The sequence below is a fragment of the Pan troglodytes genome, chromosome 19 (genome assembly GCF_028858775.2).
Source record: "Pan troglodytes isolate AG18354 chromosome 19, NHGRI_mPanTro3-v2.0_pri, whole genome shotgun sequence".
NCBI classification, from domain to species: domain Eukaryota; kingdom Metazoa; phylum Chordata; class Mammalia; order Primates; family Hominidae; genus Pan; species Pan troglodytes.
This window is the reverse complement of record NC_072417.2, coordinates 27,173,181-27,317,359: the sequence shown is the minus strand read 5'-3', so window position 1 is coordinate 27,317,359 and position 144,179 is coordinate 27,173,181. Positions and strand designations below refer to the sequence as shown.

Genomic DNA, 144,179 nt, shown 5'->3' with positions numbered 1-144,179 from the left:
TTATAGGCAGGAGCCACCTCACTGTCTTAATGTAAATTTTCCCGCACTGACTTGTCCGTTCTGTTTTACTACTTCCCTCTTTCCCATCTCTTTGCCTTTGTTCATGTTATTCTTTCCACCTGGTTTTCTTCTTCAGACTAAAAATTATAACAAATCATTTGAGATCTTGCATTTGCCAAGAATGATTGACATCACTTTCAATTACCTAGATTGAAAATGAAGTTGGCAAAAATATAAATTTTCATGACTTAATAAATGAGCTTGCGGAAAAAAAGCCAGAAAGATTTGTCAATCAATTTAATACATTATTAAAGTATTATGGTTTATTGTTTTACATAAAATTAGGACACCAAAACATTATTTCTTTGCTGTTTGTAGTTTATGCTGTTATATATGTGTACCCGTAACCTCATTACATGTTATAAATAATAAGACTTTTTAGAAGAAAAAGATTTATATTTTAGTATTTCTTTTTTTTTTTTTTTTTGAGATGGAGTCTCGCTCTGTCGCCCAGGCTGGAGTGCAGTGGTGCCATCTCGGCTCACTGCAACCTCTGCCTCCCGAGTTCAAGTGATTCTCCTGCCTCAGCCTCCCAAGTAGGTGGGATTACAGGTGCCTGCCACCATGCCCGGCTAATTTTTGTATTTTTAGTAGAGACGGGGTTTCACCATGTTGGCCAGGCTGGTCTCAAACTCCTGACCTCAGACCACCCACCTTGGTCTCCCAAAGTGTTGGGATTATAGACTTGAGCCACCGCGCTGGACCTATTTTAATATTTCTAACTGAACTTTTTTTCTGACTTTTCAACAGGAGACCTCACATTTTCATTTTGCACTGGGCCTTGTAAATTATGTAGCCAGCCCAAATTGTTGGGTCTCTCTGAGGAAGCTGAAGAATCTCAGAGAAAATACCTCCAGATAGAATTGTTTGAGTGTTCTCCACAAAAAGGGAGCTCACCGTACAACCACTCTGGAAGGAAACACAGACACTTCACACAAAGCTTTCAAATGTTTAAGGTCTTACTCAAAACGAACATAATTTAAAATATCACGATACATTGAAAAACACTCCAACAAGAAAGACAGAGACTCAAACAAGCAAAAAATAGCACTCAGGGGAAACAGAGATAATGAAGAACGTTGAAGAAAACGTTAAAAAAGAAACTACCTATAATTATTACTTTCAGAAGTAACAAAAATACTGTATATTTAAAACATGGATAGAACATCATTAAAATTGAACAGGAAGCACACAAAAGACCTCTTAGAATTAAAAACTAAGTCCCAAAAGAAAACTTCAATAGATGAATTGGAAAATAAATTTTAAAAAAAACTCCCCAAAATTAGAACAAAAAGATAAAAAGACAAATATGTGAGCCTTGAAAGAGCCAGTCTCTCTCTCTCTCTGTTTTTTTTTTTTTTTTTTTTTTTTTTGAGACTGAGTCTTGCTCTGTCACCCAGGCTCGAGTGCACTGGCGCGATCTTGGCTCACTGCAACCTCCACCTCCCAGGTTCAGGTAATTCTCCTGCCTCAGCCTCCCAAGTAGCTGGGATTACAAGCACATGCCACCATGCCTGGCTAATTTTTGTATTTTTAGCAGAGATGGGGTTTCACCATGTTGGCCAGATTGGTCTCGAATGCCTGACCTCAAGAGATCCGCCAGCCTCGGCCTCCCAAAGTGCTGGGATTACAGGTGTGAGCCACCGTGCCTGGCGTAAAGAGCCAGCCTCTTAAGATTAGTCCTGAGCAGCTAACTGGGCCTAAATTCAAATTAAAACCAAGCAACCATTTGCTGACTACAGGTCACATATTTACTCTGAGTTCCCAGAAAATGTGCACATCTGCTTAACTTTGGGACTTTCATAGCTTCCAGTTTATGCCACCTGAACCAAACAATAGGCTGTAACCTACATGGATCAATCAGAAGTCTGCATGCCCTGACTAATAAGAGCTAACTAAGCAAACATCAACCAACCAGAACTAAGTAAATTTCAATCCTGCATTTTGCATAAGCAGACCTAAGTGGGAACCTGAGTGGGAACTTTCTCTAAAAGACAAATTCCCTTCCTTTGTTCTCTGGAACACATTTTCATTTTACACCAAAGGCTGTGTCTCACCAGCTTGCTAGCTGTTTGCTGGAATGAAGTCTCTGTCCTTGAATTTCCTACTCAGAGAACTTTTGTTTACAGATGAAAGAAAATATTAGAAAATGAGAGACTTGGGCCGGGCGCGGTGGCTCACGCCTGTAATCCCAGCACTTTGGGAGGCTGAGGTGGGCAGATCACGAGGTCAGGAGATCGAGACCATCCTGGCTAACACGGTGAAACCCCGTCTCTACTAAAAATACAAAAATATTAGCCGGGGGTGGTGGCGGGCGCCTGTAGTTCCAGCGGCTGAGGTAGGAGAATGGCGTGAACCCGGGAGGCGGAGCTTGCAGTGAGCCGAGATCGCGCCACTGCACCCCAGCCTGGGCGACAGAGTAACACTCCATCTCAAAAAAAAAAAAAAAGAAAATGAGAGACTTGGTTAAAGAAGAACAACATCAAGTAGGTCTTCTGGAAAGAGAGAAGGGAGAAATCATGAAGAAATTATTTTATAAACATATTTTCTGAAATACTACTCAGAACTAAACAACTGAGCTTCTAAATTCAAAGAGACCACCAAGAACCGTGAATGATAAATGAAAACCACAGTGAGGCACATCCACAGGATCTTTCAGAGAACCATGGCTGGGGGCGGGGGCGACAAACAAACACCTAAAATGTCAGGAGCAAAACCAACACATATTCAATTTTAGGAAAGCCATCATTCTAGTGAAGAATGCTTTCAAAATACGAACCCAGGCCAGGCGCAGTGGCTCACGCCTGTAATCCCAGCACTCTGGGAGGCCGAGGGAGGTGGATCACTTGAGATCGGGAGTTCAAGACCAGCCTGGCCAACATGGTGAAACCCCGTCTCTACTAAAAATACAAAAATTAGCTGGGCCATGGTGGTATGTGCCTGTAATCCCAGCTATTTGGGAGGCCGAGGCAAGAGAATTGCTCGAACCCAGGAGGCGGAGGTTGCGGTGAGCTGTGATCACACCACTGTACTCCAGCCTGGTTGACAGAGCGAGATGCTGTCTCTTAAAAAAAAAAAAGTGAACGCAAAATGATATCCAACCTTTTATTTCTAATCCTTTCCTAAGGTTTGTCACCTCATTTCTAAGTTTTTTTCTAATTGTGACTTATGTAGAGAACCAAAATTCTCTACTTTAACAACCACAAGTGAGGGTGGAATAAAAATCTTCTCAGACATGAAAGGTCTCAAAAAAATTATCTTCTTTGCACATTTTGTCAGGAAGCCACTAGAGAGAAAAACATGAAAACGGAAAACTTAGGTTCCTGGAAATGGAGTTCCAATGTGAGCGCACTGAGTGAGTGTTCCCACATGACAGCTGGGTAGCAGGCTTAAAAAACAGCCAATGTTGCATAGGAGGACAGAAGATTCTGAAAGTGAGCTCTTCAGGGGGATAGATGAAAATGATTTCTTGGTAGTTTTAATTGCATAAGAAAGTGGCATGAGAGATAAAGATACGGAGAAAACAGGGGTAAACTACTTAGAAAATCGTTCTAACTTTAACTCTAAACTAAGGGTCCTCCATGAATTCAGAAGGGAACGGAACGGCCTAGATCCTGTGAATTCTCAAAACTGACCAGCCATGGTTCCCTCCTGGAAGAGCAACCCACGACAAGGAGAAACTGCTGGGGGAAGAATCAAAATTATTCAGGAGAGGGTCACAGAGAGGAAGGAAACAGAAGTGGAGGAGGGAAAAAAAGACAGGAAATTTCAGAAATCAAGCCAATGTATTTTTGAATCCTAGATAAAAACAAGAGAAAAGGGAGCTCTGTGAAGTTAGTAAAGCTATTTGGAATTATACTTTATTATTATTATTTTTTGAGACGGAGTCTCACTCTATTGCCCAGGCTGGAATGCAGTGGCACGATCTTGGCTCACTGCAACTTCTGCCTCCCAGGTTCAAGTCATTCTCCTGCCTCAGTCTCCTGAGTAGCTGGGATTATAGGCGTGCACCACCACGCCCAGCTACTTTTGTATTTTTAATGGAGAAGGGATTTCACCATGTTGGCCAGGCTGGTCTCGAACTCCTGACCTCAAATGACCCACCTGCTTCGGCCTTCCAAAGTGTTGGGACTACAGGCGTGAGCCACCACGCCCGGCCTGGAATGATACTTCAGTCTAGAAGTTAAGGAACATGAATTGGCAATAAAACCAAGCAAAAGAAAAGGATTGAAGTAAAATCCCACGAAATGTTAATACAAGATAATAAGGATGAGGAGCAGAATACTGTCCCTATAGAAAATGAAAGCATACCGGAAAGACATGCCTACAAAACTGAGTAAGATACAACCCACCATTTCAAAGTGACTTAAAATCGCTAAAATGATAAAAGAAAAAAAAAATTCCCATAAACCAGAATTAGAAAAAAACTTAGAAATGAGGTGACAAACCTTAGGAAATGATTAGAAATAAAAGGACAAAAACCTAATTAAACTGAGATACAATCACAGAAAATGAGAAATTTAGGGGAAATCAGTCACCAGAAGAAAGACATATTCTGGAAATAATCTTAAATAAAATATTAGCAAATATAATTCATTAATATATTAAATAGCAGAAAATATCCCAAGGAAGTTATTCACCAGAAATGACAATGACTCAATATGATATGTAGCAGATAAAAGTGTCCTATGACAGAAACCATATGATCACCTTAAAAGTACTAGAAGAAAACGTGGGTCCCAGCAGTTGTAAAACTCAGAACCTATGATGGAAATTTTTATAAATACGACAATGAATTATACATTCCTATATGATGACAAAAATCGAAAGAAAAATAGAAATGTCAAAACATTTGCTACACCCAGTAACAAGTGGCAATTTATTTCCCTTGCAAAAAGCTCCCATAAATCTTGGGTTTTTGTTAAAAGAAGGAATAGCAGCGTGTAGTTTTTGCTTTAACAACCACTCGAGTACAGTGGTTGCATTCCTTTTCCTCCAGATGGAGACTGATTTTTGGGAAGTACTTTCAGGGTAGTAACCCAATTCAGCAAAAAGCAGGATGAAGCTTCAAGGATTGGAGAAGAACAGGCAATCATTAGCAGAATGTGTAAAGAACTCAGGAGCCCTAGAATTCCGCCCAGCAAAGGAAAATCAGTGAACCAAAGGCCATAGTCTGTTTTTATAAGCCAAGGAAGGAAGGACAGATTTAAGACCCAAAAGCCTGAGGACAAGATGTTTCCTCCCATCCTGTGGACTCAACAGAACTTAAAGGAAACTTATCCAGAATTTAATTTTACTCCCATTCCTTTGCTGAATAGATACACAGTTAATTCTGGTTTATTTGTTTCAGCAAGAAATGGTGAATTTATAGTTATCTTTTCAAGTCAACTGTCCCCTCACCACAAAGTGTAGTGTGCACTTTCTGTGCTGTAATGGGCCTTGCCTTGGAAAGCAGGCCACCATGAAGACAGTTAAAAAAAAATCAGTGTGTCATGAGCATACCTGATAAGCAGGTCTGGCATCATAGGCATAAAGCCTGTGTGTGCAGCTGCGCAAGGTCTCATGTTCAGAAACGCCCCACATTTGGATTAATGCTCTCCTGTTACTGTCTTGAAAATCTTAGTTTCAAGATGGTAACAGAACTTTATCTTTTAACCTGTCTCTTGTTAGTGAATTCTGATGGGACCATGGGGGCATACAAGTGAGCATAGAAGTATGCCAGATATGTTTGCCTGCAGGTGCTCCTTACTGTCTCAGGGGCATATGCCCATGTGCCCAACATTCTGGTGGATCCACAAGGTGCAGGAGTCTAACAAAACCCAAAGCAAGTACAAGGTAAGTATATTGTGTCTTTGACTGAGTAATCCCAATCTCTATCAAACCCAAGAAGCCAGGCTTTCCATTCAAACCAGAACTTGCTCTCTGAGTATAGAAAGAAGACATTGATCTTCTAAAAAATATGAATGACCAAGGAACCCTATCATATACTTTTTTTTTTTTTTTGAAACAGAGTCTTGCTCTGTCACCCAGGCTGGAGTGCAGTGGTGCCATCTCGGCTCACCGCAACTGCCACCTCCCGGGTTCAAGTGATTCTCGTGCCTCAGCCTCCTGAGTAGCTGGGATTACAGGGGTGTGCCACCAAGCCCAGCTAATTTTTGTATTTTTAGTAGAGATGGGGTTTCTCCCTGTTGGCCAGGCTGGTCTTGAACTCCTGACCTCAGGTGATCCAACTGCCTTGGACTCCCAAAGTGTTGGGATTACAAGAATGAGCCACTGCGCCCAGCCTATCATATAGTTTTTTCTGCTGCTTTCCTGCTTGCCTGTGTTGCCAACTGCATAAGTGGAAAATGATGACATAAAAAGATCAAACAATCCATAGTTCCTTTTCCTTTCAGTCTTTTTACTCATTGGTAAACCAAAGGTAGAGAATGCTGGTAGAAGGTGGGTATATACAGAAGTGAAATAAAAACAATTGAGTTTGTTTTGTGCAGTGTTTCCACTGTTTTGGTAGGAACAAAATACATATGCATGTATGAGCTACAAATTATGAATTGTGTGATTTTGGGGATTCTGTATACAAGTTAAATGTTCTTTTGCTTGGATTTCAAACTGGCATGGCACAATATAAAAACTCATGGTAACACGTATGCCAGTAATTTAGAACTTTAATTTTTCATTATGATATGGTTTGGCTCTGTACCTCCACCCAAATCTCACCTTGAATTGTAATCCCCATGTGTCGAGAGAGGGAAGTGATTGGATTATGGGGGTGGTTTCCCCCTGGTGTTCTCCGAGATAGTGTGAATTCTCATGAGATCTGATGGTTTTATAAATGGTAGTTTTTCCTGCGCCCTCATACACTCTCCCTTTCCCGCCACTATGTGAAGAAGGTCTTTGCTTCCCTTCACCTTCTGCCATGACTACAAGTTTACTGAGGCCTCCCCAGCCATATGGAACTATGAGTCAATTAAACCTCTTCTTTATAAATTACCCAGTCTCAGGTAGTTTCTTTATAGCAGTGTGAGAATGGACTAATACACTTTACTTAGAACAAAACTAAATAGCAAAAAAAAAAAAAAAAAAAAAAGAAAGGAAACAAAACAGCAACAGCAACAACAACAACAGAAAACCCCAAATCAAAACAACAAAATCCAGGACAAATTGAAAACATAAATGCAGATGCAAGGAAACAGCTTGATATTTTAGTGCCTTTGGGTGATACATTTTTCCTGATTGTTGAACAAGGAATCCCATGTTTTCATTTGGCACTAGGTCCTGAAAATTATGTAGCTGGCCCTGAATATTGTACATTTGGAAATCATTTCTCTGTGGATTTCTAGTATTTGCTTCATTTGATGGCTTTTGGATGAAGATTTTGTAAATATCTCATTCTTTGCCACTTCTCTGAATCCCATGTGACTGGAGGATTGTGAGATAGAATTCCTTCTCTTGCTGGAGATTTTCACTGGAATCAGGCCATATACCAGAGAATTAAAGGAGCTGCTTTCCTTTTAGGCAATTTAATATTTGTTGGGAATTCCTACCATACATTTTGATCCAGAAAGGTATAAATAGTCATAATCACAAGAATCATGATGTTCATCAGCCTCATGGGGCTTCACATTCGAGAACAGGTGTTGGTGGGTTAAATTTGGCCTGCTATGTGTTTTTGTACAGACTGTGAGCTAGGAATGGTTTTACATTTTTAAATGGTCGAAAAAAGTTAAAAGAAGAAGAATATTCCACGACAGGTAAAAATATTTACAATTCAAATTTCAGCATTAATAAATTAAGTTTTATTGGAACACAGTCATGTTCATTCATTCATCTATTGTCTACGGCCAAGGTTTGTAGTTGAAATAGAGACTTTACGGCCTGCCATGCCTAAAATATTTACTATCTGGGTCTTCACAAAAAAAGCTTCTGACCCCTGTTAAAGGAAAAGCGTCACTAACACAAGCCATATTGCTGTGGATTTTTCCGGAGATTATCCTGTTTAGACGAGGAATGGTATCCTGGGTATTGTGGAAAGAAGAGTTTGAGAGACGCTCTTGGTAAAATACCAGGAATGCGTCATCTAGTGGTGAGACTTTTCAGTCACAGGAGAATTTCTGAAGTTTTTGATTATTTGCCCACATAGACACGATGTGATTTAAAGATTATGCCTAGTGAATGTTTCATATTCAAATGCCATGTGGCGGTATTGACTATTATTTAAAACAACAGTGAAAGGCAATTAAAATATATTCCACAAGTGTTTTTCTATGAATTAGACGTAGAAAAAAATCACAAATAATTATTTATTAGTCATCAGTGAATGGAAATGAATGCACATCAACTTTTTTATTTATTGGAAACAAACACAATATCCTGTAAAACTAAGAAAACAGGTATTTTTGCTAAGTAATGTATCTTTAAAAGTAAGAAGTGTGTATATTCTCTCTGATATTTAGAATAATGCAATTGTACAGGATCCTTTCCCAAATTATTCTTTTCTCTAAAATGACAGCTAGAAAGGAACCCTTTGTTCTGTCTTGCCGTTGGTCATTTTAGATGTCTTTTCTTCAATGGAGTGAATCCTTGATGAAAGAACTTTACCACGTTGATCTAGCTCTTCAACCACTGTCTTTACCAGTGTGGTTTTGGATAAATCTACAAATAAAACATAGGCATACATATATTCAACCAAAAAGATTACATGACAATTCCACTGCTAGTTCAATATAATATATTATGCATATTTTTGATTGAGGGAGTAAGTATATATTTATAATAATAGCTTGGGATAGTTTTAGCCACTTGATACTTCCCATTCAGAACAGTTTAGCTAAAACTATTTAAATATTGACTACGGTTGTAGTGTATGACTGCCATTAATGCAAAAGTATTGCTGTGATAGAAATAGAACTAGAGGGCTCATGCTTGTGATCCTAGCACTTTGGGAGGCCGAGGTGGGCAGATCACCTGAGGTCAGGAGTTTGAGACCAGCCTGGCCAACATGGTGAAACTCCATCTCTATTAAAAATATAAAAACTAGCTGGGCATGGTGGTGGGTGCCTGTAATCCCAGCTACTCAAGAGGCTGGGGCAGGAGAATCACTTGAACCCAGGAGGTGGAGGTTGCAGTGAGCCGAGATAGCACCATTGCATTCCAGCCTGGGCAACAGAGCGAGACTCTGTCTCAAAAAAAATTAAAAAAAAGAAAAGAAAAGAAATAGAACTAGATTTTATTACCTTTAGATGAATTCCCAGGGCTTCCTGATCCAAAGCCCTTTGATTTGGAGCATGAACTGTAAAAGAAATATAGTTTATTCTTTTATATTTCTGCTTACTATCGCTTCAGAAATATTCATTGACTCAATGAATGAAATTTGTATGCCAAAAACAGGTCTTAGTTTTCTATAGAGGAAACTCTTAAGATTTTTATGTGTAGGAGCTGAAAGTAATTAAATGTTATCTAAAGAGAGAATATAAATAAATCTTGTTTCCATTTGATTTTTTTTTTACACCCAAGAATTTAAAACGTAAGGACATACATATATATATGGATCCAGGTGGTTTGTACAGAGTACATTTATTTCAGGGCAGCAGTGAAATTAGGTATGCACTGAAAGAAGGATAAAGCCGGCTTGTGGGAGGTGGAGAGAATCTTGAAACCCACAGTGATCAACATGGACAACAGATGGGAATGGCTGCAGGAACATTTCCAGTCATCTAATGCAGAGGAGAACACTGTGATGTGCAGGATTTGGAAGAGATGACTCTCTTCCAAAAAAACAAGAGATGGACATGCTTTTCTGCAGTGGGAATGAAAAAGAAAAGGCTTGGAAGTATGGAAGGCTAATGGGCAGCCCACATTTGTAGCTTAAAAGAGGTAAAAACTGGATTTTCAAATGGCTTTACTTACTTTCCATCTCCATCTATCAGGCGGCAGTAGGTCTCAATTTCTTTTTCCAAGTGGACCTTGACATCAAGGAGATGCTCATACTCCAGCTTCTGGCCCTCGGTCTCGGTTCTGACCTGGTGCAGCTGCTCCTCCAGGGCCCCGATCTGAGCCTGGATCTGCGCCAGCTGCGTACAGTAGTTGCTCTCGGTCTCCGTCAAGGAGCACTCCAGGGAGTGTTTCTGAGGACATCAAAGAAGCCGTGGCAAGGGATGAAAACACTCTGAGGACTAGTAGAACATTGTTTCTCAGTAATCAGCAGGATTGCTCCCTGGGCAATTGTGGAAATTTGTGAGGCTTGTCACAATCAAATGGGAAAGAAAGGAGGCTGGCATTTATGAAGTGAGGGCCAGGCATGATGGATGTGGGATCCTGACCCGGGATAAATGGCCCTTTTCCCACGAGACTTTTGATGTTCCACTGGACATTGATGATATATAGGTCATATTTCTATTAAAACCAACCGATATATTAAAGCACCTTTTAAGGGTAGCAGAATAAAAAATCGATATGGGAAAACTTGTATTTTGAAATTATATATTTATTTCAGGGTTACCTGTTGTTTCCATCTTACTCTGCTACTGTCCCCGCAGATCCACTCCGCTAGTGTTCCATGGCCTTTTGTGCTACTGCTTTTTTTTTTTCTCTAATCCATCCTTGATTTTCTAGCCTCTATCAAAGGTCTTTTATTAAGGTACCTGAGATTGAATGAGTGCCTTAACAGATGTGAGATTTCAAGGCAAGAGCTATATCTCATAACACAATACAGGTCATTATTTCGACACTACTCTTATGAATATCATACTTCCTCTTTGCTACTTCTACAGTCTGTAATTTGTCTTGGCACCTGCTGCCTCCTTTAATTAAGGTAATTTTCTTCTTTCCCTTATTACAGATAAATATGTCTGGGCAATTATTACTTCTCTTGATATTAGTTATTATCCAAGTGTCCACCCCAACTTCCACTCTTTCATTTTCCTTTTCTTGTGTGGAGGAACTTCTGATCTTACATGGTTGAAAATGAAAGATTTATTAAGAGAAGATGCAAGGCTCTGCCTCTTTCATTACATTTTCTAGGGTAGTTAGGCCCAAGTATTTACCTAGTAAATACATTTTATCTTAAAATACTTGCCTTTTTATTGCATTTATGGTATTATACTTTAAAAAATAATTTTGTATATTTCTAAATCTATTACCTAGTGACTTCATTCTAGCATTGCAAAGAAGGAATTACACAATATTTGTCTTAACAGGCAGACATTGGGTCTGATGGGGCTGAGAACCTAACACTGACTTAGAGCTACTGACTTAGGCAAACAGACGTGTTACATGGAGGGTGCTGGGCTCTCCAGGAGCACGTAAGTGGAAGGAGATCAGGATGGCAATGCGGAGAGTAAGGCAGCAGGTAGCAAGACGCCAGTGAGGCGTGTGCTCGGCAGCTCAAAACTTTTATTTCCCTGGTAATGCGTCCTCCTAGGGTATTCCTTTTTATGATTGCTAATACACTCATAAGTCAGAGAGGACAGCGTCTCTACTTCACAGTCTTCCACTGTGAAGGCTGGCTTGTCAAAGAGGGAGGAGAACAGGATGAACTTGAAAGTTTGTACATCACAGGAAGCAAACGTGAACATTTGTGTATTTAGACAACTCCCAACTTACAAATGACTTGTGTTCTAACTCTAGGAGATTGAGCTTAGAATTCATAAGACAACAGGGCCTCAGGGATGTAAGTTAGGTACTATGCTCCCATTATTCTAGAATTCAGTTATGTCCTGTGTTAAGTGGGCTTTTTATGTGTGGATTATCCTATGAGCCCAAATTATAGTACCACTGGCTGCACAGACTCTAACTACTTTATAACATCCTTGTTTCTATGTGAAAATGCTCACAATTCTGGTCTGGGGACTCGAAAATGTATTTCCATCAGCGTAGCTCAGAAATAGAGGGAGGATGCACTCACACAGCTCCTGCAGCAGGAACAGAGTCCTCAGGGATCTAGTTCAGGGAAGAAGGGAAATGGAGAAGAAAGAAGGTTCCAGGAGCCCACAGTGGCAGGGGTCTCTCGGGTACCTGCTAGCAGCAGTGATGAGGGAGAGGAGAAGAGGGCCATCCTGGTTAAGTTAGGGGCCAGTCAGTGTAAAAACAAGTCTCCCATCTAAATCCGATATAGGGAGAAAGCACACACCTTTAGAGGGCGGCTAAATCAAAAGAATCTCCCGTTGTTTTGAGTCATCTTTTCCTTTTTGGCTCACTGCACTCACTTGGGTAACAGCTGCTCTCTTCTTTGTGTTACAACCTGGTGTCCTCAGGGGGCACGAAACCTCTTATGAGGAAGGGAGTCCTTAGGCCATGTGCATGCCGTAATTCTCAAAGTCAAGCCTTTTGGGCACTGCCAGCTCACACTCTAGAAGGGAAGCCATTTTTAATCCTGGGTTGACGCCATGCTGACCTTTGAAGTAAGCCAGGAGCTGGTGGTATGTGCCCAAGTGGCTGAAGGCCTGGCTCCCAGGTGTGCCCTCCGGGATTTGACCTCCGCCCTGGACTCTGTGGCGATGAAGAGCCTGACAGTGCCCATGTGGCATTCAGGTGTGTACCCTCTCTTCCTCTGCCTGGTGAAACCACATGTGGCTTCTAATATGTCTTCATCAGTATCAGGAGATGCTGGTGTGATGCTGGCTCCCTGCCCTGTGTGACACTAGCCCCACACCCCTGATCATAGACCTGTGGCTAATTTTCTGGGGCAGCAATATTGCTGCTGTTTGTTTTGCGGACCTAAGCTGAATTACCCTGAGAAAGGATCTATGTGAAATGTCTATTTTCATGAAATGAGCACTAAGCATCAGCCAGGAAGGAAACTCCCAGTGACGTCAAGGAGGAAGAAAAAGCTCTCTTTTGAGTGTCTATGGATCTGTTTTTTCCTGCTCTCCTCCACTCTCTCTGCTAAGTATTTGCAGGCAAAGGTATAATAGGAAAAAAGAAGGAAGGGCAGAGGGAAGTGTTTCTCGGAGGCTTTCTAGAATCACAGGATCCAGGCTGACCTTCGCTGTCACCTACCGTGGCCATCAGGGACTGCAGCTGGATCTCCAGGGTCTGCAGGGTGCGCCGCATCTCGGTGAGCTGGCTCCGGGCGGAAGTGGCTGCGCCTGAGTCGTGGGAGATCTGCTGCTGCAGCGAGGCGCTCTGTAGGGCCGGGAAAAAGGGTCACACGGAGTCCCCACCCCCGGGGAGGTGTGAGCAGGGAGACGGGGCCCACCTCACCTTCTCATTGAACCAGGCCTCCGCGTCCTTGCGGTTCTGCTCTGCAAGGGCTTCGTACTCCGCTCGCATGTTGTTCAACAAAACCGCGAGTTCTACCCCCGGGGCCGCGTTCATCTCCACGTTCACGTTGCCCCCAGCCGCGCACTGCAGAGCCTTCATCTCCTGGAGGGAAGCAAGAGTGTGGCTTTAGGGGCATTGCAGGTTCACACTCAGTCTGAGAAGTTCTCAAACGTGTTACTTTATGTCTCAAAGTTTGCGGTCAGGTGTATAATTTATGGCACACAATTTTTAAATTGACATATTCGGTCCATATTCATGCCAATCATCTATTTAATTAGTGAACTGTTGACCGGGCGAGGTGGCTCACTCCTGTAATCCCAGCCCTTTGGGAGGCTGAGGCGGGCGGATCACTTGAAGCCAAGAGTTCCAGACCAGCCTGGCCAACATGGCGAAAACCCATCTCTACTAAAAATACAAAAATTAGCCAGGCGTGGTGGTGTGCGCCTGTAGTCCCAGCTACTCCAGAGGCTGAGGCAGGAGAATTGCTTGAACCTGGGAGGTGGAGGTTGCAGTGAGCTGAGATTGCGCCACTGCACTCCAGCCTGGCGACAGAGCGAGACTCTGTCTCAAAACAAAACAAAAGAAAACAAACAAACAAAAAAATTAGGGACCTGTTAATTAAAATTACCACCACCACCAAAAACAGTCATAGCACCCCAAGAGAAGTAATTTATTCTTTTAAATGAGAAAGGGATTTAAAGACCAGAGAGTTACTCAACATATAGTTACTGACTAAATGTCAGGTTGATGGGAATAGAACAGTAGAAAAAATCCTGAAATCCTGGCCCTCATAGGCATTCATCCTAGGGATGACCGCTGTCATTTATTGAGTGATTATTATAGGCCAGGCACTGTTCTGAGCGTGTGATACGTATTAATTCATTGAAGCCTTTTAACATCCCCTCGTAGTAGGTAGTATTATTAGACTAATCTGTCTGTATCCGTTGGCAAATTATAACAATGAACCTGAATTACTATTGTGATTTTAACCCCCAACCCCTGCCCAGTATTTAAAATGTACAGAGTTGTGATTGGACTACAGGTAAAGCTTCTCCTACCTCTTCGTGGTTCTTTTTGAGATATGTCATCTCCTCACTCAGAGACTCATATTGCAGCTCCTGGTCGGTCCTGCAGAGCGTCAGCTCGTCCAAGACTCGCCGTAATCCGTTGATGTCAGCCTCTACGTTTTGGTGAAGGGTGAGCTCATTTTCATACCTTGGGGGGCATTTAAGTGAATTTCAGTGCCAGTAAGACTACCTCAAGAAACAGAAATATTCAATCCCAATTGCTTTAAACTGAAAATTAGAAATTGAATTAGGACTGTAAATAGTATAAAAATATATGAAGAAAGCGCTCCTCCATTACCCCCACTCAATTCTGTACAGGATAATTGGAAGTTATTTCATCACACAAATTCCAATAGCATAACCTAGTTAAATAAAAATACACCATTTTGGAATTTTATTTTAGTTAATGTTTTTCCTTAGTTGACTAATGATTTACTGAGCATCTACTTTGTGCTTGGCAGTATTCTAGGCAGGCAGAGAAATATATTGATATTTTGTCCCAGGAATATAATAACTATGTATAAGTTGATTGTAACATTATAATACAAATCCTTTGCTTCCTTTTATCTTTTAGGTGATAGTTCATTCTACTTGGGATGAAATAGAAATTTTATTTAACAAATTAAATAAATAGAAACTTTTTTCTAGAGCAGGATTTTCTTCTGTCACTTACTTTAGCCTGAAATCATCAGCAGCCAGTCTGGCATTATCAATCTGCAGAATGACATTAGCATTAGTAGTAGTGGAGGAGATAATCTAGGATAAACCAAAACAGAGAACACAACAAGTAAGTATGCTTTTATGTGATTCATTATTTCAGGAAATGAAAAAGGTTACTCAAGTTTTTGCGTAAAAATTTCACCTCCTTATGTAATAATCAAAATGTTTCAAGTTTAACTTTTAAAAATTAAAGACATGGTTTTATTTATTCTCATATATTCGCCTAACTTTAGAACTACAATACTTTTTTATTCATATGCCTATGAATGTACTTCAACATAAACAATGGAACTAATAACATTTTAACTACATTAAAATTCATGAATCAAAGGGCCCATTTTTGAATAGTAGGAAGAATTGTTTATCTAAATAAATAAATACTAGTTACAGATAACAGTCATGAAGCATTTCTTATTGCATGTCTTTTGTTAGGTATTTCTTAGCTTTAAATACTTGGGTTAGTTCCAAATCTGTGATTTCTCACCTTATTCTTAAGATCCTCAATTGTTAGGTGATATCTGCTATAGTCATGATCAAGTCCACGGCAAGATCCAGGTCCGTATTTTTCATACCAACCCTTGATTTTTCTCTCTAATTCAGCATTTGCCTCCTCCAGAGCTCGCACATTATCCAGGTAGGATGCCAAGCGGTCATTAAGATTTTGCATGGTCACCTTCTCATTTCCAGAGAGGAGTCCCCCTTCGCTTCCAGCAAAGCCAATACAAGCAGCATTTCCAAGGGCACCACCAGCATGGCTCCCACCAGGAACACTGCCCAAGCCCCCTCCCAAGGCACAGGAAATTTCACTTCCAGCAACAGAGCCGCCACATGCACTGCTGCCTGCAAAGCCTGCACCTCCATTGAGGGGTCTGACAGATCCAGCTCCAGACCTTAAGCAAACATGCCTGGATCCATTCGAAAATTGGAGAGACATGGTGTTTTGAGAAATGTTCACCTTGTCTATGCAAAACTGTAACGTCCCAAGAGAACAGAATATCATGCACTGATAATTTCTTTGGGCTTTTATATACCATTATTGGGGTGTTCCTATTTGAGTTATACGTGCCAAAAGAAAAATGGCATCACTTAGATTAGCGTAAAATTATGTATAATTGGGTGATTTTAAAAATAATTAATGTCTAACATCCCTAGGTGTTGCTTTGGGCTATTTCTTATCTTAAATATAATAGGGTTTGTTCTATATTAAGTTTATTAATTTAACTTCTAATTTTGAGTGAGTAATCCTTTCCTTTCATCTAGACCCTAGGCATATACTGTCATTATCTGGCGCCAGGTATTATCAAATTTTTTATAAAGTTAAGTAAGATTATGATAGAGTTCTGTGAGGTACAGTAGGGCTTCAATTACCACGGAGGGGTATAAAGGACTGCTAACTACAGAAACAGATATTTTATCCTACCAGAAAAAAATGTGTTATTTAGAAAACAGAGGCTAGTGACATCTCTGTTCTTACCATGATTATAACATCTATTTATTATCTTGGACAATGACACAAATATTGACCTATTATTTTGTTTAAAATAGCATGGTTATGATGTTTGGTGCTCTATGCTAAGTGCTAAAATGAAAGACATAGTGTTAACTAAATGCAGAAGTGAAAAATGCGTGATTACAATCTTTAAGAAATCTATTGTCAGGTCCAGACAGGGGCTGGATCATGGTTAGCTTTCTGTGCTGGTCTAAAGAGTTTGTAGTGAATCCTAAGTAAAAAGCAGAGGGCAACATGATCAGGTTGAAATGAAACAAGGTGGTCAATTACAAGGTTGGAACAATGGTCCAGGTGAGAAGGATGAAGGCAGTGGGGATGCAGAGAAGATGGCTTTGAGAGCATATGGTAATATGATTGAATTTGGAGAGTAGGGAATAAGGCAGAATTGGGGATAACTCTTAGGTAATTAATTTTAGATTCCGGGAACTCATAATATTCACTGAGATGGGGAATAGAGGAGGAGGAAGACACTGAGTTTAGGTTCGGACCAACTGGACTTGAGGGGTTGCCAGAATGTTCCAGATGAAGGTGACTGATAGCAAGAATGACTGTTTAGAATATGTATACTGAACTGGAAAAATACTTGACTAGCAATGAGTAAAAGAAAATTGGAGGGTCCAGCTCTCATTTATAATGATGTTCAACTGCATATTTGGAAGTAATCCTGGTGCAGGAATAGAAAGGATGATGATCAGACTGATGTGGGTTTTGGGATTTGAAGACAGGTCCAGAAGAAGGAAACAGTGGCAAAGAAATTTCTGGTGTTCTTGAGAACACAGTTGAGGCGATTGACTGTATGATCATATAGCAAGAAGAAAGTAAAATCAGAGGGACAGATGGACTGAAGAAAAGGGCAGAGGGTGAGTCATTGGGTATCCTTATGAGGTCATGGAGCAGGCGGAGTGTGAGGAGGAGATTGATAAAGGTGAAGGATGACAGGCTAAAATTGGATAGCGGAAACCAGAATTTAGAATTTTAAAGTAGGCACAACTCCAGGTGTCACCAAAGTCCACAGAGTAGTCATGGGAGTGGACCAACAGTCACTGGAACAAGAAGTCAGAAGTGGATTGGACCTGAAAGGCAAGAGAGTAGGAGGTCAGGAACTATCTGTCTGTGACATTAAATGTACCATCTATAAAGGCGTGAAGTTTCTCATGATGGCAGGAGACAGGAGGGAAGTGGGCTGTGAGCCATTGTCAAAGTTTTTGGATGATGAGGCAGAGGGGAGTGTGTGTGGTGAGGGGCCATTGGATGGCATTTGCCTCAAAAGAGGAGTCTTAGCGTAAGAATTAAGTGGCACAAAGCTAGATGTGGCATTGGGGATCTAGAGAACACAGACTCTGCCTTGAAGTCCTTATGTTAGGTGTGTGGAAGTGGGAGCAGAAGAGGAGATGGAAGTGAAGAAGGAGGATGGAGAGGAGATGACAAGAAAAGATGTGGGAGAAAATGAGAGGAAAAGATGTGGGAGAAAATGAGAGGAAAGGGGAGAGAGATGGGAATGGAGATTGAGGATGAAGGATAAGTTTCTGATAGAAAAAGTTGTTAGGACAATTCAGCAGAAAGTGGTTAATGCTATTAAAGAATCATTTCAGTTGAACTATTTTGCAGAGAGGTCTGCAGAAAAGGTTCATGTAATTGTCAAAGTGTGGATAAAAAGAGTTTCCACCTCATAAGCTTGTTGAAAAACTAAATGAGATCATGCTTAGTGCGGTGCCTGGCAAATGGAAAACTGTCAATGAATGGAAGCCATTATTATTACTATTGGTGGTGTTCCTAACTGGGTGTGTGAGTGTGGAGGGCCGGGACATCAGGCTGGAAGGGAAGGAGAGGTGACCAAGGAGAAGCCTCCTTCCTCTTGAGGCCATGGCTGTGGAGGGTGGGGATGAAGAGGGTTGGCAGGGCAGGAAAAAGGAGGGACAAGGGACAGGAGGCACTTGGTTGGACGTGACTGGTTTTGAGTCCACTTGGTTGGATTTGACTGGGTTCAGGGAGTGATGACAAGTATAAAATTGTTTTGCCACCAGAATAGTCAGGGGTAGTCTCCTGGAATTGCCTTGGCCTAAACAGTCTGGAGCCTAATTAGCTGGTGCTGAGGGTGGCTCGCGTGTGGCCTCTAAGATGCATTTTCTGGACAAAGTTGTAGGATATTTTTAGAGTTGCAAAGAGCCTTAGACATCACCTAATTTAGCCCCTTATTTGGCAGTTCAGGGCAACTGAGACTCAGAAATGTTGAACAATTTGCTCAGAGCTGTGAGGGATAGGCCAGGTGAAAACGTGGCATATGTTCAAGTTGACCTTGGTATTCTGGCACCGTGAACATATTTAGACATAAGTAATTACTCTATGATGCATGCTCATACAAATACTTACTTTATATGTTGTCATTTGTAGTCTTTTTTTAAACATTGGCAACCTCGTTAATATCTAGAGACTAGATATTATAAAATTAGGACTCATTTGTCCAGTATATACACAATATACACAGTATAACAAAGTTAAATAAAATGCATGTAACACATAGGGAAATATATAAGCTGAAATTTTCTAGCATACACCATCCATAGTCTTAACATGCGTGAGTTGTAAAATGATTCTAATTGAATTGCTGAGATTTAACTATAAGGAATTAGAATATGAAAATGTATAAAGAATTGCAAATCTCTCATTTATTACTAAACTCCAAATAATAATTAGACAACTCATTGGTGTAACGTGTCTGTATCCTTTATAAGTAAGTAAAATGTTTCCAAAAGGCCATTTTACAACAAGAAAAGAAATAACAATGCATTGCATACTTGAAAATTGCTAAGAGAGTAGAATTTAAGTGTTTTCACCACAAAAGATGATACAGATATGGGGTGATGTGTGTGTTAATTACTTTGACTGAGCCATTCCACAATGTACACGTATTTTCTTTTTGTCTTTTTTTTTTTTAACTTTTCTTAATCAAAAGAAAACTGGGTTTTTTTCCTTTAAAAATGTATACATATTTTAAAACATCACCCTGGGTTTTTTTTTTTTTCTTTAAAAAGTACATATATTTTAAAACATCATGTTGTACAACATAAATATACACAATTATAATTTGTTAATTTAAAAAACAAATGAAAACAACAAAAAGAAAAAATGACAAACTATTTCTAAAAAGTATATGCTTAAATAAGCGGATTCTCCTTTTCAGCCAGCGTCTGTCATTAGGATCCTGACCATCCCAGTTGCCGGTCACGCTCACCCGTCTCCTTCCACCAGGGGGCAGGGCTCGTTTACATATGGATTTCGCCGCGCAGATGCCAGGGGCGGAACCTCCTCTCCAGCCTGGGTCCCTGCTGTCCTCAGGTGGAAATGATTAAACCTCTGCAAACAAGCAGCTTCAGCATTTAATTTTGTGAAGTTACAGAGTGTGATAAGTACAAAGACACGATGGCCTTACATTGATATGCTGCTTTACAGCTTCCAAAGGGATTTCTTGTATATGATCTCATTTGAACCTTATAATGAAGGTGGGAATTAGGAAGAGAGAGGTTTTCTTTCCCTGTTTTAAAGATAAGGAAACAGAGGAACCATTCAAGGATACACAGTGTGAAACAGGATGGACAAGGCCCAGAACGCGCCTTGTGTCTCGGTGAGGTGGTCCTTTCAGTTCATAATTATCTTAAGGTCAGGTTGAGAAATGAAAGCCAAACAATGCAAAAATCTGTCTTTAATGTCTTTAATTTGTCTTCTTACAAATTCTTTGCAGAATTTCGAATTAATAGCAAAATAAAATTTTTGGCTACAGTTCTGCTATCAGGTGTCATTCATTCATTCACTCATTTGTTCAGTCAAGAAATACTTAGTGATCACCTATTTTTTTAAAACGTTTATTTTAGGTTCAGGGATACATGTGCAGGTTTGTTATACAGGTAAACTCATATCATGGGGGTTTGCTGTGCAGATTATTTTGTCATCCAAGTACTAAGCCTAGTGCCCAGTACTTTTTTTTTTTTTGATCTAGTGAACACCTATTATGTGCCAGGCATTGCATTAGTGGCAGGTGGTACCAAGGGGAAGAAAATAGAGACCTTCTCAACTCTCATGGAACTTATTGTTTATTGGGGAGTTGAGCCTTAAGCAAATAAGCATAAAATTACAAATTGCTGTAAAAATTAGGGAAGGAAGGAATATGGAACTATTAGGGGAGGACCTAATTTAGATTAAAGCAATCCTTTTGAAGAAATAACATTAAGCAGACACTGGAAAGATGAGAAAGAGATTGCTAGGCAAGGGGGTGGACGAAGAGGCATTTTGGGAGGGGAAGAAAATATAAATAAGTAAAGTTTTTTCTTTTAGCTTGAGAAGGGAAGGGTATGGTGCCTTCAAGGAACTGGAAGAAAACCATTATTGCTGGTGGTGAGTGTGCAGGGAGAGAGGACTGCAGAGGGCTGCCCATGAAGAGATTTATTGGACCAGGCTAGGGATTTTGAATTTGAACCCAAGCATAAAGGGAAGCCATTAAGAAGTTTAAGTAGATGAGTGATGGAGAATGGATGGGAGGGGAGTTAGAGTGTGTCGGGGGAAACCATTACAAAGCCAGTTGCAGTAATTCAGATGAGCCAGGGTAGTTAAGATAGAAGTGGATGGAATTGGGATAATTTTGGAGAATGTCTTTATTGCACCTGGTAATACATAGCTGTGGTAAGGATGAGGAGGACAGGAATAGAGAAGAATTAAAGATGATTCTTGAGATAGGCAAAATAATGGCCCTACCAAAGGTGTCCACGTCCTAACCCCCAGAACCTGTGAATACATTACCTTCCATGGCAAAAGAAACGTTACAGATGTGATTAAATTAAAGATATTAAGATGGGGAGATTATCCTGGATTATCTGGGTGGACCCAATATAATCATAAGGGTCCTTAGAAGGAGGAAGGAGTGTCAGAGTCAGACAAGGCAATGGGATAGTGGAAGCAGAGACGGAGATTGGAAGATGCTATGCTGCTGTCTTTGAAGATGAAGGATGGGGCCATGAGCCAAGACATGCATGTGGCTTCTAGAAGCTAGAAAAGGCAAAGAAATTGATTGTTTCCAAATGGTGAGTGATGGTGCTAGCATTTGCAGCTGTGGTTGTTTCCACTGTGTTGTGCTGTCTTCTGGGATTATGTCACCAACTATCAATACCCTACTACCGATGTTGATCAGAAATAAAGATTCTGGGCTGGGTGCTGTGGCTCATGCCTGTAATCCCAGCACTTTGGGAGGCTGAGGTGAGTGGATCACTTGAGGTCAGGAATTTGAGACCAGCCTGGCCAACATGGCAAAACCCTGTCTTTACCAAAAATACAAAAATTAGCTGGGGGTGGCCACGTGTACCTGTAATCCCAGCTACTCGAGAGGCTGAGGTGTGAAAATCACTTGAACCCCGGATTTGGAGGTTGTAGTGTGCCAAGATCATGCCACTGCACTCCAGCCTGGGTAACAGAGTGAGACTATCACCTCAAAAAAAAAAAAAAAATTAGCGAGGTATGGTGTCATGCATCTGTGGTGTCAGCTATTCGGGAGATGAGATAGGAGGATTTCTCGAGCCCAGCAGGTAGAGGCTGCAGTGAGCTGTGGCAACAGAGTGAGACTTTACCTCAAAAACAAATAACAGCAACAACAACAAAGAAATAAAGATTCTGTAGAGATATCACATGGATCACAGTTTTGAAGTTGGGTACCTCAGTGTAGTATTTGTAACTATGCCCCCAGTTGTTCTATAATGCTCTTCCCAACCTTTTAGAATATTTAATTTCTACCATCCACCAAGGCTCAGTTCAAGAGCCACATCTTCTAGCAAACCTTCCCTGACATTCCATTCTGATTTGGATGTCACGGTGCCTTGTCCATGGTCCTTAGCCCCCGACATGTACATTTTCTATGGCATGTATCACAGGGAATGGCTATGTCTTAACTTATTATCTCCATGGCCTAGCACATTGCCTGCCTCAATGATATTTGTTGAATGAATGAATGAATGTATCCCACCCACTGAATTAAAGTCTCAGGGACTCCAAATCCTTACCCTCCTCCTGGCAAGGTCCTGGGGATGATTGTTCTGAAAAGGGCTGGTGCACCAAGCCCTTGATGTAGTTCAGCAGCTTCATCCGTTGTTGGACACAGCTGTTTCTGCTACACCATTCCTCTGCTCTGTTCATGGTGGTAAGGGGTTTTTTTTTGCACCAGCATTTGCAGCTTTTATGAAGCTCCCATAGGTAACTGTTTATTTCAGTCCTTCTCTTGGTTCCTGAGAAAGAGGGGAACAAATAGCACCAGTGAGTGAATTGGAAAGCATTTGAGTGACACTACCCAGATTTGCACCTAGAAGTATCGTCACTGGTTATGATCCAGTGTCTCAAGCCCCTAAATTACCTGCTGTGGGGGAAGTTGCTATTATTGGGGGCAGTCTTTAACAGAGTTTAGGTGTTTACCATGAAGAAAGTCATGAAGATGGAGAGCTAGAAAAGTTCCTAGCACTTGGGAGAGCCTGGATGGCATGAATTATTTTTTCCATTTTTTTAAACCCCAGCATCCCTGGATTTGCCTTGGGAGGTCTTGTAGTCCATGTACTCACTTGTAGGTGACTCACTGATTTTGTCACTGGCTTAACCAATATTTATTGAGCCTCAGCTTGTGTGTTGAGAATTGTGCTAGGTGTGGGTTTACAGCTACCTATGAGTAAGGCAGACAGACCTAACCTTGCTGAGATTAAAATCTAATTTACAAAAGGACTACCCAAGGTGTTACCAGGGACATGCTGACAAGATTTTTTCCTACGCTCTGTCATCCAGGCTAGGGTACAGTGGCACAATCTCGGCTCACTGCAACCTCCACCTCCTAGGTTCAAGGGATTCTCATGCCTCATCCTCCTGAGCAGTTGGGGTTACAGGCACATGCCACCACGCCTGGCTAATTTTTGTATTTTTTAGTAGAGATGGGGTTTCACCATGTTGCCCAGGCTGGTCTTGAACTCCTCCCCTCATGTGATCTGCTCACCTTGGCCTCCCAAAGTGCTGGGATTACAGGCGTGAGCCACTGTATCTGGCCGCTGTAGAGACTCTTGATACCCCAGGAATGAAAGCCTAGTCCTCAATCTCTGTGCAAGGGCATATTTTGTACTGCTGCTGAGGGCATATTTTGGAAGTGTGTGTGTCTATGTGTGAATGTGTACACATGTGGTCATCATAATGATAGGGGTTGTTGCTGGCATTTGGGGTCGGGGAGGGATGCCAGACATAATGAAATGCATGATACAGTCCTGGACATCAAGGAATTGTCCTGTGTTCCACATGACTTTTGAACCACGAGCTATTCATGAAAGTGAAAAACCTGTTTATAATTACCTGAATCTGGAAACGAGTTCTAAGTTATGTAAAAACACAAAGTTTTTTTTTTGTGTGTGTGCAAAGTTGTAACTGAATTTTTTTAGGAATGTAATTGCTGTATAAATCAAGGAAGATTGTACTTAAGCTTATTTTGCCCAGAATTTGATCAAGGGTTGTTTAAAAAATCCCATCACCAAGAACATTGCTGCTCATTGTATTTAAGTCAGTGATGTGCCCACGTTTTATCAGTCTCTCTTCATTTGTACCTTTTTGCATTCTCGCTGGTTTTGCATATAGATGCAATCATTTGACTACTTCATTACATCTTCTGGTACAATCATACTTGAACATTTCCATATTGAAATGCAAATAATTTTATTACAAGTTATCTTTCCTTCTGTTTTTCTTTTACATCTATCATTAACCTTTCTACACACTATAGATTATAATCATAGATAATATAACCTTCCCATGCATAGTTTCTTTATCTTCTTTTATTTATTTTTTTTTTTTGAGACGGAGTCTTGCTCTTGTTGCCCAGACTGGAGTGCAATGGTGTGCTCTCAGCTCAGTGAAACCTCTGCCTCCCGGGTTCAAGCAATTCTCCTGCCTCAGCCTCCTGAGTAGCTGGGATTACAGGCATGTGCCACCACACCTGGCTAATTTTTATATTTTTGGTGGAGATGGGGTTTCACCATGTTGGCCAGGCTGGTCTCAAACTCCTGACCTCGTGGTCTGCCCGCCTCAGCCTCCCAAAGTGCTGGGATTACAGGTGTGAGCCACCATGCCTGGCCAGTTTCTATATATGATATATAAAAATGTATATATGAAACACAGAAGTGATAAGTATATGTTTTGTACATGTGATATTTATAGTACCCACCCCTGCTCCTCCTCCGTATACTAGGATAAACTGTGTGTTGGAAGGATATATTACCTATGAATTTCATTTCTCAATAGTAAAGGGGGTGAATCAAAATATTTGCTATAAAAAAGGAATGTAAGTCAGAACTACTGGCAAAATATAGGAAGGAGCAGGGCTAAGCACTACAGAGCACTGGTCTCCAAGTAAAGTATGTACTTTTAGGAGATGCAGGCAACCCACTGGGTGGGAGAAAGAGGGTGTCAGAACTTCTATTTAAGTTTTTGTATTAGAAAGTAAGAATTAAACTAAACTCATATTTAATATAAGAATGACATTGGCATTCTGATTTTATCTTTATGTCAGTCTCTCTTCTCAATCAGCTCAAAAGATATTCTGAGAAAAGAATGTTCACCCCACAATGTAGAGAAGTGGATAGTGACATCTTCATTTGCTTGCAATGCACTGTGACATTGCAGTTTATGTCCATTGTATTTCAGGATTGTATTTGCTGCTTTTAATGGAGCGAATCCCCCCTCCCCACCAGAAACAGCAAAGAAACAGCAACTGGAAGATAACAGAATCGTGAAAGCATGATTGAAGAACAAAAAAATGGGAGAGCTGACACTTCCACTTCTGTTAAGAGTTCTTTGCCAGCCACATTATTGGGTAAAATATAATACAATAATCATCATAATGGTGGTATTATATTCCACAAGAAATCAGCTGATAAAATTTGGAGTTCTCAAAAAGATTATTTAAAATAAGGATTTGGGTCTACAGTCTTTATGCTAAATACATGTTGTGCATTGAGCTATCTGATAGTATATATACACATATATATATTTTATATAATTTTAAAATAAATATGGACATCTTGGGGGTGCATACTCAAATGTTTTTACTGTAATAAGAAATGTCTAGTAATCACTGCTCTAGAGGAAGGAGCTCTAGGCTTGAAATCAGAAATCCCAGATATAAGACCTAGGTCTGCCAGCTGCTATCCATGAGACCTTGGGGAAATCATTACATATTTCTGAACCCTGCATATGTCCCCAGGTTGTTCTGAAGATGATTTCTACATAGAGGTGTAAGTATATTGAGAATTGCAAAGATCTGTGCACACACACAGTGTTACACTGTTCTTCTATACTACTTCTTGACATACTTTGGTATGTCCTGACCGCATAACACAGTATCCCGCACATGGAGATAATTATAATTCTAAGTAGTGTTTATGAACAATAGAATCTTATCACTGTTTAAATGGCTTTCCATAATTAGAACAGAGTGGAAATTCCAGTGTGCTTATTTCATTTTTCCCCTCTTAACACAGTTTCCACAAATAAATACTGTAAAGCATGGTGTTCCTGCCAAGATGTGATATCTTAGTCTTTGTCCCCATTTTTGCAGAAGGTAATCAGCTCTACTGACAGGGCAGATGAAAAAACAGTGAAATAATAGAAAGTTTAATTTGAATGTGTATGTAGATTACCTGTAGACATTTTGGAAGGCATAGGTTGCTAGAGATCATCTCAATTGTACAGGGAGGACTATTGCATTGTCAAGCTCCCATGGCAACCTGGGCTTACTTCTGTGTAGTGCTTTCTACCATGTCTGTGTAGTTGTACATCTATTTCTACTTCTGAGTTCTTTGAAGGCAAGGACTGGGTTTCATTCATTATTTTTAATCACCGTTGCCTGGCACAGTGCTTGACACTGCAGAACGAATGATCAACCAACACATATTTTAATGCATACTGTGAACCAAGGTCTATGATAGGCGTTGGATTGATTTATATAAATTCCAGTTATTTTTTAAAGGCAGAAAATGATAGTTGGGTTTGGGGAGATGTCAGTGAAAGGGAATAGGTGATGGGCAGTAGTGAGACTGTTACGCATTCTTTTTCCAAAGAGAAAGTGGAAGATGGACTTTTGATTGGAGAAAAATCTTGGCAGGAAGATCACCATGGAGCGTAGAAGGGTGAGGATACACCTAGGTGAGAGGAGACATTGCTGTGAGTTTCTATATTTCTTTTGGCTTGGCATCAAGTAGCAATTACATACAAAACTCCTTTTATCTCTTCCCACCATAAGTAACCCAGTTGTCCAAACATTACTCATTCACATTCCCAAACCAACTACCAAAACAACATTCCAGGAGAAGCAGGAGTTTTAAAGGTTGTGCGTTATGACACCTCCATCTTTTCTTTCTAATAACAGGCTGCACAAATATAAACGTGTGATTACAGGCAGGCTATGGTTCAACTTTAATTAATCCGTTGGTTCTATAGATTAAGAATATGATTCACAAAGTTTGTTCATTAAAAAATCCATTATAAGGAAATTATTTACCTGTGCTATTTTTTTTTTTTTGCTATAAAGAAATTTTCATGCTCTTTAGTCCTCAGAGTACAAGCTTTTTTTGGAGCTGAAAATACAGCAGAAACTGACCACACTAGAAAAATAAAAAGCTAAATGTTCAATTGCTGTTTTTAATTTTCATTTTTTTAAAAAGTCAGGTTTATTGAGGTTTAATGTACATAAAGTAAAATTTACCTTCTTTTGGTGTATAGTTCAATTAATTTTGACAAACAAATTCAGTTGTACAATGGCCACCATAAACAAAACAGAGAATATGAGAATACTTCCATCATTCCAAAAAATCCTCTTGTACCTCTTTGTGGTAAACACACTCCCTTTACCCTCTGACAATCTCTGATCTGTTTTTAGCTCTCCAGTTTGACTTTTCCTTGAATGTCATATCAATGAGCTATAATATATAGCCTTCTGAGTCTAGCATCTTTCACTTAGCATAATGCTTTTGTATTTCAAGATGTAATGTGGTCTGTTTCTTTTGTAGCATTTCATATATGGGTGTACCATACTTTTTTCCATTCACTAGTTTATGGGCATTTGGGCTATTTTCAGATTTCATGATTATGAATAAAGCTGCTCTAAATTTTCCTCATAGGTCTTTATGTAGATATTTTTATTTCAGTTGGATAAATGTCTATGAGTGAGATTGCTAGATTGTATGTTAAGTCTATGTTTAACACGATGAGAAACTGCCAAACTATAATTTTGCATTCCCACTAGCAATATATGAGGGTTCCAGTTGCTCAGAATCCCTACTTGCACTTGGTATTGTCCATCAAAAAAATTTTTTTGAGTCATTCTAATAGTTGTATAGTGGTATGTTTAGAATTTGTATTTCCCTAATGTCTAATGATGTCAAGCATCTTCTTTGTGTGCTTATTTGCCATTTGTATCTCTTCTTTGATAAAGTATCAGTTCAAATCTTTTGTCCATTTTTTAATTGGTTTGTGGTTTTTTTCTTGTTATTGAGTTGTAGTTTTTTATATTTATATTCTATATGCCAGTCCTTTATAAGATTTGTATTTTGTGACTATTTTCTCCCAGTCTTTGGCTTTTTAAAATTATTTTGATGGTGACTTTCAATAGATGACACAAACAAATGGAAAAACATCATATGCTCATGGATTGGGTGAATAATGATATTGGGTCAATATTGTTAAAATGACCATACTGCCCAAAACGAACTACAGGTTCAATGCTATTCCTATCAAATCACCAATGTAATTTTTCACAGAACTAGAAGAAACTATTCTAACATTCATATGGGACCGATGAAGATCATGAATAGCCAAAGTAATCCTAAGTGAAAAGAACACAATGAAATACAAATGGGCTATATAATGATCAAAATACATGAGCAGATGTTTCACCAAAGAGGAGATACGGATGGCAAATAGCCACATGAAAAGCTGTTCAGGCCAGACACAGTGGCTCATGCCTGTAATCCCAACACTTTGGGAGGCTGAAGTGGGTGGATCACCTGAGGTCAGGAGTTTGAGACCAGCCTGGCTGACATGGTGAGACCTCATCTCTACTAAAAATACAAAAATTAGCTGGGCATGGTGGCGCATGCCTGTAATCCCAGCTACTCAGGAGGCTGAGGTAGGAAAATCACTTGAACTTGGGAGGCAGAGGTTGCGGTGAGCTGAGATCGCTCCACTGCACTCCAGCCTGGGCGCCAGAGAAAGACTCTGTCTCAAAACAAGAAAAAAGAGAGAGAAAAAAAAGAAAATAAAAAGAAAAGCTATTCAGCATCATTTTCCATTAGGGAAATGCAAATTAAAACTTCCGTGAGCTATAAGTACATACCTATTAGAAAAATACTGATAATGCCAAATACTGGTGAGGATGCAGAAAAATTTGCTCTCCCATTTATTGCTGGTGGCAATATAAAATGGTACAGCTTCTCTGGACAACAGTTTGGCGGTTTCTTACAAAACTGAACATGCACCTACCATATGACCTAGCAATTATGTGCTTGGACATATAACCCAGAGAAATGAAAATGTATGTTCACACCAAAACGTGTACACAAATGTTCAGTCTCAAAAGGTTACATACTGTGTGATTACACTTATATAGCATTCTCTAAATGGTAAAACTATAGAGATGGAGATTAGTAGTTGCCAGGGGCCAGGAACTGGGAAGGGAGTGTTGAGGTACACATGTGAATACAAAAAGGTAGCATGAAGGAGTTCTTTTGTGGTTATGAAATGGTTCTGTATCTTGATTTGGGTGGTGGTACAAAAATTGAACCTATACATGGGGTACAATTGCACAGACACACAATTTTTTTTTTTGGTTTGTGGTTTTTTTCTTGTTATTGAGTTACAGTTTTTTATATTTATATTCTATATGCCAGTCCTTTATAAGATTTGTATTTTGTGAATACACATGCAGGTTAGGAAAAACAAAAACTGAGTAAGCTCTGTAGTTAAACAGTGATGTACCAATGCCAATTTTTAAATTTTAGATATTATACCCTAGCCTATAGAAGATGTCTCTATTTGGGGAAGGTGAGTCAAGAGTACACTGGACTCTACTATTTTTGCAATTTCCAACGAGTCTATAATTATTTCAAAATTTAAAAAATGTGATTACACATTTTTTTCTGCTTTTTTTTTTTACTACTTATATGGATGTTTAAGACACTCATTCGGATTATTTCTAGTATGTTTGTTATGGGTTTAATAGTTTATCATTTACTGAATAAACCTTACTTTCTTAGGGTTTAGATTCTTCCTTTATCATACACTAATGTCCATTTATATATAATCATTTCCTACACTCTTAGTTCCAGTGATGAATTAAATTGTGCTTCAGTTTCTTCATCTGTAAAATGGAGATAATAATAGTATATATGTCATAGAGTTCATTCCTTCAAAAACGATATTTTTGGTACCTAACCTGTGTTAGTCACTGTTCTAGTGCCTCAGGATACATGAATGGATAAAGTAGACGAAGATCAAGCGTTGTCTTTCTGGAGTGTACCGTCTAGCAGGAGAAAAGGATGACTAATAATGAATACATTGTATAGTAAGTTGGAAACAGTGCTGTGAAAAAAAGAAAAAGTGGAAAACCTAGGCAATACCATTCAGGACACAGGCATGGGCAAAGACTTCATGACTGAAAAACCAAAAGCAATGGCAACAAAAGCCAAAATTGACAAATGGGATCTAATTAAACTAAAGAGCTTCTGCACAGCAAAAGAAACTATCATCATGGTGAACAGGCAACCTACAGAAAGGGAGAAAATTTTTGCAATCTACCCATCTGACAAAGGGCTAATATCCAGAATCTACAAAGAACTTAAACAAATTTACAAGAAAAAAACAAACAACCCCATCAAAAAGTGGACAAAGGAAATGAACAGACTTCTCAAAAGAAGACGTTTATGCAGCCAACAGACATATGAAAAAATGCTCAACATCACTGGTCATCAGAGAAATGCAAATCAAAACCACAATGAGATACCATCTCACACCAGTTAGAATGGCGGTCATTAAAAAGTCAGGAAACAACAAATGCTGGAGAGGATGTGGAGAAATAGGAACGCTTTTACACTGTTGGTGGGAGTGTAAATTAGTTCAACCATTGTGGAAGACAGTGTGGCAATTCCTCAAGGATCTAGAACTAGAAATACCATTTGACCCAGCGATCCCTTTACTGGGTATACATCCAAAGGATTATAAATGATGCTACTATAAAGACATATGCACACGTATGTTTATTGTGGCACTATTCACAATAGCAAAGTCTTGGAACCAACCCAAATGTCCAGCAATGATAGACTGGATTAAGAAACTGTGGCACATATACACCAGGGAATACTATGCAGCCATAAAAAAGGATGAGTTCATGTCTTTTTCAGGGATATGGATGAAGCTGGAAACCATCATTCTGAGCAAACTATCACGAGGACATAAAACCAAATACCACATGTTCTCACTCATAGGTGGGAGTTGAACAATGAGAACACATGGACAGAGGGTGGGGAACATCACACACCTGTTGTGGGGTAGAGGGCTGGGGGAGGGATAGAATTAGGGAAAATACCTAATGTAAATGACGAGTTAATGGGCGCAGCCAACCAACATGGCACACGTATAACTACGTAACAAACCTGCACATTCTGCACATGTACCCTAGAACTTAAAGTATAATAATAATAAAAAAAAGTGGAGCAGATAGGGGAGTTGGGAGATTGGCAGGTAAAATTTTAAGCGGAAAATCAGAGTGGGTCTCAAAGAAAAAGTGACGACTGTGCAAAGGCTTGAAGGAGGTAAGGAAGACCATCTTGTTAAAGAATATTAACCAAGGTAACATCAAAAGAGAAATGGAGAGACATCAAAGAATTTTGATCAAATATAATTAGACTTACAATTTGATCTAATATAATTAGACTTACATTTTAAAAGGATAACTATGGTTCTGTGTTGAAAATAAACTGTAGGGTAGTAGCTAAGCTTAAATGAGTTCATATACATGTTATATGTACTGAGTCTACCTACCTATCTGTATCTATCTATCTATCTATCTATCTATCTATCTAATCTATCTATCCATCCACACATTTACCCACCTACCTACCTATCTATCCATCCATCATTTACTCAGAACAATGCCTGGTGTGATTTAAAGGCTATTATTATCATTATTTTCATTGTCAAGCTTAGTTTAACCACAACTACCTCATATAAGGTAGCTATCCCTTATTGTATAGGTAAGTAAACAGACTCAGAAGGGTTGAAGTAACTTGTCCAAAGGTACATAATTTGTAAATGCCAGTGCCAGGATAGGAAGTCCAGGGATCACTGTGTTTCAGTTGCATGCTCATAAACCATGAATAAGCTCTTTACCTAATTCCCATTCTCAAAATGCAATATAGATGAGAAATATTAGATGCATCCTATTTAACCTTAATCGAGTTACTTCCCTGATAAAGATGACCCTAACAAAGCTATTTCTTCACTCCCAAGCAAAATATCAAGCCATCATGGGCACCAAGATTAGGGTGCAAAGCCTTTAGGCCTTTAGCATCATAAGAGAACATCTTTGGGGAAACAGGATTTTATCGTGTAATATTTTTTGACATGGGTGCCGAATTGGCTCTGCCAATCTAATTAGGCACTACCCTGCTTAAATAGCAGGATTCTGTAATGACTTTAGAATCTGTAAGAATGCATACAGAATTTTTTGATTAATAGGTACATGCAAATTTATTTGGTAAAAATAGTGCCCTGTGCTATTTAATAATTTTTAAAAATAATTCTGTAATTTTTTTTACTATAAATACCAATGTCCTTATTAAAGACAAGTGGCTTATTTAGACAGATTATCTTTATTAAACCATAGTGTTGGGCACTGCGGCATGTGCCTATAATCCCAGCTACTCAGAGACTGAGGTGGGAGGATTGCTTGAGCCCAGTTCAAGACTAGCATGGGCAACACAGTGAGACTTTGTCTCATTAAAAAAAAAAAAAAAAGCAAAAACAAACCACAGTTATCCAAGTCCAATCAAGAAAGCAGCTGTTTATCTGAGATAAAGTATTTACTTTATTAGAGAGAATATAAATAATTGTTTAAGGAGGTATTGCAAGATTGAAATGGTAAGAAGACAGGACCACGATGTATGCAGACTTTTCAGGAATGAAAGTTTGGGTCACCATCCAACCACATAGAGGACTCTGACTGCTAAGATTGTGGCCTGGGGGAGGAGGGCAGAATGGGTAGAAGAGACAAACTTAACAGCAAGCACTGCTATCTCATAGTAACATATGTGTATTTGCCTCGTATCAGTGGTATTGAATATAAAAAATCTATTTCTTCAGAATAAGGTGAATGGTAACCTCAGATTATAAGTACAATAGGTCCCGGGGATTTGGTTAACCTTATAATACATATTTTAAAAGATGGTGTTTCTGAACAGCAGGCAGTATAGCACTATTTACACAGTAGGAGTTCAGAGTCCTTACACAGCAACGTAAGGACTTCACAGTGTTTCAGGGCTCTACGCAGTGAGGCGTGTTGGGACTTCAATAGTGGATCTGAGAAGACTGGCTCCCAAGAAGGTTAGCTGGTACAAATATCCAGGGGCATGTGAGCATTTAGACATTTAGGCATTTAGAGGCACATGAACGAAAATGGAGAGCCTCTGGGCTGTGCTAATATCTGGTGCTAAGCAGGTTATGAAGCCTTGACTATAGGGAAATCCATCCCATTGAAACAAGGCTCCTGTCATCAATTTGGGGTACAGAGGGTAGTGTCTACAGAGTGCAGTGCCAACAAATGGCATGGGGATCAGGGCTCAGATCTGGAGCTCAAATCAAGGATACTGAGGAAAGCTGCTACTTGGTGCACATGAGTAATCCAAGAACTCATCAGAGGACACAAGGTAGTCTAAGGGACACGCCAGCTTATTCCCTTCATAGGATCCCCAGTAGAGTACTAAGTAATGTTGGTTGGGTTCTTATTGGCTGAAGGATGTGATTGGGCTATGAAAGTACAAGGTCTTTAGTCCTGATCACTGGGCACAGTTGGGGAAGGCAGAGACCTAGTGGTGTCCTTTTGGTTACACTGGCATCACTACTTCCTGACAGTGTTTCTCACGTTCATCTGATGGACATCAAATAATTTTGTTGGGGGTGATATGATTTTACTTGGGTGGTGTCAGAAGATATGTCAAGCTATATAACAATTGGGAAGAAGTAATATAGTAACTGGAAGAAAGTAAGAAAAGGCAAAGGTGAGAAGTCAGGTAATTAGAAAATATAAAATTTCCAATTATTATTATTTTGGGGGTTTTATTTGAGATATTCCAGAATTTCCAGGATTGAAATAATTTAAAGCCAGAGAGCTGGGAGCCTTCCACATATTGTGTATCTTAAAGAGTAATGTTGGGGATTTACAGACTTTACTCAGTGAATTTACTGACGGTGGTCTGAACATACATGATTAAAAAACTCAGAAAAGGCATGACAATAGTTCTGTCTTCCGAATTTCTGGATACATCAACCTTCAACTGCTATGGGTTACTAATCTTTAATTTTAAAGAGTATTATGTACTTAAGTAAAGATAAATTCTGACAAATTGGGATAGTTTGCATCAGTAAGAAAGTTTATTGAAATTCATTAGTAAATGAGAACAGAAAGTTGTTTTTCTTTCCATTAAAGAACACTTTCTGGTAAAGTGAAAAGAAGAAATACAGAAACCACAAAACACCTTGTAGACACCTTATTTTCAAGGTCTATTTCCATAGACCATCAAGACAGAAGTGTTTTCTTGGAGACTTTGTTTTCCATGCACCTGTAAATAATGGTCTGTGTAAAGGGAGACTCTTTCCTCTTGATGCAGTTTAATAGTAGTGTTTCTTGGTTTCTGATTCAACCATAGATGAAAGGACTCTACCGTCGGGCGCCACCTCTTCAATAATTGTCTTGATTACTCTGGTTTTGTTAGTATCTGTGTGAATGACGGAAAAAAAATTTTAAACAGTCTGTAGGGATCCTTAGTAATTAACAAGCAAATATTGTAAAAAGAAGGAAATTTCAACTTTACATTGTTAAGCCCAAAAAAATGCTTAAGGTATGACATTTTGATCATGCCATTTTTCACGGCTGGTGTTAAGAGTAGTTTGTGAACAAATGCAAACGGAACCGTCTCTAAGATTTTTAATTTTTAAAAACAACTCTAGAGCTTAAAGCGCAAAAAAACCATCACAAGAAGTTAAAACTAATTCTGATTACCCCAGCTAGTTTCTGCTGACCTTGGTCCTTTAGATGAAGACTCGCCCACGGACCCGGAAGAGGAGGACTTGTGGCCTCCGCTGGAGCTGCCGCCGCCGTATCCGCCGCCGGAGCTGCTGCCGCCGCCGGAGCTGCCGCCCCCGTAGCCGCCGCCGCCGCCGCCGCCGGAACTGCCGCCGCCGGAACTGCCGCCGCCGGAACTTCCGCCCCCGTAGCCGCCGCCGGAACTGCCGCCGTGGCCGCCGCCGGAGCTTCCGCCACCGGAGCTTCCGCCTCCGTAGCCGCCGCCGGAACTGCCTCCGTAGCCGCCGCCGGAACTTCCGCCGTGGCCGCCGCCGTAGCCGCCGCCGGAGCTTCCGCCGCCGTAGCCGCCGCCGAAACTTCCGCCGCCGCGTCCGCCGCCTCCGGAACTAAACGGGGTGAGGTCACACTCGGTTATCTCTAACGTTGGAAAACGGTGGGTAGGTTTCCAGTTGCCGTTAGTTTAGAAAATAAGCAAAACGTGTTGAAAAAATAAAACCCTGCCAGGAATATATTTTAAAACCCTGCCAGGTATATATTTTAAAACCCATCCTTTGAAAACAATGTTAAGTTCACAGAACTCTTAAGAATCATTTTGGGCCAAATTCATGAGAAAGTGAGATTGCGGTTGCGTACTCCTTTTTCTGTACTCTACCCCCTCTCCTCCCTTTCTCTCATTCTCTGGCATCTTCTTGGGGTTTAGATAAGCCTTGCTATCTGGAATGTTGAATAAAAGAAACTGGAATAACTTTTCATTTTAAAATTTACCTTCCCTCTCCTTCTAGCAGGCTGCGGTAGGTTTGAATTTCATTCTCCAGTCGGATCTTAATATCCAGGAGTTGTTGGTATTCAGTATTCTGGCACTCGGTTTCAGCTCGAATCTGTTGCAACTGTTCTTCCAGAGCGGATATCTGGGCCTGAATCTGTGAGAGCTGCACACAGTAGCGACCTTCTGTTTCTGCCAAGGAGGCTTCCAGGGATTGTTTCTGAAACGGATTTTTTTGTGGCTTAGTGACTTCCTTGTTCAGTTGAGTATAGTGACGCTTATTTGATTATTTAGTAAGGCATTATATAGAAGAATAAGAAAATGAACAGAATTTGTTGTATGTTTAATGGCACCATTTCAGTTTCAGCACTTTTAGATCAACACCAGTAGTACTTTTCCTCCATTAACATGAGCTTCACTTTGTTTTCTCTTTCCTACCTCCAACTCTGCATTTTTTTGTTGCATTGCATATTCTTAGGTGAGCATGAAACTTTGTATGATAAAGTTGAAGTCATTTCATGAGAGTTAACATACCAAGGCCAGTTGGGACTGTAGTTCTATCTCCAGAGCTTGTACATTACGTCTCAATTCAGTAATCTCAGATTTATAGCTGGATATCTGTTCAATGTTATTATCAATTTCTGTAGTCAGTTCCTTGCTCTAGAGTATTAAAAACAAGGAAAAGGGTGAGGGAATTCTGAAATGATAAAACCTCCATGAGTTTCACTATAAAGGAAGATTACTTTACCTTTTCATTGAACCAGGCTTCAGCATCTTTGCGGTTTTGTTCAGCAAGTTGTTCATATTGGCTTCTCATGTTATTCAGAAGTTGAGTCAGATCAACACCCGGGGCAGCATTCATTTCCACATTCACATCACCAGTGGACACATTTCGAAGGTCTTTCATTTCCTGTTTGAGGAACAGAAAGATTTAATGGCTACACGAGGACCATAATGAACTCTCTTTTGGCTGGGAAAAGTATAACTTTTGTGTCACCTCCTCGTGGTTCTTCTTCAGATAGGCCAGCTCTTCAGTCAGGCTCTCAATCTGCATCTCCAGGTCAGCCTTGGTCAGGGTCAGCTCATCCAGCACCCTACGCAGGCCGTTGATGTCAGCCTCCACGCTCTGGCGCAGAGCTACCTCATTCTCATACCTGAAACAAGCATGATATCAATACTGGTTATAACTTATATAGGGGAGATGTATCTGGGCAGAGACTATTTAAAAAGCAAATACATAGTTGATCTCATGTAATGGCAATATTTGTCATGTGCAGTTCTCTTAGAAGTAATAGTGGTTTAATGGAAAAAAGCTTAGCAGTTACTTTAAAATGCATTTTCTTCCTTTAATATTGCCAAAAAGGTAACACTGACATGGAAAATTTCTCAGATAACTCCAATACTATTTAACTTTGGGTGAATTCAGAAAAATGTAAATGTTATTGAGGGCATCCCAAGTCATTGTTAAAAACCACTGATGTATTCGTTGTGATAGTATTATACAACGATCACTTAACTTACTTCAGCCTGAAGTCATCAGCTGCCAGCCTGGCATTGTCGATCTGAAGCAGGATGTTGGCATTATCAGTTGTTAGGTTGAGAATCTGGAGGGAGAGGCACAGTTATTTGAGAAGAGGTCAGATGCAGATATGGCTTTTGTAGTGACATAGATGCACTCTGCACTTTTATGTTGTTCTCTTACAAAATCTTGGGAAAATTTTTTATTTTAAATATGAAATATTGCAGGCTTACCCATATACTTAACTTTGAATTATTTGTTCTCTTGGAATTTCTCCAGTCTTGTATTTCTGTACACGAATTATTCCTTTCTGAAAACTAACTGGAATTATATAGATGTATTCCTGTAAGTGTGCCCTCCTCTTTTAGACTATGTGATTTCCATGTATTTCAGCCATGCTTTGGCTGACTCACACCTGCATTTGTTTAACTCATGATAAATACTAATAAATAAACACACTCTGAACTGGTACACAATAGGTACAATTCAGAAATTCCTTAGAGGCAAGCAGTGTCCCATTTTCATACTGGAAAATTTATTTTTCTTGCCATGTTGGTACTGAATATGGCTTGTTATCAGTCTGAATAACATTTTGTTCTGATTCATATCATGATTTTTTTTTCAGTTTCTACATTTGTAAATAGCCTAGCATATTTTAACTGTGGACTCATTGTATGCTCATTAAAACCTCAAAAGTGCTTAGTAATCTCCCATCCTCTTAAGACAAGTAGCACACTTGCTGGATGAAGATTGCCATGACCATACTTTCACAGATGTTTATCTTTGATGAGACTGGGTTATTTTTGAAGGAAGAAAGTAACATAGGTAAACATAGTGAACAGCCACATTGTGCTTAATTTAAGATTCATCTGTCTGGATTACATGGACAAGATACTTAAAGCTGGATTTAAAAATACCTCTTACCTGATTTTTAAGGTCATCGATGGTTTTGTAGTATTTGCTGTAGTCACGAGGCTCCCCCTGATGTGAGTTGCCATGCTTTTCATACCACTCCTTGATTTTGCCTTCCAGCTCATAGTTTGATTCTTCCAGAGCCCGAACTTTGTCCAAGTAGGAAGCCAGGCGGTCATTCAGATTCTGCATGGTTACTTTTTCATTTCCAGAGAGAAGGCCACCATCTCCTCCAAATCCACCACCAAAGCCTCCTCCAAAGCCGCCTCCACCAAAGCCGCCTCCACCAAAGCTGCCCCCACCAAAGCTGCCACCTCCGAAACTGCCCCCTCCAAAGCTGCCTCCATAACTCCCACCAAAGCTGCTACTTCCATAGCTTCCACGAAAGCTACCTCCACCAAAACCTCCTAATCCTCCATAGCCACCTGATGAGCCCCCAAAGCAGCCCCCACCAGAGCTCCCACGGCTAAAAGAGCCACCACTGAACCCCCCTGAGCTAAATCCTCCACCAAGGGAGCCTTTGCTGCTCGAAATTCTTAGGGATGACCCTCCTCCTCCTCCTCCTCCTCCTCCACTGCGGGAGGAAGAGTAGTGCTTGCTTGAGCTGTATCGAACAGACATGGTGATGCTGTTTAGCCCAGGGAGTGCCTGCTACCAAGGACAGTGACAAGCCTTTATATACTGAGAGGGTGTGTCCACATGTGTTAGAGTTTGCTTACTTACATGGTTTTCTTTTTGCCAACTTAGCATCTTTGGCTTATGATTGCATAAATTATCTTCAGTAATAACCAATCCCAATATGTACAATTTTGAATTTGCCCTAAGAATAAACAGGAGGTTTGCTATGTTGAAATTGAAAATGGGTGGAGTTCAGATGAGCATGTTTTATTATGCTTTTCACCTGTTGAAGAACATTGAGCAACCGTTAAGATCCATTTTTCTCAGCACTAATTCAGGTTGCATAGAATGTTTGCAAAGTTTAGAAAAAAAAGTTTCAGCTACAAAATTATAGTTAAAATAAGATTTTTCAAATTCATGTTTTAAACAGTTTTAATTGGAGCAACAAATAGCATAAAGTCTGGCAGGATCATGCTACAATAAGGTTCTTGTAGACAACTGTAGGGAATCAAAAAGAAAAAGTTTCTAAAAATTTAACTAGCATCAATAGTTGCCACACATAAAACATTAAAGCCATAAAACCACAATTTAGGAGATTGTGTTTGTAGGAGATCTTTTAATTTATTTGGCAAATGAGAGTATATTGATATTTTGCCTAAGAAAGTGGAAGTAATGATTTTAGAATTTTCTAATTAATGATGGCATTATTTTTAACATTAAAAAATCTGAAATCATAAAGTTATCCTGGATTATTTTGCACTTTTAAATTCATCATAGTTAAGGTTTCTGTGAAGACCATAATAATGCAGAAAATCTGCATTATTTTCTTAGCATGAAATCCGAAGAACTAACTTGTAGTACTTTACACTAAGTTCTGATTGAGTAAAAAGGGAAAATTTGGATATGTTATGATTGCAAGTAAAAATTTGCTTGCAAAAATGTAAATCTATATTAGAGAATGATACTTGCACCAAATATTATGAACTAGACTGTGCACATGTGTTCCCAAGCTAGGTTCAGTTTCTCAATAAAAACAACACATTTTCTTGGATATACTGTGTACAGAATTTGGTATAACAGTTTGTCTAGTGAAGTAAATTGGGATTTTGGTACATTGTATAAGATTATATCTACCCATAGGCTATGACATTGCTGTTGTTTGGATGTATATATTCATACATGTTTTACAATTATGTAGTGCTGTTTGTGATACTGTGCTTTAAAAATTTCTAGAACAAGCTGTTGAGATAGGAATGGTGGTTATTATTATTTCTTTTCTTTCTTTCTTTCTTTCTTTCTTTCTTTCTTTCTTTCTTTCTTTCTTTTTTTTTTTTAGACGGAGGCTTGCTCTGTCGCCCAGGCTGGAGTGCAGTGGCGCCATCTCGGCTCACTGCAAGCTCCACCTCCCGGGTTCACGCCATTCTCCTGCCTCAGCCTCCCGAGTAGCTGGGACTACAGGTGTGTGCCACCATGCCTGGCTAATTTTTTGTCTTTTTGGTAGAGACAGGGTTTCATCATGTTAGCCAGGATGGTCTCAATCTCCTGACCTCTTGATCTGCCTGCCTTGGCCTCCCAAAGTGCTGGGGTTACAGGTGTGGTTATTGTTATTTCTAATTTATAGAAGAGGAAGTTGAAGTTGAGAGGTTGTGATTTTTTCCTGAAGATATGTAACAGGTGGTTGAACTGCAATTAGAAGCTTGGTCTTTTAACTCCTTGGTTCTTTTCCACTTTACCATTGTGTATATATATTATCTGCTCCAGTGGATTTGGTCTAATGGAGATGAATGACTCTAATTCTCACCGTAAACTTCTCCAAATGGGGAAAAAGAGCAAAACAAAAAGAACTTAGAATCATGAAAATATTCAAAGGGTAATGATTTGGCACACACTCTACCTTTAGTAATTGTTTTTTCAAATTAAGTTTATTGCTGCACATTTTGGTTTATGAAAACTACAGAAATAGTTTCTGTAGGGAAGGGGAGTGTGGTTGGGAGCATTAATCAAATGTTGATTGTTAAAGTGGAGGTTACTACCCAGCAGATTGCAACTCTTCCAACTTGTTAGCACATGCAAATGGGGCAGTAGTTAAAAGAAAAACTGAAACCCAACCATGGGAATTGATTCTTGATGAAGATAACCTACAGTTAAAGAAGGCTATGATAAATCAGGATAGGAAAAGAAAAAACTCCAATAACTTCAGAGAACATGTTGAAACCTTGATATTAATGAAACCTTTTTGGAAAGAAACATTTTAATTAAAAAGATATTTTGATTGATTTTACCTGTAATTAGCACAAGTTTTGGATCTTAGTATTACCAATTTTGTTTTAGTATTAGCCTATAATTTCTCCCCCCAGTGGAAAATATAAAAATCCCAATCTCCTTTCAGTTAATTAACAAGTGGTATGAAGAGAGCTCTGTTACAATCATATTAAACCAAAGAATATATGAAAGGGAATCTTTGCATAAAAGTACATAAGAACAAATACAGGTATGGAGGGCCTTCTAATACTATAACATTTAATTTAAGCTACCTTTACTGTTATTACCAAAGATTACTTATTAACTTGTATACTGTAGAAATTGATTTGTCTTTATTCACACTGTCATTTGTTGAAATCAGCCTTTGGCATGAGTAAAATTAAGAGATGCCACATAATAATTCTACAGCTAAACTGGATGAACATTTATGATTCTAGTCTTGGCACCATTTACACTTGATTGCTATAATCCACTGTAACTGTATTTTCATTGTGCTCAATTTTTATTGTGTCTCTATGTAAAGTGCATTGGTAGGTATTTAAAATATAGAAAAATGAATGAGATACAGCTCCCGTCCTTATGGATCTTGCCAGTAGTTACAGTCTAATTGAGGAGACATGACATATACCATCAGTTTAAGCACTGTATGCTATGTAAATGGAAAATGATGGTGGGGCTTGCATGTGTAGGGGGAAGGAGTTAACATTTCCGGAATATCTGCTATGATCTAGATGGTTTACTTTTCTTTAATCCTGCCCTAGGTTCTCTAAGATAGGTATTATTATCTCGTTTAATAGCTAAAAAACCTAAACCTTAAAAAGTTTTAGAAATTTGCCAGATTATGTATGTATTTGTTTATTTATATATCAGCAGTGTCTGTGTGATGACACACAGCCTGGTTTTGAATCAAGAGATACAGTTACAAAGGTGCTAGTTTTCATGACACCAGACTGGCATTCTTAAGACTAATGAGCAAGGGGTCATGTTGGAATGGGGCCAACTGACAAAGTTTCATGGTGCAGTTGAAATTTAAGCTGAGTCCTGTAAGGATGAGTAGGACTTTTCATGTGTGCAACAGCAGAGAGAAGACTTCTGGGAAGTCAGGACTGTGAAAATGCCAAGCAAGTGGAGACACTGAGTGACCAGTTTGGCTGGAGTAGATCATCCGTATATATTAATTTATTCATACCTTCAGCAGGTTTTATTGAGCACCTGCAATATGGCCTGGGGAATGCATAGGTGACCAAGATACAGCTCCTACCCTTCAAGGAGTTTACAATCTACTTGGAGAGGCAAACAAACATACCCACGAATCAGAGATTATAATATAGGGTAATCTGGGCTATAGTTGAGCAATGTTCAGGGTTCCGAGGAATTACAGAGAGGTTGTCTAACAGTCTAGTGAATGTGTGTATGTGTGTGTGTGTGTGTGTGTGTGGTGTGAGTGCACAATGAAAGAATATTGAAGTAAAGTTCGGGATTGAGGATGAGTTTTGGTTTAAGACGTGAATTTGAGGTAATACCAGGATATTCATGTAAACATGTCTTTAAGCAATTATGGGACTGCTGTTAAGGAGAGAGATTCAGAATAGCAGATTTTGGGGGTAGTTAGGATCCCTAAGGGAAGGAATTTAGAGAGAAATGTACAGAAGGTCTAATTCTGAACTTTTGGAGTCACTTTAGGGGCTGGGAAGAAGAAGTAGAGCTAGAGAATAATCCTGAAAAGAAGGACATCTAGGACCAGGGAAAGGGGGAAAGAGGATCAGTGAAGCCAAGGGAGAAGAGAACGTGGGTGAGGTGATCATCCGAGACGTCAATGAAAAGGTGGATTGAGGAAAGTAATTTGGAACCATTGGCATCCTTCCAGAGGACAATTTTAATTGAGTAGTGGTGGGGCAATTCATGATGCATACCCAATATTGGAATTGATGACTTTGCTTATGGTATTTTATTTTCATGTTGTCCAGTTTATCAATTTCTTCTTTAATTGCTTCTGAACTTTGAGTCGTGGTTAAGACGGGTATAGGTGCTATTCGCATGGGGTTAATTTGGCCGGAGCTCTAGAAGCATGTTGTGGATTCAAGTTTGTTATCAGTTTGACTTGTCTCACTGTTGGGATTTGGATCCTTTTTATTTCTTCCTTATTTTGCTTCAAGTAAAATCCTCTTTTGAAGTTTCTAGCTGAAAATTCTATTTGCAAGTTTCTTTTTCTGATTGAGATATAATACATATAATTGAGATATAATACATAGTTTAGGTAGTTGCAGAAGGACAAATCTGGTAATGCAGGTTATATCTCAAGATGGCAAGGTTGATCTAAATATTTAGAATTTTCTATTATTTATCACAAAGTTTAAGAGTCAGGCATTTTCTTTTTACTGTTCTGTGACTGTGCAAATTGCTTAATATACTTTTGTGATTACTACCCACAGAGTCAAAACAAAGTGGAAAATTGTATCATTATTTGATAGATTTGGTACCCTCTTCTCAGATAGCTAATTGTTGGACAACTAAGATATCAGTTGATAAAGTTCATGTCTTGTCATTGGTAATCTTCTAAAATTCGGGGATTTAAAATCTACAAATACTCCTATATCAATTTTTCTGAAACTTCTGGGACTGTACTGTGATGGAAGCCACAAAAATATGGAAACTGCTTGAAGGCTTTTGAGTTTTGAGGGTAGTGTAGCAGGGTAAGTGGGTGGGCTCTGGGCTCAGACTGCCGGGGTTACAATCCAGGCTCCCCCATTTACTGTGAGGTTTCATCTCAATGTCCTCCTCTCTAAAGTAGGGATTATAATTTTTCATACTCTATGGAGTTGTAGCAGGAGTCAAATGAGTTAATAAATATAAAGCGTTTAGAACAATGATTTGCATGCATAGAATAAGCACTTAATGAATATATTTTTGTTGCTATTACTGTTTTGTGATCTCTGTTTCTCATAGGTTAACCCACTGTCCGACCCACAGGATGCCTTCAAAATAGGAATGAATGAAAGGATAGGGTGAGAAGTTAGAAAATGGCTCGTGAGGGAGGAGAAAATGGCTGGAGAGGAAAGTAGGGTGGGGAAAAGGTGTTCAGCTTGATAACTTTTGTGATAAACCATGCCATCTGTTTTTCTTTGAGTGACACTTCCTTTCACTTTAAACTTCATTTCTTTATCTCCTACATCCACCAAGGCACTAATTTTGTCACCTTCTCTTTGTCATAGCTAATGTATTCGTTTCTTTCTGTGTAGCCCCACTGTAACTGCCCTAATCTGAGCTTTCACCACTTTTCTCGAAGATTACTTCACCAGCTTCTGAAGTGGTTTTCTTGACTCAGCACTGTCAATTAAGATCTGTTCACTGCGGCAGGGTTGATGTTCTTGAAACAGTACTGTCATCACTTCATCAACATACTCAGACCTCTTGTGGACGGATTAAGTCTTCTCCATAACCTTGCCCGACTCTGTCTGTCCAACCTCATGCTCCCTGCGGTGAGTCAGGGTGGGGAGTGGAAGGAGTGCTACATTCTCTTCATAAAGTAATTATGTGGCCCTGGGCAAGATACTCAGCTTTCTGTGTCTCAGTTTACTACCCTATAAAATATGGATAGTAATATTAAATATTAAAATATGGGTAATAATCCATGATTCAGTGAAAAAATGTGTGTTAGCATCTCCTTTAAGAATCCTTTAATTACTTAATCCTTTAAGCAGGCCTTTCTACTCTTGGCTAACATACTATGCTTTGTTCCATTTTAAGGCCTGTGTTTGTTGCTCTTGGCTTAGAATGCCCATCTTCTACTTTGCTGTTTATTCAAGTTATTCTACCTCAACTCCAGACTCTGACTTAAATGCCATCTCCTTTATGAGACTTCTCACCGTTAGTCTGTAGTTCACGGCTGTCTCTTTCTTCTCATTTCCTATGTTGAACAACTTGGTGTTTTATAATTTGTTATAGTATTCTGGCCTCTTTATTAGTGTTTCCAATGCAATACGACATTTAAGTTCCTTTAGAGAAGGGAGGGTGCCTCTGCTCTTGCTGCACCCAGTACTCATTGTTCTCTGAATGTTTTCGTATTGCCTCAGTGCCTTTCCCCACTTTCTTTGCCTTTATTTTTTTCTCCAAACTCTTGGCCTGTATGTTTTGGCAATAGTGCAAGTTAAAAATTTAAATGAAGGCTGGTTGAAGACAACTAATTTAATTTTGCTTTAAAGGAAATTATGACACTTTTTGATGGAAGAATGTGTAAGAATGATAAGAAAACCAAGATTCTGCATAGGAATTTTAAAATACCTTAAAGTATATAAAGATATATTCCTTAGAATGGAAATACACTATATATATTAAGAAAACATTTTGGCCCTCACTTTTTCCTCTTCATTAAAGGTCACTTTTTTTTGGTCTTGGATCTGTTGAGATTATCTTGATACTAGTAACCTGCTAAAATATATCTGTAGTTTTATTCTAAAATTTGAATTTTTTCATACATCACATCAAATTAAAAAGCTTCTGCACAGCAAAGGAAGCAATCAACAAAGTAAAGAGACAGCCCACGGAATGAGAGAAAATATTTGCAAAGTATCCATCTGACAGAGGGTTAATAACCAGAATATATAAGGAGCTCAAACAACTCAATAGGAAAGAAAATCTAATAATCTGATTAAAAAATGGGCAAAAGATCTGAATAGACATACAAATCTCAAAAGACATACAGGCTAGGCATGGTGGCTCACACCTCTAATCCCAGCACTTAGGGAGACTGGGATGGGAGGACTACTTGAGCCTAGGAATTCAAGACCAGCCTGGGTCACGTAGGGAGACCCCATCTCTACAAAAAATAAAAATAAATTAGCTGGGTGTGATGGCATGTGTCTGTAGTCCCAGCTACTTGGGAGGCTGAGGTGAGCCATGTTCCTGCCACTGCACTCCAGCCTGGGCAACAGAGTGACCTCAAAAAAAAAAATAAATAAATAAGAAAACATATAATGGCAAACAGGTATGTAAAAAGGGGCTCAACATCGTTGATCATCAGAGAAATGACTCAAAACTGTGCAATGAGAATGTGATTCTCACTGCAGTTGAATGAATAATGTAAATTATTACAGTCACAGTAATTTGTTGTACAACTCACCCCACTTAAAATGGCTTTTATCCAAAAGAGAGGCAATAATGAATGCTAGTGAGGATGTGGAGAAAAGGGAACCCCCTCGTTCACTGTCCTTGGGAATGTAAATTAGTACAGCCACTATGGAGAACAGTATGGAGGTTCCTCAAAAAGCTAATAATAGAACTACTGTATGATCCAGCAGTCCCACTGCTAGATATATACCCAAAATCATGGAAATCAGTATATCAGTGAGATATCTGCACCCTCATTTTTTTTTGCAATGCTGTTCACAATAGCCAAGATGTGGAAACAACCTAAGTGTCCATCAACAGACAGGTTGATAAAGAAAACGTGGTACATATGCTCAATGGAGTACTATTCAGCCATAAAAAAGAATGAGATCCTGTTATTACAGCAACTTGACTGGACCTGGAGGACATTATGTTAAGTGAGATAAACCAGGCATAGAAAGATAAACTTCTCATGTTTTCACTCATTTGTGGGAGCTAAAAATGAGAACAATTGAACCATAGAGATAGAGAGTAGAAAAATGGTTACCAGAGGCTGGGAAGGGTAGTGTGGGGTGAGGGGGCTGGGAAGTGGGGATGGTTAATGGGTACAAAAATATAATTAGATCAAATATAATCTAGTATTTGATAGCACAACAGGGTGATTATAGTCACAATAATTTATTGTACATTTTAAATTAAAAGAATATTATTGGAATATTTGTAACACAAAGAAATGATAAATGCTTGAGGTAATGGGTACCACGTTTACCTGGGTGTGATTATTATGCATTGTTGCCTGTATTGAAATATCTCTTGTTCCTTCTGAATAATACAGTTACCATGGACCCATAAAAAGTTAAAAATTTTGAATGTTTTTTATATTAGGAGAATTGACAATTCTAGTTGGGTTTCTGGCTAGGTAGCCTATGAGTATGTTGTAATTTAAGGATTAAATATAATATAACTTAGCTTTTAAATTTCATTAGTATGTCATGGGATTTCTTTTCAGGTAAATTAATTTCATTCTGTAAAAGACAATTGCTCACTATGGATTAGCTGCATTAGTAGGATAATTAATTAACATATAACATAAAATAGAAACATAATATCCCTTTTAGTTTTCATAAAAAATAGTGAAGCCGAAAGTACCAAACAATTCTCTACAGACCCATTTTAAAATATTGAAACTGAACATTGTCCAAAATTCAGTGGCTGTTTTCTCCCCCTCATAAATCTAAGAAAATTCCTTTAGGTCCAGTTGTGGTTGCTTGTCCAATTGGTCATTTCAGGAATGGCTGGATATGAGAGAAAATAACATTATAATTGGGTATAACTTCATAATTTTTACTTAGAGAGTCTGGACAGATCTAAATAGAGTAGAGAAAGTTTTAGATTAGAAATGATACATACAGAGGTTAAGGTTTACAGTGAAAGCAGTAATCCCCCACTCTAGTGATTTTAAGTCAGTATATGCAACATGCTTAAATTTAAAGGAAAAAGTCTTAAGGAATCAAATTAATTTCCTAATTTTAAAGGTTTTTAAAAAATACTTGACCTTATGGACTCAGACAACTAGTCAATTTCATAATAAATGGACCCTCTGTCTTTGAATCACTTTTTTTTGGTAAGGGGGTTGTAAGAATGGTAGAGGAATAGATTTAAATAATTATTTAAATGTAACACACAATAGTAGCAGAGAAAATAATTATTTAAATGTAACACACAATAGTAACAGAGAAAATGTACCATAACCATTCTGTGGCTTCTTTCACAAGGCTGACGACTGATAATGTCCAAAGAACTTTTGATTTCTTGTATTAAACCCATTAAACAAATATGCAAATAACATTTGCAAAGTCAGTCCTAAGATAGAGTATGTAGAGCTTGATGAGACTTTTTTATGTTCCAAGACCTGTTCTAAATTTTACTTGCAGTTTTGTCTCATCAAATCCTGTTGGCAACTTTATGAGGGAAATTTTATTTTATTTTATTTATTTTGAGACAGAGTTTTGTTCTTGTTGCCCAGGCTGGAGTGCAGAGATGCAATCTTGGCTCACCACAACCTCAGCCTCCCAGGTTCAAGCGATTCTCCTGCCTCAGCCTCCCGAGTAGCTGGGATCACAGGCATGCGCCACCATGCCTAATAATTTTGTATTTTTAGTAGAGACGCGGTTTCTTCATGTTGGTCAGGCTGGTCTTGAACTCCTGACCTGAGGTGATCCACCCGCCTCAGCCTTCCAAAGTGCTGGGATTACAGACGTGAGCCACCACCCTTGGCCAGAAATTTTATTTTAACTAAAATTAGTTGGCCAGGCGCAGTGGCTCACACCTGTAGTTCCATCACTTTGGGAGGCCAAGGCAGGAGGATCGCATGAGCCCAGGAGTTTGAGACCAGCCTGGGCAACATGGCAAAACCCCGTCTCTACAAAACACATGCGCGCGCGCGCGCGCACACACACACACACACACACACACACACACACACACAGAGCCTGGTGTGATGGCACATGCCTGTGGGCCCAGCTACTCAAGAGGGTGAGGTGAGAGGATCACCTGAGCCCAAAAGGTCAAGGCTGCAGTGAGCTGTGATTGCACCACTGCACTCCAGCCTGGGTGACAGAGTGAGACCCTGTTTCCCACAAACCCCTCAAAAAAGAAAAGAAATTAGTTAAAATTTAGCATGCCCAAAACGATTCAATAAAGGGACTTTGGTGGGATTTGAACACAGACCTATCTTCAGAGCTTTTTAAAAACACAATGATTAACTTTTTTCTTTTTTTAAACACACTGTTGCTGGCTTAAACTGAGTAACTCCTAAAACTCTTTTGAAATGAGCTAAAATTGTATTTTTCAGTAATGTGACTTGGAAAATTAACAAGAACATAAGGGATTTTAGTTTCTTTTTCAGACTAGACAAGCCTTCCTTATCATACTTCTGTGATGAAAAAAATAGACTAATTTGAAAAGAAGAAGAACTAATGAGGCAAGATGTCCTGCCCTGGAAGAGATCAGACTTGTAGGCCTTGTCTGTTCCCAGGCGAGACTCTGCACTAACTTCTTGAGGGTCCATCTGGCATGGGTTTATGGAGGTTCCTAACTCTTTGGCAGACCAGTCATTAAAATAACAAATCACAGCAATTAGCCACCATGCATAATTGAAGCATTAATCCTTTTATAATGCTGGCTTTTTCAGATGGAGCTAACACCCATTATGGAGATTAATCACTTTTCATCAGGTTTTTAACTTAAGTCATGAGGAATGCAACGGTGAACACAAGGTGTGTATGTGAATTAATTTAGTAGTAAACTATGACATGGAGGGGTTCTGTTGCTTTGAAAGTTTCCAACTTATATACATTCAAAAGCTATTAAACTTTTTGGTGTCTCTCCAAATATTTTCCCTACTGATAATTTTGGTTGAAATGTAGAGCTAGTTAGAATTTTCTAGTCTAATGCTTAGATATAAATGAGTGCATATTTGCAGAGCTATAAGATGTTGCATTATTTTTTTTTTCTTGGCATCTGGAATATAAATGCTAAATTTGGTCTAGTTAGATTTTCCTGCTTCCCTCCCTCCCCTGCTTCCTTCCTTCCATCTCAAAAGTCTCCAAGGATGAAGACCTCACAAGCTATATTGGGGTAACATATTGTAACAGTAGTTACTTTCAGTTTCTGTCAAACTAGATTAAAAAGAAGACAAGTATCACATGTTCTCACTCATATGTGGGAGCTAAAAAAGTTGATCTCATCGAGATAAAGAGTAGTATAATGGTTACCAGAGAGGCTAGGAGGATAGTAGGGAGGTGGGGGAGAGAAAGTAGGGGATAAAGAGGGTTGGTTGATGGGTACAAACTTACAATTAGAAGGAATAAGATCTAGTGTTCAGTAGCACAATAGAGTGACTATAGTTGACAGAAATTCACTATATATTTTAAATAACTAGAGTGAAATTAGAATGTTCCCAACACAAAGAAATAAGTGTTTGAGATGATGAATATCCCCATTATCCTGATTTGATCATTACACATTGTATGCTTGTATCAAAATATCACATGTACCCCATATATATGTATAACTACTGTGTATCCATAAAATTTTTTAAAAATTTAAAAGAGGAAAGGAATGGAAAATAAAAGTAAAAAGATGATTCATCAAAAATTACAGTGTAGAAGAATAGTGCAGAATGGCATAAACTAGTACCACATAGAACTTAATTTGTAATTGTGAAGAAACCATGTAAGTATATTTACTCCTGGTATTGTGTCTTTCTCTCTTATCCTAATTTACTGTTCCTCTATAGTTTAAAATTAAAGAATTGCTTTTAAATTTTACAGGGCAAACTAATTATACTGTGCAGACACAAAATGTTTTGAGACATCTGTGACCAGACATGTCACGTGTGAATATACCATTGGATTTCAAAGCAACACATATTTTTTTTTGTTTTTTCCTTTTACAACAGATTCATTTTATTTTCATCACCATGGGATGTATCCTGTTGTTGAGTTCTCTGGGTCAGACCTCTGAAGACTTCTCAGATGGATCCTAGTCTCTGGGCTTGCCCTGAAATTACTCGCTGCTCAGGGAGAGAGTTGAAATGGTTGGCATCCTCCCACTCTGTTGCTCCGGCTGTGTCCCCTCACTCTGTTGTTCCAGCTATGTCCCCTCTGTTGCTCCAACTGCAGCTCATTCTGTTAGAGTTCCTCATTCAGCTGGTCACTGTGGCCAGAGGGTGTTGGCCTGCTCCCTTCCTCAAGTATTCTTAAAGCCATGGATTTTTGTGGAGCATTTTTCTTCCTGGCTCTCCCTTGAGTTATTTTCCTTTCTTCGCTATCTTGGGACTCTTCTTTGTGCTTGCGGACATCGGTTGAGAGAAGGACTTCTTCTTTCCTGTCTCCTTGGTGTTGGCTGGTGGTTGCTCTTCAACAACTGGACTGGAGGCTCTTGGTTTTCTCTTCATCTTCAACAAGTCAGTCTCTCTCAAGGGTCTCACGTTGCAGCATTCTTACCAGAGGCCATTGGGCCTGGAGTTCCAGTTCCAGTGTCTGGAGAGTCCACCTCAGCTCAGCAATCTCATGCCGGTTGGCAATTGTCAGCAGAAGCTGATGCCTGCCCATCAGTTCTTTACTCTGAGGTGTTAGAGTGGAATAAAAATATAAATACTTATACTAGTTTTGATGACTTCTGCTTAATATTGGGTATTTTTTTTGTTTTGTTTTGTTTTGGCGGTGATAGGCTTACCTTACATTAAACCAGGCCTTAGCCTTTCTGTGGCTTTGTTATGGCAAAGCCTCATATTACTCTCTAGTCTGGTTCAGCAGGACAGTCAGGTCCACACCTGGGGCCGTTTGTTTTCTACGTTTACCTCAACATAAGGTACCTTATCATTGTCAGCCTTCATCTCCTGATCCAAAATAAAATAAAATGCCACAGGTTACTTGATTTTGCATCTGGAATATGATTATTTAAAGAAATTAAAAATTTAAAACTGAAAATGTAGAGTTTAGAAATCTTTTTTAAGGTTTCAAAAAAATTTCTAGGAGACAACAAAATAGTGTTACTAGATTTAGCAAATAAAATACAGAATGCCAATTAAATTTGAATTTCAAATGAACATTGAATACTTTTTTTGGTATAACTATATTCCATGCAATATTTGGGACATATCTGTTATATTATTCATTGTTTACCTGAAATTATAATTTAAACTGAGAGTTCTGTATTTTATCTGGCAACCTTATTATAAAAATATTTAGGATCAATATAAAGGAATAATATTTTTAAATTTACAAACTATTTTAATATAAGTAATTTATTTGATTTTCATTGTCATCCTGAGAGTTAAGTTTTGCCTTACAGTCTATGTTACTTTACCTGTGTTTTATGAAAAGACTGTCTCTTATAATGATAGCCACCACCACCATATCTTGACAAGTATTGACATACTGAAACTTTAAATTCATTTTGTGTAGTTCCCGCCTCTTCATGATTGTTTCTGAGGTAATTCAGCTTCTCCATCTGGCTTTCCATTTGCAACTCTAGGTTAGTCTTGTTCAAAGTCAACTCGTCTAAGACACTTTGCAGGCCCTTGCTATCAGCCTCAACACAGTGATAAAGGACAGCTTTACTCTGGCATCTGAACAGAGCCCAATTAGAAGAATCAATACAGCTTAGATGGAGGTCTCCTCATCCAGTGGTAATAAAACATCCCACATAGTGGAGCTTAAAGAGCACAGCACTGGGATGTGAAGACATGGGTTCAAATTGCACCTCTGCCATGTTCAGCTGTCACCTTGGGCAAATTACTTCTCTGAACCTTAGTTTTCTCATCATTAAAATGGGAATATTGGTTTTTTGTGTGTGTGTGGTTTTTTTTTTTTTTTTTTGAGACCTAGTCTTGCTCTGTCACCCAGGCTGGAGTACAGTGGCATGATCTTAGTTCACTGTAATCTCCGCCTCCCAGGTTCAAGCGATTCTCCCACCTCAGCCTCCCAAGTAGCTGGGATTACAAGTGTGCATCACCATGCCTGACTAATTTTTGTATTTTTAGTAGAGACAGTGTTTCATGTTGGCCAGGCTGGTGTCAAACTCCTGACCTCAAGTGATCCACCTGCCTCAGCCTCCCAAAGTGCTGGGATTACAGGTGTGAGCCACTGTGCCTGGCTAAAATGGGAATATTATGAGAATTGAGTTAATGTGCAAAAGTGCTTAGCACAGCATCAGTGTTTAGTAAATGGTAGGAATAACATTATTAAAGCCATGAAAGAGTGAAAATCTCCCCTCTGCTCTTTCGACTAGGAAAGGAAGCAAGCTCCTTTTCATGTACAGGGCAATGCACCTTTGTTTTTCAAGGACTGTGTCTCCCTAGTTAAAAAAAATTAAAGTATAGTATGGGGGACCTCCTGCAGTTCTATAAAAACCAAGTCTCTGACCTACGGATTGGAGAGTCATACACCATACATGAGATTTCAAATCGCTAGCCTGGGAATTTTCACATTGCTAACCTATGACCACTATTGTAATTTAAACATAAAAGAGATTGTTTTATGTTGAGATGTTTAATAATATGAAATAATGATATTGTAAATTTTGTAGTAACTGTTTAAAGTGGTGAATTGGGGAGGTATTTTTTTTTTTTTCTCAGTTCTTTACATGGTTTCTGACTTACTTGAGCTTGAAGTCATCCACAGTGAGCCTGGCATTGTGGATCTAATGCGGAATGTTGGCATTTTCCAAAGTAACATTTGTTACCTTCAAGGGAGGAAAAGGAACCATATAATTTAACAAAATATGTTGGGTGCCATTAGGTCCAGATTGTATACTTCATGGATTTCAACAATTGTAAGTTTGTCAGTCATATTTGTGCTAGTCATGGCGGCTCATGCTTGTAGTCCCAGCACTTTGAGAAGCTGAGGCTGGAGGATCACCTGAGTCCAGGAGTTCAAGATCAGCTTGAACAACATAGTGAGACCCCATCTCTACAGAAAAAAATTTAGCTGGGAATGGTGGCACATGTCTGTAGTCCCTACTTGGGAGGCTGACATGGGAGGATTGCTCAAGCCTGGGAGGGTGAGGCTGCTATGATCGTGCCACTACACACACACTAGCCAGGGCAACAGAGCAAGACCCTGTCTCAAAAAGTTGTATTTGTATAAATATATATCAGATAAACAGTAAATTTAAATTTTTCTCGGACTATTACAGAACTTTTCAGCTAAATATATTTTTTAGAGCTTCTGAAATACAGGATAAATATTTCTCTTTCAAATGAATGTTGAGCCATTTCATATTAATTTTTATGCACATTAGACACTTTTCTTGACATTAGATGCATTAATTAATCAGATACAATATATGTTTGCCAGGAGAAAGGGTTGTATTTTCTATGTTTAAGACAACTGAGTTTTAAGGTACTTGATAGTGTTGTAATATTCGCTATAGTCTCGAGGTTGACCATCAACTTTTCCCCCCCAAATTCTCATGCCATCTTTTTATTTTGAGTGCAAGGTCAGCACTGGCATTTTCCAGACAATGTAAGTTGTCGAGATAGTAGGCCTGGCATTTGTTTAAATTCTGTGTGGTTTTCCTCTCATTACTTGAAAGAAGGCCACCACCATCAGAGTCACCAGAATTTCACAGGCCCCTATTTAGTCCAGCACTCATGCTACTCCACCCTGTGCCAGGACCCAACCTACCCTCAACACCATAAAAGCCACCAGAAGGCCCACTACCACGGCCCTCTGCTCTCTTGAGAGCCCCCTACAATGACATAGGTTCCCCCGAGCCTCAACAGACTCAGAGCCACTTTCAGTGCTGCTGTGCTGCCACAACCCAGAGGAACAAGCCACTGTGTGGAGGTGTAGCAGAGATCTAAGGTTAAAGTATAGCCCCAAAGTCGGTGCATTATAGGGACCATTATGGAGCCTATTTACTATCTATCTATCTATCTATCTATCTATCTATCTATCTATCTATCATTATCTGTGTAAAGTTACATCATCTTTAATGAATTTTTTTAAAGTATAGGTTTTTTTTTGGTTAATCTCTTCACCTTATTTTAGTGATTGATGAGCCATATGTGCTCAAGTGCTATCTCATCAGGGTGTTGGGTACATGCAAGAAAACCGTGTGTGAGCAGGAAAAACAGAGAAGACCATCATTTCATGACTTCATCTTTTGAACCATGATAAGTGATTACTTTTTGAAACACTGCAGGCATTCCTCTAACAGACATCCTTTCTTTCCTTCTGACCCTATAGTCTTAACATTCTCATGCTCTTGCTCAGTTTGCGTTTATTTTTCCATGACCTTCCAGGCTTGCTACAGGGCCCTTTCCAAGGAGTCTAAGTTGAGTAGTGCATACTGCTGTAGAGTTAGATAGGTCTTTGAGTTCTAGCCTACTGTTTCACAGCTTGGATAAAGTTACTTATCTTCTCTGAATCTCAGTTTTGTCATCTGTACAAATTACAAAATAATTTGGAGGATTAATGAGAAACAGGTAATAGTGTCTGGCACATACTAGACTCTCAATGAATGCTTGTTCTCTCCCTTCTCTTCTCTCCCTGGTCCCCACTCTAGCTCACAGCAGTCTCTAAAACTCATAATCCTAATTATACCATACTTCTTTCAAGAAATATTTATTGAATGCCCAATGTGTGCCAGGAAGTCTTATGGACTATTATGGGCCCTGGTTTTATACAGTTGTCATACATGCGTCTTGATCAACATCCCTTCTAAGCTCAGTGTCTGAGCATTGATTCTAGATATCCATGAATACCCTAAACTGAACAGAGTTGCCTTTACACTAAGAAGTTGGCAAAGTTTGCCATTTGTGTCTAAACCCGCTTTCCTTTTCTTCTCTAGGTTGAAATATCTCTCTGCACTTCATCTGAAGCCATTGGCTTTCTTGTGCTTTAACTCATTTTTTCTGTCTAGGGAAAAGACATGATATTATTCATTTACACTAATAGAAACAGTATTATTTGCTCTATGTCATTCAGGAACCTAGGCATTTGAATTTTGAGCTTTTCCTTTAATTATGAAATGAAGGATTGTTCCTTGTGATAGAGATTTCCGTTCTTGGTGAGGAAGAGAGAATTTATTTTGGGCAGAAATCTGCTGAAATTGCACTTTGCCCGCCTAAAAGACCAGCCTTAAGCAAAAGTGTTATTTTGTCTGTTTAGAATACATGTGGAGGAGTAGACTGAAGAGAAGGCATACATGTCTTTCTTTTACCCCTCCTTACTCTACACAAAGATTATCTTCCAGCTCCTGTGCCCACGTCTGAGTTCAGTTCCTGGAGTTCCTTCTGAATTTCAGGAAGTTACCTCTTCTTCAGACTTCCTTCTGTGACTTACTCCTTTCATATCTCCCAATCTATCCTAAGAATCCAAAATGTCTGCAAGTGGAAGCTCTGTGGCACCCCATTCCCTTTGCCATGATCTCCACCTCTTCCACTGCACCCTGTCCCCACTGCAAGGGGATTGTTCTGTCTTTCCTGTGTCAGCCTCCTATGGCCCTAAGGGCCCATGATTTTGTTACACTTAGGTGTACAGGATGGAGAGGATGACAGTTACACATGATTAAGGAATCCCTCAGAGGATGAGGAGAGAAGAGCATGGAAAGATAAAGTCGTCTCAGCTTTCATCAGGGTTTCAAGAGGAGACACTGATTATTGGGGAGTTAGATTCAGGACAGTTTTCCTTTTAGTGTTGGTGTGTATATTTCTATAGCAGAGAGGAAGATGAGAATTAAACTTCTATGTATCAGGAAAATCTACCAACAAGAACACTAATGTAGGTACTTGAGAACTAAAATGAGAAAAGAGAAACTAGAAATTGTCTGCATACATGTAGTAGCAATAATCTAATTCAACATACATGTATTGAGTGCTGACCCTACAAAGCTGTTTGCCCTTCCATATCCTCTTTCCACCTTTCTCCATTCCGCTGTCTGCACCATGAATTTAACCTTGCCCTCTGGCTTTCATTATGTTTGCCCAGTAGGGACCCCAGTGGAGGGAGGGAGGAGAATGAGTTGGGGGATTTATTCCCCTGGCCACCTCTACAGCTTTGTTGGATCCTTTCATTGAACACCACAGCTCCTGTCAAGATGGCCCTTTCTGTGACTTCCCCTTCCTAAATTACCTTCCTTTGTTCTTGTAGGCATGGGGGTGACACTAGCTCCCCTGGTGGTTTCCCTACGCCATACCCACACCTTTGTCAATAGTCCTTTTTTTTTTTTGAGTCGGAGTCTCACTCTGTTGCCTAGGCTGGAGTGCAGTGGCGCAATCTTGGCTCACTGCAACCTCCGCCTCCCAAGTTAAGCAATTCTCCTGCCTCAGCCTCCCGAGTAGCTGGGGCTACAAGCGTCCGCCACCGCACCCGGCTAATTTTTGTATTTTTGGTAGAGACGGGGTTTCACCATATTGGCCAGGCTGGTCTGGAACTCCTGACCTTGTGATCTGCCAGCCTCCACCTCCCAAAGTGCTGGGATTACAAGCATGAGCCACCGCGCCCAGCCTGTAAATAGTCCTTTTCTTAAATTTGCCTTGACTTATCCTAATTTGAGCGAGCCAGTTGTTTCCTGTGTGGACCCTACTGTATGATAGGAATTTGTATAGAGTCTTTACTCTCAAGGAGGTTGATAGGAAAATGAATAATTGCAACACCATGCAATAAGGGTTAATACTTGCTTATCAAAGTGTAAGATCCTTGAGGGTAGAGACCATACATTATTCACATTTCTTTCTTGAGACTTAGCATACTGCCAGGTACAGAGCAGGTGCCTATCAATGTGGAAAGGTAGAGGTACGTATACGGGGTGGGGAAAAATGGAGGATGGAGTTGAGAAGCTGTTCCAGCAAGGCCCAAGTGGCTTCATAGTTTAATTATGTTGGTCAGAAACAGACTGGTTGCACTAAACAAGAAGAGAATTTACTAGAAGGATATCATTGGCTTCTAGAATCAATGGAAGGTAGGAATATAGGAATTGGAGGACAAGGAGAAGCTGGGGTGCTTTGGAGGGCTAGTTTACACAAACCACAGCAAAAGTCAAACAATGGATATGATCCTCAGCGTATGTTCCCACACATTGGTCTCTTGTTCAAATTTCAGTGTCCCGACTGGCTAAGTCTGAGTGGTGGGAGGGGCTGCTATCTCCTCCTACTGCACACACTAGTACTGCACGCTCCCTTTCAGGGGCCTCTTCTGAGGAGACAGCAGCTACTTTCTACTTCATATGGTTTTTATTACTTAGTTGAAATGCTAACATGTTCGTGACCTTGGGGAAATGATTTAACACAGATATATGTGTATTTTAATAGTTTAGGTGAAAAGAACTGATTTCTGAGACAACTTTTGATAATCTTCTTTTTTTCTTTCAGGATAAAGTAATGTTAATTTTATACCCTATGTATTGCATCTTTTGCTGATACCAAACCTTTAATGGTTTAAAATGTGGGTCTAGGCCAGGCACAGTGGCTCACGCCTGTAATCCCAGCACTTTGGGAGGCTGAGGCAGGTGTATCACTTGAGGTCAGGAGTTCGAGACCAGCTTGGCCAACATGGCGAAACCTCATCTCTGCTAAAAATACAAAAAATTAGCTGGGCGTGGTGGCAGGTGCCTGTAAACCCAGCTACTTGGGAGGCTGAGGCAAAAGAATTGCTTGAACCCGGGAGGCAGAGGTTGCAGTGAGCCGAGATTGCGCCATTGCACTACAGCCTGGGCGACAGAGCAAGACTCTTTCTCAAAAAAAAAAAAAAAAAAAAAGGGTCTATAGAATCTTCACATTTTAGAACTGGGAAGGATCACGGAGATAATCTCCGATTTCCTCATTCTAAACAAGAGTAAATGAAATTAAAAAATGGTGAGTGTGACTTGTCTGAGACCACATCTTAACCGAGGAGTGGTATTGTTTCTGTTTAATGTAGTCCTTATGATTGTGTTGGTGTTCAGCCTGTGTCAGAAGTAGAGCGAGACCAGTAGAGTATGTGAACCCTCAAGTCGGCATGGCAGTTGCCTTTTGGCCTAATCGAGGTCAGAAACATGTTGATACCCTCAGAAGAGATTTCCCCTGAAGGTCCCTCCTTTCCTTATCCCTCCTGGGAAAGGATATGGAGATTTCTATCATAGGAAGAGAAAAAATGGCTGGAAAAGGACACAATCACATTCTTTCTGTACCCATAATACTCTGTGTGTGCCTTTATTATTCTACTTATCACATTTATCTTGGGGAAGTTTCAGAAATCACACACAACATAACACTCCCACCCAGAGATTCAGAATTCATTCCCTCCCCTGCCAAGCACCACTGCAAATAAATTGTTACTATTGGGAATATTTTGTGTCCTTGAGCTGCTTTAGGAGAAAAAAAAAAAATTAAGAACCCCTGATAAGCAATTTGGAGCTTCAGATTGCTTTTGAATGGGGCAGTGACTCAAGAAAAGTATTGCTTCAGGAAGATTAGCCTGTTGGAAGTATACTAATTGGTTTGGGAGAGACGGAGCAAGGGAATCGGTTAGGAGAATGTTAGTGTCTACATATGTCATCATGGACACAGAAAAAATAAGCCGATTGAAAGAGTAATAATTATTATTTGATTACTGATTGGATATTGAGGTGGTCAAGACCAAGAAAGTGGTAGAATAGGAAAGCCAGGAGAAAGAGTGGTTTAGAAGTGCAGATACTGAATCGGAAATGATGGTTGTACATTCTCATGGTCAGCCTTTTGCTTCCATTTCTTTAACATGTATTGGTGCAGGCTTCACAGAGCAGAAAACACTCCTGGATGCATATTGTTAGCTGTTCAGAAGCTTTCTGGACTTTCTTCCAATCCTTCTCTCTGTTCACTGCTGCCTGTTCACTGCTGCAGGTAAGGTAGGAGAAAAGAGAATATCTCAGGTGGGATCTGGTAATAAAATAAGAGATCTAGTTATCTGTGGCAGCCTTATCTATTGGAACTACAGAAACAAGCTCACTTCTCTCCTGCTTGTCTCCTCATTAGATAAAAGGAAAGATTATGGGGGCAGTGGGTGGGAAGAGTAGTTAAGTTACAGGAGTTAACAGAATTAAGTAACTATGATGATGAGCTCTTTCCCTGAAGAACCAAGCCTGTGTGCCAAGGTGGGGCCGCTTTTGCTCAGTGTGAGAGAGGGTGTTTCCCCCATCTCTGGGGAGGAGTAGAGGAACCAGTACCTGCTGAGGTTTCCATCATTGTAAGTGGATCTTTGTTTTGCTGCCCTCTTCCTCTCTGCCACACCACTCTCCCACCCCCTGCCAGCTATCCTGTGTTCTGAAGTTGCTGCCTGGTGCCCCAAAGCCACATTCCAGTTTAGTTTGTCCTCCTTTGACTTGCTCCATTTGTCTGTTTTCTCCTCTTTACATACTGAGACTTCTCAGCCTGGTGTGGGAATAGGTATTAGGAGGATAACCATCTGGTGAGTCTAATTCAGTCTAAGGTGTGACTTACTGACTGACTGCCAAAGGTGGGTAGGGTTGGAGAGGTATTCACTGAAGCTATTTACATTTTTTTAAAAAACACACCTTTGGGAGGCCAAGGCGGGCGGATCACGAGGTCAAGAGATCGAGACCATCCTGGCCAACATGGTGAAACCCCGTCTCTACTAAAAGTAGTCCCAGCTACTCGGGAGGCTGAGGCAGGAGAATCACTTGAACCCAGGAGGCGGAGGTTGCAGTGAGCTGAGATTGTGCTATTGCACTCCAACCTGGCAACAGAGTGAGACTCTGTCTCAAACACACACGCACGCACACACACACACACACACACACTCACACACACACACACACACTCACACACACACCAAAAACAAAAAACACCTTTTATCTAAGTGGAATTTCAGGCACTGTGGTGGTAAAAATTTTGAAGAAAATATTTTTCTGTATTTTTCCAATTAATACAACTTGACTTTAAAATTAACTGTAGCAGGAAAAGCACTTTGTTGTCTCTAGGCCTCTTTTCCTCACCTTCTGGAGGGAAGGGACAGTATCTTGGCTCTGATTGTCCTATTTTTTGTACAGTTCACTGAATATATATCATATGCCATATATTTTACTGGGGTTCTGAGGATGCAAGGATAAGTAAGATGTGGTCTTTACCTTCAAGGAAGTCATATCTTTTGGGTCAAAGGGTAGGAGACAAGGCACAAATAATTACAAAATAGGATGAAGAGTTTGGAAATACAGATTTATCTAAAGTATATGAAGCACCAGTAAAAAGAAACCAGTTTCTGGAGGACTTAATGAGATGTCTTTTGAATGATGTCTTAAAGAATGACTTAGAATTCATTGTATGGGAAAAAAAAATCTAGGCTGAGGGACCAGCAAGTATAAAGGAGACATAAACACACACGACATATTTCAAGAACTGAGAAAAGTTTGGTTTAGCTGGGACATAAAGTTTATGTGAGTGAGTGCCAACAAATAAGTCTGGAAAATAGGTTTGTGCTACATAAGAAAAGACCTGTAATGCCATTTTAAGGAATTTGGACTTGATCCCTTAGTCATGGAGTGGACCGTTGAAAGCTGCTAAATAGGGGAGGAACATGACCTTAATTTTTTGAAAGATAACTTTGTTGACAGTGTACTAGATGGATTGGAGGGAAACTGGACAAAGGGAGATGAGATGGGAGAATTTGCAAGAGTCTGGGGAGGGGAAGAAACAATGAAAATTTCACAAAAGTGTCAGTGCAGTGGTAAGAATGGGAAGATAGTCATAGATAAGGTGGCATTTGACTTGGCTGTTTGCCCGTTGATGATGGAAGGCATCTAAGATGACAAGACGTTTCTAGTTTTGAACTTCGGGGAATGCTATTGACTGATATGTGAATGCAAAGGGGGAGCAGTTTTTGTAGGAAAGATAACAAATTTAGGGAAAGGAAGATTGAGCCTGAGGTACCTATCAACATTCAGGTGTAGATATTCCATAGGCAGCTGCAGTGTGGGTCTGAGATTAGGAGAGAAATTGTGATTTGGAAGTTACTGGCAAAGAGAAACCACGAACTCCATGAGATTTCTCAGGGAGAATGAGTAGAGATGAGGACCATGGATAAAACCTTGAGGAGCTGCAATATTTAATGAGAATATAAAAGGCTTGAGAGATAACATTGAAAGATAAAAGGCAGAACCAGGGGACAGAAGTTTCAAGAGAGCCAGTGGAGAGGAGAATTTTGAGAAGATGGGATGGCCAACAGTGTTAAAGATATCAAGTATGACTAGAACTGCAACATTACTTTACAATCTAGCTGTTTGTTCTGAAAAGATCCTAGAAGTACTGTTGTCTTTTGAGAACAGGGAATGAATTCTCTCAAAGCTACCAATTACAGTTAATACACATTCTCAGTCTTTATAGTTTAAGCATCATTTAATATGACCAATTTTGCAAATTAAAGGATCACAGAAATTGAAATAATTTAGGAAAGAGCTGAAGGCCAGAAATTACCTATATTGAGGTGGTAGTTGAAGCCTTTAGAATAACTGGATTTTATAAAGGGGAGAGCAGAAGGTTAAGGCTGAATGGTGAGGAAACCCTCAGTTAGGCTTGGCACAGAGGAAAAGTACCCAGTGAAGGAAGTGAATAAGGAGTGATCTGGAAGTATGGAAAAAAATTCAGGCAACCAAGGATGGATTGTAGCATATTATGATTCGCCTGGTAGAGTTTCCAGAAGGAGGTTCTTCCGGGTCTTGAGTTTCAAATTCTGCACAGAGACCAGGAAGAATGAGGACTAGAAATTAATGTGCATGATAGTGCCACAAGATCCTTGGAGATCTGGGTGCAAGAATGTACTGGACAATGTAGGGGCACAGAAGCCAGACTGTCTGCCATTAGGGAAGGAAAGGGTGGTGATGGAATGAAGCCATCTGTGTCTTGCACTGCTGCAGCACACACAGTGAGTATAAAAGAAAAAAGAATGGTGTGGAGCTAAGCAAGGGTGGAATGAAGACAAGATGGTTGGGTGCAGAACATACTGGGAAACAGAAGCAAGTAGAATTTTATAGCTCTTTAGAGGTATTTCAGAAATGTTTCCTCTGGGAAATAAAGAAAAAGAGGGCCAGGCGCGGTGGCTCATGCCTGTAATTCCAACACTTTGGGAGGCCGAGGTGGGCGGATCACTTGGGGTTGGGAGTTCAAGACCAGCCTGGCCAACATGGAGAAACCCCGTCTCTTGTAAAAATACAAAATAAGCCGGGCGTGGTGGCACATGCCTGTAATCCCAGCTACTTGGGAGGCTGAGGCAGGAGAATCGCTTGAACCCGGGAGGTGGAGGTTGCAGTGAGCCAAGATCATGCCATTGCACTCCAGCCTGGGCAACAAGAACAAAACTCCATCTCAAAAAAAAAAAAAAAAAAAAAAAACAGCGAAAGAGAACACTCAGGGAGCCAATAAGCCAGATAGCACAGGTAGGTACCTGGAAGGAGAGAGAAATCAGAAATAAGAGTGGTTCAAGACACAGTTCAAGAGCTCACATCAGTAATATAGGAAACCATCTGTTGAATGAGCCATTTAAACTGTATCATAGGGAACTTAGCATAAAGAACAGGCATGTGGTATAATTAAAAATGACTGAAAAAATTCGACATTTTAGAAGCATCATTGTGGCGAATGTGCAGGAAAGTGAGTGCTCAGGAAGTTGGCCTTAGACAGCTGGACAGATATGTCCTTCATTGCCAGTAAACTGGCATTCTAATGTGCACATCAGCATTGTGTGAATACAGTCACTGTAAGTCTGTCATCAAGTGTCAGGTTACCTCTGGGCATGGTGAAGTCTAGTTTCTGGACCTGCAGGGCTATGAGGAACAGATTCTGGACTGTGGTAAGTTTTTTGAAGTAATTCAAATTTATATTAAATTTTTATTTAAAAAAACCCTTTTGATAATCAATCTAGTCTTGTGGGCAGCTTTTCATTTGCTTCATGATATATTCCTGTACCCTCTATGAGTGGTGTTAGGAAAAATGGCAGTAAGTATTACTTTTAACAGTTAGTTGGTAAAATAATTTACTCACCGTATTCACTCAAAAGCTGATGATTACAAATAGAAAAATAGTTTTAGGAAATGTGGAGCTTAGAGAGAACAAACACAAGTCATTCTTGGTGCCACTCTCCTGTACTCATGTCAGACATTACTAATTGATAACACATCTTCCTGCTGAACCCAGACTGGCTGGAGAATTATTCTTAATAAAATTAATCCAGGAAGCCCACAACCAATTGCCTGAATTGAGCCATGTGAATAAAAACTCTGCCCTTTCTTTCTTTGTTTTTTTTTTTTTTGAGACAGAGTCTCGCTCTGTCGCCCAGGCTGGAGCGCAGTGGTGCAATCTCAGCTCACTGTAACCTCCGTCTCCCGGGTTCAAGCAATTCTCCTGCCTCAGCCTCCCAAGTAGCTGGGACTACAGGCATGTGCCACCACGCCCAGCTAATTTTTGTATTTTTAGTAGAGATGGGGTTTCACCATATTGGCCAGGATGGTCTCAATCTCTTGACCTTGTGATCTGCCCGCCTCAGCCTCCCAAAGTGCTGGGATTACAGGCGTGAGCCACCGCACCTGGCCCCAAAACTCTGCCCTTTCTAGTGTAAATGAGTTGCTAGGAATTCTGGTCATCAAAATTACAGAATTCAGCTGGAAAGAACCTAAAGTATGATTTATCTTTTGAGTTTAATGTCATGGGGGAAGCTAAATATGCTCTTTGGCCAAAAGTCTGTGGATATTCTGACAGAAATAATACCAGACTGGATAAATAGACAAATTATCAGGATAGAATTATCTAGACCAATAATACATTCACTGTTATAGCTTCAACCAGAACAGAATTTGCAAAGGATATTAGAGGTCATTGCCAGGCTTCACCTTCCAGCATTGCCTGTTACAGGGTGTATGGTAAATTGCTTAATCTCTTTTAATCTTCACGTGAGAAATAATATCCAATTCATAAATCTGAGAATACCAATTTAGATAACACATACAAAGTGTTCTTCTACAAAGTGTTCTACACAGTGGGTACTCATAGACATCTGTCCTTTCTTTCTTCTCTTGTTAAATATTCAACACTAAACAGAACCCCTTATCAGATATCTCCAATCTCTACTAAAATATTTCTAGTGATGAGAAACTCATTGTCTCACGAAGCACTTCACCTTCCTTTGAAGTGCTCTAATTATTAAAAAGCTTATCTTTCTATTTAACTGAAATCTGCCACACAGAATATAGCTTTGCTGATGGAGAATCTTTTGGGTATTTGACAAGATTACTCTGTCTTTCCAAGTCTTTTATTTTCCAGGTTATGGATCACCAGTTCATTCAACTGTTCCTTAGATGACGTGGTTTTCAATTCCATTATCATGTAGGTTGCCTTAACTTGGATCACTTCTAAATCTGTAGGATTAATCTGACCTCTCTTTTTCTGTTTCTAGTATTAGCTTAGGGAATATTTTTTAAGGAATGCCTGCTAACTGTGTTTTATCCCATTGCACTTGATCACCAGCATAATGCTACTTCCAAAGATATAACACAGAATTTATTGTTTTCATATGTAAATTTATAGAAACTATTTAAATTTAATAATTAATTATTAGTAACATAACCCCCCCCCCACACTCCTTGGTTTCAGGGTTTGGTTTCAGGGTGGCTCAGGTGTCTTGAACACATTTGTAATGGAAACTTGATAAACTCCTATTTTGGGTTCACCCTCTTTTCTTGGGTGTGGGGCCAAAGTTTGTCACTTAGATTAACTAGTTGGCTTGCAAGCTATAATTATCTTCCTCCTCCAATTAAAATCACATTTCTGTATTGCCACATCTAGTTATTGCAAAATCTAGCAATACACCTTGGATTTTTATTTCCCTCTAAGCAGACTTTCCCTGACGATTCATATTTTTTCTTCTGGGTTGTTCAACTCTTAGGTATTGCTGTTGTCCCACTGCTGAGTAGGACATTGTTCCCAACAAAGATTGATCAGTGGGTAATTTACAATATTGTTGGTTTTGTTTTTCTGTGTCTCATTTGCTGTATTAGAATGATTAACACACATTATTATATTATTATTTCTAGATTTGATTAATAGAATTTTGGGTGACTCATATACTCCAGCTATACCTATGTGACAGCATAATTGGATCCAAAATGAAAAATTCAATCAACATAGGGTTTTATTTTTAATTGTGCCAAATGAAAGGCTTAATTAATAATTTTCATTGGATTTTAGCTAATCCGTTTACCTGAGTTTTTCAATCATGTGTTATGAATGTATAAACCTAATGTGATATTTCTAAACATCATTTCAACCTACATGTATTTGGCATGGCCACATTTTCTGCCAGATGCTGCATTAAGTACTGGGGACTTATTTCTGGATGGCCAATAATACCTGGCCCAGCCTTTGAGGAGGAATAAGATACAAAAATTCGTCTTCTAAAAAGGAAGTGCAGACTACCTGGGTCAAGGAACTTACGGTTCTTAGCTGGTGTGATGATTACTTAGTTTTATGCGAAAACACTCCAGAGGACATGCTCTTTGGTCCTATTCTTGCCAATCCACTCCCATTTAATACCATATGTTGAAATTTTATGTACTCCTCAAGGCTCTGCTCAGATGCCTTTCTGCTGTAAAGAGTGGTCCTCATATCCCAGCCCTTTATATTACCTCCCTTTTCCAAACTTCTGTGGCAGGTCACTTTATACCTGGCGAGGCAAGGTTATTTGCATACCTGACTAGTCCGCTCCCATTTGCTTCCATAGTGACCAGTAAATATTAGTTTGATTGAGAGAAAAGTGTATTTTACTTATTTTTAATTTTTATTCCTAACTGCTAGACCACCAAAGAGAGAGAGCACAATGTTTTTTAGATAGAACACCTCGTTATTAAGGGAGAACAAGTTCTATTTTGATCTAGATTGGCAGGAGTATTACATTTTCAGACTGAATATTTTCATGGAAAGCCAGTGTTCCATCAGCCATTTTAAGAGAACTCAGTTTTGTATCTATGGTTAGGCGATTGCCTACATACAAAGCACACTTTAATGACGAATTAGAGGATTCCAAGCTTGCCTTTATAAGGGAATATCTACAGATTTTTTTTTCTTATAAATACTACATGGAAGCCAAGTTACTCTATGTTTTGAAAGCAACTTCTAGTACTCTTTAGATGTATGGGAAAAAGTCCTCAGGTTAATTTCCTTAAGAAAAAGCGTCATGAATTAAAAGACTGCTTGTTGAAACTGAAGATCACTTTCTACTGAGTCACCAGATATTGAGCAATATGATTTATATCAATATGCCTTGTGAAATTGTCAAGTTAAAGATTGTACGTATTAGATAAGAAAATTTTGTGTCCCTATAGAGTGACAGGTATCTTGAGGGTTTTCTGGAAATATTGAATTCATCAAATATCTCAGTAAAATGCAAACAACTTCTTGATGGATTTTTTAGTCTCAAACAACCAGCCTAATTCCTTTATTAAGATTTAAGGAGAAGGAAGTAAGTGGAATTCAATTTCATATGACGCAAGCATATTTTAAATAAAGTAACCAAAACAAATAGATTCAAATGGAATCTATGCAAACCATCCTCTTTGCTTCCTTTGTGATGGACACTCCTTAGCTTCTGCGCCTTAATAAGGTAGGGTTTGTTCATTCAGTCTTTCCAAAGATAAGTGTTGGAAAATTTAGAGTTAATAAATCAGTGGATAAAAATTCAATGACTATTTCAAGAAAATAATAGAAGAAATATATCGCCACCATTCAACGTTTGTGCAACCAGTGTTTATTGAGTGCTTTTAATGGTACCTAGAGAGTAATACAGGTGGCCCAGCACAGTGGCTCATGCCTGTAATCCAAGAACTTTGGGAGGCTGAGGTGGACAGATCGCTTGAGCCCAGGAGAGTAATACAGGCATTATTCCAGCTTTTACAGAGTGAATATTCTAGCATTTGTACGTAATTCTGTGCACATGTATTCAACAAGTATTGATTGTCTCCTATGCAGTAGGGTATATGTGCTGTTTTATGCACTGTGCTAGATGCCAGGGCTACAGTGGAGGGCAAAACAGACATGGCCCCTGCCCTTAGAGAGAATGCAGTGGTAGAGCCAGACATTATTTCAATATTCATACAAATAAATGTATAATTGCAAATTGTGCTAAGAGCTGTGAAGGATAACTACAGTATAGTATGAGAAGGTAGAATAGGAGAACCTGACTTGGTTAATGAGGGGCATTTGAGTTAGGACCTAACTGGTGACTAGGATTGTTAACTAGGCCAAAATGGGGGTGGAGGCTCATTCTAGGTAAAGAGGGAAAGTTTGTGAGAAGCTGCCAGAGTGGGAAGGAGCATGGCGTTAGAATTTACTTGACTGTAGTATTGCTGTCACTCAGTATATGTATATCAAAACCTCATATGCTGTATATCTTAAATATATACAAAAATAAAGTAAACAAGACCAGTAGGTTTGGAGAAGATAGAGGGGGAGAGAGGGCACATGATTTGAAAGAGGGTAGAGGGGGCCAGGCCAGGCCATACCTTGCTGGGTTTTGGTCTTTATTCCAAGGGCAATAGGAAGCCTTTGAAGGCCTTTAAGCAATGGAGTGACTGGATCAGCTTTTTCAAAATGATCCCCCCAGCTCTGGTGGAAAGAGTGGAAGAGAGGTGGGTACAGGTGGAAGCTGTGTGGTCAGCCAGGAGAGAGACATAAATAGTGGCTTGGATGAGGAGGCAAAATACCAGATGTGGCCAGGATATGTATAGGTATCTGTTGAATGAATGAATAAATAAATCTAGGGTTGGGAGACTTGGAGCTTGACCTAGTTAAAAAGCTACAATTGAAAGATTTTTAGATCAACATTGATAGAGGAATAATTTTTCTTTGATTGTTTAGTTAAAGTTCAATTTAACTGAAAGGTAAAAGTCAGTTAAAATAATGCTTTATTATTTGATTTTTTTCTGACAAAATGAAACATAATTTAAATGATCCATAGTGATCCTAAATAGATTTTTAGTTCAGAGATAAATTATCATAAAGACATAAGATGTTTGGATATATGTGTATAGCAAGTGTTTTATGATACATATTCTACATGTTGGGAATGTAGTTTTATATGATTAAGTTTTCAGAGTGCCAGTGCTTTGGAAAATGCAGCTAAAAAGTCTCCCTGTGGACAAATTGGCAAATAATTGTGTAACCTGCTACTTCAGCTTTGTGTCTTTGGTGTTATAATATTATATTGTCCTTTAGCTCCTCAGAAATGATCTCCTCTGTAATGCAACTGTTACCTGTGTACCCTGGAGGTGACAGATAATCATGATAATGATGACTAAAACTTTCATCAGGTTCTCCTCCCTACTGAGACCTTCCTTTCCCTTGAGCAGTTCTTGTCTTCCCACTGGCCAGCGTTCAGTTCTATCTCCTTCAGCTCTGCAAGCTGTAAAAACACCTTCCAGAGTCACACAGGGGAACTGAGTAAAATTCTCCTAACTTCACATCACCCGAAGGACTTTTTCTTACCCCTAGCCTCTGAGTAATAACACTGAGAAGGACTTCATTGTTGTGCTTTCCTATAACACCACTGCCGGATTCTGATTAGCCTGGATCTAATTCTGTAGTACTAATTTTTGTTCCAGGATTATCTCTATTGGATGCTGATTATATATATTTGTATTTTTTAAATGATAAACATTTATTTTATTATTTGTCAGCCTACTCAGTCATATATTAGATAGGCTAGGGAAGTTTAACATTAAAATTATCATCCAGAATCAGCACATAAGGCTGTTTAAAATGGGTATCCAGTGAAAACACCGTAAAGCACCTTGGGAGGTACTTTTTATCCAACGTAAACTGTAATATACAATGTCAAAACTGTATGAAACTTTATCATGTATTTGCCTTTAGATCATAAAAACTGAGGTTATTTTCAATAGACTATGTAGAGTCTTACATATAGTTGGTGCTAAATAAAAGCTTGTTGAAGGAATTGAAGCCATCCTCACAGAATTAAGAATTCTGGACAGAAATGTAGTTATAATTAAGCTTTAACCAGGCTGCACTTTGACCCACTTCCTTGTAACTAAACATCACATAACCTTAGATTCTGACCATTTGCGTCCCCATTGTTCCTGTAGATAGAAATTCTAATGTTAGAACCATGAGGCTTTTGTTTAAGAATTGCTTAAACGGATCCTGAATTACTGTGGAACTGCTAACGCCAACCAATTTAAAGACTCCCACAGACAAACCAAATGAGCACGAGAGTACAGTTTCTTTCTCTCCCTGTCCTGGGACTTCACCCTGTACTCTTCAACTAATCAACAATCTCTATGCTTTGGCTCACTCCAAAACTCTTAAAAACCCTAGCCCCAGAGTCCCCGGGAAGATGGATTTGGGGTTTTCTCTTTTCTCCTCATTTGTTGGCCTTACCATTAAACCTCTGTCTCTGTTGCAACCTGGTGCCTTTGGGTATTGACTTGCTGTGAACATCCGGGCAATGAACCTATTACAGCTACAGAATGAATACACAAATAAATGCATATGTGATGCCCCACTTGTATACATAAATAAGCCAGCGGAGAAAACCAAACACCACATGTTCTCACTCATAAATGGAAGTTGAACAATGAGAACATATGGACACAGGGAGGGGAGCATCACACACCGGGGCCTGTTGGGGAGTGAGGGACTAGGGGAGGGATAACATTAAGGAGAAATACCTAATGTAGATGATGGGTTGATGGGTGCAGCAAACCACCATGGCACGTGTATGCCTATGTTACAAATCTGCACATTCTGCACATGTATCTCAGAACTTAAAGTATAATAATAAAAAATAAAAATTACACTGCAACTTCTCAAAAAAGTTATACTTGTTGCTCTGTTTATTTGAAACGTGAAATTGCAGCCTTACATGATTTCTTTAAAATCCCATGTTACTTGCAAATAAATGAAATATTTCAAAATGAGTACACTTAGCAGAAACTTAGTAGTGTATGTATAACTTCAGGAGATCAATAAGTTCAAGTCAGTAACTAAAATGACCATATTCTTACCAACCAAGGTCATAGCGTCGTGTGTTTACGGTGTTTTTAAAGATTTCAAAATGCCGGGCTAATGTGATTATATGTGATATTATTGTTGTCTTTTTGTACAAAGTGAGTCACCTCAAGTTGAGTAACTTGTTCTGAGTAAGATAATGACTCACTGAGAAAGCCTGAAATACCATCGAAATGGCTTCTATTAGAACCCACTGCTGTCTGTGGACTGTTTTATCAGTGTGATTTATTTAGAGGTCTGCTTCTAAATTGTGTATTTGTTCCATCATTTTGAAGAAGAGTTGCATTTCATTAAGAATATGTACATAGTGAAACAACAATGACATCTTTTAGCAACTAGAATTCGCAATGAATTTAATTCTAAAGAAGAGTAGTATGCAGAATTTTTTTCCTGAAAAAGCTTGATGATCATGTTTTTACAGTCTATAAAGTTAAAATATCTATTCTGAGTTTTGCAAACAATTTATTGCATGTGTGTAAATCATTGCATTTATTTATAATTCTGCTATATTATGCTAATTTAAGAAATAAACCCTAAAATCATGCATGACAATTCCCAAGAATGCTAAGCTTTTTTTGAGACGGAGTCTCACTCTGTCGCCCAGGCTGGAATGCAGTGGTGCGATCTCAGCTCACTGCAAGCTCTGCCTCCCGGGTTCACGCCATTCTCCTGCCTCAGCCTCCCAAGTAGCTGGGACTACAGGTGCCCGCCACCACGCCCAGATAATTTTCTGTATTTTTAGTAGAGACAGGGTTTCTCCGTGTTAGCCAGGATGGTCTCGATCTCCTGACCTCATGATCTGCCCGCTTCGGCCTCCCAAAGTTCTGGGATTATAGGCGTGAGCCACTGCGCCCAGCCCCAGTTTTTCTTAATTTTTTTTATATACTCTGTATTTAGTTGTAGAATCCTCCCCTTCAATTTGAGCAGCTACATTAATATTAGCATTTTAGACAGGCACCGTGGTTTGCACCTCTCATCAGGCATCTGACATTTGACTAAAATGGCAGGAGTCTGAGGTGGGAGGATCACTTGAGCCCAGGAATTTGAGGCTGCAGTGAGCTATGAGCACACCATTGCACTACAGCCTGGGTGACAGAGAGCGACCCCGTCTCTGAAGAAAGCACATCTTATAGTTTCGAAGTGCTTTATGGCTTGTTAAGCTCCTTCACAGAAGTTGGCTTATTTGATGCTCACAACTTGTGATAGAGGGAAGATAAATATTATTCCCCCCTCCCCATACGTTGGGTGAGAAAAGTGCACATTTTTTTTTTTTTTTTACAAAAGTGGAATAATTTAGGATTGTGCATGAAGGGAAGAAAAAGAATAAATATGTCTGGGGGAAATATGTAAACCAGTTCATTTCTTTAGTTGTAGAGAGACTTTGTTTTTTTTCTTTGCATAATAATAGCAGGTAATATTTAGTGCTTACTATATGCCAAGTGTGAATCGACCCATAGAATTCTCATAATAGGGCGTGAAGCAGGTATCCTTTTTTGCCTTGATTTTAGGGAGCAGAGAACTATGGAACAGAGAGGTAAGTAAAACCATTAGAAAGTGCCAGAGCTGGGACCCAAACTCAGGCCTTTGAACTGTGCTTTTAACCTCTATGCTCAGTGGTATACTGGTGTAAAACAGTTTTCTGGGAAATACATTTTAAAAGCCCAAGTTCCATTTGTGTAAATACTCCCATCATGGCCAATTTCAAGCTGCCCATGGTTTAATAGCCAGCTTGGAAAATTCCTGAATATTTACTGATCAGTGATTAAGAGCCAGCTTGCCCTAGGACACCTTTGACGATCCTACATGGCCTCTCTGCGCCTGTGGACAGTATCATCTGAAGAAAGAATATTCAATTATTATTTTAAAATTGACTATTGAGTTAATATTTACTTACAATGAAATATATTCGTTTTAAATGTGCAGTTTGAAGAGGCTTGCTAAATGGACCTATCACCACAGTCAAGATACGGAACACTTCCATCACTCCCAAAGGTTCTCAGGTGCCCCTTCCAGGTTAACCAGTTAATTCTCACTCCTCCCACACCTTTCAGCTCAGGTGACCACTGAGCTTATTTCTGTCACTATAGATGAGATTTTATCTTTCTGAAAGTTTCATATAAATGGAATCATACAGTATGTATTCTTTTGTGTCTGGTTTCTTTAGCTCAGCACAATCTTGGATTCAGTTCCAAGATTTAAGAAACATTTACTACCCCATAAAAAATCATTTACTCAGCTACATGATTAAGAATTTCATTTTCATTTGATATTTGAGTATGTTTTTAAAGCCTGAGTAGTTATTGATTGGCTGGTTTTCTTAACTCTAAATAATTGCTAACTTTCTTTTTCACTTTATGCCTTGTAGAACTGCCTCCTTACTGGTGAACTTTTTGGAAACTAATTATTAGTTAAATAAGACAATTTTAATTTGCTAAGTTGATCATTGTAAAAGGTTTGCTTTTTTTCTTCTTTCTTGTTTTAAAAGATAAACCTTCTAGTATCAACACATCTCAAGTGGCTTGAACACACAGGCTTAGCTTATTTTTATTTTATTTTATTTTGTTTTTTGAGACGGAATCTTGCTCTGTTGCCCAGGCTGGAGTGCAGTGGTGTGATCTTGGCTCACTGCAACCTCCGCCTCCTGGGTTCAAGCTATTCTCCTGCCTCAGCCTCCCTAGTAGCTGGGACTACAGGCGCACGCCACCACTCCTGGCTAATTTTTGTATTTTTAGTAGAGATAGGGTTTCGCCATGTTAGCCAGGCTGGTCTCGAACTCCTGACCTCAAGTGACCCACCTGCCTTGGCCTCCCAAAGTGCTGGGATTACAGGCATGAGCTACCGCGCCCAGCCAGGGTTAGTTTATTTTAAAGTTCATTTCTTGAGACTCCAGAAGATGGCACTCTTACAAAGCCTAAAGAAATAAAGCTTTGGCTTTGTTTTTCTACGTGGTTGTTTTTCTAGGTGGTTCCTTCCTGCTGTGACCCATTTGCAAAGCCATTTGTTTGGGAGAATAACATTTATTTTTTTTTCTGATTATCAGAGTCATATATGCTGTTTGTTAAACATTTTAATAAAGGTATTCTTCAAACCCCTTGCTAATCCCCAAGAGATAACTACTATAACAGTTCAGTATATATACAGTATTTTCCAGACCTTCCACTAGCTTTTACACACAACATATGCATATCAAAGTAAAAATTTAAATTTGTAAAATTTTAGATTTTAGGATAATCATAAACAATGTTCTTGTCTTTTGCTATAGGATTCTTTATTCAGTTTTTTTTTCTTTAAAGACAGACCTTCCACTTCTGCAATTCATTACTTGCCGAGTCCAAAGGTACCTCTCACATCTGTGTTGAATTAGGGCTTGTGGCCTAGTGAATGAGGGATAGACTCTCATGATAAGGATACTGCTATGGTCTGAAAGTTTTTGTCCCCCCATATTTGTATGTTGAGACCTAATCACCAATGACCCAGTATTAGGAGGTGGGGTTTTCGAGAGTGGATTAGGTCATGAGGGTGGAGCCCTGGCGAAGGGGATTATTGTCCTTATAAATGAGGCCCTGGGGCATTGCTTTGTCCCTTCTGCCATGTGAGGATATATCGAGAAGCTGTGTATGATCCAGAAAGCGGGTCCTTATCAGACAGTGAAGCTGCCTCCAGAACTGTGAGAAATAAGTTTCTCTCATTTTTAAGCCACGCGGTCCGAGGTATTTTGTTCTAGCCACCCGAAGGGACTGATAGATGCTGTGCTAGTTGCATTTCTTGTCAGTGAGAACAGGGCAAAGTGAAGTTACATAATAAGAAATGTAATGCTTCCTTTGCCAAGTGAAGACTTATAGGATATTTTGGCCAAGATAGTATCAGAAAAGGACTATTATTTGAGTCTTGCTGGCTGTCCCATGAAATCCTAGCCACTGGAACTTCAATGGGAAATTTTGTGAAATCACGAATTTTTTTCAGATAGTTTTTCCCCCATGATATAACCCTGCCGGTAGCTGACTTCCCCAAGAGCATATAGTCCAGGAGACCAAGGAAGAACTGAAAGGCCTTTGTGACCTATCTTTGGAGGTCATATACTGTCACTTCTTCAATAAATCTGCTCCTCATTCATTGTGAGAAGGAACTACACAAGGGAATGAAGACCAGGAGGCAGGGATCACTGGCACCAACCTGGAGGCTGCCACAAGTCACCAATGTGTGGGTGCTATTTAAAACCATGGGATTGGCCGGGTGCGGTGGCTCACACCTGTAATCCCAGCACTTTGGGAGGCCGAGGCGGGCAGATCATGAGGTCAAGAGATGGAGACCATCCTGGCCAACATGGCAAAACCCTGTCTCTACCAAAATTACAAAAATTAGCTGGGCGTGGTGGTGTGTGCCTATAGCCCCAGCTACTCAGGAGGCTGAGGCAGAAGAATCGCTTGAACCTGGGAGGTGGAGGTTGCAGTGAGCCAAGATTACACCATTGTACTCCAGCCTGGGCAACAGAGCGAGACTCCCTCTCAAACAAACAAACAAACAAAACCCATGGGATAAGATCAGGGAGGAGAGGCTGGGGAGGGATTAGATGAGGTTACCTGGGGAGGGAGTATAGAGAAAAGACAAGAGGATTGAGCCAACATTCAGTCACAGAGAGAAGTCTGAGAAAAAGCTGCCTACAGAGTGATGGCTCTGGGAGCTTTGTGGTAAAAAATTTCCAAGAGAAGGGAATGCTGAGAAACTATGGTACTAGCTAATAAATGACCTTTGCATTTATACTTGTGCAAAATCCTTTCCCCTTTGAGTCTCACACCATTCTTATGTAGTTGTAAGAAAAACAGATGTTATTTAAAGCAGTAACTATTTGCAGACACTTTTGAGCACCAGGGAAGTAGAATCCTTTATTTATTACTTGGGGGCTGTGGACCTTGTTCAGAGGCCTTGATAAAATCCTTTTGAGTCTGAAAGGTAAAGGTTACCCTAGGATGTGTGCTGGAAGGTGAAGGCTAGACAAAGAGAGCTGAGCATATAATAAAGTGAGATGAGTGGAGGATCTGAAACCGTTAAAAATATTTTTTTCTTTTCTTTTTTTTTGAGACAGGGTCTTACTCTGTTGCCCAGGCTGGAGTGCAGTGGCACGATAACAGCTCACTGCATTCTTGGCCTCCCCAGGCTCAGGTAATCCTTCCACCTCAGCCTCCCAAGTAGCTGGGACTACAGGTGTGCACCCCCACACCCGATTAATTTTTTTATTTTTTTAATTTTTTTTTGTAGAGACAGAGTTTTACCATGTTGTCCAGGCTGGTCTTGAATTCCTGGGCCCAAGCAATCTGCCCATATCAGCCTCCCAAAGTGCTGGGATTACAGACGTGAGCCACTGCATCTGGCCATATAAATGATATTAAAAGGAAAAGCTGCATACTGAAGCAAATCAGCTTAAGTTGGCTGACTAACCATTGGCCTTTGGACTCAGCTCTGGAATTCCTCTTGTCTAGCAAAACTCCTCCCTCTCCCTTCTGCTCCTTTGACACTCCTAATTCACCATGTCTCCTTGTTTCTTCATCCCACTTTGGTTTCATACAGTAAATAATAATAAGACACAAATATTGAGTACTTTCTAGGTGCCAATAGTTTCCAGGTTCCTAGTGCTTTAGGTACACGACCTCATTTCATCTTCACAAAACCCATGCCATGAAGCAGGTGTAGTCATTGCTATCATTTCCACTTTAAGAAACTGAGGAACACAGAGGTTAAGTTACTTGTTATTAAGTAGCAGAGCCGGAAATTGAACCCAGTGTGATGTTAGAGGCCAGGCTCTTAATCATTGAATTTTGCCCATTTTCCTTTTAGGGTTTTGAATTTGGCAACCCATGTTGAACCACCATCTACTCAGGCTGAGACTTTGGCTGCCTTTTTCCCTAATGCAGAACATGATTTTTGTTACTGACTTGTGGGTCTGACCTGCCCCAGTGGAGACCCCACCCTGGGCCTCACTGCTGCCAGCTAGGAGAAAGGAGAGCAGATGTTTGTTCACACCCTCTGTCTTTTCACATGTATTTGCCCTGTTGCCTTTTTCCCTCGTCTACCTGGATGATTTCTTTATGTAGCATTTCATTGCCCCTCCTGGAAAATTGTTCACTTCTTCCATGTGTCCTTCGAAGTTCTGTTCTTTTTTTTTTTTTTTTTTGCTTTTTTTTTTTTGAGACAGAGTCTCACTCTATTGCCACGCTGGAGTGCAGTGGTGCAATCTCGGCTCACTGCAACCTTCGCCTCCCGGGTTCAAGTGATTCACCTGCCTCAGCCTCCTGAGTAGCTGGGATTACAGCCACCTGCAACTGCACCCGGCTAATTTTTGTATTTTTAGTTAAGATGGGGTTTCACCATGTTGGCCAGGATGGTCTTGATCTCTTGAGCTCATGATCTGCCCGCCTCAGCCTCCCAAAGTGCTGGGATTACGGGCGTGAGTCATGGTGCCCAGCCCTTTGAACTTCTATTCAACAGATCTCACTGTATCAACATTCTTGGTAGGTGTTTATCTCTGCCCTCAACCATGAGCTCCTCAAGGCAAGGACCATATCATATTCATCACTGAGCCTCCAACCTGGCACACTGTAGGGGCTCAGCGTTTCTTGACTGCATGAACAATGGTGCTAGAAAATGAACAGGACAACTCTCAACTGCTGTAGTAGACAATATAATTTTGCTACAACCTTGATGGGCTTACATAAAAAGGCCAGAACTTCTAAAAGAATCTTCTTTTAACTTAATCCTCAAACCCTGACATCTTCATCCCAGTTTTATCTACATTATCATTATTATCATTATTAATGTTTTGTAGAGATGGGGGTCTCTCTATGTTGTCCAGGCTGGTCTTGAACTCCTGGCCTCAAGCAATCATCTTGCCTCTCAGCCTCCCAAAGTGCTGGGATTATAGGTGTGAATCATTACTCCCAGCCTCTATTTTATTAGTAGCATTTCAAAAACTTCTCTCTATGCTCTTGACATTCTTGTTGGAATCAAGGCATACATTTCACATTACCACCATTCATCTTTTATTACAATTAACTCTATTAAAACAATACTACTTGATTAAAGCTCTATGATTAAAAAATATTCCGGGTTACCAGAAGAAAGTTCATTAAAAGACTACTCCAGGTCCAGAAGGACATAAGGTAATTTTGATTTGTTACAAAGACCAACATGACCAAAATGACTTGTGACTGAATATTGTTTCAGAAGGGCAAAAAGGATTCAATGTGAATAGGGAATCCAAAGAAAATGGAACAGACAAAAATAGGGATTGAAGTAATACAGCATGTTACTCTGAAAGGAATAATTTCTATTTGTAAATTTCTTGTTCCTAAGGAACCAATCATGGGGCAGATCTTGTGAAATTTTACATTAGTTCTTCAATTTCCTGAACTTGAGATGAGACCACCTCACCATTCACCATCTCCTGCACAACTGTCTTGATTTTTCGGGTTTTGGTTGGGTCTAAAGATAAAAATGGAATAAGGGGGCAAGAGTTAGTGTTTCAAATATTAATCCAACACTGGTTGTTTAATGTAGGCTTCTAAATTAAGCATTGGTTGATACAATCCATCTAATTAAACTTTCAAAAGTAAATTTTACTTCTCAAAAATGTGTTTTATCCAATGACAATGAAATGTATTCAGTGTTGCCTTGTACATATATGAAAACTTTTTTTAAGAAAACATTTCAAAGGTGGTTATGGTGATCATAATACCTTGCAGCAGAGTAGGTTTTTTCCCTCCTGGTATTGCCATTTTTTTTATTTTTTAATTTTAATTTTAATTTTCTTAAAGACAGGGTCTGGCTCTGTTGCCCAGGTAGGAATGCAGTGGCATGATCATAGCTCACTATAACCTCTAACTCCCGGGCTCAAGCGGTCCTCCTGCCTCAGCCTCCAGAGTAGCCGAGATCACAGGTATACACCACCACACCCAGCTATTTTTTTTCTTAAGTTTTTTGTAGAGATGGGGTCTCGCTATTTGCCCAGGTGGGTCACGAACTCCTGGCCTCAAGCGATCCTCCCACCTCAGGTTCCTGAAGCTATGAGGTTACAGGCATGAGCCACCATGCCCAGGCCCCCAAAAGTTTTAATATGGTATAGACTACTCATTTTGTGCAGGAATGCATAAATGTTTTTCCTTGGCTCAGAATATAAATATGCTTTAAATTAAAATTAATAATAAGGCAGTATTCAATGAGACCTTACAGGTTTTGCATTAATAAATGTGATTCCGACTTATTCTAAGTGATTCTAGGGTTTCTGCATACCTTTAGAGGAATCAGTTGACTGTGCTTGTGATTTGGAGTCTGTCACAAATAAACTTTCCTCCAAACCATCACTGTAAGAAAACAAAGGAGATGACCTCAAAAAGTGAAGCAACCTGGCTTTTAATGGAAGATCTGGTCTGAGAAATTAGATTTCCCAATTTGTAGGCCTGAGTTCTTCCAACTAGTGCAGACTCTGATCACTTTTGGAAAGCTTGTTAGAGTAGGTGGTTCAGGTGGCTACTATGTGTCCTTCTTATCATCAGGTCTTTGATATCAGAAATTGAGTAAGTGACTTTTATAGTACAGGGAGTACTCATTTACAAACTGTTTCTGACCGTGGTGCCTTTGTTCTTTGCAGCATTTTATGAATTATCAAGTAAGATAATGGGTGAAAACACTTTGCAAAGTGTAGAGCATTTAGTAAATCCCAGGCATATCTTTACTAGACTTGTGTTTGTTTGTTTGCTTTTCTGTCAACTAAAACCCCATTCCTTCTATTTCTGCTGCCCACTCTTGGTCAGCCCCTGAAGGTGTTTACAGCCTCCGTTGTCTGCTCACCCTTGGGCCTCCCCGTCCAGCAGGCGGCGGTAGGTCTCAATCTCCAGCTCCAGGCGGGCCTTGACATTCAGCAGCCGCTGGTGGTCCACGTTCTGGCGCTCTGCGTCCGCGCGCACCTGGAGCAGCTGTGCCTCCAGGTTGCTGATGAGCTGCTGCACCTGGGACAGCTGCGCGCAGTAATCGCCCTCGGCTTCGGCCAAGGAGTCCTCCAGGGATTTCTTCTGCACGTGGGAGGGAAATGGCATAGAAATAACGATGGAGGGGACCGAAAAGAGGAGGGTAGCCAACGGCTGATGTAATTTGGATGCAGCATTTTCTTTGGATGCAGCATTTTCTTTGGAAGTCCAAAGGATGCTACGTCTGTTTGCGCACGAGCCTACCATGGCGAGCTGGGACTGTAGCTCGATCTCCAGGTTCTGAAAGGCGCGACGCAGGTCGGTGACCTCGCTCTTGCTGGACTGAAGCTGCTCGGTGTTGGTGCTAATCTCCTTACGGAGCTCCCCGCTCTGCAACAGCAAAGACAGCCAGGGGGCTCGAGCGCTGAGCTCGCTCGCAGGCCTTTCTGTGAATGTATCAAAGCCTTTGTTGTTTGTGTTACCTTTTCAATGAACCAGGCTTCAGCGTCCTTCCGATTCTGCTCAGCGATGGTTTCATACTGCGCCCGCATATCATTGAGGAGCCTGGTGAGGTCCACTCCGGGGGCAGCGTCCATTTCTACGCTGACCTCGCCTGGGCCGCCCACCCGGAAGCTTTGGAGCTCCTGGGGACAGCATGTGAGAGAGAGGGGCACAGGGGTCCATTGTGACTTTCGTGGGCCCTGGATACTTTTGTCCTCTTGGGCCCCTTCCTACACACACACACACACACACACACACACACACACACACTTAAAAATTCTATCTTATGACTGTTGGTATAAAGACAAATATATTAATGTAATACATTAAAACTTTTTTAACCTCAAAATTCATATTTTTCTTCTGATATTACAAGAACTTAAGACATATTCATGGGTCCCTGAAATTACCACAGACGCTGGGAGCAGTGCCTGCTGTGCCTAATGGGTAAGTTGGCTCTGCTTCTTGAGGGACCACGACCTTTACGTGAAAGGAGGCCTGGCGTACACTCACTGGGGTTTTCACCTACAGCTGCCAAACCGAGGGCTGCAGACAGTACCTGGGCTTGCACGCTGTTTGTGCCACAATCATTGAAAATCTAGTAGAAACTTCCTATTGCCAGCGTCCCTTCCCTACCTAGCCTCCAATATGCACCATGGCACATCAGAGTTTTCTGGTGTGCATTATGCTAAGTATAACCAGTTTCTCTGACATATAAAACATTATATATTATTGGTAGACTTTTGTTTTAACTTTTAAAATACTCAGTTTTTAAAAAATCACTGAATTAGGACTGTTAGCATTCCTATTGTCATTGCCTTATAATGAAAATGACAAAATCAGAAAGTGCCTCAAATTTGTTGAGCCTTAGCAGGAACCACCATCACCACTACCACCACACACACATCACACACACACACACCACACACATCACACAGAAATCTAAAACAAATGGCCATTTTAACAGGGAGACAATGTATTCTCCATACTTGTCCTGACTCCAGATTTCTAAATTTGAAATTGTAATTTTTGGGTCTGGGAGAAAAAAAAAAGTAGCTGAGTGAGGCTGCCCTGTCTGACTCACGTCCTCGTGGTTCTTCTTCATGTAGGCCAGCTCCTCGTTCAGGCTCTCGATCTGCATCTCCAGGTCGGTCCTGGTCAGGGTCAGCTCGTCCAGCACCCGGCGCAGGCCATTGATGTCGGCCTCTACGCCCTGGCGCAGGGCCAGTTCATTCTCATACCTGAAAACCAAGTGTAAAGCAGTTGAGGGAATCAACACAACCATTTGAACAAGGCCACTGATCTTCAGGGCTATTTCTTGCTTAAATCTGTGCACCTACTTAATAATGGCAGCATTGTAGTGTATGATGCAGTTTTTGCTGTTGTGTTTTTCCTTTCCTTTTTTCCCACCATTGTTTACTGTTCAGTTGGGGAGGAGAAGAAAAGTGAATAAATTATAAGGCAATACTTTCCTACCAGCGATGAATTCCAATACCACAGCATCCCAGGGAATAATTTTCCCTTTGGCTGGCTGCCGTGGCTGTAAATAGCAGCAGCCCCTCTCTAAGTGGAATTTCTAAAAGCCGTTGAAAATAAGTTACTCTTTTTGCTTAACGTTCTTCATGATTTAACTTAAAACACTGATACTTCTTTAGTGGCTTTGACTAAGATTTTACAGGTTCAGGACCATGGCCATTGCAACTTCCTGTGTGGAAATTTTGTGAAGCAAAAAGGAAATTAGTATTTCTTACCTATATCTGGGAGAGTTGAGCATGGAAAAGGAGGAAGGAATATAAAAATTAGTACATGGTTAATCTTTCCATTGTATGTGTCATCAGGAAAACAATGGTTGATACATTGAAAATTGAGGTTTAGAGGCGGGTGGATCATGAGGTCAGGAGTTTGAGACCAGCCTGGCCAAGATAGTGAAACCCCATCTCTACTAAAAATACAATAATTAGCTGGGCACGGTGGCAGCCGCCTGTAATCCCAGCTACTCGGGAGGCTGAGGCAGGAGAATCACTTGAACCTGGGAGGCAGGGGTTGCAGTGAGCCGAGATCGCGTCACTGCACTCCAGCCTGGGTGACAGAGCGAGACTCCATCTCAAAAACAAAAAACAAAAAACAAAGAAAGAAAATTGAGGTTTAGGACACTGGTAGGATTATGGTGTCAGTCACATCATGAGTTGAGTCAATAGCACACTACAAATATCGTGACCCATAGCCCTGGGTTTAAGTAACTTATAATTTAAGGACATTTAATCTGAATTGCATTAGATTCTAATTACTTTCTAGAACACCCTATGTGAATTTACGAAAACAGTAAATATATGGAGTATGTGAACTTCAGAAGATTTTATATCAATGAAGGCAGGACAGTAGGACAGAAGACATGGTGGGACACGCCCACGATCTTCAGTTTATTCGACTCACTTCATCCTGAAGTCCTCAGCAGCTAGTCTCGCATTGTCAATCTGCAAGAGGAGCTGGGCATTTCCAATGCTGGCTGAAATGATCTGGCAAAAGAGAGGGACACACACAAGATTGAAGCCCTAAAAAACTAGTATTATACAAATATATTTTTGACACAAAGGTAAAAATGGTGATATTAAATGCTGTTTTATTTAGAGTTTAAGACAGTTTCATTTTTCTAAGACAATATCTGTATAAAATAATATTGAGAAGTAAAGAAATGCAGATTTCCTACAGAAAGATAATGGAAATACAATCATTTCTTAGTAAATGATAAAGTGGAGTGAAACAACCTGGGATGAGAAAATTGCTGCAAGTACAGCTAAATTGGAAAATATCAAAGTTGTAGGTGATTATCACTGTAAAACATTGTAATGGTAAAAAGGAAAAAAAAAATTCCCAAAGCGCCTCCAAAAGAGATCCTACCTTATTCCTGAGGTCTTCAATCAGTGGATAATATTTGCTGTAATCGCTCTGTGAAGCATCTGCAGTCCCAGTTCCTCGTGTTTCATACCATTCTCGAATTTTGTTTTCTAGCTCAGTATTAGCCTCTTCTAGAGCTCGCACCTTATCCAGGTAGGAAGCTAATCTATCATTAAGATTTTGCATAGTTTCTTTTTCTGATCCAGAAAGAAGGCCTCCATCATTGCCTGAGAGAATACCTAGAGAGCCACCTCCTGGGCTGCCCCCAAATCCCATCCCCAGCCCTCCAAAGCTACCTCCACCCAGGGCTCTCCCATAACAAGCACCCAGTCCTCCTGCCATGGAACTTCCGGAGCCACCCCCAAAGCCGGAACTAGAACCAAACATGGAAGCAGCAGAAAAGCCTCCCCCACAGCTGGTTCCAAAGCCAAAGGCACTCCCCCCATAACCACTTCCAACACTGGAAGCAGACATGCCCCTGGGTCTGCCTATCACACTCTGCGAGGAGAGCCGCCGGGACAGTCCGGGGGTGCGCACTGAGAGTGACATGGTGTTGTTGGAGAGATCCATGGCCTGGGGAAGGTGGCCACAACTGGAGAGGAAGTTGTGCCAGCAAGCCAGAAAGCTAAACTTTTATAGGCTGCAAGATGGGTGTCGCAGTTGAAAAGTTCACTTTCTCCACTCAAAATTGGATCCTCCCCCAAGGTTTTTGGCCAGCTCAACAAGTGAATGATTTATGTATAATGAAAATTCATTGATACAGAAATAATCGAATAATCATTTCCATTAAATATTTGTTATATGAAAAAGAAAGCTGGGTGGAGTAGAGTCTGCTTGTCATAAGGAATTTTTCTTCTCCAAATTAGTCTGTTGCCTGTATTCCCAGCACTGCCTATCACAGTAGGAAGATAATGAGCGATTGCTGAATGGATACGTTAAATACTTCTTCCTAAACCTTATGCTTTTTTAAGTTCTTCCCTGATCTTTTCTGTTTGTTTCCTTTGGAAAATCCAGTGTAAACCATTTGTTTCCTTGGGAAAAACCAATCCAATGTAAAATCCAGTCATGATCAAGTATACCTTTTAGTGGAATACAGCTTCAGAAGCAGCTGTGAAATGCACTGGTGAAAGGTGGAGAATAAATACATTTTCCAGATGGATACTAGAATTTGCATTTTCAAGGATTTTAAAACCTTGGCATTAGGATGTTGCATGTTTCTTTTCCCTCTTATTCTTCAACTTGGAAAAGTACTATTTTTGAGTACAGTTGTTTATAGTAGAGTTTATTATAGTTGTTTCAGCAGTTTTACCTTGTCTGATTGCTCACTGCTCTACACTCAGCATTTACTACGTTTATTCCTTCAAAAGATATTGCCTGTAATGGTTGCTCAATAAATGTGTTGACTAGTTGAATGGATTGTGTAAACACTTCAGATTTTATTGCCATTATCAATAAGGAGAAAGTGGAAACACAGTTCAAATTAAGAAATGATTAAAACCCCAAGTTTAAGAGGCTAGTGAACCGTTTCAGTTGACTGCGATGATGAAAAAGGATAAATTTTACAATATAGAATAAATTAAATGTTATATTTTAAACTTTGTTGTGAAAACTTTGCAAAGCGTGCTTCAAGGAATTATATCCAGTATCTTTAATTTTTAAGACATAAAGTTCTTATACTTTCTTGTTTGGTATATTATTTATCTTTGAAATTGATATGGCTTATATATTGAACATGAGAACTAACGTTCTTACAGGAAATGCATTAACTTGAAAGAAGCCTGCTTTCAGAGAGAGTTGTAGATACCTGGAAACCGAGTAGTACAATTCCAGGGTGGTGGAATTCCCTTAGGAATTTAAATTGTGAGCATTTTGATTGGATAAGAAGGAATAAGGATTTTTCTTTTACATGTTTTCTTTGAGATGATGGCCCAATTCTCTACATGTCTCATTGCAAAATAGCTCTATAGTTTTTTTTTAAATATAGCTCTCTATGTATTTATTGTAGGAAATTTAGAAGATGCAGAAAACATAAAGAAGATGTATGTATATATGAGTATTTTATATACATTTTTGAACATAATTGATTCAATATAAGATTTTATAATCTGCTTTTCTCTTAAGATTATATAATTATCTATCACTTGAACTTTAATAATTGGGTACAGAACATGGATTGTGGATTCTTCGAAATTCTTTGTTGGATTCAGATTTCTAAATTCAGTTTGCTCTGTATTTGATGATAGGAAATAAAATTTCTGGGTGTAAATAACAGTTTTTTGCAAAGATGTTTATACTGAATTTTATTAATAAGGTATACACTGACTGTGTGTGCTATAGACATATATGTATTTTGACTAGAATGGATTTATTGAAATAAAATACATTAAAATCATTGTAACGATACATTTCCTACCTCGTGGGAAACAGGGCCTTCATTTCTCCATCAGGGACCTCTGTTTGCTTATAGATGGCCACTAAAACTCCTTTTCAATTTGGTATATTTGGATTCTGCGTTTTATTTTATTCTAAGGAAAAGTTTTAAAAATATCACAAGTATTCTAGATTTCTAAAATAAAATTGAATTCTTATTTGATTTAATAATACATACCTTTCATAAAAAGGAAGATTTTTATTTTTATTTATTTACCACTACTGGATTTTTTTTAAAAATTTCAACTTTAATTTTAGATTCAGGAGGTACATGTGCAGGTTTATTACGTGTATATATTTCATGGTGCTGAGGTTTGGGGTACGACTCATTTCATCACCCAGGTAGTAAGCATAGTACCCAATAGTTGTTTAACCTTTGCTCCCCACAGTAATTCCCAGTGTCTATTGTTGGCATTCTATATGTCCATGAGTGCCCAATGTTTAACTCCCAAAAAGGAGGCTTTCTATACATTTTAAAGTGGAGATTGAATCTATCTGGTAAAGATTAATTTCTCAGCAAAATTATTGGATACCTGTGAGATCATTGAGATGTTACTTACTTAATACAAACAATCAACCATAAAAATTAGCAAATATGTGGCTATTGTTTAAGGTTTTTCCATAAGCATATGCAATACTTTTTGTTTCTCTTACTAAAACAATAACCTGATTTTTTTGGACACTTCAATAGCAGAGATAATATGTGAAGTAAGCCTGTAACTGTTACACAACTTGAATTATGTCAAAATGATGTGGTCTTTTTGAAAATTAAATCAAGAATTTCAACCAAGCCAACATGAAAGTATTCAAGTACTGGGTCTGCTGTTACCTCCATTCTTCAATGTCTAGTCCATTTGCCCAGTGTCTTGGACAAAGTCAGCATTCAATATATGCTTATTGATTTCTCTCTTGATAAATCAAGCTGCTGGGCCATTAATGTGTGTTATGTATGAGGAAATTTTTCCAAAATCAAAAAAGAGCGTATCAATATAAAGGCAAGCTACAAAGTATAATAATTTAAGTATTCGTGGATTCACAATGTAGACACATTCAGATGTTACTCTCATTCTAATGTACACGTGCATGCACACACACACACACCCAGAAACATGCACTCAGATGTCTTTGCTTGGTGCCAGTGTGCAGGTGCTCCCTGCAGAGGGATCTTCTGCAGCCCCTGCTGCTCCACCTTCCCTGGGAGCCCTTTCTCCTGAGAATGCTTCTTTCTCTGGCCTTTATCTCATTGGAGTTAGTCTCAATGGTTAGCACTTGTTTTGCCTTGTAGAGTACAGACTGACTCCTGAGGAATTCCAGACCTGTAGCCTAGATTCCCTGTAGTTTACTGCTGCCTCCTGTCCACCTGCATATCCAGATATTATCTCCCTGATTACAGCCTCCGCGAAGCTGAGGTTCTTCCATTGTGAAGAGTCCTGAGCCAGAACTAGCAGTGCCCACTGGGGATTAGGGGACAGATGCCAAGGGGTCACACCTGAAGCCCATGGCAAACCTCCGTAAGGAATACCTGCGATCAATTCGGGCAAATGGAAGGACTGTTTTGACTTTTTATAAAAAAAAAAAAAAAAAAAAAAGCCACTTTCCCAGGGACACAAATGATGAACCCGTGGTGAAATCCAATTACAACTTCCTTTTATATTATTACATAAGGGACAAATGTGAAGGGACATATTTCTCCCCAATCTAAACTCGTCACAAAGAGCAAGCAAGTGGGATTTCTAAATAAAGGGGGTTTAAGCAAGAGATTTGCAGAAATCACACATTTGCTATAGATGTGGAAAGAATGTAGCAACCTAAGGCAGTCTCAGCTTGAGAGAAGCCATGATCCATTTGTTTAATTTCTTGAGAGGATGAAAATCTGGTCAGTGGAAATGCCAGTGATTTTAGCCCCATATGGAGGTTTTTACCAAGGATTCCTTAAATCTATATTATAAGCATTTTGACTGAGCTTGTCTTGTTTGAATTATCAGTTATTATGTACTTACTACTTTTTGGACACTGGGCCAGCTGAATTACAGACATTATTTTTTAACCTTCACGGCAAGCTCTTAAAGTGGTACTGGTTTTATTTGTTTGTTTGTTTGAAACAAGGTCTTGCTTGGTTGCCCTCACTCCGGCTGGAGTGCAGTGGTGTGATCATAGCTCTCTGAAACCTTGAACTCCTGAGCTTAAGCAATCCTCCTGCCTCAGCCTCCCAAGTAGCTAGGACTACAGGTGGGCACCACAACACTGGCTATTTTTTTTTTTTAATTTTTTTGTAGAGATGGAGTCTTGTTATATCGCGCAAGCTGGTCTTGAACTTTAGGCCTCAAGTGATCCTTCTGCCTTGGCCTCCCAAAGCACTGGGATTACAGGCATGAGCCACCTCAAGGCGCCCAGCTTCAGGTGGTACTTTTATCCCATTTTACAGATGAGCAATCTGAGAGTCCAGATGTTAAGTGATTTATTTACGCCCATGCAGCTGGGAGGTGGCAGAGATAGGATTCGGGCCTGCAGTGCCTTCTATAGATAGCACAACCTTGCTGCTGGCGGTGACAATAAAAAGGGCAGAGGATACTCTGACATCCCCTAGCTATGACACCTGACACCAGGCTTCTGCCCTGCACATCTAACAGGAGGTGCTCTTTTTTTTTTTTCTTTTCTTTCAAGCTTTCTCCTTGAATTTCTCAGTGTATGGGCTGAGACCTAGAGAATGACTTTTCATGGCTTATAAGCAACAACATGACACATGAAATTCTGTAAACACACAGGCAAATGCGGTTTTCATTTTAGCTTTGACCTGTAACTACATCTCCAGAGATCTTATAAAGCACAAGTTAAACTTGCACTCCCCACACAAGAACTTGATGTTATGGTTGTTAACTATTATTCACTCCCAAGTGTCCCCCAAGACAGAGAGATTCCATTTTACTGCCATAGAAATGAAAATGAAGCAAATAAAATGTCAAAAGAAATGTGCCAAGTTCAAAATTGTACCTCAGTGGTTTGATCACATAATATGGGAATATGATTAAGTTGAATTTTTGAACTTGGAATTGATTTTGTGCTGAAAGGTACACTTTCCAACTCTAATGCCTACGGTAAAATTTAAATAATATTGCTCAATCTCTAAAAATTATGTTTATATATTATTTGTTTATGTTTCTATACATATAACATATTATCCTAGACTAAGCTTGTTAGGTAGGTACTACATCTAATTTATTTTTTATCCTGAGTCCTAGCCTAGTGTTTGGCTGAACTTTATCACTGCACTCCTTGAATGATTTCATTTGAAAGAAGTTAAGTCTTAATGTGTTTGAATGTGTCATTTGAAATTCATTTCATTTGAAAATGACTGTGCCCTAATTTACTGGTATGCTTTGACCAAGATTTATTCTGAATTCAGTTATGAATGGGGAGCAACTTCAGAAGTTGAAAAGGGAAATATTTCTTCTTCAGTGGCTTTTTTTTTTTAAGTGGGAGGCTAAGTTAAATAATCAAGACTCTGCTTTAGAGGTTTTAGAAGTGAAAATAATTTTCTTTGACAGCCACATTAATGTATAAGCCAGTGGTGATGTAAAAAAAAATAAACAATCTTGGGCTTGTTGGCAGAGTGATTGCGTAAGTTGAGGCAGAGAGGAAAATGATTATAGCCGGGGCAAACTGTTCAAAAGAATTATATCTTCCATTTTTGTAGAGTTTAGGAAATGTTCAAAATAGAGAAAATTAGGTATGTGTTTTTTACAAGTCTTTAGATTTTTATTGAGTAAATCATACCCTCATCTTTTCATGTCAGGTTGATTTCTGTCCTGGTCTTTGCAGGGTTTTCTACCTGAGTTTTTTCCCGTAAGACAGACCTGTCATTTTCTGCAACTCGCTGATCCCTTGGTCTGTAACATCTTTCACTTTGGATAACATTATAAAATCCTGTGAGTGACTGAGAGAATTTTGGGTTGCTTACATTTTATGTATTGTGCTTTTGAGATGAGGGTTAAACAAGGACCCTAAGGGGTATGAGTGAGATTGACTTCTGGGCTCCAGAGATCAATGGTTCTTGAAAGCAGGGGAGAATTTTGAAAGTGGTAGGAGACAGGAAGATGATAAAATAATACCCTGATGAGAGGAATCTTGCAAATGAGCCTAGGGGAGAGAAAACAGAGATGTTTGAAAGAGAATTCAAAAATAAAAATCACTACTAATGCTTTAAGTTGGAATTGTTACTTGGGGGTCTAATCAGGTACCTGAGGCTGATCCTGATGCATGTGGATGAGAACAGAGTGTCCGAGGAGGTCACTGGCCATGTTTTGATTTTGTGTCACTCCATGTCATTCTCCTTTTTAGACGATTCAGAACTCTGGGTAGAAATAATTTCCAGAGCTCAGAAAAAATAGTTATTTCCATCCTAACCTCACCTCTAGGGGCTCTCTCTGAGTTTGATAGCTTCACTTCTGCACTGACAATTTCATATGAAATGAAAAAATACATTGATGATAATTCTAATGTGTGATAAAGGCTTCTCTCTGGATCTGTTTACCTGTCAGAAATAGGATTATGTCATTCTAGTTCTTAGCTCATATCAGAAATATAGATAGATACAAAGATTAATGCTTCACTTTCACACAGTAACTGCTGGCAGAACTGGAGGTAGAACTCCACCATCTGGTCCACATGTATGTAGCTCTCACTCACTTCTTTGAAAGATTGCTTGGAAGAAACTAGAGACAGACCAAAGAAGCAAGAGGAAGAAAAAATCTTCATTTTTCTGATCTAAAAATAACAATTCTACTTCTTTTAACAGGTAGTTAAAAGAGGACCATCCTAAATTAAGAATAACAATCCTACCTCTTTTAACACAGTGTCATCATTGCCATATAACAGTGGTCAGGCCTAATCAGTTACAAACCCATCTGCATAGGTTTCTTATTAATCAGATTCACAGTCTGGTATTTGCATGTCAAAGTTTCAGACCATTCTGGAATGTGACTCAGTAGGTGAAAAAGAATTCACTTTTAAATATTCTTAACATCTTTAAATGCAACTTACTAGCTAGTGTGACTTGGAAGAAAATTAAGAAAAAAATGAGTGAAATCTCTTCACTTTGGAAAAGAAGGCAATGGGAATAGGTGAGAATACCTTTTCTGACAAAAGTTGTACTGAATCAAGTCATGTGTGATGTTAGCCAGCAAAGCTGGACATTTGCCACAATTGGCTGTTGTGTCTGGCTGATGAAAATGACAATTAGAAAACAACAAAATAACTGCGGATAGGCAAGTGCCTATTTCAACTGTGAATCATGTATTGCTTTGTTATGTAATTAGTTGCTTATGAGGGTGTCATGGTTTTAGAGAAACAGCGCTGAGGTTCAGTCTCGCTCTACTACTTGGTAACTGCTTGACTTTGGGAAAGTCTTTATCTCATGTCTTCATATGAGTCCTCATTTATCCTCATATGTAAAGTGGGGATAACATAATAAGGTTGAACCTTATTATATATGCTATATCATAGCATATAAAATTGCTATTTCTGAAAGTCAGAAATTATCATATATTGGAAAGCTTTAAAAAAAATCTTTATTCTTTCAATTTAAAATAATGAATCAAGTGCCTGCTATGTGTTAGATATTATATTACATCTTAGGAATTCAAAGTGGTACCATTCACATCCTCAAAAATTCCCAACTCTTAGAAATTATCATATATTGGCAAGTTCATATGATTCAACCTAATAGCTTCTACCTCACAGGATTATTGTGAGAATTAAGTGAGAAATGCATGAAATGTTTGGCACACAGGCTCATAGTAAGTGCTCAATAAATGGTGGATATTATTATTCTTAAATGAATCATGTAATTATTTTCTATATAATAATCAAACTCAATCCCACTTATTTGCAACTTCTGTATCAAGTTTTAAGTCCAATCTATTTACTGGAATACAATGATTTAGCGCACATTGATTTTTCCCATAAACATTCATATGCAATGATTGCTCACTAAAATGCAAAAAGGGTGAGGATACAATATGTGTTTTTATTGTTTTTGGATTTGGCTTCTTTCATTTAGCATGTTTTCGAAGTTCATCTCTGTTATAGCATGTATCAGTACTTCATTCCTTTTTATTGACGAATAAGATTCTATTGTGTGGATATATTACATTTTGTTTATCCATTCATCGGTTGATGGACACTTGAGGTGTTTCGCTTTGGGGCTTTTATGAGTAATGCTGCTATGAACATTTGTGTATAAAAGGACACATCGTATTAACCTATTTATATGAAATGTCCAGAGTAGGCAAATCCGTAGAGACAGGAAGTAGATTAGTGGTTGTTAGGGGCTGGGAGGAAGGGAAAAGGCGGTGACTACTAATAGGTACAAGATTTCCTTTTGGGGTGATGAAGTGTTCTAAAACTAGATAGTGGTGATGGTTGCAAAACATTATAAGCACTGAAGACCACTGAATTGTACGTTTTGTAAGGGTGAATTTCATGGTGTGTGAATTATATCTCAATAAATCTGTTATTAAAAAAATGAGAGACATTTCATTAAAAATGTATGTTCACCATATAAAGAAAGAGAGGACCTGATAGTATATGCAGCTTATTATCAAAAGGAGACACATTTTGCCTTGAGAAGGGTTTCAGTAATGTTGTTTTTAATCTATTTCCATTTTAAGTATAGTGTACTTCACTCTTATTCTGCTCAGCATTTGTGATTGAATTTGACTCTCAAATTATTCAAAGAGCCGTGTTGAGTTTTAAAAGGCAGTGGAAGCAATGGGAAAAGCAGATATAGCTCAAAGGTTGTAGAGTTGTACTGATGCTGAAAAATCAATGAGATTAACCCAGAAATTGGCTCAATAAGAAACCAGGGACTCCCAAAGGGGGTTTTACAATTCAGAAACAGGAAAAAATTAGAAAGTGGTTTATTTGCAATTTACATGGATTCCTCTACTTTGTGAGGTTTAGTATAATTGAAATGTATTGCAATTTTCAGGAACATTACCTACAAATCGATATTAGGTGGTCTACAGCTTGTAATTGATGTGCTTCATGATAAAGATAGCAGTAATGATGTTTTAAATATTCTAGTGCTCATTGGGTTTCATTTTTGCAGGCAATTTGCAGCTCCTCTGAGTAAAACATTTATATTCAATTACAGAGTCTGATAAATAGGATTCCCGCCACCCCACCCCTTCTAATCACTGCAAAGTATTAATAGTGCTTTCTTATGGCCGATTTCTTGCAGGGAGCAAAGATAAGATTATAGCCAAATTTCTTTAGAAACCTCAGCAGCATCTCCTTCTGGTAGCTATTTAGATATTTTCTTCCACCTCTTTGACTTCAGATGACACGACCTTGCCATCCACTACTTCTTGCACGACTGTCTTAATCTTCCTGGTTTTCTTTATATCTGAATTCATATTAAACATTAAATGTTAATTCAGGCACATGACTCTACTGATTTATAATATTCAACTTTAAATTATTCTTTTTACTTATTTCCTTCTTTTAGAAAAATATGTTAAACTCATCCTCTTTCTCAAAAAATCTTAAGTCCATTTTATAAATAGATGCAGAAAATGTGCTTCTCCCCAAATTTACAAATGTCCTACTCTTAAAAATTCAAGAAATAAATTATCTTGAATTTAAGTGGAATTCAAATTTTGTCTTGTTTTTCCTTTTCAGGATGTCAGGATGTTTCAAGATAGCAATAGCACAGGCCAAGAAAATCACCCCATTCTGAGGAGTGTGCCCAAGTTCCCATGTGGAGGGTTTCTTTATGCCATGTACAAGATTTTTAGAATCCCTGGTGTCATATCTGCTCCCTTGAGAATTGGCCTTTGCTATGGTTTGAATGTGTTCCCTGGAGTTCATGTGTGGAAAACTTAATCCCCAATGTAACAGTGTTGGGAGGTGCGGCCTAGTAAGAGGTGATTAGATGATGAGGGCTCTTCTCTCATGGATGGATTAATGTGGTTACCATGATAATGGGTTAGTTATTGTGAGAGTGGGCTAGTTCTAAAAGAAAGATTAGCCTCCTCTTGCTCTCTGGTTCTCATGGACACTCTTTTGCACTTCTACTTTCTGCCATGGGATGACGCAGCAAGAAGGCCCTTACAAGATGCCGGCACCTTGATATTGGACTTTCTGGCCTCCAGAACTGTGAGCCAAGTAAACGTCTATTGTTTGTAAATTATCCAGTCTCAGGTATTCTGTCACAGCAGCAGAAAACAGACTAAAACAGCCTCACTTTACTTTTTATCAGTGGCATGTAGTTAATAGAAAGCAGCTGAATGTCATAGAAGATGTGCAAAAATTTAGAACTTACCTCTCTCTTCCAGGGTGCTTAACTGATATTCTGTAGTTCTGTTTTTTTTTTTTTTAATGAAAAGAAGAAAAAAGAAATAGAGAAAAACATTATTGCTGTTTTGAAAATGGAATGCACTCCTGTCTTTTATATTTTAAAGTCCAAGTGAATGTGTTTAATTGCTTTCATATATCTTTCCCTTTTACATTGCTTTTATTGCAAACTTGAGCATTTTACTTTTTAACTTGAAAAATACATAGATTTAAAACTGACCAGTTTAATATATGCTAAGAAGTTCCTCTAATTAAAATAACAAAATTACAATGGAAGTTTAAATCTTGTGTTCTCTTGTTGATATTCTTAGGTATTGTATCTGAAGACAGTTGCTGCTGCCACACTTATGATTCTCAGACTGGCTCCCATGGACCTCAGCAGCTTATTGTCTAATTCATGAGCTCTCAATTAGAATTTCCAAAAGGTTATTATGCCTTCAATTATATATTAATGATGAAAATTAATATCAGCATAATCTATATCATTTGGAGAATTATCTCCAAATGATCATGTGGTAGAACTCAGTCCTACCACATGATCTCAAGGCTGTACTTGATATTTTGGGCGTGTGTGTATTTTTTGGTATATTTTTGTTTTGTTGTTCGTGGTGAGGCGTGTGTGAGTATAATTGCTTCTGTCCTAGGGATTGCATTGGTGCTGGGTAATGAGTGACAGGGACATTAAAATAGAAGTGCATACAGACATTGACACCTATTCCTTGATTCTAAGAGCCTTACTTTACGTCTTCTCCTTCCAGAAGGCGGCGGTAAGTAGCAATTTCCTGTTCAAGCCGAGTCTTTATGTCAAGAAGGATATGGTATTCGTTGTTCTGGCGTTCCATGTCACTCCGAATCTGCATCAGTTGGGCCTCCAGAGAGCTCAACAGTGACTGGAGGTTGGCTAACTGGCTGCTGTAACGGGCCTTGGTCTCCTCTAGAGTGTGCTCCAGAGACTCTTTCTATGAGCACAAGAAAAATAGGGCACTTCTTATCTGAGGACTTGATTCAAGAGATGGGTTAATTTTAATTTCTTTTGAGAAGGGTCTCTGCAGTTCATCACTGTGGGCATGGTGTATATTTCTAGCTCCATCTCCCACTCTTCCCAACTAGGCAACCTCAGCCAGCCAGCTAGGATCATTAGCTCTTGGGGTTTTTCTTTGCTTGTAGCTTTGCACCTACTGTTCTTCCAGTGTGGCGCCTTGTAGCATTGTTCTCAGTACTTGCTTCCCCACTGTGTGAAGATGTTATACCTCTCACTCCTTCATCAGACCTGGCCATGTGATCTGTGGCATTTCTCAATTGCAGGATTAGATTCCTTTAATCCATTGACAGCTGGCTGGGTCATGTGACTCTCTTTGGTTAATAAAATGCAGGTCAAACTGACAAATGCCTTTTCTTTTTCTTTTTTTTTTTGGGACGGAGTCTTGCTCTGTCGCCCAGGCTGGAGTGCAGTAATGTGATCGCAGCTCACTGCAACCTCTGCCTCCTGGGTTCAAGCGATTCTCCTGCCTCAGCCTCCCAAGTAGCTGGGATTACAGGCACACACCACCATGCCCAGCTTATTTTTGTATCTTTAGTAGAGATGGGGTTTCACCATATTGGCCAGCTGGTCTCAAACTCCTGACCTCAGATGATCCTCCTGCCTTGGCCTCCCAAAGGACAAATGCCTTTTCTAAGGAGAAGCTTTAAGAGCTATCAAGTGGACCAACAATTGCTCTTTTCTTTCTGCCAGGACACTGGCATGTCCTAGGTAGGGCCTACCCCTTTAGCCTTGCCCTTGGAAAGGAAATGTCACGGTGGATGTAGTATCATGGCTGCAGGCCACTGTGGTTTGAGGGATTCTGCTTACCACAACATAATTTGTCATGGGCTTGCTGATTTGCTTGGCCTGGAATGTCTCTAGTCCATTCTCCAGCTTAAAATTTTATCTTAGATTTTGAGATCTGGTATAATGGACACATACAGGGGAATAGCAGACACTGGGGCCTAACAGAGGGTGGAGGGTAGGAGGAGGGAGAGGATCAGAAAAAATAACCAATGGGTATTAGGTTTAATACCTGAGTGATGAAATAACCTGTACAACAAATCCCCATGACACAAGTTTAACTACATCATAAATCTGCACATGTACTCCTGAACTTAAAAGTTACAAAAAGATCTGGTTTAAATGCCACTTTCCCTGTGAAATCTTCCAGATTTACTCTTTCGTCTGCATTCATGCAGTACATTGCCCTTTCCTCGATTTCTCTCTGTCCTTTAATTATAATCAGTTGTTCGGCCTGTTTCCCTGCCAGTTCTGCAAGGGGAAGGGTTATTTCTTGTAGGTCTTTGCATTTCTATAGTTCCTAACAGAGGACCTTGGTAAACACATACTGGATTGAGAAAGAGAAGTTAGATGTGCTTTACCATGCTGAGATGGGACTGGAGTTCTATCTCAAGGCTCTGGGAAGTGCGTCTCAGCTCCGTTAGTTGAACCTCAGTTCCTTTTAATTCTTCAGTATTCACTGTGACCTGTTGCTGCAGAACTGCAGTCTACAGTGCCAAGAGTGAAAAAAAAATAGTTGAGGGGTGGAAATAAGATAGAAAAGACAGAAAGAGAAAGGAAGAATGAACAAATGAAAAAGAAAATGAGTTATCTGTTTCTGGAGGAAAGCATCTACACGTTTGCTCACCCTTTAGAATTGTGTGGTTACCTGTCTCTCAAACTGTTCTTTGGCCTCTTGAAGGTTCTTCTGGGCCATGACTTCATACTTCTGCCTCATTTCATTCATGATGGCGCCAAGGTTCATGCCTGGAGCAGCATCAACCTCCACATTGACAGTGTTGCCCAGATGCTTGTGTAGGCCATCGACTTCCTATGAAAGTGAAATTGATTGATTTTAGTCTGAAGCACATTCTCAGATAAGGCTGGGCAGAAAAGACATAAGGAGTCTCATGACCTCTTTCACTGGGAATAAGTAAAAAAGATATAAAATAATAACTTGTGTTGGGCTTATTGTGGTCCAGGTACTGCTCTAAGTCATTTAACTTACAACAACATTATGAAAAGAAGGTAGGGCTTGTATCATTATTGTCATCGTCATCATCTCTGTCACTACCACCACCAACTCTTCCCCCTTCTCCTGTTTCTCCCGCTCCTCCTATTATTAGTATTATATAGAACCATTCCATTGTTTCCAATACCACTTCTGAATATTTTCTCACCTCCTGATGCTCCTTTTTGAGGAGAGCTAGGTCTTTATTCAGTTCTTCAATTTGAATCTCCAAATCTGTTTTATGTAGGGTTAGGTCATCAAAGACCTTATTCAGGCCTTGGAGATCAGCTTCCACTGTTAGACGTATTCCTCTCTCAGTCTCATACCTGTGAATTAATTAGTGTACAGAGATAACTGGTCCTTCTGAAGCCATTATAAGGAGAGAATCTAATATAATGGGATAGGTTTTAAAATGTGGCTTATGAGGAGATCAATTTCAATACCTTATAATGTCTGCCTTTACACATTCATGAAATTTACATAAGAACCTAGGAGTCAGAAAATGTGCTCAATAATATAATCTCTATAATTTGGGGTGACTGGTAAAAAGGCAATCTGAAATAATTTTGAACACTTCTAAATTCTAGAATTTATCTTATAAGAAATTAAATTGTGTTAATTATTGTGTTGGCAAAGGGTTCTTATTATTGATATTAAATAATGGTTAGTTTTACTTAATGAATGTACATGATCGATTTATTTTTATTACTTTGTGAACAGAGACATCCAAAGTGAATTATCTCAAACAGCTCTACATCCTCCTCTACAATCTTACATACACACTGTGTGTGTGTGTGTGTGTGTGTGTGTGTGTGTGTGTGTGTGTGTGTATTTGAGACAGGGTCCCACTCTGTCACTCAGGCTGGAGTACAATGGTATGATCATGGCTCACTGCAGCCTCAACCTTTGGGGCTCAAGCAATCCTCTCACCTCAGCCTCCCAAGTAGCTGGGACAGCAGACGTATGCCACCATGCCCAGCTAATTTTTTTTGTATTTTTGTATAGAGATGTGGTTTTGCCATGTTGCCCAAGCTGTTCTCAAACTCCAGGACTCAAGTGAGCCTCCTGTCTCAGCCTCTCAAAGTGCTGGGATTACAGGCGTTAGCCATCATGCCCTGCCCAGTTTCCTAAAATATCCAACTTTAAAAAATGACACTGCAATGTGACACTCAGTGCTAGGTAAAATTGGAAGTAATGCACCTTTACTGCTTTCATCTTTGGATTTGATTTCCTATTTCCTTATTGTTAATCCCTTGGAGCATTAAAAGGCTACCCTTCTAACCACAAAGGGCTTTTTGGTGTTAATGCATTGTACAAATTCAGGATGAAGAGGCCTTAGTGTGGAAGCTGTTTGCAAGGAACCGGTCTGGTCACATGTGGTGTGATGACTACAAAGAAAGTGAACACAATTTTTACTTTCTTTTTCTTTTCTTTCTTTCTTCCTTTTTTTTTTTTTTTTTGAGACAAGGTCTCAGTCTGTTGCCCAGGTTGGAGTGCAATGGCACGATCTCAGCTCACTGAAACCTCCGCCTCCCAGGTTCAAGAGATTCTCCTGCCTCAGCCTCCGGAGTAGCTGGGATTACAGACATACGGCATCACGCCCAGCTAATTATTATAGATTGGTCCTGGTTCTTTGGTTGGCCAGACCATCCTGTAAAACACTGGCAAGCCAGAAATCATCAAGAGTCACCCCTGGAACTTGGGTCATACACTTGCAGGCACTTGAATGAACATGGAGAATTACTTGGAGAATCACCAAGGGTAGACACAAGACTCTCTTTAGATAACAGAAAGGCACTTAGGGAGAGGGAGAATGTAAATTACTTTGTTATTACTCCAAAGGGCAGAATTAGGTTTAGATACCAGGTTACTAAAAAGAAAATTTAGCAACCAGTAATAACCAAGGAGAATAGTAGTTACTGGAGGTGTTTAGTTACATGCCGGGGGATCAAGAAAGAGAAGGCCATCCCTGAGTTCTGGGTTAGCTTCTAACATGTAGCTTCTAACCTCCTTTAGGCTTCAGGATTCTGGACGTTGAACCATGCTTCCTTTATCAACAATGATATGGAAAGCTGAGTATCTGGAAGGACTACTAAAGGAATTCTTTTTCAGAAACTTTTGCCACGCATTAGGGAACCTACTTCAGTCTGAAGTCCTCAGCAGCCAGTTTAGCATTATCAATTTGCAGGACACACCGAGCATTTTGCAGTTGAGCATCCTTAATCTGGAAAATACATGAGAAAGAATGACATTTTCTTATTTATTTATTTATTTATTTATTTATTTATTTATTTATTGAGACAGAACCTTGCTCTGTTGCCCAGACTGGAGTGCAATGGTATGATCTCGGCTCACTGTAACCTCTGCCTCCCGGGTTCAAGCAATTATCCTGCCTCAGCCTCCCGAGTAGCTGGGGTTACAGGCATCCGCCACCATGCCCGGCTAATTTTTGCATTTTTAGTAGAGACAGCATTTTGCCATGTTGGCCAGGCTGGTCTTGAAGTTCTGACCTCAGGTGATCTGCCTGCCTCGGCCTCCCAAAGTGCTGGGATTACAGGCGTGAGCCACCGTGCCCAGCCAAGAATGACATTTTCAACTGGATAGGAGTTTACAAGGATTTAGTTTATCCCCAGCTACAGTGACTATTATGTCAAAAATGATGTTCATTTCAAGTATTTCTACACGAAAATATATAGAAAAAATAATGACATAGGTATTTAACATAACAGAGTCATAAAATGCAACTCTAGATGCCCCAGGGTTTGGTCTACTTTCTTGTGATTTTACAGAAGGATAATTTAACTCAACTTGAGTCATCACACCTTATTGAGTGCCTTGCCTTTGATGTTTCTACTTAGGACATTCCTTTTAGCCCCTCTGGTCTGGTGAACTCCCATTCCTCCCTCCTGTCTCAGGTTCGACAGCATTGCTTCATAGGAGCCTTCACAGATGCTCTCAAAACTGAACTGGATGATCTGCCTGTGCTCTCATTATCTCTCTGTGTGCTGGTCCCTCTGTCCATCCCTGTATCCTCATAAATCATATTGTGTCCACCATAATATTCCTCAGTCCCCAGCATGGTGCCCAGCACCTAGTTAGTGTTCATTCAGTATTGGCTGAATGAAAGAACATGATGCATGAAAGAACGAAATGCATGATGGAGGCATATAGATGAAAAATCTACTTGCAGAAGATGTTACAATGACATTTCTCTTTCAATGGATCCAGTTTTGGAGAGGGCTGCTTCCTATGGTTGGGACTGTCCAGCTCAATGGGACGGATGGCCTGTGCCTGTGTATTTGAGATGAACCAAAGTAGAGTCAGAAACACGAGACAGGTGTGGTTCAAACATTTTTAGTGAGAGCCTGCGAAGGATGAACTTTATTCCGGAAGGGCAATTTAAATGCCATTGCTTCACATGCCCATAGTTTCTAAAATTCCAAAGCAACTTCCCATGGAGTCCGAATCAAATTGCCCCGATGTTTAGTACAACTCAAGAAAAACAGACTTGCTGGTAAGTAAATGCGCTTTGCTCTAAAGGAGTATGAATCTTAACACAGAAATTACAGTGAACACTTTTCTTAATTAGATAAGAACTTTAATTTGAAGCAAGTGCTCTGTGTCATATCTGAAATTTTCAATTAGGAGCAAAGTCTTCTGCTTTTATTCCATGAAACTGATAAAATACAGAGCTCCACCCTTTTTTTGATGACATAGGAGGAGGTTGTGATATGATTGTAATAAACATGAATTGGGGGCAATAGAACATTTTATTACTGTAGAAGTAGTTTCTGAACTGCTTGATGCTGATGGTCATGTTATTAAACAGGGCACTTAAAAATCCAGGCATCATTAAGACCCATATTCCTGCCACACTGTTTCTACCCAGAATCACTTTGCTATTTAAATCTGCAGTACAGTATTCTAATAGTCATATTATAACATTTACTTAAATAAAAGGAGAAAAGTCTTTGAATTTACTGGGGTTTCAAAACTTGATAAGGACTAGGTGAAAAACTAAGAGAGATTTATCACGTAATTAATTTTTAGCTCTTTTCAGAAAGATTGTTCACTATACATTTAGCCCTGATGTGATAAGCTGTGACAAAGATTCATTTTATTCCGGAAGATAAAATGTTCATATTTTGTATGTAATTGTATTAAACATTAAAAATAGCATGATTTAAGGTCATCCTATTGTACAGTCAGGTACTCCAGCACTAAAGGTAGATGAAAGAATTTTTATAGATGTAACATTTTAGCCTAATTTGCTTTACAACGTCCATTTGGACCTACCTAACATAGATAACCTCTTGATTTATCTTGAAGCTAAACACAGAGTAGGAAACACAAGCATCATCTCTCACCTGATTTCGCAGCTCTTCAATTTGTCTGTAATATGCACTGTAGTCGCGACCAGCCCTCGGGGCGTTGGTTTCGTACCACTGCTTGATCTGCACTTCAAGTTTGGAGTTGGACTGCTCCAGGGTCCGCACCTTTTCTAGGTAGCTCGCTAGACGGTCATTTAGGTTCTGCATGGCCATTTTCTCATTGCCAACAAACAGGTCCCCGCCGCCTGTGAGATCGCTCCCATAGTTCACCGTGTGTCTGGAGTTGGAGATGCGGATGCCCCGGCCTCCAGCACCCCCATAAACGCTGGGTGTCGTCCCGAGGCGCTGCATGCCCACTGTACTGACTACAGGGGCCTGCAAGGAGGAGCTCAGGCTTCTGTGGAAGCTTCTGCGACTGAAATCCATTGGAGATTCCAGGAGCGAGCACCTGTAGCTTCAGGATGGTTGGGGCAGAGTGTGTCTCATGGAGGGTGTTGAGCTAGCCTTTTATGAAGTCCACAGGCAAGAAACTCCTCCTCTGCTGACATGTCACTAGGATTGGCACCACAGTCCACCTTGCCTTACCTCCACGCCCCCCGCTTTGTATAGCAATATGTTAATATGCTTAATTCAATTCCGGAAAATACCACTAGAGGCATTTCTTGGAGGCTTTTATCAGGGGCAACTTTTTTTTTTTTTTTTTTAATTAAACAGGTAACAAAAGGAAACAGGAAGGTGTATTCTTTTAGCCCATGAGCCTGCCTTGGCAGGTTTTTTTCATCCTAACATACACGTAAAGAATATTTACAATCCTCATGTATAATTTAGGTATCTAAAAAGGCAGATGTGCCTACATAACTGAAAGTCACAATGGAGATAAAGGACAATGTTTGATTTGTATTGAGGAGTTGCTCTTCAGAACCTCTGTTTCATGCTTTGCTTGTGTTTGGCTTTTAAGTTTATTGTGTTTTGGACAACTTATTTTATACGACTATTAAAATATTTTGTACAAACACAAAACCTCGAATCCCTAAACCAGGAATGAAACCATTGTACATTTGGAGATGTAGTTTGGGGATGTGAATTAAATGAATTTAGCTGAGTGATGGATTAGATGATTTGGGAGGTTATTTTCTTTCTATTTCTAATGTTCTATGACTAAATATTGCATTTTAGGTTTCCAGTCACCGCCTGGCTTCAAGTCCTGTTACCAAGACACTTAGAATAAATCACACAGTGCTTTGTACCTGGCATGGTATCAGGATGGGTCTCCTCTTTTGTATGAGGCCAGCTTAACACCCACCATGAGACAGACTCTGCCCCATCCATCCTGAAGCTACTTACAGGTGCTCCTTCTAAAGTCCCCAGTGGATTTCAGTTGCAGAAGCTTCCATGGAAGCCTGATCTTCCTTGTATGCCCCCACAATCACAGCGAGAGTGGCTGTATATATAGGAAGGGGTGCAGGCGGGGACTTGGGACTACACTCAGCTTCCAGGGTTGGGCTGGAGGCAGCTGCTTGTGTGTGGACCTCTAGACACATGGGCATGATCTCATCGGTGGGAATCTGATTGTAAGCAACCAATAAATGCCTGAGTCACTTGCTTCCCTTCATTCAAACCCCCTGGCTGAGAATTCACACTTCCCATGAAGCATGTAAATCACTTCCTTAGTTAATTAGATAATCACTAATTAATATAATTAGATAATCACTTAGTTAATCACTTCCAAGTTAATTAGAAGGGATTGGAAAAGTCACTAAAAACATCTAATTAATTGTCATCCTGATACTTTAATGGAATTGAGATTTGTATATAATTAAGCAAGCAAGTAAATGCGAAAAGAATTGGAATTTAATTGTCTTATTTTAGTGGCTTATTTGTTGTTGCTGTTGTTCTGAAAGCCAGTCACTTAAAAAAAATTTTTTTTGAGTTTTTAGAAACCAGTGGCTTTTTTACTTTTGAGTTTAAATTTCTTTTACACACAACTTTCTTCTAAAATAAGGTCAGATCATATTATTTCTGTCTTATAAACAGTATACTTTAAAATAATACATTGTGTTTGATTTTATCTTAGTTATATCACAGAAATAAAAATTGAGATAAAATGGAATCTATTTTATGCATTTTATGGTATATGTGTGGACAGCTCTTATATTTTTATCCATTAATGTATTCATCAGCCAATACTGAGTACTCACCACCAATGACTGGACTGGTAGCAAGAAGACCTTGCTAACTTATTAGAGTTATAAATTACTTTGTTAATAGATGTCACAGCTAAACTCTGTAGCAGAGAAGAACTTTTTATAAACACATGAACTATGTTCTTTATACATGTATTCAAAGATGAATTGTTTTTGGTGTTGATTAATGGGGTAGGAGGTTGTTAGATTAAAGTCATTGGAAAATTATACTATTTAAATTACACAAGTTTTATAGTAAGTTGGTCTCAGCTAAGAGTTTCATATGCTAACACATGATCAAGGTGTGTAGAAGCATTATAAAATCAATAGTTAGCTTTATAATTAGAAAAGAACATAAATGCAGTTGTTAAACATGATGATTTTTGTTCTGTTTTGTAGCACAATTCTTCCTTATGACTGGACCTATTTATATCAAAGAGTTGAAAATCCCATTTTTAGTTATTTTCCATTTTATTTTTATTTTGAGACAGGGTCTCACTGTGTGACCCAGGCTGGAGTGCAGTGACACAATCACAGCTCACTGCAGCCTTGACCTCCCAGGCTCAAGTGATCCTCCTGCTTCAGCCTCCCAAGTAGCTGGGACTACAGGCACACACGCCATGCTTACATAATTTTTATTTATTTATTTTTGGTAGAAACAGGGTCCCACTATGTTGCCCAGGCTGGACTCAAACTCCTGAGCTCAAGTGATCCTCCCACCCCACCCTCCCAAAATGATGGGATTACAGGTGTGAGCCCCTGTGTCCAGCCGTTTTTTTTTTTTTTTTTTTTTTTGAGACAGAGTCTTGCTCTGTCACCAGGCTGGAGTGCAGTGGCGTGATCTCAGCTCACTGCAACCTCCGCCTCCCCGGTTCACACAATTCTCCTGCCTCAGCCTCCCTAGTAGCTGGATTACAGGTGGGCACCACCATGCCGAGCTGATTTTTGTATTTTTAGTAGAGATGGGGTTTCACCACGTTGGCCAGCCTGATCTTGATCCCTTGACCTTGTGATCTGCCTGCCTCAGCCTCCCAAAGTGCTGGCATTACAGGCGTGAGCCACTGCACCCGGTCCAGCCAATTTTTTTTCTTTTTTTTGAGAAATAACTTTGTCTATATCTTATTCCAGAAATCTTTGGCTAGTTTTGATAAGTTTTTGAGGTTTTAAATTTAAACTAAAATATGATACAATAGTGTCATCATTATGAGGTATAGTCATTCAGTCTACCAATTTGTTGGAGTAGAAAAAATTCTACTGGAAAGCCTCCCACCTGTTTATATAAGGGCAGGAGAATTTGCTGGCTTCTCTATATCACTGAGTTTTGTACTTTTGTAGATTATTCGATCTTATAATGTTACCACAGGAAATCAAGTGAGTTTTTCACAGCAATTCATTTTTCCGAGTTATATCTCGAGGACTGAGTAAAGATCCTATTGACCCTTGTTCATACACAAAGTCATGAATTTAGAGACCCTGGTATTTCAGGCTGTTGGGTGACTGCAGCTGTAAATAAATACTTATTAGATCCCAACTTCCTTGTAGCTAGTAGGAGATACATTTTGACCTCTGAGACACTCTACTGAGAGTGTTAATGATTAATATTAAGTATGGCCAGTAGTTGGGAAGGCTATTATAAGCACTACAGTTTTCAGAGGACTTTCAACTTTTTTCTTTTTTTTTGTATTCTACCATGACCAAGCTATTGCAATCACATATGATAGACATAGAACCTGCAGTCTCTGGAGTGGCATCTTGTTCAGACAGGGAGAAGGAGGGTGGAAGTATGGATGAAGGAAGTTTTGCCCTGAGTTATTTGTTGGAGCGAGGAGATGGGTACAAGGAGGTTGATGTATAGTAAACTTACATCATTGTATTCTGCACAGTTAATCAGTCACATTTAGGTTTTTGTTTGTACTTATTTGGTAATTCTCAGCTGTGTTTTGATGAGTTGGATGGATTTATTTATTGTCTCATAGTGGCTATAGAATGATTGGATGAAGAATATAAATATAAATTGTTTTAGAAAATAAAACAAACTTAAAATTGGAGCAAGTACCAAGCAGATCTGAAATACAAACCAGAGGAAATAAATAATGCCGTTAAAATTACAAGTTCAGTGGATGGATCCAGGAACAGATTAAGCCAGGATTATTGAACAAAATGTAGCTGTGAGGAAAATTTCCAGAATGCAGCTAAGTGACGAAGGAGGAAGTCCAGAAGGCATGAAGGCTATAATTAGAAGGTCTAAATATGTCTAATCAGAGTTCCAGAAGAAGACACAAGAGAATAAGAAAACATTCAACAAAATAAAAAGTGAGAATTTTATAGAATTCTTTAAAAAAAACCCAAGTTCTCAGATTAAGGAGACCTAATGAATTCCAGGCAAAAGGAATAAAAATAAATCACTACACACATTGAGGCAGAAAACCAGATAATTACAAGCAGATAGAGAATAAATCACCAACAAAGGAATGGTGGTTAGACTGATGACTGACTCCTCAAAAGCAACAATGGACACTGGAAATGGAATAGAATCTTCAATGTGCTGGGAGGAGATAACTGCCATTCCGGAATTTTCTGACTCGGTAACATTATATTTGAAGAAGGGTAAAATAAAGCCATTTTCAAGATTAAAAAAACTGAATTTGCCATCAACTTCTAAGTTTTCACTAAGAGCAATCTGAAAGAATGTGTTTTAAGCAGAAGGAAGATGATTCCAGATGAAAGTTCTGAGATGCATAAAAGAATTAAAATAATGAACAAATAGAGTGCTAAGCGTGCGACCAAATGTAAATGTAAAGACAAGTATTGGCTATAAAATAATATATCTATTGAGAAGAAAAAACAATATGGAATTAAAGTAGATGAGGGCTGGAAGGGGATGAATGGAGTTAAATTGTTCTAAATTGCGGGACTGTTTAGGAAAACAGCAAACATACAGATTAACTTTAGATATTGACAGGTTAAGAATACATATTATATTTTCCACACAGGGACACATGGCGGAGAACAACACACACTGGCACCTGTGGTTGGGGGGAAAGCATCAGGAAGAATAGCTAATGGACGCTAGGCTTAATACCTGGGTGTTGGGATGATCTGTGCAGTAAACCACCGTGGCACATGTTTACCTATGTAACAAAACTGCACATCCTGCACATTTACCCCTGAACTTAAAATAAAAGTTGAAGAAAAAAAAGAATGCATATTATGTTTTCTAATTTTATGGTTTTGCCTTTCACATGATGGCTCTTACATTGATCTGGAAATAAGCCAGTGAATTAGCACAAAGAGCTCAGAAACAGATCTGTTGCCTATAGAAACTAATTTTGTACGGCTTGGGCATTTCAAATCAATGAGGAAAGAAATGGAGTATCCCATATTTAACAAATGGAAGTTGTATTTCTGTCTAAGGCAAAATTTACCTAAAATATAGGAAAATGAGTTCCAGATTCATTAAAGATAAAAATGTGAAAAGTTAAAAACTATACAGCATTTAGAAGAAAACACAGAATAATATCTCTAGGAATTAGAGTAAAGGAGTATTTTTAAACAAGACACAAAAAGTGAAAACTGTGAAATACAAAATTGATACTGATTTAGCAATTTTTATTCATTAAAATGTACCATAATTATAATGAAAAAAGCCTCAAACAGGGAGCAGATATTTAGAAGTCATGTAACTGACAAGAAATTAGTTTCCAGAATATGGAAAATTCCTACAAATCAATAAGAAAAAGAAAAGCATCCCAGTGAGAAAGTGGGCAAAATATGAATAGATTTGCAGAGAAGAGGAAAGCTGAATGGCCCATTCCACATCTGCCAATTGGAAAAAGTTAAAAAGTTGGACGATAGCAAGGTGGCCGAGGGGAATTCCAATCCATTCATGTTAGTTGTATAAGTAGGTACAATCACTTTGTAAAATAGTTTGAGATTATCTGAGAAGGCTGAACATTCATATAGCCATCACTCAGCAAACAATTCCTAGGTGTACACTTCAGAGAAACTCTTGTAAATATTGAACGATAGACATGTACAAGAATATTCACAGAAGCATTGTTCATATTAACAACACACACACGTACTAACATACACACACACAACAGAAAACTGGAAACAACTCAAATGTTAATAGTAGAATGAATAAATGCGTTGATACATGTTCGTACAGTGGGATGCTATGCAACAGCTAAAAATGGATAAATTAGCTGGGTGCTGTGGCTCATGCCTGTAATCCCAGCACTTTGGGAGCCTGAGTCGGGTAGATCACTTGAGGCGAGGAGTTTGAGACCAGCCTGGCCAATATGGTGAAACCCCGTCTCTACTAAAAATACAAAAATTAGCTGGGTATAGTGGTGGGCGCCTGTGATCCCAGCTATTCGGGAAGCTGAGGCAGGAGAATCGCTTGAACCCAGGAGGTGGAGGTTGCAGTGAGCCGAGATCATGCTACTGCACTCCAGCCTGGGCAAAAGAGCCAGGCTCTGCCTAAAGAAGAAAAAAAAAAAAGATAAATTACATTATTGACATGGATAAATATTTAAAAACATAATGCTGAAAAAAGACAACAGAATCCATCCAGATTTTATTGATATATAGTATAAAAACAGGCAAAACGAAATAATGTATGCTTAAGAGATATACGTATAGATAATGTAGATTGCAAATGATGGTCACAGATTCCTCCTGTCTCTGATGCACACTCCTTTGCAAGTCCTTTCAGAGTTTGAGGAGCATCTAGACCATTTCCAATTTTTGAAGCTCCTGGTATATTAAACAATTGAAAAAAATTTAAAGTGTTTATATTTCCTTTACATTACCATTTGCAACACAAAATCTCATAATACAATAAACCTGTACCAATCACAAGATTTATTTAAAAAATACTAACTTATTTTAGTGTACTATAGGCTACGTGGTCCAGTGTGGGGGCATAGTTTTAACGGATGAGATGGATATCTTAATCGTGATCCTCCTGCATCAGCTTCCCAAAATGTTGTGAGTACAAGTGTGAGCCACTGTGCCTAGCCAAGATGGATATAATCTTTTCATCCCAGAGGTGATGTCTGAAACCAGATAGGGCTGCATTTGGATTTAACATCCTAAATCTCTGACTGGGAAGCCACAGGCTCAACGGTCCTCTTCACCCCTGCAATTGGCTCCGTATCCGTGTTATTTTGCCAATGTCCAGTGTTATGCCAAGGACAAGTGAGTACTTTTTTTACACAAGCTTGACTAAGAGAGAGCCCAACTGAATTCCTCCCAAAACAGAAGAATAATTTGTCACCAAGACTAATTCTAGTTCCTACCTCTAGAATCATAGTAAAGAAGTTACTGACAATTTAAAAATAATATTAGCACCTGTTTCTAGCCATCATTAGTTCATGAACGTTGAGGTCCAGTCTCAAACACCTACCTAAAAATGCAAATCTGATTATTTCACTTCTGTGAAAGACTGACAACAGTATGTAGTCAAGTCCAATATACAGCTCTCAAAGATCTAGCTCCTGCCTACCTTTTTAGACCCCCTGGTCAACCCTCCATGCCTCAGATGGCACACTCCAGTAACACACACCACTGATTCCTCCATTCCATACTTTTGTATACTCCATCCCCTTCTCTTCTTCTGCATGTCATCTCTTCCAGGAAGCCATCCCTGTGCTCTCAAATTCCTTCCCTCCAGGATGACCAACTGTCCTGGTTTGCCCAGGACACAGAGCTTTCTGCAATGTGAGACTTTCAGAGTTAAAACTGGGACAGTCAGTCCCAGGACAGTTGGTCACCCCGTTCATCTCTCCTGTGCACATCTCTCTTTCTTGGGTATAGTGTGTGCATGGGCTTTGGTCCTGATTCCTTTGTGGAATGAGTGGGTGTGGGACATGGGGAATAGGATGAGATGAGAATGACTGGGTGGTGATAGTGGTACCCCATGGCAAGGGGGACACTGGGACAGGACTGGGAGATGGTTTGGGAGATGGTTTACTTAACATAATGACCTCCAGTTCCATCCATGTTGTTGCAAATGACAGAATCTCATTGCAAAGGGAAACATGGTGTGTTTGTGGAAATGCCAAGTTTGTAGCACTTGTGTCAGATTTAGGTGGAGGAGACCTGGATGAAGAGGAAGATTGTTGAGTATTCTGATTTGGAGACCAGGCTGGGGGTGCATAATAAGGTATTGATAAGGTACATAGGAAAGGTTTTCTCCAGTATTGTTGATTTTTTTTTTTTTTTTTTTTTTTTGAGACAGAATCTTGCGCTGTTGCCCAGGCCGGAGTGCAATGGCATGATCTTGGCCCACTGCAACCTCTGCCTCCTGGATTCAAGTGATTCTTCTGCCTCAGCTTCCCAAGTAGCTGGGATTACAAGCACCTGCCACCATGCCCATCTAAGAAGTTTTGTATTTTTTTTTTTTTTTTGAGATGGAGTTTTGCTCTTGTTGCCCAGGCTGGAGTGCAATGGTGCAATCTCGGCTCGCTGCAACCTCTGCCTCCCAGGTTCAAGCGATTCTCCTACCTCAGCCTCCTGAGTAGCTGGGATTACAGGTATGTGCCACCATACCCGGCTAATTTTTTGTATATTTAGTAGAGACAGGGTTTCTCCATGGTGGTCAGGCTGGTCTCAAACTCCTGACCTCAGGTGATCTGCCCACCTCTGCCTCCCAAAGTGCTGGGATTACAGGTGTGAGCCACCACGCCTGGCCTAATTTTTGTATTTTTTAGTAGAGACGGGGTTTCACCATGTTGGTCAGTCTCGAACTCCTGACCTCAGGTGATCCACCTACCTCGGCCTCCCAAAGTGCTGGTATTACAAGTGTGAGCCACCATGCCCGGTGCCAGTCTTGATGATTCTTATGTTTATCCCTCATATATAAATTACCACCATGATTCTAGTTCACTCAAGTCTTCCAAAACTCCAGAGTCAAATCTGCACAGACAGACCACAGGAAACAGCATCTCCTGGGAGAGGCTGCCATCTTGCATAGCCCTTGCTGCTGCCTGGAGGCTTCTTCTCTCTAAACTGCTGCATTATCACATCATTGAGCGTTTCATTCATTGTGATAACTGAAGACTGTAGAATTTATGGTGCTTGTGAAAGCTCTAGAAAATATTGCCTAGCTATAGGCTATAATATTGTTAGCTAACTAAATGGTAATAACCAATTAGCATTGAACTTTTTTAGACTATGTTCTAAGGGAGAAATCATCAGTGATTTAATTTTCTGATATGCTTTTATGTTACTTGGACAACCCAAACTTACTATTTTTGAAAACAAGTAAGCAAGTGACAAATCACTCACCACGTGTTTTTATTTTTCATGAGGCTTGTTTCTAAATACAAAGAACCATATAGGCTATCATATCTGAAAGAGCCCTTGAAAGTCATGTAGGCCATCCTCATTTTACAAATGAAAAGCTGAGGCATATGCAGATTAATGACTTGCCTATAGCAACGGTACAAATATAGAAAGTTGAGATTAAGCTACATAATATTTGCTCTGCAAATTGATTTTTAGTGCTTTTGCATGACCCAGGAAAACTGTCTTGGCAACAACACCCTGATGTATAAACAAAACTCTCATCAACGAAATTACTGCTTAAAAGGTGAATATAAGGTCTATACTCAATACATTTTTGTTTCTACCTGGGGCTAGAGACCTCCTCTTTCAATATGATCCTTCCCGTGCTACTAATCACACAAAATTGAAACAGGTGCTCTAAGATACGGCGGCGATCATTGGCTCCAGAATGCTCCTAGAGCAAGGCACGATGTATATGGATGCATCAGACTAGATGAAGAGATGTATTATTAATTCGTTTTTCAGAATGCAAACGGCAGATGTGTTCACATTTCTGCTCGGTGGGGTATTTCATTACTTTTTAATGTGCACACACTTAAGTAAAAAGGGAAAAACAAACCATACAAAGCATCAGACTGGTTAAAAGAGAAGCTTCATATTGAAAATTTGTTGCAGAGTACAGGATTGAGCTTGAAATGGAGGGATGGAAAGAGAGAGGGAAAGAACGCTTTTCCCAACACCTAATTTTGCAAGGAGGAGTTGTATTAATAAACAGGTTTTAGGAAAACTGCCTGTAAAGATTAACATCTTCTGGGCTGGGCGTGGTGGCTCACACCTGTAATCCCAGCACTTCGGGAGGCTGAGGTGAGCGGATTGCTTGAGCCCAGGAGTTCAAAACCAGCCTGGGCAACATGGTGAAACCCCATCTTTACAAAAAATACAGAATTTAGCCAGGCATGGTAGTGCGCGCCTGTGATCCCATTTACTCGCGAGGCTGAGGTGAGAGGATCCCTTGAGCCTGGCAAATTGAGGCTGCAGTGAGCGGTGATCACGTCACTGCACTCCAGCCTGGGCAACAGAGCAAGACACTGTCTCCAAACAAACAAACAAACAAACACAAACAAACAAACGAACATCAATGTCTTCTGAGTCAGGCAGTTGGCAAAAGATGAAATGAAGTTTTGACAACTGGTTTTTAAAAACAGAAACGTATCTGGGCAAATTAAACTATTTATGATTTGCTGAGTGCCTCCTGGGTGGTCAGACACTGCTCTGGAGGAGCTTGTGGTCTGGCAGAGGAAATGCTAACAAGGGCATGTATGAAAGGAGGAAGCAAAAGTCCCTAGAAAGTGCTGTGAAAAATCAGGAGGAGGTGAGGCTGAAAGCTGAAGAAGCCAGGAAGGCTTTCTAGAGGGGTGGCTTTCAGAGCAAGATGTGCAACCTCTCCCTAGGATCTGGAGTCCTAGAGCAGGTGGGGAAGAGCAGGGCACTTACTCACCCCCAGACCTTTCCTGGAGGTGTGATCTGGGGTTGGATGGGAAGCACTGGCATGTGAAAGGCCCTGAGGCAGGGAAATGAGCAGAGGTGGGCTGGAAAGGAACCAGTGAGTAGAGAAGGGAGGAAAGGAGGCTATAAAGGTCACATTCATTCCATCTCTTCGTGTCTTAACTCTGAAAGAGTCAGAGAACTCCAAATAAAGACCGCTCACATTTTAACGTGGGTGGTAAGGAAGATGAGGGGCTGTGGGATGTGGGAGCAGAACAGTGAGAAAACATCTGAAAGCCACCCCGCTAGGAAGCCTTCCCCGGTTTCTTCGGCTTTCAGCCTCACTTCCTCCTGATTTTTCACAACACTTCCCAGGGATTCTTGCTTGCTCCTTTCCTATGGGCCCTTGTTAGTATTTCTTCTGCCGGACCCCAGGGAACTCTGAAGATAAATAATTGCAGGCTGGGCGCAGTGGTTCACGCCTGTAAGCCGAGGTGGGAGGATTGCTTGAATCCAGTTCAAGACCAGCCCTGTAAACATAGTGAGACTCCTTCTCTACAAAACATTAAAAAAAAAAAAAAATAGCAGGGTGTGGTGGCACGCACTTGTAGTTCCAGCTACTTTGGAGGCTGAAGTGGGAGGATTGCTTGAGCCCAGAAGGTCGAGGCTGCAGTGAGTGGTGACTGTGTCACTGAACTCCAGTCTGGGGAACAGAGCACGAACCTGTCTCTAAAAAATCAACAAAAATAATTGCATGAGTCAGGTCAATCTGCAGGCTTAGGGGGCCAGGTGATATGTTCATTGCGTAGTTGGAAAATAGCATGTGATAAGATAATCAGTCCGGGGATAGTCCAGTTTGGGGTGTCAGAGGGTCAGGAGGAACAGCTCCACTGTGAGGAGCCCCATTTAACCTGATTTAGAAAAGGGAAGGCGGAGAAGCATCAGCGTTGAAACAGGGTTCCCTAGTGACCACAACCGTTGTAGACAGTACACCTTTTTGTGGTTTAGGGTTTTATTCCTGTAATATGTTTCCTAGCCTTATAAATCCGGGGCTTTACACCTTTCTGGGGACTTACTAGGTGTCAATGGAGATGTGGTTTATTAATTGTATTCTTTTTTAAGAATAAGTTGCTCCTATTTGGCTTTCACAATGCAGCTAATATTTTTGATGCCTCAGGTTCTACGAAGGCCTCATTGTTTGGCGTTTTCTAGTTTTTTAAGCAATGAAAAGGTGGAAAAGCCTGGAGCAATTTCTTATGCGTTTGACACATATGTTGAGGGATATTAAATAATTGCTGCCCAGAGTAAAACATAACAGGTTTTTATGGCCAACCCTTATGTTGACAGAGTGTACAGGCTGGTAGCTATGTATACTTTTTCAAAATAAATGCATCTCTGTGAAATGAGCTATCATCTGAAAGCATGGAGTAATTAAGGAGCAATATATTTGTTCCAAGGAACTGACATTAATGTTGACACACGATGTTTCTAGGCAATTTGATCTATACCAATAATTCACTTTCTTCCCTACAGCAGGACTCATTTTGTTCCTAAGTCATTGGAGGCTGTATTAGAGATTTATCTGGTGGCTTTTTAAAAGCACATTATTTACTACATTGTGTGTTGAGCCACCATTTATGTTTATTGATCGTAATAAGTATGGCATTCAACCAGAATTTGGATTCAGGTTTTTAATATCTAATTTAGATTCTTTCCCTTGATTACACTGACATAGGGCCTTAGCATTGTTAAAACTGAAAAACTATACAGCAAATTTGACCCTAGATACAATGATCAATCAATCGAAGAGCAAAAATGGAAACCAGTTATTCTGGCTGGTCACAATCTCGTATTAAAATGACTGATCTGGGCCTGGCACAGTGGCTCATGCCTGTAATCCCAGCACTTTGGGAGGCTGAGGTGGGTGAATCACCTGAGGTCAGGAGTTCAAGACCAGCCTGGCCAACATGGCGAAACCCGGTCTCTACTAAAAATACAAAAATTATCTCGGTGTGATGGCGGGCATCTGTAACCCCAGCTACTCAGGAGGCTGAGGCAGGAGAATCGCTTGAACTTGGGAGGCAGAGGTTGCAGTGAGCCAAGATTGCGCCAGTGCACTCCAGCCTGGACAAGAAGAGCGAAATTCTGTCTCAAAAAAAAAAAAAAGAAAAAAGACTGAGCTTTGTTATAATGATTATGATCATTTTGTCTTTGCCTTTTTATTTCTTAGTATCCCAGAAATTATCCAACCAACATTTTTGATGTGGAAATGTGAATGAAATCTCTTTTGGTAGAACTACAAGAAAGATTTTAAAGGTCGTATTTTTTCAGTTTTATCAACATGGACTTAGTAAGTAGCATAACGTCATCAGACTGATCTGGTTCAACTTTTATGTTACAGAGTTGTGAGTTGTTGTGAGTTGTTTTTCAGTTCCATGGACCCCCCCAGGTTGAAGGTCACATAACCTGAGCATGCCCAGATGAACCAAGTGTGCAGGAACCTAAGTGCTTGGACTAAGGAGTGGGGACTGAATTAAGAAGCGGACACCCCATGGCAGGGTCCAGTCAGATCATGCCTCCCAGCATCACCTCATTGCAGGATCAGATCATCCTCATTACCCTATGGTTATAAAACCCGACCTAGCCTCAAGCTCAGGGAGACAGATTTGAGCATTTCCTTCAGTTTCCTTGTCAGTCTACTCACAATAAACCTTTCTCACTGCCAAACCCCAGTGCTTTGGTGCTTGACTTAACTTTGCCTGAGGGCAAACGGACCTAGTTTGGCTTGGTGACAGTAGTTTGTGTGTTATTTTAAAGCTTTGGTGTTTTAAAATTGTACTGAGATATTAATATACAGAGGTAATAATCCCCAAAGTAAAACTATCATCATAAAACCTTTTTGGGATGGAATAGCTCTTTTTTTTTTGAGACAGAATCTCGCTTTTGTTGCCCAGGCTGGAGTGCAGCGGTGTGATCTCGGCTCACTACAGCCTCCACCTCCCAAGTTCAAGTGATTCTTTTGCCTCAGCCTCCCGAGTAGCTGGAATCACAGGTGCGCACCACCATGCCCTGTTAAATTTTGTATTTTTAGTAGAGATGGGATTTCACTATATTGGCCAGGCTGGTCTTGAACTAACCTCAAGTGATCCACCTGCCTTGGCCTCCCAAAGTACTGAATTGCAGGTGTGAGCCACCACACCCAGCCTGGAACAGCTCTTTTAATGAGAAAAGAATAAAGTCAATTAGAAAAAAAAAAAAAAAAAAAGGCTTCAAACCTGAGCCTGATTCAAACATTTTAAATCTGTCTTTTAAAGACCATTCCAAAACTTATGCTTTTATCATAAAACAATTCATTGGTAATTTATTTTGGATTATTCTTCTGTATTTCTCCTTGTAAGTGTATTTGCCCAGTGTGTTACTCTGACATGCCCCATGTTAGTAGCTGAACCGTTATTAACTATTGATCTATACCAATAATTCGTTTTGTTCCCTACTGCAGGGCTCATTTTGTTACTACATCATGTGAGGCTTTCTTAGAGATGTACCCAGTGGCTTTTTAAAAGCACACATTTTACTACCATGTGCGTCTGGTTACGATTTATGTGTGTGTATGTATGTGTGGGTATATATTACATATATGCAGTGTATGTATATATACACATATATATGTATATATGTGTTCACAACATTCTGATGTAAAGGATATGTCAGATTTCTATGTTCCTTGATTTAGACAAAAAAGGTTGATGACTTATTTTTTCCATTTTCTAATTTATTGGGAAATACGATATACATACATTTAACAACAGACCAAAGGAAAAAATGAAAGAATGCCTCCATCCTGGTGTGCATATTCATGTGCCATTCAAAACCACCCCACTTCGCTTTTTCCTCTTTTTTCCACTGATGATTCTGAGCACTCTGCTAATGTTATAGATACCCAGGATTGAAAACACAGACTTTAGAGATCTGGACTTGAATCCTATCTCTGCCACTTGCTTGGGCATGGTTCATAACCTCTCTGAGCCTCACTTTCCTCGTATGGAAAGTGGAAGACCATAATAATGGCCAGCATGGTGGTGGTGTGAGGATTAAATGAAATGCCATATCTGAAGTGCAGGTACAGCAGCTGGCATGTAGGAAGCACCCAGTGAGGTGTAGCTTCTTAGTGGCAGCCGTGATCATAGTAGAAGTACTGTAATTGTAAACTTGGTGGTGGTGGCAAGGAAAAGGCCACTAACATTTACCCTTCAGTATGCACTGAGCTAGTAGCATTGTGTCATGGATGCTCACTGAGCCTGTGCAGCTAGTACAAGGTAAGCTGAAGGACAACCCAGAGGAAAATATAATTGAGAAAACACGTGACTACTTTCAAACATTTACAGTGACCCAGAAGTATAAGTGGGAGGAGCCATGAATGATTTACATAGAGGATCCACATCTCAGATATTTATGGATTAATTAAGATAATAGACTGTGTACTGGGCATTGAGGACAGAAAGATGGATAAGACAAGGTCCTCTCTTCCAGTCTTTCCCACTCCTCTGTGTGTGTGTGTGTGTGTGTGTGTGTTTGTGTGTGTGTGTCTGTATTGGGGTGGTGAGAGCCAGAGAAGAAAACTTGATGGATGAGACCATAAGAGATGAACTCACCTCCCTGGGTGATGTCCAGGGCTGGTTCCGTGCTTTCGCCCCAAGGAATTCATAATGAAATGGAGAGGATGGATAACTCAAGCTCCACCTGACCTCCTAGAAGAGTGCTGTCCAGTACTGAGCCACATAGGTAATTTTAAATTTTCTACTAGCCAAATTAAAAAAGTAGAAACAGGTGAAATTAATTTTAATAATATCCTTTGTTTAACCCAATATATCTAAAATATAGACTCAATATACAATTCTTAATGGGATATTTATTTTATTTTTTGAATTACATCTTTGAAAAGTGGTGTGCATTTTACACTCAGAGTATATCTCTATTTAGACAAGCTACATTTCAAGGACTCAATAGGTACCTGTGGTTAGTGTCTACCTTAAGGGACAGGGTAGTTCTAGAGCTCTGCTACTCAAAGTGTGGTCCTTGGCCTCACAGTTTCACAGTGTAGATATGCCCTCTGTCCCTTCCACTCCTCCTAAATCGGAATTTGCATTGTAACAAGATCCATGGTGAGCCCTCAGAGTTTGAGAGGGGCTGTCTGATGACTTGAAAATCTCATTTGAGGAAACTACACACCCTCCCTTCTAGTCATATTTGTGCAGTACCTTTCCTCATCATAGATTAGGTAAACCATCTTATCATAGTCGGACCAAAGGTAGAGTTCAGTTTAGCCCTTGTTGGAACCAGTGGGATCTAGTCGGGTTTTTCTTAGTCGGAAGGTTGAGCTATTTGGCAGAAAATGAAGGAGAGACAGGACAAAGATGAGATACGAGTGTTTATTCAACCACAGAACAAATGACATCACCATTGTCATTGGAGCTCTTCTTTTCTGACATATGTTTTGAAAGGGAGAAAGGAGTGAAGAAGGGAAGAGAGTGAGAGCTTCCAAATTCATGGGGTTTTCGTTATGTCAGAGTTCTTCCCCTAGGGTTAGCCTCATGAGGACGTGAGCTTGGAAGGGCCTGGCACTTGGATTAATGCTCTGCTGTTGCAGTGTTGAAATTCTTGACAATTGGGTCCGGCATGCCTGCTTTATACCGAGCCCTGAAAATTATGTAGCTTGTCCTGCCTCCCCTAAATGTCCACTTACTATCCACCTGCAGGTGTAAGAGAGTCACACTGGATTAGGTAGGTTTTGGGAGGCATTTTCTCTTTATGTGTGTGTATGTATGTGTGGGTATATATTATATATGTGGTGGGTGTATATATACACATATGTATGTATACATGTGTTCACAACATTATGATATAAAGGATATGTGCTGGGCCAGGTACGGTGGCTCACGCCTGTAATCCCAGCACTTTTGGAGGCTGAGGCGGGCGGATCACGAGGTCAGGAGTTCGAGATCAGCCTGACCAACATGGTGAAACCCCATCTCTACTAAAAATACAAAAATTAGCCAAATGTGGTAGCACGTGCCTGTATTCCCAACTACTTGGAAGGCTGAGGTAGGAGAATTGCTTGAGGTGGAGGTTGCTGTGAGCCAAGATCAAGCCACTGCACTCCAGCCTGGGCAACAGGGAGAGACTCCATCTCAAAAAAAAAAAAAAAAAAAAAAAAGGGATATGTCCTGGATCAGGTAGGTTTCGGAGGTGTTTTCTCTTTCACTTCCCCATCACCACAATCTCTTTATAGCTTAAGAAATAAAAAAGAGATAACACAGGCCTTTGGGAGAATTGAGATCAATAATGCATTAGATAATGGTGTTCTGAGGCAGGATTTCAATGAAAGGCTAAGTGCTGTAACTATGTAACAAAACACCAGCACAGGACAAAGAGTAGGTTTCTCAATCAACAAGGATAAACAGCCCCACCCTCCCAACCTTGTCTCCAGGTTTACAATTATCTGCAGTGTTTGAATAGAGCTCAGAGATCTCTGGGCAGTGACAATGAGTCAGCTGGGCCCATTCATGTTGGAAGTTTTATATGGGTGAAAGTTAAAAATGTTAACTTGTTTCTATGTTGTAAAAATGTTAAACAAAGAATAAAAGTATATTCTCAAGTTGACTCATGAGGAAAAAAGAAAGTATATTAGTAGTTTCAGAGCTCAGACCTGAATCAAATGCCTGAATCAAATCAAAAACTACTCAAAGCTTTGGGACTTAAGAAAGTCACTTTCTTTTAATACTAATGGACTTGGTATAATTTGTAATGCCTGCAGCTCAGAGTTTAGGCGGAGAGTCAGCCACATTGGCTTCACCTGGGGGCTGATTAGAACCGCAGATCTCAGGCCACCCCCACCCCCCACACCCATCGCCACCACTGACCTGCTGAATAAGGATCTGTATTTTATCAAGATCTACAGGTGATCTGTGTGCCTATTAGAGTTTAAGAAGTGCTGTAATGTTGCACTCAGCAGCTACTTATCTTGGCGGTGGTGGGAAGGGAGGAGGGAAATCTAACCCCTTCACAGGTGCATCAACTTAGTGCCTAAGACTTCTTGAAGCATTATGGGAAAGCGAGGGTTCTCAAAGTGTGGGCTTCAGACTGGCAGCATCAGCAGCACCCAGGAGCTTGTGGCAGTGCAAATTCCCAGACTCTGATTCTCTGGCTCAGAAACTCTGGGAGCGGGACCCCACAATCTGTGGCTCCATCTTAGCAAGTCTTTCTGGTGCTTCGGATGCATGGTAAAGTTGGAGAACCACGGCTGTAAAGTATCAGTAGTCGAGGAGCGGGAAGATATTTCCACTGGTTGTACATTTTAGTTTAGAATGCTTGATCTTGTCAAGCAGAGCCCCACATTGAATCACATGTTTCATAAGGCAGTAATTCTAACTTTGAAAGAAGTCACGATGCTCTGACTAATTTGATATTTATTTTTATTTCTGAGGGAGATTTGGACATGGAAAGGGATGGCAAGAAGTGAAATGGTTGAAAAAATAAAGAGTATGACATGATCTGGCAATTATTAACCTGGGGAAGTGAAGAGTGAAAGAAGAAGCGATCGAGCCACATGTCATCTCTGTAAATGGTGAGGTGACTCACCCTAGGGCTCACCAGGAACAGGAAGATGTCGTTTCTCTCTTGCCTCCAAGTGGCAAGCAGGGACTGTGTGTCCTTCATTCATAGCTGCTTGAGAATCAATTACAATAGGTGGGATGCTGTGATAGACAATAGGGTTCAGAAATCAAGACACAATCCATGATTCCAAGGAGGCGGCAGCCTAGCTGGAGACGGTGACTAATCGGGAATTATATATAATGTTCACGAAAAGATTTGTGGATATAGAGGAAGGATCCCCAAGTAAAGCTGGGTGGGAGGGAGTCATTTAAGTTTTCCTGAAGGTGCAGAGTTTGAGGGAGAGTCCAAGCTGGAAAAGCACAGGGACATGGAGGTGGCCCACGCATCCCGAAAGTGCAGCGATGAGTAACTGGTGGATAAGTCACAGCCCATAAATCTCAGAATTCATCCATTCACTCCACAAATATTTACTCAGTACCTGCTGAGGGCCTGGCACTGTTCTAGGCCATGAGGATACTTCCGTGAGCAAGACAAACACAAGTCCCTGCTGACAAGGCTTCATTCTAGCAAAGGGATATAAACCCCATACAGATAATATATATGTAAATTATAAGACAATGTGATGTAATCACACTGGAAAGGTAGAGAAATGGCAACCGGAGGTGTGAGATGGTGTAAGAATCCTGTGATGCCATCTTCTACAATGGGAATTTAGGTCTTTAGTGTCTTTTTTTTTTTTTTTTTTTTTTTGTGACAGAGTCTCGCTCTGTCGCCCAGGCTGGAGTGCAGTGGCGTGATCTCGGCTCACTGCAAGCTCCACCTCCTGGGTTCACGCCATTCTCCTGCCTCAGCCTCCCGAGTAGCTGGGACTACAGGTGCCCATCACCTCGCCCGGCTAATTTTTTTTGTATATTTAGTAGAGACGGGGCTTCACCGTGTTAGCCAGGATGGTCTCGAACTCCTGACCTCGTGATCCGCCCACCTCGGCCTCCCAAAGTGCTGGGATTACAGGTGTGAGCCACCGTGCCTGGCGGTCTTTAATGTCTTAAGTTGATAAACCAAGAAATAGCAGTGTAAGCATATTCCTTAGAGATATGCAGGTTAATACCAGAAACAATAGCTAAAAGATTTCAGAGAGAAACATTCAGGAGTGGGGACACCAGGGGCTGCTACTTTTTACTATGAACCTTTTATAGTATTTGATGTATTCATTCATTCACTCACGCATTCATTCATGAATTCACAAGTCTGTGTGAATATCAGTGTGTGCAAGGTTTTGTTGCAGATGCTGGGGATACAGTAGTTAAAAAAACACAAACGTTTCTGCCCTGGCGGAACTTAGATTCAGGGGTGGGAGCTAGAGGTGAAGAGAGTAGGTCAGAGGAGAAAAAGGAAGGGTGGGGAGGGCTGGGGAAGTTGCCCTTGTGTGTAGAGAGATGAGAATGGGCCTCCCTGTGAGAGTGGTATTTGAATGACAGCAGGAAGAAAAGAGCCATATGGCAGCACAGGTGCAAAGGTCTATAGCAGTTTAGATGTGAGTGTGGGTGGAGCAGTGGGGATGTGGGGGTGCTCAGGGATGGAAGGGAGGGTGGTGGAAAGGACCTCAGCAATTCGGAGGTGAATGGTGAGGGATGTGGATGCCATCATCCAGCAAGGACCCTGCTGCCTTTTACTCTGTGATATGAGAAGCCACCGAACTTTGGCGATGGAGTAATTCCTTATATCTTTAAAAAGAGGCACAAAGACCACACCTCATAAATACTGACATCATATTAACAGAATAGATAATACACCACTTTTTCAAATGTATCTTTTTTTCTTTTAATCGCTGAGAGGGAAAAGTAGTATCAGTGGCAGCACACACACACACACACACACACACACACACACGGAAGAAATGGAAATAAAAGCTAAAGAACAAACTAGTAATGATTCAGAGTGAGACCCCTAACACCTCCCGAATGCGGGCAAGAAGCTCAGGACTCTGGTAGCCCAGGCAGAGTCTGAGTAACTGGCATTGCCTCTCTTCATGCATCTACCCGATCCACCTGTCCTTCTACCCACCCCTCTGATTCCCTAGGAATTCTGAGAGCCTGGTATCACCCAGGTACAAGATGAAGAAGTCTATTGTCCCCTAGAGGGTAAATGGCAAGAGGTGCAGTTTAGGAGGATTCCCAGTCTGGGAGGAGAAGCTAGCTGAGAGCTTGCCACAGATGTAAGCAGGAACGCCCGGCTGAAGTGGGAACGAGGCAGAGGCTGGAAGACACAGCAGAGTGCTGTGCAACAGATGCCGCCTGGCAGACGTGGTGCTCTCATCACAAGAGACTGTTATTTGGTACTGAAGTAGCCTTCATATTCCATAGAAAAATGTCTTTCTATTTTTTATATTATACTTTAAGTTCTGGGGTACAGGTGCAGAACATGCAGGTTTGTTACATAGGTATAGATGCGCTATGGTGGTTTGCTGCATGCATCAGCCTGTCATCTACATTAGATATTTGTCCTAATGCTGTCCTCCCACAGCCCTCCACCCCCCGACAGTCCCCAGTATGTGATGCGCCTCCCACCCCCCCGTGTCCGTGTGTTCTCACTGTTCAACCCCAACTTATGAGAGAGAACACATGGTGTCTGGTTTTCTGTCCTTGTGTTAGTTTGCTGAGAATGATGCTTTCCAGCATCATCTATGTCCCTGCAAAGGACATGAACTCATCCTTTTTTATGATGGCATAGTATTCCATTGTGTATCTGTGCCACATTTTCTTTATCTGGTCTATCATTGATGGGCAATTGGGTTGGTTCCAAGTCTTTGTTATTGTGAACAGTGCTGCAATAAACATATGTCTGCATGTGTCTTTATAGCAGAATGATTTATAATCCTTTGAGTATATACCTAGTAATGGGATTGCTGAGTCAAATGGTATTTCTGGTTGTAGATCTTTGAGGAATCGCCACACTGTCTTCCACAATGGTTGAACTAATTTACACTCCCACCAACAGTATAAAAGCGTTCCTAAGAAAAATGCCTTTCAATCCTTTACCTTATTCCATGATCACCAATTTTCTGATACCTAATTCAGTGTGCAGGCACATTGATTCCAAGACAGGTGCATGGTATAATGGCAAAACAACAGCAAGACAACTTCCATTGTAAATGAACGGGGGCCTCTTGTTCCTTGGGTTTAGCTGGCTCCATTCCCTTAGCTCCTGACCAACCTTGGTAAAATAAAATTTCCTAACCTTGAAGCTTGAGGACTGGACCTTTACCAACAAATGTGTGTTGAAGAGTGAGCATGGGAGGTGCAGTGAGTGTAGGGGCTCACCTGGAAATACTCCGCTCCTCCTAAGCATTGCTGCAGCGTGGCACCCGCAGCCACAGAAGGAAGCACAGCACAGGAGATCCAGCAGGGTGTCCCATGAAATGCTGCATCCGAAGCATGGGCCAAAATATCTAGACCTCAATGAAGAGCTATAAAGGGGTGTTAGGGGGTACAGCGTCTAACATAGAAAGCATGCTGTCCATGGTTATTAAGTGAATGCATGGATGAACAGGAGGAGTCCAAATTATCTGTTTTAAAGAGGAAGACATTTCTTTGTGTTTTTAATCCTTCTTGTTTTTATGGTGTCTACTACCAATTAAAACGTATTGTGCCATGTTCCTTAATTAAAATAAGAAATTTGATTGCATGTTTCTGTCGGTAAATGATCATACAAGAATCATTCATGTCAGCTTTGTTCTGGGAATGAACACAGGATATGGGGTCAAGATACGTGGGGTAACTCTGTTACCAAGACCTTTAAGGAAATAGTATTATTGAATAGAAAATGGAACATTTGGGCTCTGAAGTCTTATTTCATGACATTTAAAGTGTTTATTTAGCTCTGGCGTCCTCTGCTGGAAGATTGACTTTCTTATTTGCTCCTGTAACGGATGGATATGCTGTGTGGCTGTGGAGTTCCTTCCCTCCCTCCCTCCTTTCCTTCCTTGCTTCCTTCCTTCCTTCCTTCCTTGCTTCCTTCCTTCCTTCCTCCCTCCCTGCTTGCCTTTCTCTTTCTTTCTCTTTCTCTCTCTCTCTTTCTTCTTCCTTCCCCCCTCCCTCTCTGTCTCCCTTCCCTATTCTTTTCTTTTTTCTTTCCTTTCCTTTCCTCTGTTTTCCTTCCTTCCCTCTTTCATTCCTTTCTTTCCATCCCTAGTTTTCTTTTCTTTTCTTTTTTTTTTTTTGAGGCAGAGTCTCATTCTTGTCCCCCAGGCTGGAGTGCAGTGGTGCGATCTCGGCTCACTGCAAGCTCCACCTCCCGGGTTCACGCCATTCTCCTGCCTCAGCCTCCCGAGTAGCTGCGACTACAGGCGCCCGCCACCAGACCTGGCTAATTTTTTGTATTTTTAGTAGAGATGGGGTTTCACCGTGTTAGCCAGGATGGTCTCGATCTCCTGACATCGTGATCTGCCCGCCTCAGCCTTCCAAAGTGCTGGGATTACAGGTGTGAGCCACTGTGCCCGGCCTCCATCCCCAGTTTTATATTGAATTATAATTAGATTCAAAAGAAACCTTTCAGCCAGTGGTCCTCATCCTTAAACTGCATATTGGAATCTCCTGGGAGACGTAATGTTGTAGGCTAAGGATATAATTCAGGCTATTACCGAATTATAAAAGCGTGCTGTGTTCATATCCTGGAGGATGGAATTGGGTCACAGTGTTTTCAAGTCTGAAAAATCAGATGCCATAGTTCTTTGTGTTTTTAACTTAGAGTCCATTGCCTTAAGTCCTCATGGGCATTTTAAGAAATAGATCAAAGTATTTGATGAGCTCAGGGTATGGGAACCCATACTTTCTCCTCACTTTATCCTTCAAATTAGTCTACTTAGAATTTGCTTTCAAATTTCTGCCTAATTTTAAAAAGACAATTGTGGGACTGAGTTGCTGTCCTACCCTTTTTCTTTAATTGTTATTTGACTTCAGACTCTTCCTATAACTCACGTGTGTGTGGGTGACACTCCTCTGAAAAATGGGCCAACAGAAGGGCTTATTATTTGGGCCACTGTGGTCATGAAACCCAGGTTCACATTGATTTTATTGCAAAACTTAGATACATGCACCAGTCCACACATTAATTTGCTTAGTATTCTTACCTTTTAAAATGTTTTTGCTTCTCAGACCCTTGCGATTTCAAGTCAGAAGTCCCTGACCTCTTAATGCTTTTTTTTTGTTTTTTTTTTTTGACACAGTCTGCATCTATCCCAGCCTCAGTCCTCAACTTCCACTGCTCTGTGTAGCATAATCCCCATGCAGTCCCACAGTTACAGTCAACAGGGCCTTTCCTCCATCTATTAGCAAACATTCCTGTTCTTAGAGCCTCAGAGAGTGAGGCAATGACAGGATCACGATTTTAACATTTCCCCTTTCCTGAAGCTTCTTTATTGGGACACTGGTGTTAAAAAGGAAAAAAAAACAGCTTAATTAAAAATTTTTATGTATCATATGGAGCAGGGTTGCCTAAATGAGAAAAAGATACTTGAAATCCCAGCCTCTATTTTCATCAGTCAGAGGAATTCAGAGGAGGCTCAGGAAAATTGTGAGGACAGAGGGCTGTGTCCTGAGTCCCTAGCCTACAATTTCTGTGTCTATCAGTCAAGGAGGGCAGCCTCATCACAGCTGCAGGCTCTCCTGCATATCTTTGTCAATTGTCGACTGACTAATTCTATTCAGGTTGCCTTTTGTAGGGGTCAGCAGAGTAGGATCCTGGCAATTTCATATGATTAAAACTATTTTGAACAAGACCCTTGGCTAGGATCTGTTTCAAACGATGAAGAAAGTTCTTTTTTCATTGTTACAGGAATTGTGTTTAATGAGATGTAGAAGGCTGTAGTGTAAAACTTTTTTTTAAATGGGGTTAGGAGGTTTAAGGGAGATAATTGAAAACCTGGTTATCTCTTGTTTTAGTAGTGGTTCTTTGCTGCTGTACATGTAACACAAACTACTTGAATTTCAAGATGCTACCATCCCTTGGGCATGAATTATGAATGTTTCATATTCCTTGATTCCATCACAGGACTTGCATGGATATTGATCTTTGTCCAACCCGAGCCTTGGATCAGGAAAAAGGATGAGTTCGGGTTTATGTTGCCCTATAGCCAGCAGGGGGTCCTCGTGCCCTTCCTATTCCAAAAGGCCGCAGCAACCTCTCCCAGGCTCCGGGTGAAACTGGTTTGTGAGTCACCATTACCATCCTTCTTTCTCTGTTCAAATTGGCATTTTACCAAGAACAGCATTACTTCTTAGTGAGCAACAGCTGACCAATTATCTTGAAAAATATTTGGGAAGCTATACAATTTTAAAAGTGAAAAGCAAAATATATCTTCTATTTTTAACTTGTTCCCTGAACATGAATTACCTGGGGGGAAAAGTAGATGCTTTTCAATCTTTTAAATGATTGCACCTATTCTAAACCATCCAGGTGTTTTTGAAATGACCCACAGTCATCTTTAATAGCATGCGAAGGGGCCAAGGCCCTCTCAACTTTAGATTTAATAGCCTGCCCCCTTCAATTGTCAGAGATATTGACAGAGATAGGCCTGACTGTTCTGCTGTAATTTCAACTCATTTTCTCCTGCTCTAATATCTATAGTACGGGATGGACTTTTTTTTTTTTTTTCTGTAGAGGCCAGGTCATAAATATTTAGGCTGTGTGGGCTGGAGAGACTGTTGCAACTACTCAACTCTGCTGTCCTTGTGCAAGAGCAGCTGTAGACAATATACAAACAAACGTTCATGACTGTGTCCTAATAAACTTTATTTGTAATTTGGCCACGCCCTATCTTATTGATAGCCCTCCAAAACAGTCAGTATCTTCCATATATCTGTTATTTTGTGTTGTTTATAAACTCAAACTGTTCTCCGATTAAGAGGAAAATAATCGAATCTGAAAGTCCCTCAGGTTCAACTCCTTTCCCAATGCCTGGTCCCCCTTATAACACTCTTGACAAGTATCTTTGCCCACTGCTCGGAACTCTCATGCTTTGTGTCTTCCCTGCAACACAAGCAGTGGCCCCAAAGAGCAGACAGCATGATACAAATGCACAGAAGTTTTTAAGGAGATAGCACAACAATTTAGAAACTAAGGCTGCTGGAATGGCGAGCTTTTAATCTTTTCATTCATCGCAGGGTTTAATCCATATTTGAAAAGAAAGATGCCACAGTATAAAACTGACAGGCACTGACTGGCCTGAAATATCTCAGGAAAATCTGGTTTCAGATTTTTCTAGGAGTTGATCCAAGAACATTTTTCTTTCTGCCTTTTGATCTGTTGAAAGATCCACAAGATACTTGGATGCCTTGAAGACATAAATGCCAGTACGGAAATAAACTCTGACGAGTTGTCTTGTAAAGGGAGCCAGCTCTTAGAGAAGGGATCATTGTAAGGGTAGGAACTGAAACTTTTTTGTCTACTACCTGACATTCTCAAACCCTTCTTTCCTTTTTACTTTTTCTGTGAACAGATGGTTTCGTCCAGCTTGGAGTGGGTTTAGGGGAGACTGAGAAAACAAGACGGCTGCCTGCAGTTTTAGTCTCTCTTTACCCATCTTAAACTTTTTCTTCCCCTCTCCATTTTTGAGAGCGAGAGGTTACATGCTCCTTTTCCTCCTGTAGAAGAAACATTTAGCTGGGGCTGACACAATGGCGAGGACATGAGAAATGACCACAGGAGAAGCCCTGGAGGCAGAAGACTAGGTCTTTGCCCCTTTTACAGTGAGATAGTTTTATATAAATATCAGAGGTTACTGGAGGCACCCAAACAAAATTGAGGACAGGAAGCAAATATCTGAGAGGCTCCCAAACCTCGATGTACTGTGGGACCCAAACGAGCACATGAATCCCTTCTAGATATCCTTTGGATCCTTTAAGAGTAGCACAGGCGGGGCGCGACGTTTCACGGCTGTAATCCCAACACTTTGGGAGGCCGAGGCGGGCGGATCACGGGGTCAAGAGATCGAGACCATCCTGGCCTACGTGGTGAAACCCCGTCTCTACTAAAGATACAAAAATTAGCTGGGCATGGTGTCATGTGCCTGTAGTCCCAACTACTCGGGAGGCTGAGGCAGGAGAATTGCTTGAACCTGGGAGGCAGAGGTTGCAGCGAGCCGAGATCGTGACACTGCATTCCAGCCTGGCGACAGAGCGAAACTCTGTCTCAAACAAATAAATAAATAAATAAATAAAGAGTAGCAGATACCACTTATAAAGTTTTATTATAAAGAATTATTGGAGTTGGCTATGAATTCTCCTCCTTACTCACCTCTGGTGGGGCAAAACGGGGAGGATCAGATACTATGAAGATAAAGATACTGGAAATAGATCAAAGCCATGAATTCCCAGCCCCAGACTCTACCCACCATGATCCCTACCTGCAGGGGTCTGGGTTCCTCTTGCCCAGCCTGCTCAATCTCTGACCCCCTAGGATGGGTCTCTGGCTTGCTCAGAGGTGCAGGCTCCCCGCTCCCCTTTGCCAGTCGCCTGAAGACTCAGGGGTTCCTCTCTGAAGGATGTAGTTTTAACCTTTGTTTGCTGTAAAAACATATAGCAGGCAAGTGCTTGTCACAAGGGGACTTATTTCTTCCTTCTGCTTCATGTGATGGGGAGGGTCCGGCTGTGGATATCTGCTGTGCTAAGACAGCCACAGTGTGGTCTAAGACAGAGCCTGGTCTTGGCCACTCTGATATCTGGCTGACTGAGAGACAGTGTGGATGGGTGGAAGAGAGCAGTCTTGCGTGCTGTCATCTCCTCCCTAGGGCCCTATTGACCTTTGGTGGATCCACACTTGAGGTGTGGACAGAGGAGAGAGACAGAGAATGCCTTGTCTCCTGTAGAAAGGCCTCTTCTGGAAACTTCCAAGCACCTAGCATTGTAGGAGAAGAATAGGAGACTGAGAGAGAAATATAAAAAGCCATGTTCCCACAGTAAGATCTCCTACCACTGGCTCAGCCTCCTGTCCATTTGGGAATGATTAGAGATGCTACCTCCTTCCTCAGGGCTGCCAACTACAAGTGCGCAGCCTCCCCCACCTCTTAGCACTGTAGCCAGGTGTAGTTATAAATAAACGTTGGGGTGACTTATCCTTGTGTGATGTGTGTAAGTTAGCCCTTTCTTTGATTAACTACAAATATGTCAATTAGATATTCCCTGGTTTCCCCAAACACTGGTAGTAATGAATTTTCTTGGAATGCCCTTCTTTGGTCTACTGGCTGATTATTATTTTCAGACGACACTAATGACAGCCCAGGTGTGATGTCTACAGAGCCCCACATTAAGGCGCTTGCATAGCAAACCTGCCATTCAGGTAATGACGGCCGCCCTCTGGAAAAACAAGCTGAGACCATACCGGGGAAGGCCTTGGATACTTGAGAAGGGTGTGAGGCCAGTCACAGGAGTTGACTCGGTGGAACGGGGCATAAGAGTTACGGGTGGCTTTATGAAGCTTTTGTTGAGTGTGTGAGGGTGGAAAGAGCTTTACTGAAGAGACATGTTTTCTTTCTGTTTCCCAGTTCAAATCAATTTCCTTATCATGATACAAGCAAGGGTAATAATTATTAGGATTATTTACCATGATTATGGGTGACAGGAATTGCAGTTGGGCAAAGGGACTCTTTTGTATATTGTAATTTCCTTCCCTGAAGTTCTAGCTTCCTTATTTTGTCTCCCTAATAGTGACTCACACCGCAGTAGGCAGGAAGCAGGTATTTAATGACCACTTCTTCACTGGTTCTTTATTCCAACTCCATTCATTCCAATACAAATTTCTTGAAAACAAAGAATAATGACATCCATAACACAAATGAAAGCAGCCCGTCTAAGCTGATTTAATTTAGTATGGAATAGGACACAATTTCACAGTTAGAGTTATTGTTGTTTATATACTTTTTGGTTTTTTTTTTTTTTTTTTTCTTCAAACGGAGTCTCTCTCTGTCGCCCAGGCTGGAGTGCAGTGGTGCAATGTTGGCTCACTGCAAGCTCCGCCTCCCGGGTTCACTCCATTCTCCTGCCTCAGCCTCCCGAGTAGCTGGGACTACAGGCACCCGCCACCATGCCTGGCTAATTTTTTGTATTTTTGGTAGATACGGGGTTTCACCGGGTTAGCCAGGATGGTCTCGATCTCCTGACCTCGTGATCCACCCGCCTCGGCCTCCCAAAGTGCTGGGATTATAGGCGTGAGCCACTGCGTCTGGCTGTTGTTTTTATTCTTAAAACTTCAGCCATTGTTTGGTTCACTGAAGAAAGAAATGGCCCTTGAAGAGAATTTAGAAAGATTTTTATAAGTGAATACTCACTTATACATAAATATAGACGTATATTTTTTAGTGCTAGTTAGCTAACACAATAGACAATCCTGGACAAGTGTTTTCCATCCTCTCCTGTGAATCTGATTTGTGAACCTCTCATAGCTTTTACTATGCATGGAGTCCAGGAAAAATTTGGGACAGAGTGATCGATCTTAATTTCTAGACTTCATTCTGTCTTCTGTTCTTGGTGAGAACCTAAGAAACATCTTCCTTCCAGGCCTGACTTAGTGCTCTTGCAGGTTTAGCTTGCTTGGAGCAAGACTGTGCTAATGGGATTCTAACGATGCCACCTTTCCTGCTGTGTTGTTTATCCTGTTCAGTTGATAGAGGACCTATTGAGACTGGTTTATAGACACGACACTCACTGTGGGGAATGCATCGAATTGCTAATTGATCAAAATCACCCATAATCTTGCGACTCATGGATCAGCAGCCTCAGCATCCTCCGGGAGCTTGTTAGATGTCCAAAATCTTGGGCCTCAACCCAGAACAATTAGATCAGAACCTGCATTTTAACAAGATCCCCACATGATAAGTATGCACATTAAGATTTCGGAAGTACTGACATATAAGGCTTGGGACTGGGTGGTGACCTGAAACTACTGCTTCCTAGGGTGCTGGGGATGATACATGAACATTTTCACAATATTTTTTTTGTGATGAATCTCCGGATAAAATATTCTCAGCTGATGACTGTTGATGGTATTTGGTGTATCTGTGGCCTGTCCATTATTACTACCCTGTCTTTGTCTTTCTTGTCCTATCATATTCTGTGAGTGTGTGGGGAAAGAAAATTTTGATAGAAAACAGGAGTGAGTGTGGAGTCTAACTGGACAGGTTGCGGTCTGAGGTCCTCCAGGTTTGGAACTTGCTAAACTCTCTCAGGGAAGCAATCATCGTCCCTGATGCTGATTCGTTTTAGGCTAAAACAAGTTAAGAACACACCTCTGTGTGAAAGCAGTGGATGCTTTGAGGTTTGATTAATGAGAAGGTAGCTTTTGGTTATAAAAACCTGTCCTCTGGTCCTGAGTGTCTATTTTTGACTCATGGATCTTGTCAGGACAAGATCCAGGTAAATGATGTCAAACTACCAATTGCCTCTGAAAAATATGAGTTCTGATTTTCAAATAGGAAATCCAGATTTCTCATCCCTGGGCTCTTACCTTAGATAAAAGCCATCAGCAAGGGCTCATCAAAATGTGTTGCCCATATTCAGATTTTACATAACTCTCTAGCAAACACTTTTGACTTGTGTGGCACAAAGAGTAAATATACTGGGTACAAATTCTGTTTCCACCATTTTATAGCTGTATGACCACAGGCAAGTTAATGCAGTCCATTTGAGCCTCAGTTTCCCCAATCATAAAATAAAGATAATGATATGCCACAAGGTTTTGATAAATGTTAAATGAGATTGTGAATGTAAAGCTCAGTCAAGGATAGTTGTTATTTAAAAAACTTCTGGTACATGTGTGTGTATGTCAATGCACACATGCTATGCTGCGTATGCATACCATGGAATTAGCAAAAATTGACTTGTAGTTTCTATTAGATGACTCATAATTTTATTAGATGAATTCCCATTTAAATTTCAATGGGAAGTTTGGGTGAGTAGGACAACCCATGTACTGAAATAGTTACACACACATACAAAGTTCAAGGTAAAACTTCTGAGTATGATTAGATCATCAGATTGTTAGGTATGTGAGAAGCACTGTCTTTTCCTTTTTGCATGATCTCACCTCCAATATATTTTAGAAACTCTCTAACCCTCTTCAGAGAGATGGTGACACGTAGATGTTGTAATAGAATAGATGAGATGGGAATGAGTCACACGTGGGAATGAAAGTAGGCCTGTAGTCATTCGGAAAACCGATGTTGTTACCATAGGGAAATAACCAACAAAATACTTCAGGTGATATGTAAACACCAAAAATCTGAAAAGTATTTATTGATTAAAAGCTGTAGAAAAGTATAGCATTTAGAGTATAGCATTGTGAAGAATCATGGCTAGAATAAATGAATTATACTTTTAATGACTTTTAAATATTATGACTAGAAGCTACGTAATAATTATGATCACCTTAATTTGTAAATGACTTATAGTTCTTGGTGAGGGAGAACATTGCTTAACTATGTTGAAAAGAGATCTCCTTTCAGTGAAACTGTTGGTTTGTGTGGTATTGTAGGCATAAATATTTGTAGAGAAATTGTTAATGTCCCTGGAATGAGGAACTAAAAGAGAGAGTCAAAAGGAATTGAAACTCAACGAGAAGAAAAAGAATTTCCTTGGGCATCCCAGCATGCTTAAGTGAGGAGCAGGGGATGCCCTGACTCCAGGTTGGAGCTACCCTGCTTGGTCCCACTTGGGAAGGAGCAGAGAGGAGAGCTGTGAACATCATGTGCAATGGCTTTACTCTCTACCATCTCTGAAGAGGGTAGACCTTTGCTTTTCTCTTGAAAGTTTTGATGCTTCATCTATTGTTATTAGACCAGGACTTTCATTAGAGGTCCATGTCAGTGTTAAAATGACTAGTATGCTGGTCAAAAGTTTGGTGGGATGCAAATGAACTAGTTCGCCTTAAATCAGCTATTGTCACTGAGCAAATAACAGAGTCTTCTGTTTAAAATACTCTGTTTCACTTGCCTATTGCGGCATGAAAAATGACCCCAAAACTTACTGGCTTAAAACAACCACCATTGTATTTGTTCACAATTATTTTGTGGGCCAGAATTTTGGATTCAGAATAGCAGGGATGGCCTGTCTCTGCTCTGTGATGCCTGGGGGCAGTGGCATTGTCTTGAATGGCTGGAAACTGGCTGGAATGGCTTGACTCAGTCATATGCCTGGAGCCTCAGTTACAGCTGTTGCCTGGAGCTTCAGTTATGGCTGTTGCCTGGATTCCTCAGCTTTCCTTGGTGTGGGCTCTCCAAGAGGCTAGCTTAGACTTCCTCACAGTATGGTGTCTCAGGGTAATTGAACTTCTCACATGGTAGCTGGCTGCCTATAGGGCATTCCAAGAGAATAACCCCCAATGTGAAAGCATTTAGTAAGCCTCTGCTTGTGTCAAGCTTGTTGATGTTCCATTGGCCAAATCAAGTCTCATGACCAAGCCCAGCGTCAATGTGGGAGGCACTAGAGAAAGGCATGACTGCTGGAGGCATGGATGCATTGGGGCCACCAATATGTACAGCATACCCAGAAAATAAAACCATTATTTAAATGAGAAATTTAAATGCACATTTATAAATTTTTAAATTTACCATTATAAATAATGATATTATTTACTATCTGTTTTCTGTTGTGCAAGACCAAATAGGTATATGTGAAACTGTGGTACAAATTGCTTCATGTCCATGAAAGGTATGCTTAGAAATATGTTATTTTATCCCAAAGAAATGGCACGCTATATTATTTCACACAAAGTAAACTATTCAAAATCTCTAAGCTAGGCCGAGTGTGGTGGCTCATGCCTGTAATCCCAGCACTTTGGGAGGCCAAGGTGGGTGGATCACTTGAGCCCAGGAGTTCAAGACCAGCCTAGGCAACATGGCGAAACCCTGTCTCTACAAAAAATACAAAAATTAGCCAGGCATGATGGTGTGTGTCTGTAGTCATAGCTACTTGGGAGGGTGAGGTGGGAAGATGGCTTGAGCCTGCAAAGTTGAGGCTGCAGTGAGCTGAGGTCATGCCCCTGCCCTCCAGCCTGGGTGACAGAATGAGGGAGGCCCTGTTTAGAAAAAAAAAAAAAAAAAAAAAAGGAAAAGGAGAAGAAGAAGTCTCTTCTTAGCACTAAATATCTAAATGTAGTCTGTGTTAAGTAACCCACTTACAGCTATCTGTAAAGAAAAATCCAATCTTTCATACATACCTCTGGGTTACTTTTTTCTTATAATTATGGACATTTTTTCATATTGGTTCCAGCTTAGAGAGTGCATAAGTTATTTTGGCTTTTCAGTAGTTCATACATTTATAATTGTTATTTTTAATTTGCTATGAATTAATAAATACGGTATGCTTTCTTCAATTCTGATGTTTTTATATGATGAAGATGCTGGAATGGATAGGAATGAGACCTGAGTCCCAGGAGGGCTTGGATAACTTTTCTAGTCTTTTGATTCCTTATCTCTCACATAAGAAGCTTCAATCAGTTGATTTCTATGTTTACTTTTAATGCTGATATTTTTGATTTCAAATTACATGTAATGCCCTAATTAACTATTTAGAGAAATATAAAATGTGCATTTGGGAAATACTAAAATAATCTGATATTTCTTTAAGGAAAAAAATTGCTTCTTTATTCCTTAAATTAATTTTTTAGTCACTTGGCTTAGAGATGTTTTCTTGATGGGTCTCTTATTTGCATACATTACTATTTTACTTTGCTTTGACAAAAATCTGAGAGGTAAAAGAAATGAGGAGTCTAAAATAACACGCAAATTTCCATAAGAGAAACTTACTACAGGAACCTAACACTTTGGAAAAATATTTGATTAAGTACCTGGAAGAATTTTGCTAGACTTAGGTGGAAGTATGCTTGCAGAATTTTGTAAAATATTTTTCTGATTTTCTCATCTTTTTTTTCCAGACAGATCTTGCTCTGTTGCTCAGCTGAAGTATGGTGTTGTGATCAAAACTCACTGCAGCCTGGAACTCCTGGGCTCAAGGCATCCTCCTGCCTTGGCTCCCGAGTAGCTGGGACCACAAGTGCAAGCCTCTGCACTGGTGAATTTTTAAACTTTTTATATAGACGAAGTCTCATTATGTTGCCTAGGCTAGTCTCAAACTCCTGGCCTCAAGCGAACCTCCTGCCTCAGCTTCCCAAAGTGCTGGGACAGCAGGTGCGTGCCACTGTGCCTGGCCACTAAAATACTTTTCTTAGTGAAGTATTTGTCTCAATTCTAAGTTTTAATTCAGCTGTATTTCCTGGAAGCAGTTCTCTACAATTCTGTAAAATGAAACTCTAATCACGAGTGCTTGGGGATTACGTCCTTTTTTTTTCATTAGTTGTCATTAATTCCTGTTGGGGGTATTGAAAAATTAGTAATATGGGAAACATACAAACAGATTAAAAAAGCACTCATCTGAAGGTACCAGTGTAAGTTCACAAACTTGGCTGTACGTTATAATTATTTGGGACTCTTTAAAACAAATTAATGGCTGGGTCCCAACCTCCACAAGTACTTTTTTTTTGTTTTTTGTTTTTTTTTTTAATACAGAGTCTGGCTCTGTTGCTCAGGCTGGAGTGCAGTGGCAGGATCTTGCAATCTCGGCTCACTGCAACCTCTGCCTCCTGGGTTTAAGTGAGTTTCATGCCTCAGCCTCCTGAGTAGCTGGGATTACAGATGCCCACCACCACACCGGGTAATTTTTGTATTTTTGGTGGAGATGGGGTTTCCTATTGGCCAGGCTGGTCTCATGCTCCTGATCTTAAGTGATCCGCCCACTTCAGCCTCCCAAAGTGTTGGGATTACGGGCGTGAGCCACCACGCCCGGCCAAAAGTCTTGATTTAATTATTCTAGAGTGTGGCCTGGCATTAGAATTTTCTCACCCCCTCCAGGTGATCCTGATGTGAGCCAAGTTTGAGAACCCCTGCACTAAAGAAACGTCCTCGGGTCTCCTTCTGTTCCCCACTTTTTGCTGCCAGAATTCGAGTCCTTACTCCTTGCTAGACTTTATGACCTCTTCCCTCCACATACTGTTGCTACATTCCTTTAATAATGAATTTTTATGTTTAGTTCCCGATTTACACATCATCAGCGGGGTAGGTGTGTAAAAATAATAGTGATGACATGAGTCTATAAAGGTGTGCATTTGATTGGATTAACAATATTAGATGGATCTATCTATCCACTCCACCATTTTATGACACTGTGGGCAAATATGTTAACATAAATCCTAAATTCCAAAGTAATACATTATACTTCTCCGGATTAGCCATTGGTTTGTTTAGTTGGATTTTGGGTTATAGAATGATAATTGCTGTTTATTCAAAGTGTTTCTGGAATGAAAACAATAGAACTTATTGCCACCTCCTTTATGTGGGTTGGGTGTATGTTGGTCAAATTCAAATACAAACAAAATCTTCTTTGGTTGGTAATTCACCTGAATGTATAGGCATTAATTGGTTTGTAATGGGCATTTTGAAACATTTTTATGCTGATTTAAGTGTGGGGGGAGATTATTCTGTGTTACCTAGAGCCCCAAATCATGCAATTGTCTCTTTATTCAGGCAAATGGTTTCATTTCTCTCTTCTTTCCTCTCCTTAGTGAAACAGAGGCAATTTATTGATAGGGTGATCAGCCACCCCAGTTTGCCTGGGACTAATGAGTTTCTGGGCACACTGGGATGAATTGGTCACCTTAATTGATACAGCGAAAATTAATAAGACTTTAAAGATATTTTAGGTCCTTGCATGAAAAATTATTCCTATGTTATGATTTACATTACCAAATCATATATAAACTATGATTGTAAATGGAAGGTTTGTGATTGTTTTCTGGATTTGGTATTACAACTTTCTTTTCAGCTTGTCATATTATTTTTAGATTTTCCTCAAAAGATTTTTCTAGCAGTATTAAAAAATTCACCTTGAGAAAAATAGCATATTTTATGCACTCTAGATTTCAGGAAACAGATAATGTCCAAAACAGCAGAATTAGTTGGTGCTAAAATAGAGAAAAAAAATCATTTTTAGATCTGCTTGGAGACTATAATATCTAGTAACATAAAGAAGTTCTCTTAGTAAAATGAAATAGAAAAAGAGAAACTAATGAAGTCTAATATGAATCCATTCTTGACCCAAATAACAACAAAAGTCACCATATACGGCCAGGTGCGGTGGCTGACGCCTGTAATCCCAGCACTTTGGGAGGCCGAGGTGGGTGGATCACCTGAAGTCAGGAGTGCGAGACCAGCCTGACCAACATGGTGAAACCCGGTCTCTACTAAAAAATACAAAAATTAGATGGGCATAGTGGTGGGCGCCTGTAATCCCACCTACTTCGGAGGCTGAGGCAGTAGAATCGCTTCAGCCCGAAAGGCGGAGGTTGCAGTGAACTGAGATGGCGCCATTGCATTCCAGCTTGGGCGATAGAGCAAGACTCCGTCTCAAAAAAAAAAAAAAAAAAAAAAAAAAAGTCACCACATACAAATGCTGCACAAAGAAAACTTAGTGAAGATGTTTGTGTACTGGTTATTTTTGAGTCTCTTTGAAATAGTAAAGATAAATTATTAACATCAGAGAGTTAATGTATTTAGTTAAACCAATAGTACACTTTTGCTAGGGTGTGGTTATTCTGTTTTTATTTTTTTTCTTTTTTCTTTTTCTTTTCTTTTCTTTTGGCATTAAAGATCAGAAACACCAATTGTTGCCTTAAAGAGAAGATGAATCCAATTTTAACAGATGCTCAGTTCAGGAAATATCAAAAGCTACCCTTTACAAAGGAGTATTAAACATAGAGACAAAAAAATATGCAGGGCATTGCCAATGTATCAGATGACAATGGGACTAAATCACACCCATTTTTGGTTTAACAGCTGTTAAATGAGTCAAGAGACCTGGATCTAGATCCAGCTGCACCGATCCAGTGAGTGTCTGGGTAAATGCCTTCACTGCTCTGGGCCTCTGTTGATTTGTCTGTAAAATGGGAGATTTTGACTACCCTGTGTCTACAGTCTCTTAAATTGTTAATATCCTATAATTCCATGTGCAGTATTCTGACGATGTCTTAGTGGATATGTGGATTTCCCTCTTCCTTTTCTCCAGCAGTGCTCCTCTGCAGTAACCTCACAACAGTGGCCCACACTCCTAGAATTTGAGAAAATGGCATCTTCTTCAGAGGACAGAGGTTCATAGTCTCAGTGGTTTACTCACCTGCTACAGCTCAGCATGTGATGTGGTTTTGCTGTGTCCCCACCCAACTGTCATCTTGAATTGCAGCTCCCATAATTCCTATGTGTTGTGGGAGGGACCTGGTGGGAGGTAATTGAATCATGGGGGTGGGTCTTTCCCGTGTGCTGGTCTCCTGATAGTGAATAAGTCTCACAAGATCTGATGGTTTTTTTTTTTTTTTTTGAGACGGAGTCTCACTCTTGTCACCCAGGCTGGAGTGCAGTGGTGCGATCTTGGCTCACTGCAACCTAAGCCTCCTGGGTTCAAGCAATTCTCCTGTCTCAGCCTCCCAAGTAGCTGGCATTACAAGCACCCACCACCATGCCCAACTAATTTTTCTATTTTAGTAGAGAGGGGGTTTCACCATATTGGCCAGGCTGGTCTCGAACTCCTGACCTCAGGTGATCCACCCACCTCGGCCTCCCAAAGTGCTGGGATTACAGGCGTGAGCCACTGTGCCCGGCCGAGATCTGATGGTTTTATAAAGGGGAGTTCCCCTGCACAAGCACTCTTGCCTGCTGCCATGTAAGACGTGTCTTGCTTCCCCTTTGCCCTCCATCATGATTGTGAGGCCTCCCCAGCCATGTCCACATGTGAGTCAATTAAACCTCATTCCTTTATAAATTACCCAGTCTCAGGTATGTCTTTATACCCGAGCATGAGAACAGACTAATATGGCATGATACTCTGGATCCTAATATTTGCAATTTGAATTTTGGATGAGTTACTTCCCCTTTTAGAGCCTTAGTATCTGTCTGTAATGAGAATTTTTTTCCCTTAATCTCCTTTTCTAGCTTAGAGTAGCCTAAAAGAGAGTTACTCTTTTAGGCCTTTCAGCTTTTTTCCTTTTTAAAAGTGAGATAGCATACTTTCTGGTCATCTCACACTCCCAGTGAGGCTTTCTGGGCCTCCCTTTCTCTGTTTCCTCCCTTCCCTTCCTACTGGCAGAAGTGTGGATTGTGGAGAGCCTCATGACCCATGACTCATGCCTAGGTTGCCTGGCTACAGGGTGACAATTCTGCCCAGTGTCTGGCTGCCGTGAACATGTCTGATGTCTGGAGATTTCTCTGGATCTTCCATGGACGATGTTCTGAGAACCCCTTGTTAGGATGAAACCCTGAGGTGCTGTCTTGCCTTATGATATTAAAAAAAGACACGATGCAGCTAGTGTGGAGTTTTATTGGCTACAAAATAGATGCAAAATGATGAGACTCTGAAGGCTGCAGTAGGAAAGTAGAGCTTTACCCTCATAAACTCGCACTTTGATTAGAAAAGTGCAATATATTAAGAGCATTATGAGAAGTCTGGTGAGACTGTTACAGAAAAAAAAATAAAAGTTTCTGAGTCTGATAATTCCAAGGGTATCTTTTAGAACTCACTCACTGGTGTCTGCGCAAGGACTTTCCTTGGGGGAAAATAGATTTTACAACAGGCGGAAACTTTCATTGTTCTCATGCGTGCTTTTGGATTTCATTCACTTGACAAAGAACTAATCTTCCGTTGATGGTCTCCTGGGTTATGGCCTTGATCTTTGGAGTTGCAGACACTGAGAAAAAGAGCACGGAAGATGTCACTGCCATGCTTCTTCCACCATCTGAACTGTACTCATTTTCATTTCTCTGCTGTCAGCCCCTGAAGGCTCTCAGTGCCTTCCAAATGATCACTAAGCAATGAGGCGGGCTCTGCTGCTGGGAAAAGGGATTTCCCAAAGGAGGGATTTTCTCCCACTCTCCAGGAAATGAGGATCTCTGAACAGTGTCACCTTCTGGAGGTGAAGACCTTCATCATAGGTGTGCCTCATATGGAACCTAGTCTCTGACCACAAGCACTTGAGGAGTTCTTTCTCTGCCTGTGGGCTTTGTAGCACTGCACAGATTCCTTGAGCTTACAGAGCACTTAGTGCTATTCAGGGTACCTCATTTTAAAGTCTAGAAAGCATGCCACATGAGGAATGGGTGAGAAGCCAAGGATGCTTACCATGGCTGTTTTCAAATATATAACTTATTTGAATAAGTGCCTGTTGAAACATCAATAAAGCAATTCTAGACCATAGAGAAGAATTGAAATCATTAATAAATTTACAAGGGAGAATTTTGTTAAACTAAAACCTCTCCATTGGGACCATCCCATCAAGTATGGGTTCCCCATCCTAAGACATGTGTGAAGAGAGTCTCAAAGACCCTTGTCTTATTTTGTAGATGGGTAGCAGTGAGACCAGCTGTCCTGTGATGATTACTCCAACTGATTCTTTGAATCTCCAATGCCTTAGAATAGGTTTATCACAAACTAATCAGAAAGTGCCACTTGTCCCAGACTACAGTCTCCTGGAACTTTTCTGTGAGATATTAAAGGTAATCTGAGAAAGCATGTTTCCAGGTCAAAGATGTTTGGGAATACTGGGCTAAACAAAGTTAAACTTTTGTTGTTTCTACCTCTTTCTTGTTCCTTTTCTCCTTCAAAGCAGTACCTGTTCCATCTTTAATACACTGAACTGCAACAGGACTGTCCAGGAAGAGGATCACGGCACACAGTATTTCTAACCTTATCTGGCCATAGAACACAGTGTTCGTAATACACTATTCAAATCTCATGGAACACGAGTGTTCAACAGAATCATCTGAGAAATGAAATCATGAAATCATTGCCTCTTAGTTTTCTAGGGGTTTAGTAAACTGACTCCATTACTTAATAGAGACATAATACTATTAATTATCATTTTAATTTTCTTTACTGCTTGCTTTTACATATATTGAGGACAATAATGAGAGCTTACATCATTTTGTATTAGCTAATTTGTTAATTGAAGATTCCTGACCCAGGACATTTTGAACCCAGGACATTTGGGAGTACCTTAAGGATTAGGACTACTACAAAATGGGTAACCATGCTAATTCCTTAAAAACAGAGATTCAAACAATGAAGGAAATTTTTTACCTTTCATGCTCGACTTTGATTCTTCCCGTGTCCTATAAAAGTGATAAAGGTTAAAGCTCACTTTAGTATTAGCAACAATCATAACAACTTCTCAGGATGAACTAACTTCCTTCGCTTGCTTGTAAATCCTCTGCTCTTTAATGAGCATAATTGTCTGAGCTTAGTAGTCTCAAGGTCATGGGTTCACGGGAGAACCCGTCTGGATACAGAAGGCATTGGGTACCGCCTCCTGCTAACCCTGGAGTCAGGGGAAGTCCACCAACCATCCCCTCCTTTCAGCTGCAAGCTTGGTTTTCTCTAGGATCCCTGCCAGGGTCTGGGTCTCAAGCCTGAGACCCCTGAGCTTCTCAGGCTGTTCAAAGTTTGGTCTGGTGACGTTTTATTTATGTATTTTTATAAAACTTCTCTCCCTTCCTTTCGGATCATAGAATATATATGCCCTTTATATGGCCAGCTGTTGTTATTTCCTGGGGTGGCCAGAAATATCAGATTGAAAGTCTAGACATCTCTAGCTCATATGCATCTTTTTTTCTCTCTCTTTTGCTGGTGGACTAACACATTCCCCTTGCCTTCTTTTTTTTGGAGCCAAAATTATGTGCATTCCTACTGGGAAACACAGTGGCCAAATCCTTTTGAATTGTTTCCTTCTAGAGACTTTAACTCTTCTGACTGCAAATCTTAGTGTCCTGTGAGTATTAGTTGATTAATTATACTTGCTGCTTAGTGAAATACAACCAGCTATAGGTATCTTCTAGAGTAGCTCAACACAACTTTTCTCTTGCTAGAGTGACTCTTGCTAACAGAACCCAAAGATGCACACATATACCCACAGGAGCTGGAGGTCCCTCGCATGCTCCTCTCGTGCCAGCCTTTGCCTTACCCTTCACTCTCTCCCTCCAGGAGCCGTCGGTACGTGGTGATTTCCTTCTCCAGGTGGGTTTTGATGCCCAGCAGCACTTGGTATTCGTTGTTCTGCCGCTCCAGTTCGTGGCGTAGCTGCATCAGTTCCTCCTCATAGTGGGAGATGATCTCTTGCATGTCCTGGAGCTTGCAGGAGTACCGAGACTGGGTCTCGGATAACATGTTTTCCAAAGCAGATTTCTGAAAGAGGAAATGATATTTTGTTAATTAACTGATGGCTTGATTGAGTCAATAATAGGTGATTGTTGAGTACTTAGCAGATGTCGACCAGTTGGCTAGGTGTCTTGGTAGCTGCTGAGGACACCAAGATGAGAAGTAGGCTGACTTACAGGCTTGGGACTTGGGCAGTCAGGAGTTGAGCAGTGTTAGGACTTTTGAAGTCCATTGCCTTGCTCTGAACTGTTGTTTAACTCCTTTCATTTTATCTTTGACCTGATTGAAAACTCCCAAAGAGCGACAGCAACTGGGACTGCTATCTCTTTGTATCTTCGGAGAAGGGTCTCAATTAGGGATGCCAGATAAAATAGAGAACATCTAGTTAAATTTGAATTTCAGATGAGTAATGAGTAATTTTTTAGTGTAACTATGTCCAAAATATTGCTCCAGTATTGCATGGGACATGCAAAAAAAATTGCTTTTTATTTGAAATTCCAACTAAACTGAGTATTCTATATTTTAATTTGGTAAATCTGGCAACCCTAGTCTCAAGCAATGCTTTTTGATTATGACGATGGTAAAAAAAAAATGTCATTTTTTGAGGAAATTCTAACAGCTGCCAAATGAGGTTTCTGGGCTAGAATATGGAGGATTGAGTTCAAGTCCCAGTTCTGTTTGCATGTAACACCTGCTTTTCTGAAGCGCATAATTTTAATCTTAAAGAGAATCTCATAACTGTGCTGGATACTCTCCCTTTATCGTGGCTGCTAATTTTCAGGGGGCCGTTCATGCTGCCTGGCGGTTAAAGCACATTTCCCTGGTCAGCCAGTCTCCTACTCTCCCAGGAGGTTATTTTGTTCCCTCTCCTCTGTCCTTGCCATCCTTCCTCGGAGTCCATGGCCTCGCTTCCTAATTTTGTTGATGAAATGAAAGCAATCGGGAGAGATCGCCCACTGCTCCCTACATTGCTCCCAGGCACATGCTTGAATCTGCATCTGGGTGCTGGCTTCCCTCTGTTCTTTTGTGTGAGCTGTCTGTGCTCCAGTCATCTCGGCAGTTGCCCGCCTTCTTGCGTTATCAATATTCTCTCTGGATTATTCCCACCAGCTTTCAAATAGAATAATTTCTCCTACCTTAAAATGTATCTTTCTTAAACCCATATCTACCTTCAGCTATCATCCAATTTCTCTGCTCTCCTTCAGCTACAGCAAAGCTCCTCAAAGAGTTGTCTATGCCTGCTGTTCCTCTTGAGCCCCCTCCAAGGTAGCCTACAAAGCCCTACACTGTCTGGTTCTGTTGGGACTCCGCGGCCTCACCCTGTCTTCCTCCCTCTTCCCCTCCCTTCCCCTCCTCTTCTCTCCTTTCTTCTTCCCTTCATTCACTCACTGTAGCCACATGGACTTCCCTGCTGCCCCTCCAACTCATCAGACACACTTGTGCCTTGTCGCTTTTGCACTTGCTGTTCCCTCCTCTTGGAACACATCCCATCACCACATCAAGCACCTCCTTACCTCTTTGCTCACTGCCACTCTAACAGGAAAACCTTTCCTGACCACCTTGTTTAAGATAGCAGCTCTTCACCCTGGTGCATCTGCCCTCCTCCTCTGCTTCATCTCTGTAGCAATTTTCTCCATCTAACATATATTTTGATGATTTGCACATTTATTATCTGTCACTCCTACTAGAATATAAACTCCTTCATTAAAAAATCCTCAGTGCTAAGGATTGGTGTCAGATAGTAGAATGCATGAAAATGGGTATACATGCCTCGCCTGTTTCACAGGGCCATTGTGAAATACTGTATGTTAAAATGTTTTGAAAGTTGCACTATAATTATTTTTGTACTCATGATCTCTACAGTGCACATTTGCAGTGTCTGTTCACCATCACGGATGCATAAAACACAGCAGGCATTTACCCAAGTGCACCTGCAACATAAATGAACAAATCATTGCCTCTCAAGACTGAGGGTAGAATCGCACTTGGCAATTATATGGATGAATGATTAGAAGACTCAATAGGGTATACTGGGAATCAAATGATAGACCTTCATAAATTTTGAATGCTTATGACACATGCTAAGCATTTTTCTAAACTGTGAAGATGATAGAAATGACTTGGACACAAGAACTTAGAGTTTTCTGGGTGATAAGA

General features: G+C 40.2%; 6 protein-coding genes across 19 annotated transcripts in view; 1 reads left to right on the top strand and 5 right to left on the bottom strand.

Annotated features, from left to right (window-relative positions):
- Nucleotides 1-7,886: 7,886 nt before the first annotated feature.
- On the bottom strand, nt 7,887-16,794 carry KRT28 (keratin 28). Its single transcript, XM_003315447.6, has 8 exons — nt 15,592-16,794; nt 15,061-15,143; nt 14,379-14,535; nt 13,261-13,422; nt 13,057-13,182; nt 9,967-10,184; nt 9,294-9,349; nt 7,887-8,712 (listed from the first exon to the last, which is right to left on the bottom strand). Exons 1-8 carry the CDS (start codon nt 16,105-16,107, stop codon nt 8,570-8,572), a joined length of 1,461 nt encoding a protein of 486 aa, XP_003315495.2. The 5' UTR covers nt 16,108-16,794; the 3' UTR covers nt 7,887-8,569.
- A 17,501-nt stretch (nt 16,795-34,295) lies between these two features.
- KRT10 (keratin 10) lies at nt 34,296-41,577 on the bottom strand. 2 transcript variants are annotated; one of them, XM_001169450.8, is made up of 8 exons: nt 38,176-41,577; nt 37,254-37,336; nt 36,730-36,886; nt 36,481-36,642; nt 36,267-36,392; nt 35,735-35,952; nt 34,946-35,355; nt 34,296-34,661 (listed from the first exon to the last, which is right to left on the bottom strand). In XM_001169450.8, exons 1-8 carry the CDS (start codon nt 38,782-38,784, stop codon nt 34,555-34,557), a joined length of 1,872 nt encoding a protein of 623 aa, XP_001169450.2. In that variant the 5' UTR covers nt 38,785-41,577; the 3' UTR covers nt 34,296-34,554. The 2 variants fall into 2 exon arrangements, with proteins under 2 accessions (XP_001169450.2, XP_001169499.2); XM_001169499.8 differs by having other exon boundaries at nt 34,966-35,355.
- On the top strand, nt 41,577-51,591 carry KRT10-AS1 (KRT10 antisense RNA 1). Its single transcript, XM_016931839.4, is given in 4 exon segments — nt 41,577-44,522; nt 49,343-49,427; nt 50,612-51,352; nt 51,354-51,591. Coding segments are annotated over 2 exon segments (777 nt in total). The 5' UTR covers nt 41,577-44,522; nt 49,343-49,427; nt 50,612-50,746; the 3' UTR covers nt 51,525-51,591.
- Nucleotides 51,592-77,724: 26,133 nt separating this feature from the next.
- On the bottom strand, nt 77,725-83,625 carry KRT12 (keratin 12). Its single transcript, XM_001168468.6, has 8 exons — nt 83,059-83,625; nt 82,594-82,676; nt 81,245-81,401; nt 80,142-80,303; nt 79,924-80,049; nt 79,544-79,764; nt 78,986-79,056; nt 77,725-78,178 (listed from the first exon to the last, which is right to left on the bottom strand). The coding sequence occupies exons 1-8, from the start codon at nt 83,623-83,625 to the stop codon at nt 78,081-78,083; spliced, it is 1,485 nt and encodes a 494-aa protein (XP_001168468.1). The 3' UTR covers nt 77,725-78,080.
- An 8,695-nt stretch (nt 83,626-92,320) lies between these two features.
- On the bottom strand, nt 92,321-101,665 carry KRT20 (keratin 20). Its single transcript, XM_001168931.7, has 8 exons — nt 101,243-101,665; nt 99,017-99,099; nt 97,045-97,201; nt 96,534-96,695; nt 96,247-96,372; nt 94,579-94,799; nt 93,809-93,846; nt 92,321-92,890 (listed from the first exon to the last, which is right to left on the bottom strand). Exons 1-8 carry the CDS (start codon nt 101,630-101,632, stop codon nt 92,793-92,795), a joined length of 1,275 nt encoding a protein of 424 aa, XP_001168931.2. The 5' UTR covers nt 101,633-101,665; the 3' UTR covers nt 92,321-92,792.
- A 37,513-nt stretch (nt 101,666-139,178) lies between these two features.
- KRT23 (keratin 23) overlaps nt 139,179-144,179 on the bottom strand; it is a 14,937-nt gene continuing 9,936 nt past the window's right edge. For all 13 annotated transcript variants that reach the window (XM_054670913.1, XM_016931837.2, XM_063799601.1 and 10 more), the window contains 3 exons: nt 141,829-142,049; nt 140,949-140,980; nt 139,179-139,560 (listed from right to left, as the gene is read on the bottom strand). In XM_054670913.1, the coding sequence (XP_054526888.1) occupies nt 139,466-139,560; nt 140,949-140,980; nt 141,829-142,049 (348 nt within the window). In that variant the 3' untranslated portion in view covers nt 139,179-139,465. The remainder of the gene's footprint in view (nt 139,561-140,948; nt 140,981-141,828; nt 142,050-144,179) is intronic.

Excerpts from the sequence above, each read along its gene's own strand:
- KRT28 (XM_003315447.6), bottom strand. The coding sequence starts at position 16,107 with ATGATATTCTGTTCTCTTGGGACGTTACAGTTTTGCATAGACAAGGTG. Across the intron at positions 10,185-13,056 it reads TGCAGTCCCTGATGGCCACG|AAACACTCCCTGGAGTGCTC; the intron begins GTAGGTGACAGC and ends TGATGTCCTCAG. Across the intron at positions 8,713-9,293 it reads CCCTGGGAATTCATCTAAAG|ATTTATCCAAAACCACACTG; the intron begins GTAATAAAATCT and ends TTTTATTTGTAG.
- KRT10 (XM_001169450.8), bottom strand. The coding sequence starts at position 38,784 with ATGTCTGTTCGATACAGCTCAAGCAAGCACTACTCTTCCTCCCGCAGT. Across the intron at positions 37,337-38,175 it reads TCGATGACCTTAAAAATCAG|ATTCTCAACCTAACAACTGA; the intron begins GTAAGAGGTATT and ends CTCTCCCTCCAG. Across the intron at positions 34,662-34,945 it reads GTCAGCAGAAACTAGCTGGG|ATACTAACAAAACCAGAGTA; the intron begins GTAATCAGAATT and ends TCATTCACACAG.
- KRT12 (XM_001168468.6), bottom strand. The coding sequence starts at position 83,625 with ATGGATCTCTCCAACAACACCATGTCACTCTCAGTGCGCACCCCCGGA. Across the intron at positions 80,304-81,244 it reads TGAAGAAGAACCACGAGGAC|GAGCTCCAAAGCTTCCGGGT; the intron begins GTGAGTCAGACA and ends TGCTGTCCCCAG. Across the intron at positions 78,179-78,985 it reads GTCAACTGATTCCTCTAAAG|ACCCAACCAAAACCCGAAAA; the intron begins GTATGCAGAAAC and ends TTTTATCTTTAG.
- KRT20 (XM_001168931.7), bottom strand. The coding sequence starts at position 101,632 with ATGGATTTCAGTCGCAGAAGCTTCCACAGAAGCCTGAGCTCCTCCTTG. Across the intron at positions 96,696-97,044 it reads TCAAAAAGGAGCATCAGGAG|GAAGTCGATGGCCTACACAA; the intron begins GTGAGAAAATAT and ends TCACTTTCATAG. Across the intron at positions 93,847-94,578 it reads CTGGAAGGAGAAGACGTAAA|AACTACAGAATATCAGTTAA; the intron begins GTAAGGCTCTTA and ends AAAAAAAAACAG.